At 40.8% G+C, this 144,179-nt stretch overlaps 5 protein-coding genes across 12 annotated transcripts; 2 read left to right on the top strand and 3 right to left on the bottom strand.

Annotated features, from left to right (window-relative positions):
• Positions 1–23,671: 23,671 nt before the first annotated feature.
• Positions 23,672–60,551, bottom strand: BCAT1 (branched chain amino acid transaminase 1). 8 transcript variants are annotated; one of them, XM_062490868.1, is made up of 11 exons: positions 60,486–60,551; positions 44,227–44,427; positions 42,991–43,047; positions 40,862–40,972; positions 39,900–40,019; positions 38,058–38,221; positions 36,586–36,728; positions 30,746–30,831; positions 28,927–29,067; positions 27,707–27,781; positions 23,672–23,713 (listed from the first exon to the last, which is right to left on the bottom strand). In XM_062490868.1, the coding sequence occupies exons 1-11, from the start codon at positions 60,513–60,515 to the stop codon at positions 23,672–23,674; spliced, it is 1,170 nt and encodes a 389-aa protein (XP_062346852.1). In that variant the 5' UTR covers positions 60,516–60,551. The 8 variants fall into 8 exon arrangements, with proteins under 8 accessions (XP_062346852.1, XP_062346855.1, XP_062346854.1 ...); XM_062490871.1 differs by lacking the exons at positions 42,991–43,047; positions 60,486–60,551; XM_062490870.1 differs by lacking the exons at positions 42,991–43,047; positions 60,486–60,551 and having other exon boundaries at positions 38,058–38,236; positions 39,888–40,019; positions 44,227–44,415.
• Positions 60,552–86,884: 26,333 nt separating this feature from the next.
• GOLT1B (golgi transport 1B) lies at positions 86,885–99,171 on the bottom strand. Its single transcript, XM_062490867.1, has 5 exons — positions 99,137–99,171; positions 93,807–93,898; positions 91,959–92,137; positions 89,156–89,237; positions 86,885–87,882 (listed from the first exon to the last, which is right to left on the bottom strand). Exons 1-5 carry the CDS (start codon positions 99,159–99,161, stop codon positions 87,844–87,846), a joined length of 417 nt encoding a protein of 138 aa, XP_062346851.1. The 5' UTR covers positions 99,162–99,171; the 3' UTR covers positions 86,885–87,843.
• Positions 99,172–99,648: 477 nt separating this feature from the next.
• RECQL (RecQ like helicase) lies at positions 99,649–114,975 on the top strand. The gene is made up of 15 exons (XM_062491734.1): positions 99,649–99,793; positions 100,748–100,803; positions 101,914–102,111; positions 103,930–104,109; positions 104,652–104,758; positions 105,688–105,886; positions 107,302–107,468; positions 107,803–107,884; positions 109,479–109,627; positions 109,720–109,837; positions 110,482–110,620; positions 111,298–111,389; positions 113,167–113,386; positions 114,462–114,588; positions 114,787–114,975. The coding sequence occupies exons 2-15, from the start codon at positions 100,788–100,790 to the stop codon at positions 114,973–114,975; spliced, it is 1,983 nt and encodes a 660-aa protein (XP_062347718.1). The 5' UTR covers positions 99,649–99,793; positions 100,748–100,787.
• A 2,436-nt stretch (positions 114,976–117,411) lies between these two features.
• Positions 117,412–128,338, bottom strand: PYROXD1 (pyridine nucleotide-disulphide oxidoreductase domain 1). The gene is made up of 12 exons (XM_062491735.1): positions 128,258–128,338; positions 126,702–126,782; positions 125,179–125,298; positions 123,995–124,123; positions 123,036–123,109; positions 122,269–122,429; positions 121,527–121,627; positions 120,529–120,658; positions 119,602–119,714; positions 118,385–118,507; positions 118,008–118,145; positions 117,412–117,660 (listed from the first exon to the last, which is right to left on the bottom strand). The coding sequence occupies exons 1-12, from the start codon at positions 128,336–128,338 to the stop codon at positions 117,412–117,414; spliced, it is 1,500 nt and encodes a 499-aa protein (XP_062347719.1).
• An 8,305-nt stretch (positions 128,339–136,643) lies between these two features.
• On the top strand, positions 136,644–139,963 carry LOC134043374 (endonuclease domain-containing 1 protein-like). The gene is made up of 2 exons (XM_062491567.1): positions 136,644–136,928; positions 139,421–139,963. The coding sequence occupies exons 1-2, from the start codon at positions 136,644–136,646 to the stop codon at positions 139,961–139,963; spliced, it is 828 nt and encodes a 275-aa protein (XP_062347551.1).
• The last annotated feature ends 4,216 nt before the right edge of the window (positions 139,964–144,179 follow it).

Raw genomic sequence — 144,179 nt, 5'->3', positions numbered from 1 at the left:
AGATTACCAAATATGTGTCAGATATATCATGATGCAATTTGTACATCAAAAATATTTAATAAAGAGAAGTCTCTTTTTAGTACAATAGCAGAGAGCAGACATAACAGCTGTGCTTCAGGTAAGCTGGAAAGGCCACAGTAGCCTGTACATGGAGGCACATTTTTCCAAACTGACCAGCAAAACTGAGGGATTGCAACAGCATCAGACCCCAGCACCCCAGCTGCATCACTCAGCTGGTGGGTCCAGGGTGACCTGGTTGTACATCTGAACTGTTGCATTCAGAGCTGAATCAAGGTCCAGGCTCTAATTCAAGTACGCTGAAAGCACACAGCCAAAGAGCTGAAAGTCCAACCCAACAGTAATGCTCATGACACTTATGTCCCTACAGGGAGCAATTAGTGAGGCCTGTAACAGGCAAAAAGAAAGGTGATGTCGTCTGTCTCAGAAAGTTCTTAATTTCATGACAGGACAATAGGAGACCACTAAGAATAAATTAGAACAAAACCCCATGGCTGGGAAAAGGGGACCTGGGGGCTAATTTCTATTCACATCCTTGGTGTGACTTTATGATTCTTGGTCATCTCTGTTTCCATGACATATCTTTGTGTTTTCCAAAGGGGAACAAAAATCTTGAATCTTGCAGTTATTTGCTAATGATTGCAAAGCACTTTTAGCTAGAGGGAAAATCCCAGCTGGCACCCGGGAAGCACAAAGGGACCATAATAAAGCCTAGCTGCTTGCTCAGGGTTACATTAATGTGACAGTCTCTCATGAGTGCAGGTTGCTGTTGTTCACACCTTTGGCCTCTGGCTTTGGCAAAATGATGCCTGGAGAGTTTCTGGAGCATTTCTGGAGTGTCTTGAATGCCAATTGCATTTGAGCAGTTGGTGTAGAAGCCTCAGTAACACCTGAGACACAGAGCAAGCCACCAACAGCTCCAGATAGCTGGCAAGCATAGCCCTGGCACAGGGATATCTCAGTGTTTAATCTCCGGATGAACACAATCAGGGCTGGAGTCAAAAGGATTTTTAAATGTTGTATTCAGACAGAGTTCTGTATCATGGGGACAGAAGATCATCTCTAGTGGACCTGTGGTTGATATGCTTTATTTTTTATGTGGAAGGATGACAAATATTTTATGCACAAGATCTTTTAATGTTGATGTGGCCACAGGAAATGGAGAAGTTTAAGTGGAGGACAACAGGAAAAGCAAAATGTGACATGTTGTGTTGCTTATTCAAAGCCGGCAAAGAAGGGGTCCATCAGTTCCATACTAAGAACTGTTTATGTCAACCAACACATAATTTTAAATTTTCTGCCTGTATCATTTTTTGGTATCTTTTTATCCTGTCTCTTTGTCACTCCCCAGTGAACTGAAAAACATTAGCATGATCATGTTAAAAATACCTTTATTCCTTTTTAAGGAAATCCTAGTGACTCCAGATCTCTATATAGCACCACCACGGTTCACCACGAGCATGCCAGCCACAAGAGCTGAAGCTGAAAGGTCGTGCTAAGGGGTTTATAAGTTATCTGGGGCTGTGAAAAATAAGAGACTTGCTAACTCTGAAGAATAATTTAACTGAATACACTTGCCCTGACCTAAAGGTGCTACCTTTGGGAATGTTTCACAGTTTGACACACAGAACTGCTGAGCATCCAAAGACACCAACCTGGCTCCCACAGTATCAGAACAAGTTCTGCTTCTCCACAAACCAGGCTTTCACAGCATCACTCTCTGCACCCACATACACTTGGCTTCTCCCTGAGCACTGATAGCAAACAAAGCAACACTCAGTTGACTTCTGTGATGCCTAGAATACTTCTGACAGACCAGCAACACATAGTGGTCCAGGAAAACCAATCTCTGCCTTTTATCCACTCAGAATAGCTCTACACCAAGGTGCTACATTCACCCCCCAAAACCCCACAGAGAATTCATATATTTAGGCTAATAGCTTTTAATAAAAAATAACAATAATTTAAAAAATCAGGGTTCTTGCCACACAATACAATAAAAATGCATGTTTTTCTTCTTAAACACATTTCAGCTTTTGTGAGCTTGTGTGAAAAGGCCCCATTATTAAGCCTGAGTTATTTAAGCAATATTGGAAGTGCCCTTGCCCTTTTGTTAATTTGCTTGGCTTGGTGCACACATGGCATTTGTTTTAGATCATGTGTGGAACTTGCTTCTTTAAAAAGTCTGCAGGTTTCAAATTCCTCTGCTTTTGATAGATGTACTGTATGTACTGCTAGGTTTAAAAAAAGTTACAGGTGGCTGCTATTTTTCCCAATTCAGTCCACAAAAGCCTCTTTATTAAAAGAAGTCCTTAATGAAAAGGAAAAGTAGAGCTACTGTATGTGAGGTTGCAAAGAACTCTGGTGGAAATATTTGGTGTTTACATTTTGCCGAACTATTTATACTGTGGACACACACTACACTAAAGGCTCTCTTTTCCCTGCATAATAGAAATCCTTGTGACTGAATTCTATATACTTGGTATGGTTTACATTTTTCATCCAGCCTTACCACATTTTATTCCAGTGTGCTTTCTACATGACTCTGAGTCTGTAGCAGAGCTGTATAAGAGCAACATCTTCTGGAAGAAGAGAGATGCTGGAGAATCCTTTCTGATTCTTGCAGCTTGTTGCACTACCAGCCAGTGTACATTACTAATAAGGCAGAGGCTCAGAATAATAATTAAAATACATCACTGACTGCATGTGCATTTATTGCTTTGTTTAGCAGTAATTGTAAACTCTGTGGTTTGGGTTTTTTAATATTTTTCAGAGTACTTTTAACAGTTAATATTCAGTGTTTTAATTACACCAGATTTATGGTTCTGAGTCTCTGCTCTGTAGACCTTTTGTCTGCTGATACGAAAAAGCAGAGGAGCACCCTGCTGCTTGGTGACAGCAGCCACCTCTTCTCCCCTCAGAACAGCACAAGCTGCCCGCACAAAGAGGAGCATTCCCAAACCCTGCAGCAGAGCTCCCAAAACCATGGGCCAGCAAATGATGTGCAGTGGCCTACATTTAACATCAGATGAGTCTTACAATCTTAGATAAGCGCCACAGCCTTCCTGGTGTCTCTGTGATCAAAACTCTGCCCCTGAAGAGCCTTTAACTGCCTTTGGCACTGGGGCTTTTAAGTTTTTGCCAAAAAAGACAGGCGGCCCTTTCTGAGTGTTGCTAGAAGACAGCTTTGCAAGCACAAGCAGGAAACAGGGTGGGTGGCAGGAGGACTCCTTTCACTGTCTTTAACTTCAAACTATGGCAGTATTTTCTTTTGCAAAGTACTGCAGAGAGATACCATTACAGCAGCAGCAGTAGTAGTAACAGCAGTAATAATAATAACCATACCACCTCTAATTAGATCTTTGAACAGAAGCGCAATCATTTTCACACCACTGCTGTAAAGATGAGTTCTGCTAGAGAAACAGGGAAAGAGAATTGAATTACTTGGTGAAAGACACTATCAAAGGACAAGAGGTAAGGAAAAGGACAAAAGAGCTTCCACATTTAAACATGGAAGCTACACATTTCAAGCACAAAATTTGCTTTAATGGTACCAAACTAGTGAATGGTGTTATTCCAAAACACTGAGCATTATTCCAAAGAAGGATTATTGACTCCTGTAATATTCAGTTGGCTTGGAGGATGCAGGATCAGAGTCCAGATGAGCCTCATAAACCTGGATACCTTTCCACAGACAAGGCAAATCACAGTCTGGCTCTTCCTGACAAGCAAGCCAGCGTCAGACCTGACAAGTTTTGATGATTTTGCAAAGTTAATATGAGATTTATATTTTGCTTTTAATTTTCAAAATGGTGTGTCTCTGAGCAAAATTTGCTGTGTTGCTTGCTTTGACATTGTGTTTCTGTATCTTCCGTGCCTCATTCACATCCTTGGTCAGGATTTCATTTTTTGGGCTATTCCTTTTCTTTTTGCATACCCTTACTTACGTTGACTCCTGCAGTGACAGCTTCTGCCCACTTAATAAAGAAGCTAGTGTACTGCAAAGCTTTCACAGTGCAGCCATCATCCACAAAACACTCTGACTTAGCTCACTCCATTATGCAAAACAGCTCTGAGGAGAAGCCTTCTGGGAAATGCAGAAACAGATTTTTCCAAGATGGGGAAATAAAAAAAAAAATTAAAAAAATAAATAAAAAAAACAACCCTGCAAGGTATGTTTAGGTGTGTCAGGAGAGGGAAACTGTTTTAAGAAAATGAGTTTGTCAAAGGAGGTTTTCATGATATATCTGATTTTGGCAAAGCGTTTGAGGGCTAGTGTCACCCACAACTGCTATACCACAATAGCCTGTGATATACCCCATCAGCTAATCATGGCAAACACACTAACACACTCCACATCCTTCTAAGTAACCCCATGTCTGTACATTAAAAAGCAGGGATCTGGGGCATGATCCTGCACGAGGGCAGAACGCACAGCATTAAGGAATCCTTGAGGGGCTGCGGGCAGCTGCTCAGAGCGGCCAGGTGAGGATAGCTCTCGGAGCAGGATGGGGAAGGCCATATGGCACCAGCTGTGCTCTGGCTCCCAGCAGGACAACCTCTCCTCTCATGAATATCATTTCCACAGCATGCACAGGAGTGATTTGCTATTGCAATAAGCTGTTCCTCTCCTTTTCCTCACCTGTACCTGTCACCCTTGGGCTGCTGAGCTATCACACAAAAGACGACGACAGCGCAACAAAAACTGCAAAGCTCTGAGCCCCACACTGTGAAGGCGCTCCCTGCTGCTACCAAAAATGAGCACGAAGTTTTCTCTCGGGAAGCCTCTTCCCTGCCCCCTCTGCTTGACGCGAAAAGCGTCTGTGTCCGCTCGCCACACCTGTAAACGCCAGGAGCCACGAGGTGATGGGCCAGCAGGACTGTGCCAGGGCTCTTCTCCCCGGACCTGCCAGCCCGGCTTCACACAGCTCCAGCGTATCCCTGAGCTGGGGAACGGGTTAATCCCAGCACGAGGGGAGCTTGTGACAAACCAACAACTACACTGAGAATCCCAAGCGGAATTTTAACATGTCTGGCCTGGGATCCTCAAACGCTGATAATGACAGGCATTACCTGACCCAGGCAGCTCGGGGATCGCGATAGCTGTTCTCAAGAATTTGCAAATCGTTCTCCAGTTCCTGGCTCCTTCCCTCTGACTATCTTGGCAGCCTGTTCTGGCAGCCAGACGATCTCACCTAAGACTTCTCCAGCTGGTGAAGCATCTTGGCGCTCCTGCCTCTCCATGCCCACACACTTTCATCAACTTCAGCAGTAACCCTTTTAAGTGTTATCTCGCAGCCCTAATTACTTCAAATACATTTCTGCCTGACGGCTTCGGACAGGTGGAAACTGAGCGCCATCTACTGCTGCTAATAAAAGGCTGCTTTGGTAAGGATGCGACATCAGCCCCTTCTCCAAATCCCTTTTCGGCTGCGGGATTCCTGCAACCCAGCAGCAGATCCGCAAGGCCGCCAGAAACAATTCGACTTCGAATTGATGGTTAAAGCCTTGAGGTTTTCTAGAAAATACATCTATAAGTTCGGGATGTGTCCCTACCTGATTTCTTCAACCTGGAAATACCGTGAGAACTAGCTTTCCTGGAATATTTGTATAATTATGTAATTAATTTTGCCCTGAAATACTACGGCATGAATCTCTCTCTGGTGTTTGTATCTGACACAGGCAAGCTCTAAAGCTGGTCTCTACACAGTTTTTAGTTCCGAGCCTTTGGCAACAGTGGCTGTACCCCCTTTACGACTGTGAGCATCTGATGTGAAAAAAGGGAGTAATCTCCAAGGCAAACATCTCCCCCCACTCATCTGCAGCCAAGGAGCACTCCGAGAACCTGAGGAAGAGGAGTGGTCAGGCACTGCCACTGGTGGGAGGAGGACTCGGTTTGTAACCAGGCATTAATCTGAAGCTGAAGGTCGTGTTCTTGTCAAAGGTCTTGGCACTTCCCTGCATGGGATAATATAATTTACAAATGCATATCCCTAATATGACAAAAACTCTGAAAATACTATCAAGAGTCTAGGGTGGGTAGATTTCAATGACAGAAGCAAAAGCTGTATCTTTTGTGAGTCCCACATACAACTTTTGACTATATCTGAAGGGATGTTAATTGTTAGCACATGATGCTGTTAATCTTTCGTTCTCACTTTACGCAACTATTGCAATCTTTTCCATAAAAATGCAAAGATTTGTAGTGAAGACAAAGTTAGGAGAACTAATGGATAGAGATCTGAAAACACTAAACCAAAGTGCTGTAGACAAGCTGCAAAGACCAGGAGCATGCTGTCTAACTCTGTGATGTTTCCAATAGATCTGGCTGAAAAGATTCCTGAGAAAAGGAGAGGGTGAAGATGACCAAAAAAAACCAAACCAAACAAACAAACAAACAAAAAAAAACAAACAAAACAAACAAAAAAAACCCAAACAGATGAGCAACACCGCTTCGAAGTGTCTACAGCCATAAAGTTGGGACATCTTCAAACTGTTAGAAAAAAAATTATCCTTGATACAATGTAAACAACTATGTTCTTCTGCAAGCTCCATAATACCTGCTACCTTTTTCCTGAAGCTCTACATGCCTTAGAAGGGAAAAAATATTTTTAAACATTATATTTTAGCACATATGATGGAGATGAAAAGTGAGATTTTTGTATCAGGCAGTTTAAAAACAGAAAAGCCAAGGAAGAGAGATGTTTGGTTTATTTTGCCAAATATCCTTAGGATTTTTAAGGTTGTTCTGAAGGGTTCTAAGACCCTGCTCATGATTTTGGGTTAGGGTTTATTACTGATTCAAAAGTGAATTTAAACTGCATACTTAGCACTCTAATGACTCCTTGCTTTTTGTAAATGAATAAAATTTTTCATCATAATTAACAGAAAGGGGAGCAAAAGATCAAAATAAGAATTAAATAATTCAAATTCAGACATGCTCTCCTTGAGACTCTGGAATTCCCTCAGTTTAATATTATGTACCCCAGGTAATTGTTCACTGCTGCCTAGAATGTAGGAGACCACTTTCATCTCCCAACATGCGTTAGCAGGACATGGCCTGGTTCACATAGCCCTGAGGCTGAGCCTTTCTACCAGCTTTGACTCTGTTCCATCCCCACTTCTTTCCCTCTTTCCAGAGCCTGGCAGCAATCACATTGTCCTGTAAGCATTGCCAGGAGAAGAGAAGGTATGAGCACAACCTTATTATGGACCAGATCTCATCCATCCACTGGCCAGGGTGAGTTGAGAGCAATATAAAGGACAAGGCAGGATAGACTCGGTGGAAAATCTGTCCCAGTCTGTTAGTGGCTGCTGCTTCTACTCAAGGAAAAAGTGGTGGCCCTTAGACAGGACCCCCAGTGGGATGAAGAGACACTGAAGTGGAGGAATGTGTTCCTGACAGGACACCTACACATTGCCCCAGCTCTGACACACAGTAGGTACAGCCTTACAGAGATACTTGGCCAATCCATCACCTCTCTGGCAGACAAGCACAGAGGGTTCAGGAGCAGCAACGCCACCCTATGTCTGCCGAGGGCATCCTCCCACCAGGAAAGTGTCACTGAACAGATCATCAGAAAGGCTGAATTCGTTTGAAATCCAAAGAGCAAAAAATTAAAAATTATTTTGTTATTACTCTGAATACTGCTGGTAATAATCTGGGGAGTAGTAATGAAAAAATAGAGAATGTGGTATAAGAAATTGAATTTACAAGGTAGCACTCTTGGGATTAAGATGATGGTGGTTGTGGTCTACTCTGAGGTAGACTGTCCCAAATGCTCCTCTTTGTACATTATTTCAGTATAAGAGAAATTTTATATTGGTTTTTGTTTGGTTTGGAAGGAACATAGTACTAAAGCTTTTAAATAAGTACAAAATTAATTAATACTGTTGTGTTTCTTGGCAGGACCAACATAGAAGGTTTCATGTTGAAATACACTATCTCTGTTCTCTGTACTTAGTTTTGACTTTTTTCTTTTTTTTTTTTTTTCTTTTTTTTTTAAGAGGACAGGATGCTGGATGGCTGGGGAAAGGGAATATTTTTTTGTTTGGAGGATTGACCTCTTTATTTTCCTACACCACATTTAAAGCCGGGAAGGTAACCAGAACAAGATCCAATTTCACAATCTATAGCAAACTTCTCATACAGAGAATAAAAATAAGTCATTATGGGCTAAAGCAAAAATGGTTACAAACTACCTTCTGGAGAGGTATTCTAGTCTACTCCAAAAAGTAATGTGGTAGAAGCAGTTACAGGTGAAGGAAGGATATTCCAGTTTAAAACGAATCACAGTACATTTCAAAAGCTCTGCAAAGCCTGTTCTAGCTCACACAAGCTCCCAGGGCTGTCAAGAAAACACCAAAGGCCTGAGTCGCCTGGGATCAGTAAGTTTAAAGGCAATCTGTTCTTCCTGAGCTATGAGAGTCCTGTGAGACTAGGACTCCATTCCAAACTTCTGTTAACAGCAATGCCAACTAGGAGCATGGTGAATTGTGATTTCCCCAGCATAGCTGTGCCAACCTAAGTCCCAAATGACTCCGTTGTTCTAGCAAAAAAAAAAAAAAAAAAAAAAAAAAAGTGCTTTTCCTTGTACAACATTTCCTGTGCGGGGCTGTGTTTAGGTATAGTTTTACTGTAAAATCACCAAATGCAGCTTCACTGGCAGATCTGCAGCCTTCTGTCTGCACTGATGAAATGTCCCCAAGCACAGGCGTAAGAGCACAGCATGTCACACTTAGGTTGCAAGCAGGGCTGGAGGTTCATTATGTACAGCAGGTCTAAAAATCCATTGTGTCCCCACAGAGGCTTTGCTGTTCTCTTTGTGGGGTTGGGTTTTCTCTGAGAAGCTGTTGTAAACTTAAAATATGCAAGGTTATTTTGTTTTTCTTTTGTGCACAGAAAACAACTTCTTTCATTCCCTACAATTTCTAGGGGAAGGGAGGAGGCACACAGCCCTTGATGGATATCTTTCTTCAGGTAGAAGAAAGAGCCAAGCAGGCATCTCAAGTTAAAACAATAATTTGCTTTGAAAGTTAGAGCTGTGATAAAGAACCTAGAGTCATTTTGCCTGTGGAAATCAAAGGGGTCACAACATGATTGCTGGAGACAAGGCAGGTTTTAGGCGCAAGTTGGGAATTCAGTGTTTTATCAGGGAACAAATGTTCCTGCAGTTCAGGCATCTGAAAATCACATTAACCTGGAAAACCAAAAGCAGGAACAAGATACAGACATGAATGTAATAGACACTGACTGCAGTGGCTCCAGGGCAGATGCCAGATCTTACTTCTGCAGTGGAGGTCACAGAAGAATATTTTTTGCTTCTTTTTCCCCACCTTTTTCTTTCTAACCAGTGTTACCTCTTGTGTTTAAGCAACAAGAATAGTTCACTTGTGAGCAGGAAGGAAGAGGTCAAACATGAGTGTTACTCTGTGTGTCTCAGCCACTTTACCACATCTTGTACACCCAAAGATTATCTGGTCAGCTGAACACTTGTGGTGACACAAGGAGCAAGAAAGAAGGCAGCTGTAGAATAACCTCCTGGTGGAGAGGACTCTCCTGCAGGCATGGTGAGCAGAGCCAGCCTGACCACATCTTCACCTGGCCAGGCAAGAGGCCACAATGCCCAATTCTTCACTAATACACACAGCTACCAAAGGGCTCTTGCAGTTACAAGCAGCCCAGCAGTTTTGAAGCTGAAAGACTTTGGAGAAGTCACTGCATTGCAGCTCAAGTCTGGTTTTCCTCTCTGAAGCAGTAAGTGGTGTTTTTTCCACAGGGCTTCCCTGTTGTGTGGGCTTGGGTCAAAATCACAAAGCTAAACACAGTAAATGCTTCAAGTCTCATCTGTGTAGGTTCTTTTTCTCTGTGCTGGTTAGTGACATAAAAGAACTTTGTACTTGCAAAACAGCTGGTCCTCAGTTAGGAAAAGTGCATACGCAAAAATTATGGCCACTTAACATGCACAGAAACCTGACTTTCTGGAATAGACTCCAAAGTCCTCCTTGCAACTTGCCTTCCTCCCCTGAGGTTCAAGTTGTGTTTGGTCCCCATGCACAAAGGAGAAGAGCTTAAAATGGACAGACACTCTTACGCAAAATCATAGCACTGTGCCCAGATGCCTGACATTGGTGCAATTTAATTTTCTTCTGAACACTCATAATCCCAGAAGGTATCACCTGGGATTTGGAGCAGAACATTTAGGCAATGCAAACTCTTCCAAGGTTAGGTGAAAATGAGCTGGGTGTTTATTTGTTTAAACCAGAATCCATACCGTAGGCTGACAGGACCTGGAATTATAGAAGGTTTGGCCATGCATAAGCTTGATTTTTCTCGCAATTAAATGTCACTGTCAGCTGTAGGCAGTGTTCCAGCTTGTGAAGTTTTACTGAAACTGGAGGCAACACTGAACTTGGCAGAAATGTGATTGTAGGGTTTAATTGAAAGAATAAGCCTGCTATTACAAATTAATGTGGAGAAGGCAGCCATGCCGGAATCTTTCTTCAGGTCCATATGGTCTTCCACTGCTCATGGATCACACAGCCTGTCATGCATTTACCCTCACAGGAGTCACTCCATTTCCAGGGAGCTATTACCCCCATTTTACAGCTGGAAAATAGGAGTTGGGAGGGTTACCTGTCTTGCTCAAAGGCACAGAAAGGAACTGATCAAGGAAAACTGCTAATTTCTTCTTCCTTTCCAGATTGCTTATAATTTTTCCCTAAAGAAAATCACTTATCTGATAAACTTATATTATGGGCTACAGAGAAATGTGTATTATGCACACCAAGAGAAGCAGTGGGTTTTTTTTAAAATAAATCATTACAAGCCATCTTGGTTTTTGCAATTTACTGTAATTGCAGTTTGATTTTCAGTTTTTCTGTGAAAGATCTCAAACTTATCATCTTATGACTGAATGAAGTAGTAAATGTTAAAATATTCTTGGTTGATTACTGATTATCTATGGGTCATAATTTTATTTTTTCCCTGAAAAATTACTTTTTTTTTAAATTAAAACCATAACACTTTCTGGCTACCAGCTCTACACAAACACAAAATTATTTTTCCTGATTGTATGTTTTATCAGAGAAAAAAACAGGTTAAACAACTATACAGCGGATGAATTTTGCCCTGAACTTCATATATAATTTGATGAGCGTTTCACTGAGTCAAACATTGGCTCTCCTTCATACTGCTTAAATTGCAGTAACAGATAATATAGCCTTGTTCATGCTGCTTTCCAGGAAAAAGTTGCCGTAAAGAGGCTGTGAGGCTTGGCAGAGATATGCACGTGTTCAGAAAATAAGGTTGGGGTTTTAATATTATCTTATCCTGTAAAATCGGGGGAATTTCCCTTTTTTCAGGCTGAAATTTTCCCCTATTGACAGCGTTCTTAACTTCTAGGTTATATTAGTACGAAAAAACTTGTCAATACTACATGTATGCAAAAATGGGTAAAGAATGCAGATGTTGATTTTTTTGTTGTCGCTGTTGAAATGTGAAGGAAATGTGGAATAAAAAGTCTTCCTTTGTGCCACTTGGATATACCAGCAAAAGGGAACCCTTCCAAGGGACTCTGAGAGCCAAAGAGCTAAGGTACCATGAAGGTCTAAGATTCACCCTAGTAGATGTAAGAAATTTCAAGGCTCGAACTCAACATTTACCCCTCAAAACCGGGCAACTATCTGACCTAAAAATGTGCTGATCAGTTATGGCCCATATACATAATACCAGTCTCAGTTACAAGGCTTCCATGCACATATTGTTAAATAAATCTCTACCCAGGCTGGCAGATTGCAGTCTGGATTCCCTGAAGTAAAAAAGTAAATACATAAATTGTGCTTTGCCTCTTTAGGAAGTCATACCGCACAATAGAAGAAGTGCAGCATTTGGGGTCTCACTAGATTCCTTCCATGACACCAAAAATACAAGCAATCCAGTTAGGCAATAGTATGTCTTCATCTTGCTTATTTTTTTAAAAGAAGCCATATATCAGCAATGTGATAGGGCCAAAAGGCAGAGGTTCCTCAATCAGAATTCTTGCAGTGTGTTACACAAGCCCAGCCTACACTCACAACACTGTGTTTCTCGTGGTCATTCAGGCAAACACACACACCAACTTTCTTTGCCTCCCACCTTAACACACACAGAGTCAACAAACTCAGCAGTCTGAGAAGTCCTCAGCACAGCCATGGAGAAACCTGAAGAGCTTTGGATTAGTGACCCATCTGACAGCAGCTATTAGCACTTCTCAGCCTAACACAGGCACTGATGATGAAGACACCAAAACGAGCAGAAGAAAATGTTGCGCCTTTTAAAAAGGGGACATGTCTTGGACAACCAGCTCTTCTCTCAGCTTCACAAGCCAAACAATGACTTTGCAAGTAGAGCTGTATGGCGATTGCTGCCACCTGACAGCAAAGTAAACGCTTTGATTACAACAAACTGAGGACAGGTGGGATCTGTCCCCAGCTGCTGAGCGACTGACCCGCTCCTTCGAAGGGAGAACCGTCCATGGAAAAGGGATTAGAGAGGATTCCTAACCTTGAATTTAGATCAGCCTCTACTGTTTTTTCCTCAAGAGCCATAAAAATATTCTACCTGGAAAAGGAGGGAGTAGCAAAGGGTACCTGTGCTATGAGTTATGCTTACAGGTTGGTATTTGTAGGAGTTCACTTTCAAGATAGGAATATAAATACCTGAAAAAATTCTCAGATTTTCTGTTCTTTGTGTGATACAAGAATAGATTCTGCAGTGGAGGATGGGAACTATATGAAGTTTATAAGCATTTAAAAGCAATGTGATTCTTAGCTGGGAGGATCCAGAACAATAGGATGGTCAGAACTCCACCCCTAGAGGGAGGAAATCCTAGGACAGTAGGGTGATCTGTGACATTTTTCTGCAAATTGTAAAGCACTCATGTTTCCTAAACAAATGGGTGTATTTTCCATTGTCTGCTGTAGTCAGTTTTCAGACATGCCCTCATGACAAAGATACAAAAACATCAGAAGGTCCTTTCTTATCCAACCTGGGACTTCACAGTAAAGCAAATATTAGAGAGTTCACTCAGGAACAAGGTTTGTATGAGCTAAAGGAAGGTTAAAAAAATTAACCTAGAATTCAGCAATGATTTAAGCAAGGTCTGATACATTAAAATTTAAGAGCCATAATAAAAGTGTCTACCACCTGGGAAGCACTCAAATCCTGATGTAAGACAGCAGCCTTGCTCTTCCTGTGTATGGCACCTGGGCACGTGCTTCTGCCTTCTTGTGGCCAAGCAGAGATCTGGTCACCCTACAATTGGTACAGTGCCAGCAGCACCACAGAGGGGAGGTCAGGGACAGAGCAGCTGGAAAGGAGTGGAGCCATTCTCTTCATCACACTCAGAGCACAGAAGTCACCTCAAGTTAGGTTCTGAGCTAACACTGGTTGTAGTCTCTGATGAAACTGGTGTTCACACTGGCTCTGCCTGGTGGTGAACTATGTAAATGTCAGCTAAAATGCAGCTTAGTCAAAGTGTGTTTTAAGACTGTGGTGTGGTACAGTAGATGAATTTCATCCTTGTCAAAATGAGTGTCAGAACTGCCCCGGCTATTTTACAGGGGATGATCTTTCTGGTAGTGGCAGTCTTCCAGCGTGTACTTAGTTTGCACATCTACAAATTACAGATATAAAATCAACTCCTGTGGAAACTGAGAGGGAGAGGGAGCTGGCTTCATGTGCAGATGCAGAGAGCTTCAGCTTCAAAACCTGGGAGGCAGCTAGCTATGAGGAAGGACATCCTTTACATCATGGCGAGAGAATGGAGAGAAGAGTTGTCTCATGGAAACTAATGTTAAGCAGTTTGTTACAAACAAGGTGTTATTCTTGATTTTGAGATATGGTTGGCTTGTTGCCAGCTACATATCTGGTTTTGCTCCTTATTCTTGTTGTTGACTGGATCCTATGCCCTCCACACCATCTATATACCTCTGTGCTTCCCAGGCTTCAGGGTCTTTGGAGGTTGCCCCTTATACCATGCGGTTTCTACATTTGTTATTTTTACATTAAAAGTTCTTTGTTTTTCAGCAACTCCATCGTTCCTGTCTCTACATATTATACCCCAGACTCCCTGGCTGGCCTGGTCCTGTTTTGGCCACCTGCAGCAGCCATGGACTCCCTCACACGTAACAACTCTGCAAAGCACACAATTCCAGATCATGCCACAGCTTCACCTCCCCAGGCCCCATCTAGACCAGGCCTTTGCCTACATCTGCCTTTGGGCAGACCCTGGAAGTTCCCTAGACACTTGCTGTGTACTGAGGATGGCTGGTATCCCAAAATGCAGATATCCCACACAGCAAACCAGTATTGCTCTTATCAGCTTTTTCTTTGAAAGGCTATGTCTTGTAGGCTGTAAGTATGCACATGTGCCTTACTTATGCAAGCAACTGTTAACTCAATAATTTAAAATATTACATTACTTAGGCTGAAATGTAAAGTGTGGGTGCACTTCACAGTCTGTGGGTGGAGCTCACCTATTTCAAATATTTTGTTGTTTCTCCTTTAGGTTTAGGTAATTATCTATTTATCTCACAAATACTCAGTTTGGTTAGGATCCTTTCTTTGTGTATGAGTTTTCTTTACATCACTCTAAAAAAAAAAAAAGGCTAACTTATACCACCATCAAAGTTGTCTAAATACCACTTGAATAAACCAAAATTGAATCTTCTGAAAGAATTATGTCATATGCAAAACAAGAAGTGTTAATAAACAGAAGTTATTGTGAAACAATTTCAGAATAATTTCCTTGAATGATCAGAATTTAAAATCCCTAATTTATACAGTGACAATATAGTATCACCTGCAGGTGATATCCATCACAGTATCACCTGTTGTGCTTCAGCACAACAAACATTCTTACTGGGCATTAAAAATTATCCCCTTTGGAGAGAGAGTAGTAGACCCACCATCCACATTCTTTTATCTTCTTTTACAAGCTTGTCATTGGATAAGCATCCAGAACAACAAAGGTATTACTACAGAAAATTTTGCTCTTCTTGGCCAATGGGATAATTCCTTAGTAGCTGTTAAAAATCATAACTGTGAAGCCACAATATGAAAACACTGAGCAAAATTAAAGGGATAAGAAAAGCTTCAGTTCAATATTTTTGTTGACATGCTCTTAAAACTGGCACTTTTAATTCCAACTGCCTATACTGGAATCCCCAAATTTGTTTTCATGCCCTCTTTATATGAAGACAGTGCAGATTATTTGCCTTCTGCTTTGCCCTCTCACAGTATTATTTTAGAACTGTGGGTTTGGGGTTTTTTTGTCACATCAACTTTACAAGAGTTTGTATCCTGGATCAAAATCCTCAAAATTGGTACTCTCTAGCCCCCACACAGCGGTGGTGGTGATAGTGCAAGTGCTTCATAGGACACAGCTATTGCCAGCTACTGAGATGTTTCAAATGGAAGGAAAACCAAGAAAGTCTTTTAAAATTTTGCTAGAAGGCACAGGTTGGTCTCTGAAGCCCACTCAGAACCTTGTAGGAACAGTCCTCAACTTATTACTACTTGGGATTGAATTTTGGAAGCTGGAGCTCAAGCTAGAATTACAGTTATGAAAGGTTCCATTAGGATGAAAGAGGGAGAGGCCAAGACACAGGAAAAAAGTCAGATTCCGACATGTTAGGATCATTCTCCTAGTAATAATTAATAACTTAGTACTTACCTATCTACAGCTTCTTTAAAGAGTCCTGTATCCATGCCAGCTTTCTCTGAAGTCACTGAGGACCAAACCAGGTGGAAAATGTACCATGATGTTTACTTTACCACAGCATGGATCAGTATTACCTTTAATCACAGTATTCCCTGCACTGGAAAGCAGGAATATGTAAAGCTTTTTTGTAAATATAGCCACCAGAGATGGCAAATGTCAAGATTTTAATGACACTCACTTTCAGTACTTTCCATCTTCAAAAGGCTTCCCACTGGTTGACATACTTCAGAGTAATGACTGTTCAAAAATGCCCTGTGAAGTAAGTGCTCCAAATATAAAGCTGTTTTCTGGCATTCTCTCCCTTGACTTCATCACTCCCAAACCCTTAGAATGGGAGCTGTATTCAATCACTGCTACGCAGTCCTGGCATATTAAAAACTGTTTCATGACTACATGGTTAGCAGGTAGGTACTTTTGCTGCTTAATTTGTCCAGCATTTTACTGTAAGTGAGATAACTGGCTCAGCCTCCAGGCTTGGCAGGGTAGGTGCATGTCTGCCACTTGAGCCTTGCTTTGCTGATCTTACATGCCACACTTCATTCAGGAGGTTGTTTTGGTTTTTTTTTTCTTTTAATCCAGCCTTCAAGAATTTATTTCATAGCCGCTCCCATCTATGGGATAATTATGCTTAATTAGCTGTACTGAACACCAATGATTTCATAACATGCCACAAACAGGTGCCAATTAAATTCTTTATTGGAGACAGAAACATTGCGTAATTACAGATTTGTTGAGGAAAACTGCAAATAGTATAGACTGTTTCTACTGCCAGCAAAATACAGTTCTTACAGGATTTATAGAAATACTAATATAGTGCTTCTTTCATGCCAGATGGTCAGTACATAACAATGCCATTAGGAGCACTTAATTGTGCTTCTACAAAACCTTTAGAGAAGAATGAGGTAGAGTTTCCTTTACTTTATCCAGTACTTTTTCACACATCTGTCCTTTACTACTTTTATATGCTTCAGATTCTTGTAAAATACCCAGTTAACTTTCAACATTTGAAAAAACAGAGACCCTTCAGAGGTGTTTACTTCTCCCTCTCTAAGTTGCTAATTTCCCACTGTTTATGTGCTACAATTTCAGTAACTACTACTGTACCCTTCTAAATGTCTCAAAGATCAAGTAGATTGGGACTTCTGGCTTTCCAACAGAAATTGCTTGTGAATAGCCTCAGACAGAACTCTTACTTGTCTCCATTATGGCAAAGAACCTTTTACATCTTGTCACTCAGTGGCCAAGGTGAATCCAAGCCATCTCACCGGGAGACAAAGGGAATAGATCCACTTTTTGTGAACATCCTTATGTAACTATGAAATAGTGTTAATGATGTGTTTGTCTCATACTTGCAGTTCTAGTCAACCACTGGGCTTAATACAAATTATGGGAAGAGAATACATCACTGACCTGTTAGGTGGTATGGAGCACTACCTGTCTGACCAAATATTCCACTGTTTTACAACATATAAAAGTATGCTGCAGGTTTCAGTTAAGATACAGGGGACCAAGCTGAAAATGTAGGCACATTTTCAGATGTAAGTATTTAAGCAACTGAGTAAGAGCATTCTTAAACATCAGCATCAGTCTCTGATCCTACTGGTGTACCTGGGTAGTCTCCCATTTGGACTGAACAAGAACAGTAATGATGTGCTTCTGACCTCCTGACCTCACTGACCAGATGGGTATTTTTGTTTTTGCTCCTACTAGTATACCTGTTCTGGACACAGCAGACTTCTCACTTACTGCTCTGGCATTTGCTGCCAGTATTAAGTACTTAGTTTTAGTACAAGTAGGATGCAGTTATTTCACCCAAAGTGATCACAATTCTAGTGGTGATCAAATCACAGTGAACAGGGGATCTGGCATACAGAAAGAAGGTGATTACATAAAGAATGTTTGCTTTCTTCCTATAAGATACTGCAATACGATAGTGTAATAGTTCAGCAACACCGTATCAGAATTTGAAAATGAAAAACAAGATTTTTTTAAAAAGATGCAGTTTAGAAGATTCCATGCTCATACCTTGATCACTTTGACCATAAAATGACAGAAAATCTGTTTCTCCAAGACAATACCACCTGAGATAAGCTTCTGAGCTCCTCCATCTCCCCCTGACATGAAGGACTACTGAAATGAAGGGGCTACGCTAAGCCTGACAGAATCAAGAACTATAAAGAGTTAGTGTAAGAGAACCAGCTCTTATTCCCTGCATACCTCTTTGGTAAAAACCAAAAATGGCCAGTGTTGGGAAACCATTTGGAACACTAATCAAATACTTCCTCAAAGCTTTCTTCCCTGTTTCTATCTTAACCTTACCCAGCAGGTATTTTAAAGGCTTTAAAATTTTAAATCAAGGTCTTAAATCTTCCTTAAGATCTTCCCATGAACATGAAATTTAAGATACTTTTTTTTTTTATTTTAAAGCATGGCATGAAAATGGAGGATTGTGGTAAAAATTAGACACAATGAATTAAGTTTTGAGATAAGCAAAGAGTATAAATTTGTGTTCAGACAGAACCATGCTGTTACTACTGGTGAAAAAAATTACCATTATGTTTTTAGTGTATTTGGGTGTGGTTAACATTGCTAGTGTGATTAATGAGACTTCTGTTTATCTGAACTACTAATTCCAAAACTCAATTCCAAATCTATTGACTGATCTTATTTCAAATATATTTACTGTTGTAATTTAGTATTGCTCCTCATCTGCTAAGTCCTAATGTACCTGACTGTTCCAGCTCATGGTAATGGCCAAGTTAGTTTTGCTTATGGAGCTGGGGATATATTTGCCAAGTGTACTATAGATGGCACTCAGAGAAAATATCCTGGAATTCCTAATAGTGAGAATCATGCTCAAAGCAAGGCATGGACAGGAGGACTGCTACAACAGCATTTTCCACCAATGCAATGCCAGTATTCTCTTTTGCTCTTATGGCAAAAAATACAAATAACTTATTAAGAAGTTTTTGAGCTTTAATTATTCAGGACCTATGAATTATTTTTCCAAATCTTGATGATAGAGACAATATACAGTAAAACACAGCTCTTTCACACTTCCAAATTGGTAAGCATTGTAGTTCAGCAAATTTTTGGTCAAGATTAGTGCTACATGACCAAGTGCACCTCTAAGATATTCCCATGCTAATGACTTTACATTGAGAGGTGTCATGATTCCTTCAAGCATCAATTTTAATAGCATAGCCCAGTTGAGGTGAATTCCTCTTGTCAAGATCATACTATATACTAATTTTTATATTCTGAACTACACTTATTACACATTTATGGGTACATTCAGCAAACCTTGAATGCATTTCTCATTTAAATAACATTTTTCTCTGCATAACTAAGTTAGTTTACTCTAATGTAAGCCTTAAAATACTGGACTTTGCAGGGCATATTTCTTGTTGCTTAAAAAGCATTTTTTGGAAAGCTTAATTTGATTTGTAATGAAGTAAGTTTTTAAGCAAAAGTCTGGATTAGAGCTCAAGTGGCATTAGTGGTAGTACTACTGTTCACTTAGAAAGAGTTTAGATCACTTGTCCCACTAAGTCAGTGGTAGTCTTCTTAGGGGATTACATGTTCTGGTGGAAAAGCACAATTTTGATCCCTCAACACCTGGAATATGAAAAAACAACCCTTTTTTTTTTAGTTGTCACTACTGCTAAAAGCAAGAAGAATACAAATTTGCTTAAACAGTCACTTTAAGATATGAGACAAGAATAAAAGGATGGGGAAAACGGGGTGCAAGTCTGTGAAAGGGAGAGAAAGACAACAAGGAACAGAGCAAAAACTATCTCAGGGCATACTCAACCATCACTTACAGCTGCTACCTTCCAGGATATCAGCCTGCCACTAGAACATTAAAATTTACCCTCAGTAGGGTGGATCCCATGCAGAGAAAGACAATGTACCACAGTCAGTCAGGCTGTGCCACCAACTCTGTATATCTCTGTATTCTATTCCATAGCAAGGCACAATGAACAGACAATTCACACTCAGAAATCTGCCAGGATTATGCAGATTGTTTTGGAGAGGCCATTGAATTCAAGAGGCTTCCTCCTCTAATTAAGCAGCTCTGAGATCAGTCCCAGCTGTTTTTCTGTCTACCTCTTGGAAGACCGACATTTCAAGTAACTTGCACTCTAAATTACTGTTAAGTATCACATTTTTCCAAACTACCATTCTTCATGCTTGAGGATAAATAATAAAAATAAATATACAGGAAAGGATCTGTGACATTTATCACAGTTTGAATTAGGCAAACCCCAAAAAGAAGTCATGTACAAAGAGGAGGAGTGGCTGATAACTGCTTTTAGGCTTGAGATTGTTGAACAGGTGTAAACAATTGCTGGGCAGAGAGACCTCACTACCTTGCTTTTGTCTTATCAGTCTTCCCTTCTATACCCCAAAAAAACCTTGCTCGTTTTGCATTGCTATGGACTGAACAGATTATCTACCCTAGGAACCTTTATTAGCATCCTCACCTGTGTCTGTCCCTGTCAATTCTCAGTGAATTTGCCCTCACTGCAGCTAAGAATCTGGTTAAGTAATGCCAGTTGCTGAATCTATAATTCTTGGCACCAGAACAGCTTGTATGAAATGCCAGTTTCATGAAAACTGTGCTATTTGAAGGACTTTTTTCCTAGTCGTGAAACATGCTAACCAAACTGAAAATTAAGGACATGCTCAATACTGAAAATAATAATCAAAAGAATGAAGAGGAGAAGAAAGAACATATGAAAATTAGATTTCATCATTGTAATTTTAAAGTACCAGTGTTTGTAAAACACAAGCATGTGAAAGGCTGAATCTCATTTGATAAACCCAATTAAAAATTAAATAATTGCAGCCAATTATGCAAATATCACACAACAATATTAATTTGTTGATCCTTTTTGAACAGTTTCAAATTCTCCTAATGTTAGACTATCTTATGTTTTAAATGATCAATTACCAGAACCATAACAGAGGAAGAATGGATAATTGCCTAGTTATGATGTATCATACTCTTTCTATGTAAATCTGTTGCAATTAAACAAATAGGGCACATGGAGAAAAGATGTGCAGATGTTCTTTTACAATCTGTTACTAGCTCAGGGAATACCACAGTTTCCTCCTAAATTTTAGAAGCGAAAACAAGGAGAATTCAATATCAAATACTGATTGTTATTTACACATGTTATTTCTTTCCTCTGGTTAATGAGATAAAATGCACCACCAGAATTCAGAGTAGGACAGCATGCAACATCAGAAGATTTTCCTGTACTACACTGACCTGTCAGCTCTCTTATTTAGGTTTCAAAGTTTAAAATCTAAAACCTATTCCCCTGGATTCCACTTGGAAACAAGCACAGCTTTGAGCTGACAAGGAGTAAGGCAATTAACCAAGATGTTAACAACAACAGTTAACATACACACACTCCACGTTTTCATTCTTCCCTGTGAGAAAAGACCACTCATTTCTGTGGGTCATCCTACTATCAGTTCTCCTCATTTTGAAGTTTCCATCAGCAGAAAAAAGAGAGGTAGTCTCTCTGGTCAGTGCAGGAAACCATGCAAAACACAATAAATGAAACCACCTGGTTTCTTCATGTTAAATGACTTGCAATCAATTCAAGGAAAGTTTTACACAACTTCCAGGTTTTCATTTCAGTAAAATAATTATTCTAACTGGTCCTTACTCATCCTGCATAGTGAATAATGAATTGCTGCTGGTATACTGAGACCTTCATGGGGATTTTCAATATACGGTATCATATATAAACTCTATGAAAGCCGAGATGTTACAGTATTGCACAAGCACTTTGCCATGCATCTGAAGTTACATGTTTTCACTTTTCCATTTGCTGCTAAACCAAAGATGAACTTAAGGGAAAGATTAGATAGCTCAGTACCAGTAAGCCACAAATGGTTGCTCATTACATAATCTTTAGAGAGCTCCACACCACACTCTGGTTAAAGGCACTCTAATTTTCGATACTGGTCCTGTTGGATAAAACTCTCTACCCCATGTTGCATCTTGACATATTCCCCATGTTGATTTTTCTAGCCATCTAATTAAATAAAAGGAAAGACTACCAGCAGCTTATAACACATAGTAAGATACTGAACAAAGACCAGCACATGATACAGATTCAAATGGTCACAACACTATGACTACTGTAAGTTGTGCTTGCAGTTGTAGACTGCAAGAAAAATTACCCATCAATTTTTAACTATAGCTACACTGTCAGAGAGAACCTTCAACTGTTCTTCATTAAAAGACCAGGTTGGACTGCAGTCAAAGATAGGAAAAACCATGATCTGAGGGAGCAAAAGAAAGTGATGGCTAAGGAGGAGTCTTCAAAATGTGAGCAAAAATGAACAGGAAGCCATAAGGCTGCTCTTTAACAGCTGTATAAGGCATGGATGGTTCATTAGAAATTATAATTTGTCTTTCAAAACTATGTTAACAAATGTCAGTAACTACAAAGGACTTAATAAGCATGGGAGACATAAAAATTAGAGTGCTAAATGCTTCCCTTAATATTGGTGCATCTCTGCTGCAAACTAGAACAAGGAATGTTTCACTTTTACTTCTTATAGAACTCTAATAAAGTGTCAGTAAAGTTCCACCAGTTTTATACTGAAGTAGCACTTTGGAACACTGATACCAAATATCGTTATCCTTTTTGGCAAGAGGTATCTTAAAGCTGTTCAACAAAGCTGTGTGCAGAAGGAGAAAGCTAATAAGCATTACAGAATGATCGTTAGTGAACATTTGCAGAAGTTACTTCCCCAACTATGGGCTATATGCTCTGTGTTGCTTCCAAAGGATCAAGACTGTCTGTGAGAAAGTAACATTGTATGAATTATCTGCTTAACCAGAATGAAATCAGGGTTTGAATGAAATCTCTTTCCTCCTAGACATTTTCTGTTGACAACACTGCTTGTTCCTTAACAGGAAGGCCCTTCTACAGTGCACTGTCAATGGAGGCTGGATAGAGCATGTACAAGAAAGGGATGAGAAAAACATTTTTCTGACCTAAACTATGTGAGTGGATGATGAAAGAAATTCCTCAATCCAAACGTTTGGCTGCTGTGAAGAATGGTTCCATTTTCACAGCCAAAGCTGTCTAATCTCATTTTCTAGACACTCACCTAGAAGGCAACACTGTGTCTGCAGAACACAGCTCTGCTAGGCCAAAGGGGAATTTCTATCTCAGCAGGGCCGGACATAGCCTTTTAAATCATGTCTAGAAAGATGTATTCAACTATGAGAGAGGTATGCACTGCCCAAGCAGCCACAGAAAACCCCATGGAGGGAAGAGCAATAGGCCAACAGGGACCATTTTGCAGGCTAGACTGACTCAGACAATTTTGGGCTAAAGGCCAGAGTTATTGGACATACTATGAGGGCATCTACCAGGCTATGCAAACTCATGAATCTCCCATACAAGCAGAGTATGAAAGAATGGAGTGTATGGCTAAACTTATTTGTTTCCCAAGCAAAGAGCAACAGGCAGAATAATGTCAACAGAACCCTGTGGGCAGCTAACAGGCAACATCCTCATGTGACACATGTTCTGCTGATGGTGGCAGTAAACAAACCAAACTGAAGAGCAGTTGAAGAGCATTTTACAAGTTTTCAGACTGTATATAAGGAGGCACTAAGAAATACATTAGGAAAGTTCTATTGCTAACATTTAGCACCTCTACCAAGAAGACAGGCTTCTACCAACAGGATTACAGTGGAAATCAAAATGATTGTGTTCATGTTCACTGGATTGTGGAAATAATCATCCTGGGAGCAAATTGATATTGAGACTATGCTACGCACTGGCAGCTACAGAAGTTGTCATTATTCAGATGTCAGGTCTGTCTGGAGGGTCTGAACTCTGCCACCTTCATGACACCAGCACTGTCCAATCGCTGTCTTCTCTTCCATACTGAAACAAAGCAAAAAATGAAGTTTAAGAATAAAAGTTAGAAGAATCAGTGTACATTCATGATAACGTCTTAGGTCTATCCTCAGAAATGTTCATATCCACTGCTCTGATAGTAGTTTACGTTATTTCTCATGCCTTTACTTGTCTATGATTTGGGTACAGACTAAAGATAGCTTGCTTTATCCATATTACAATAGCTGGTTTAGGAAGGGGCAATGCTGATACTCTTTACAGATGACACAGAACAGCCCTGCTTCACTTCCATCAGTTTAATGCAGTTGCTCCCTGAGGCCTCCTCACTAATTCACTCATAAGTATGCCCCTGCTCAAGCTCCAATAAACAAACACATTTCATTTTATTTCTTTTTATTGTCAAGGTGGCTTTTTATTACAACATTCTGATTGAATGTGAAATAAACCTATCACAAATACCACAGAGTACAATTAGGGAGAATTGTAATCCAAAATAAAACAAGTTGTCTTTCCGTACACAAACTAATGGGATCACCAAGCAGAAATGAAGGCAACCTATGGCATGCAGCCATATCCCCTTCCAGGGGAGGATACAGCTCCAAGGCAGTACTTTTGACTGCTAGACTGGTTCCACATTCTAAAGCTCTGTCACCAGACCTGTAAACAATGCTCCAGAGAGACCCCAAAACATACAGAGGGCTCAAGTAGGTAAATAATTCAGAGGTGGAGAGACAGCAGCAGATGGGAGCTGGGAGTCCTCTCCCTTACAGTGTTATATTCAAGGAACTTTCAACCAAAAAATGAAGACTGATTTTAGAGGCTTTAAGTAGACTAAAAAAATCACTTAATTTCTCCAAAGTGGAAAAAGTTCCTCCAATAGAGGTTCTGCATCAGCAGGAAAAGAAGTAACAGGTCACTAAAGCAGGGAGAAGACAACAGCTCCAAATCAGGATGAGCCAGAAGAAACACACTTCTAGATCCACTGAGGAATGGCATTTAGTGGGTTTGTGTTTAACTCTTTGCTCCAGCAGGCAAAGCCTCTAACTGACCTTCACAACTACCACATCTACTTCTTCTTTTCATTATTAATTCTGCTGCTCCTGTTCTGCAGTTGCAGTTATTTGTAAATTTTGCTATCTTTAGGCAGTAGTATCATCTAATGCTCTGATACAGAAATTGTTGCAAGAACCAGTCTGAGTTGCCATTTGACTCGAGTTTGTGCCTGCTCCCAAAATTGAAAGGGGAATGAAGATGCAATACCACAATGAAAATTATTTCTTTCTGCAAACAAAAGCAGATTTAGCTTCCATTTTTAACTCTGTCAAGGGCTTTGTAATCTCAAGCTAGCCAATCCGATCCCTCTTCCACTGTCCACCACCTCCAGGCCATTCTTTGTAAAAATTTACAAATACACAGTTCTTTCCTGGTTGCTTTCCACTACCCAGAGAAAGAAAGGGGGGTTGATTTCATGTCTCTTCTCTGCTGTCTTGCCTGCAGTGTTTAAAGGTATTTACTAACATGTAGCATAAGCAGTATATCTTATTTTCTATCCATCTCTTCCAAGTTGCAGCTTAATCTATGTCTTAAAGGGCATAGCAAAAGCTTATTTATTCTCAAGGCACAGATGCAAACCCACAGAAACATGAGTGGTATTTCAGTGAGTATATTCCCAGAGAAAAGAACCTTATCCCTAAATCTTCTAACTCAAGCAGCTATGGAAGAGTGTACTATTACTAATTCATTCATAAGCACATCATTAATTTATATGATGTATGCTCTTTATTTTGAAGTCTTTATCAGCCTTTAGTAATCATCTACTCAGTGACAGGAAGGGAAACATGTATTGCAGTGCCACCACTGTCTCTCTCAACTGGCATGAGAAATTGAATCAGTTCTGCCCATGAGTTTCTAATTTGTCACTACAGCTCTGGTTCCGCTGAACAGCTGTTCACATCTAAAGATATCCCACTGAACACAGCAGACTTGCAAAAGAACAATAGGCAGCATGAAAACACACTTAGAAACACAATAATGAAGAGAATATGAAAATAATAAAAAGAAGCATGTACTGTACACAGGAGAACTGGTATAATGATAGTGGATATGGAGCTGCACCTTGTGGTCACAGGTTCACATGCAGGACACGGTGGTGCTGAGAATTTCTACTTTTTTACAAATTCCCGAAGTTAAACATGAAATGGATACACTGTTCTAGTTCAGGCAAATGAACAGCACAGAGACCAAAGCTGTGCTTGACTGCTATTTCTATTGCATTTTATTCTTCAAAACTGGAAGATTCATTTTAATCACAGCCTCAGACTCTCCAAATGATGTGACAATAATCCAGCGATAATGCAAACAGATCTGTTATTTTTTTTCTCCTGGTAGAGAATATAGAAGATCTTGGTCAAAGATTCTCCTCTGACACTCTAAGATAATTATATAGTCCATTTTTTGTGTCGCAGCATTATTTTCTGTGTGACATCATGGGATCCTTCTGGATCTGAGTCCATCTTTCCACAGACAGAAAGGTGCAGAAACACAACCAGCAACCCACTGATGGACTCTTAATGGGGAAGCAACCACCAATCTCTTTAAAATTATGTTTTCAATGATTATGTGTTCTAACTCTCATGATTTTTTTTAAAGAAGGAAGAGAATAGAGAATTAAGAATATACATAATAGTCCAGCATTTTCAGGAGTAACAAATTTACTACTGGCATGTAACTAATGAACACAGACTACCTACACAGCTGAAAGGTGAAAAGGTCCAAGAAACACAATGTTTAGTAAAAATCCACACTTTTTCAGCCTCCTCCTGAGCCTTGGTTGGTGGTGGAAAAACAGGATGATATGGCAAGAGGCAATGGGCAGGAACTGATGCCCAGGAAGTTCCACCTGAACAGGAGGAAGAACTTCTTTATTGTGCAGTGATCAAGCACTGGAACAGATTGTCCAGAGAGGGTATGGAATCTCTCTCACTGGAAATATTCCAAAACTCTGGACATAATCCTGTGCCATGTGCTCTGGGATGACCCTGCTGGAGCTGGGAGGTGGGACCAGATGACCACTGTGGGCCCTTCCAGCCTGACCCATTCTGACATTCTGTGATCAGGGAGGGCACAGAAGGATGCCCCAGGGAAAGGCTGGACACATTTGTCTTATGCTGCTCACTATCTTAAGGAAGAAAGACACAGATAACAGGATTGCTGGCAGGAACATGAAAATTCTAGTGGCAAATCTAAGAACACTCTGAGCCAAAAACATAGAATGGAAACCATCAGACTCAATTTGAAGAAACCCTGGCAATACTGCCAAGCAACTGCTATCAGACCTTAAATAAAGAGGCTTTGTAACTTGCCAAGACCTTTTTCTATCCCCAAATCCCCCACACCATAAACTACATTAAATAAGGAAAGAACCCCAGGCAACTTAAATAAGAAGGGCCATCACCTGCTGCTCATTGACTTTATATGAAATAGTATTAGTTCCTATGCCCAGACATGGAGATAAAGCACAGATTCCAAACAGACTTTGATATTTAGCAAATGACAGAGGAGGGAACTGTTTTAAGAATGAGAAGTGACCATGTGATTGGAAATATAATGAGATATAGAAATCGTAATCAGCTGGCTGTGTCCAGTGAGTGTTTAATTGCCTCACTCATCTCCTTATTGATTAACCTATACTCATTTGTGACTGTGGTTAAGATGCTTCATAATCCTGTCCTTTTCCCTTAAAAAGAAGCCTCTAACAACAGTATTAGATTTCACTGGTAACAGTAATATCTTGCAACTCTTACCCAACTTCCAAGATGAGTAGGGAAAACTCTATTATGCTTCAAACCTATCATACTTTCTGAAGGAAATAAAATTGACAGAATAATCACACCAGACAAAAGGGTCTATATTATGATATAATGCCATCTATAGCATCACTACCAAAACTATTATTTTCCATTCCTTTAAAATATTCACCTTTTATCATTTTATCTGGTTACAGAAGAGGAAACACCTTACCTGGATATCACTTAGCTTATTCAGGAAACGAGTTGTTAACTCAGGCCCATTCTCCATAGTTGGAATGTGCAAGTGCTGGCATAGAATAAAGAGGGAGAAGGGGAGAAAGAGAATAACATGTAATAATAGCTTGACATATATATGAATACCTTATGGTTGCCAAAGACTTTAGTAAGTATTTATCATGCTTGTTGGCCCTCCTTGTGAGTGGGAAAGGCTGGTTAGTTTTGGGGGTTTTGTTGGGTTTTTGGTTGGTTTGTTTTTTTAAACCAGAGGGCACTGCTAAGCCAGTGAAAAGTTAGAGAGTTAAACTGTTACACTGCTGTTCAGTAAAGGCTAATCTAAGCCTTCCAAGAAATTTGTCCAAAACAGAGGGAATATTGTGCAGGCAAGAGTAATAACATTATATACAGTGTTTAATTTCAAAGTATATTCAGTATAAATACAACACTTATATTTACAGTACTTATCACTCAGCACCTCAATGTCTCATATTATCTTAACATCTGGTAATGTCAATACATTTATTCTATTTTATTCATTCAGGAATTATCACCTAACAGACAGTTATTGTACTTATCATTTTTAGTGGACAGAGCACAACCCTTTATGCAGCTGCACCACCCCTAGTCCTCTGAACTAACTTTGTGCTGACTAAATAGCATAAAGTCATCTTAACAGTCTGAATCCCTGGGGAATTCCACCTGTGCAGGAGAAATCTCCCATATGGTGTAGAGGAGGTGAAAACAGCTGTGCACTGTCTTGAAACAGCTCTTCCATCAGAGCTGGGATCCCTCCAACGAGGGGTGAAGAAGAGAGGAACTTGAGAAGGAAGGACAGCAGTGGCTCAGAAATTCCCCATGAAAGTCTTTTCTCTCCTCACCCTTCCCAGGTACCTTAGCAAAAAATACTGAATAAAAGAATGCAGGAGAATGTATTTTTCTACATTTGCAAAAAGGCTGGGAACTAATGTTTTCTTTCACTTACCCAGAACTTGAGATTTTGTATTTTCAGCTGTTAGGAAAAGCCCCAGAAGACAAGAGGAAAGTTCCCTCCTGACAACCAGTAACTCACTTGGGAAACAACATACTGACACTGTTCATTTTTCCAGGCAGCAAACCTTTTCTATCTCACTTGGTTTTGGCTTCAGTTCCAATTAACTGTGATAAAATTCAGAGGAAAGAAGGAAAGGGGTAAAAAAAAGGGAGACATTTCCTTACCTTGCCCTTATATAAAATTTTAGAGATGGGACATACAATGCAAGCTGTTCCAGCACCAAACATCTCCTTTACTCTGCTCTCTTCCAAGGCAGCTGTCAGGTCACTCATGGTGATGTATCGCTCAGACACTTTGAATTCTCCCTGCACAAGAAGCAACCATAAAAATTATACAGTTTTAAAACATTAGAATTTTTTTTCTACATTGAAACATTTTCAATAGAACTTTTAGCCTAGTGACAATAAGTCAAGTTTTGACTACGATCTTGTAATCGTTTCAAACATTCCAGTATCACACAAGGTAGATTTTCATCAAAAGAATGCCCTGCAAAGATGCCACCAGTTTGCCAGATACAATGTTGATGATTAAGTGGCACTTCCCTCTGTTTTGGTGTAGAATATCAGTTATCACACTAGGGAATAACGAAGAAGATTTGTTTTGGAACACTGGATCTCTCTACTCATGGTCTCTAGCTTATTAGAGTTTGTCCAAAAATTACTCAATTATGTCAAGAGAGCCTTTGCATCCCACTCTCAGACAATTCCTAAGCAAGATACATTCTGTTGATTAATTTCACCTGCTAGGCCAATTTATGTGATGTATTTTTTTAATCCCTAGTGAAATTTTCCACTGTAGCCTGCACACAAATGTCACATACAAAAATTAATTGCACTGCAGGTATCAGTAAAAGCTATTTGCACTGGACAGTCTTAATACTGAAAGTGTTTTACCTTATACAAGAGTTGAAGAATGCATAGGAATCAATTGAAGGGATGCGTTTCAAGAAAAAGAAATATCATCAGACTTTGAAATTTTCATTTCATGTACATGATATTTTTGTTATCCTACTCTAAGCACAATCCAGCTAAATCCAGGAGACAGGATACTGGGCCTGATGAGCCTTTGGCTGTGTAGCATCCTTACCCAGGCTGCAATAAAACCTTTGAATACAGTAAGGCAGAGTTTGCTGCATTTCAAGATATCATGTGGTCCCAAGTGCCCAAGTAAGTTCTTGGATTGCTACACTGCAGAACAGGAATGGGAAACAGACGGATGACTTCAAGACTGTGGCTGGGTAGGCTGCATGCTAGTTAGTAGAAACAAGGTTGGAAGCATGAGAACCAAATGCAGAAATAATGAGCTGATGACTGAAGTATAGCTATGGTCATGCATGGCAATTCTTTGTTTCCTTGCTCTAAGTTGCTGGTACCAGTGGCTTTAATGAGAATTCTCATGTCAAATACTATATGGAGCTACTTTAACAAGCTTGGTATTGTTCTGTGTGACAGGTGTGGGTATTCTGATGATGCTTCTGAGAATCCCTGGATTTGCATGCCCTCAGTTCCCACTAGGCTAAAGGGACTAAGTGCAGACTCAGCAAGTTTTCTCAGCAACACCAAGCTCTGTGGTGTGGCTGACACGCTGAAAGAAAGAGGTGCCATCCAGAGGTACCTGGAAAACAGAGCTTCTGACAGGTTGGACACAACTCTGAGCAACTTGATATAGTTGAAGATGCCCCTACTCATTGCAGGGAGGCTGGAATAGACAGCCTTTGAAGGTTCTTTCCAAGGCCAGGTTGGATAGGGCTCTGAGCAGCCTGGGACAGTAGAAGGTGTCCTGCCCATGGCAGGGGGCTGGAATGAGTCAGTCTTTAAGGTCCCTTCCCACCCAGGACCCTGTATGATTCTAGGAAGCCAGACTGGTTTATGATCATTTGACTTGACCAAATCAGTTGAACCTTAAGATACTGAGCACTAGAAATGTTTACCTCTGATGAAGCTACAACATGATAATTGAAACCATTACTGCCAAAACACTCACCCAGTTGAGTGCCAGATCCAAAATGCTTTGCCTTGTCACTCCAGGAAGGATGATGCCATCTAAAGGTGGCGTTGCTAGTTCATTTTCTGCCAAACAAAAGAGAAGCACTGGTTGGAAAACAAACTAAGAAACAAACAAACAAACAAACGAAAGTTGACTGATATTACACCAAACATGTGGGTCCCTTACAAATCAGGGTATTCCATGATTCTGTGGCATCAAAAATAACCCCTATCCTGTAAGATGCAACATTTATCAGAGCTCTCAATCAGATACTCAGTTCAAGTAAGTTGTTGTTGAGCGTTTGGAACCTTTTGCATACACTTCAGTGGGTGGGGAAGAAACATATTTAATACAGTAATATATACATGCCTAATGCCTTGTAGGTGGCACTTCCTCAGTGCATTGTAGGTATAACTGTGTAGCTGCACTGTGTTACTACAGCAAACTACAAAATGCTTCACTCTCCAGATTCACAATAAAGAGGGAAAACCATCTCTAACAATCCTAGGGCAGATCACAGCTTTCCCTGAAACATTTTACTTAATTCAGGAATATGGGACTTAGTATACCCATTTCATGGCAGAAATACGAAACATTTAACAAAAATTTTGAAGTTAATTTAATGAACCACCAAAGCAGTGGAAATCTCACAAACCCTCCTTGGAAGGAGACTTCCTTAATGTTCCTTTGTTGTAGTCTAGACACCCTGTTTTCCATGCTAATTTTCTCTCTACGCAATTAAAGCAATCATGAGAAAAATCCAACAACAACAACAATAATAATTCAAGTTGTTCAAGTAATTTGGTATGTTAGCTAGTGTTTCTTGTTTGCTTTTGAAATAAATGTTCATCTAACAGAACTAGTGAAATGGTAGATAAATGGCAAACAACAGACTCGGTTAAAAAATTCATGCTTAGTAAAGACTTAAAACACAAGTTTGTATGTAGACTTTGTTCTTCCATCTGATCTCTGCAACAGAGTTAATCTTTTTCACTTCAAGTCATCACATAGTGTACTCACTGGTTTCTATTATCAAAGAAGACTGGCCTCTTACTCTTTCCAGACAGAGCCTTTTAAGATAATTTCAAATTTGCACTGAGAAGTCAAGACATCCAGAGTCTTTCAGTAGTACTCTTCATATTTTTTCCTAACCATTTTATTTCCCTACTTATAATCCTTTTTCTTTCTTTACCTTATAAGGATACTATCCCTGCTCAATAAATCCATGAACCATTAAGAGTTTGTTGTTTTGTTTGTTTTTTTTTACCTAGGTCACATAATGAACCCAACAAAAACATGAAGATATATATCTTATGTCCCCTTTCTCCTTGGCTACAAAAAGATCAGGCCTGACTGAACCTTCCTCAAAGGCGAACCTCTCTTAAAAATATTTCTATAGATACTGTGAATACTTGCAGCTGAGGGGGAGAGAGAAACATGGTATTTGTCCTTGGTCTGTGGGAGCAGGTTGAGATCAGCTGCTCAGTGCTGTCTTCAGCACTCAACAAGATATTTCTGTGCACAAGCACTGCCTGCCAGCTCCAGACAGAGTACATCCTGGGCTCCCCCACTCTGCAAGAGGGGGCACTGGGAGCTGGAATGGGATAGGGGAAGTGCAGGATAAATTCATTTAATCTGCTACTCACTGTCAATTCTCTCAGAAAATACCTGTTACTTTCAAATGCAGCCACCCCTTGATTTATTAACTTGGACTCTCCTACCAGTGCTTCCATGCTCCTTTTATGAGGACCTGTACACACATCAGTAATAAGTGTAAACTGCCATACCAAAATGTATAGAAATGCTCCTCCAGAACAGTCTGCATGTTCTGTTCTGGTTTGACTAGACCTCAGTGTCATTTCTGAACCCAACCCTGACTTCTAATTACATCAGCCATCTCTTCTTTCTCATACAGTCAGGAATAACAGCATTTCCTTTCTGGAGTCTGTCTAGCATCATTCCTATTTGTGATGCATGTCTGGTCCTAATTCTGGCATAATTATCACAAGAAGACTTTAAAACTTTGCATGAGCCACACGGCATACCTGGTTCTAAACAGTGAAAACCTGATAGATATCCTGCATTTGTGACCCAGTCACAATCTAATACACTCCTTTCTTTAACAGAAAACTTCAAATACTGTGGACTTTGATACCAAAGACTGTGATGACACTTCTCAGTCTGATGATGTTGCCACAGATCTTGCCCAGGACCTGTTTAAGCTCAATAACATATTAATTGATTTGAGCTAGTTTGAAAAGGTGCCAGGCCAAACCAGCCACCAAACAGCACTGAGCAGACAGGACATGGAAGTCTCAAAATGTTCCAAACAGGCTGCTCTGTAGAATTTTGTCAAGTATGCCTACCAGCCTGGGGCCACCCAGGGAACATCTGCTCCCCTGGTATCCGGCAGAGATGATAACACTATCCAACATGGCATGCCAAAAGCTCATCCTCTCTGTGAACTGATGCCAAACCAGGCTCCATATGACATCAGTTTGTCCATCTCCCAGAAAACAGACTGTGAGCTCGCAGACTCCATTTGCCTTCTGAAATATTTTCGTGGGCTGAAAATGTAGAGTTGCAAAAAGCAGGAGAAAAGAATTTGAAGGGAAATGTTAGGGTTTCTCTTCCGCTGACTCCTGTTATTGTTATATGAGCAGTACTGTCTGCCCAGTGCCCTGTTAAACCTGCTATAGACTTGCTCTAACAACAGAATTCCATTAGAGTGTTTAAAGGGTTTTTAAAATGAGGTGTTCCATACTACACAACTTCAGCTTTTCAACACCTGTACTTATGAACACAGAGCAGGTAAGATTACACTCACGGGATGCTTGCAGTACTAGTCACGCTGTAACAATGCCAAGAAATTCACCTAAATATATCTTTAACCAAAGTGATAAATCCTAACTTCAAGATCAAGAACTCAGAAAACCCTGTTTACACTACTATTAACAGCTAACTAATTCTAGCAGTTTGTTCTGGGTCCTTCTCCTTACTTCCTCAGGCTTTTCTTCAACTCTTCCCTCATGCAATCACTACCTTTGTATCTGTCTGTTGATTTGCTTTCCTCAATTACTTTTTCCCTCTTTACTTTGTCTGCCACCTCTGCTGCTACCACCATTTGCTGCTCTCCCCTCCACTCTATTGCTGGGGCTCTCTACTAGAACAGAAGCTACAATCCTGATTTTGTTAGTACTGTAATTGTACGAGACACTTCTGCAGCACAACTAATTCTCCAACTATAGAATGCTTAGCAAACTTGCCTTAAATTTTACCTGATAGTTCCAGAGAATCTTTTAACAGATTTACTTTCTAATTTATGAAATTTCAAAGTGGGTACTATTAATGACCATTTCAACTGCAGCACAAGAATATTAAATAATGCCTGAAGATTATTCACAATGCCTTTAATGTTAAAGATAGAAGTAGAGCCCAAATGGTTGCAAACCATTTTGAAGAAACAGAATTTTTCAAAACTGCACACAGATTTCATAGTTAGCAATCTTCAGGTTGGACATATGCTTAAATTTTAAGGTTTTCCATAAAGCCAAGCCTATATTCTAAGCAGAAGAACAGACATTGTGACAGGAAGTGAGATTCAATGTCAAGAGCTTCTTGGAATAGTTACATTCTCTGAAGAGGCATGTGGAAGGGATTGTAGGGTGACTAAATTTTTTCACTTAGTGAACATAAACTATAAATCGGATTTCATTAATGAAGTATTTATGCAATAGCAGGGATCCAGTTTTGGCCATATTATAAGCTCAGAGCAGCAGTGGGACTACAAGAACAAGTCATGTTATTTTATATTGAGCACTATTTTTCTCCTACTCCCTCCTTGATGTTACAACCAAAATATTTTTTCAGACTCCTCTTGCCATCCAGAACATCATGTCACCTTTAGGCACAATGCTGTAACTGAAAATACATACCAAAGACTGCAAGGAAAGCCTGCTCCCACGGGAAGCATGGCTGTCCTCCAGTCCAGGCTTTACTGGCCTAAGCCTCTGGTTATAAACCAAGGAGAGCAATTCAGCTCTAGGCAATGACCTCAGAACACACAAAGAAGGGCATTTTCTTTTGATGATGATCTGCAATTTCAGACTCACTTTTTTTGATCCCTCTCAGCTGCAGCATTTGCATAACAAAACCAAACCACAGCCTAAGCGAGTGTCCTTTGTGAAGTGACAGAACACAATGACAAGCACACTCTAAATCCTGTGCAAAGCCACAGGCAGGTATGTGATGACACCCGTTGGCAGCGTGAGCGATTCTCAGCCAAAGATCCCACAAATTAAGAATTACTCAACACCCTGAGAGACAGCAAAGTGTTCCATGAGGATAATGCCCGTGTCCTGTGAAATGGCAGGTTTGCCAGCAGACAGCCCGCTTGGGTGGCAGGAATTACAAGTTGTTTGCTACAGCCACCTCACAATAGCACCATTCAGCAGTGCACTGGTAACACAGTGATTGGCAGATCTTTGGAACAGTACGGTACTGCAGCTGCATAATTCCAGCATATTCCTGGTTTAAGTACAATGAGAACATTGAATTCTAATTATGTCCCCGCTTCAGTGTCTTTCCCTGGGCAGCAGGAGCCAAAATCTATTTTCATGTTTTTCCAGCTAAGTTCCACAAGGCATAAATTTGGCCATCTATCTACAGTGACAAATCGACTGCTGCTGTAAAAGAAAATGTCTAATATTTATCTTCATTCATAAAGCTTCACAGACTCATTCAACACTGAGGGAGTATTATCCCTCTTCTTACAAATGTGGTAAAGATTTTGCAGAAGACCAAGCAATAGAACTGGGGATGGGAGTCAGGTAGCTGGATCCCGATCACACTGAATTATCCAAGGCCCACTGCTATCCCCACAAAAGGCTGCCTGCTTTCTGCAGCTGGGCACTGTCAGAAAGCTGACCGTTTTCAAAGGTACCCATGGCACTACAATTAAATCAGTCTGACCCCTGCATCTGCTGCCATGCAAAAATTCAGTGACACTTCATTTTCTTGGAGAGCCAGGATTCATGCAAGTCACTTCATTCCCTTGCCTATGGTCTTCCAAACCAATTATCAGGTGCAGCCATCACAGCTATCACATCCCAAGCACTGAATACTTGCATACCCAATGGGTGGTTTTGAGATGCCTAAATAACTGGCTGTTCATTAACTAGACAGTTTTTTAATCAGCATGTATCTTGCTCAGAGGTGACCGTGGGTAGAAAGAGGTAAAAATAGGTTCAAGAATGACGACACATCTTGAAAGCATCTTTTGAGCATTAGTGATACCAGACACTGACTGACATGTTTCTCCCTGCCACCACTGGAGAGAGCCTCAAATTCTTCAGAGAAAACAGTTTTGGATTGGATGCTGAAATACTTTTGGATATGGTTCAGGAATCTTTGACTTGCCAGCGAGTGATGACGGGAGCCACGCATACTCAAAGCTACAAAGTCTGAAGAGTTGCACAGCCCTAAGTTGCCTTTTAGCACATCTGCACTGCTTCTGAGCCAACACCTCCTTGAAGACTAAACATCCTGCTGACACCAAAGCTGATGTGTGACCTTGTGCATGGCTGAACTCTGCCCTTCTGAGCATGTGGACTAGCCCATCAATTTAGTCTGTTATCAACAGGCAGCACTCACAGCTGCTCCAAAATCTCCTCTCTCACAATTAACAGTCACCTAGTAATTTTCAGAAGAGAATAGGGATTTCCTTTGTTAAATAATCTTCATTAAAAATATTATGATCTGCATTCTAGTAATAATTTTGTGTATTACGGTCCCGATTGTCTACTCTGTTAAAGTTTTCATGCTTTATGTCACCATACCTCCATCTTCATTTATCCAGTAGAGAAAGAGATTCATTGTTCCAACTTCAGTTATTTGGTGATCTTCTCCATAGAGCCACAAAACCTGCTGGCAGCCAAACTCCAGGGCTTCCTGCTGGGCATAAATAGCAGAACCATAATTCCTTCAGGAAAAAAAAAAGGAAAAAAAAAACAACAAAGAGTTAGAAGTACCTGGTTGGGCATTGTCTCAATTTAAACAAGATTTTGTGCACATCTACCTCCTGAGGAAGTGCTCTGCAACAGTCACTGCTTGTCCTTCGGATATTTTCACTGGAAATACTCCACTAGTATTTACTAGATCATTTGTACCTACAACCAAAAACTTTGAAGGGCTGGACAGCACCAACAACTCAAACATACCCATCCAAATCCTTTTAAACATACCTCTTGTTCCAAATTCTGGACATTCTAATTATTGCAACTAAAAACATTCAGAAAGCATTTATCTTTATTTAGCAGTCGGCATCTTTGAGAGAGAGCAACAATTCCCCTCCATCTTTTGGGGGTTTTTGGTGCTTTTCCTGGGCTTTTTTGTGGGTTTGCTTTTGTTTTTAATTCATCTACCTCATGTCAGATGGGTAATATATGTTAGATTAAACTCTTGGAGCATAAATATCACCAGAGGTGAGGTGGGATTTTTCTAACAAAAGACATTCACAGAACTAGCATCTTCGGGAAATGCAATTGTTTCTTGATGAATTCCATACCCTTTCGGAGCAAATGCTTTTCTAAAATGCTGCCTACAGAGTGAACCTGACTGAATAATGCCTGCTGCTTTGAGGGGGGAAAAAACTCCTTTTTGCTTCTGATGTTCAACAACCTTCAAGATGCAAAGTCAGCAGCTCCAAAATGCTGACCACACTGAAGTCAAGTTCTCACCTCTGGGCACAAATCAAGTCAGTAATGAAGGATGCACAAGAAACAATATATTTCTAGAAGCAAGCAAAGGTTCAGAACATCAGCTTGAATGAAGGAAAGTTAATTTCCTGCCCTCTGATTATTCAGCCCAGCTGAGCAGCACTTGACAGCTACTGACTTCCTGCCAAGCAAAGAAAATGGGTAGGACAATCTAAAGAAGGAGGTCAGTAGCCAGAGCTGTTCCCTGCTCTGCTGGCAGCAGGCTGCAATGCTGATGATGCAGCACAAAGTGGTAACTTGAGTGTCAGCTGTTGCAAGGACAAGAGGTAAAGTATTTACATGTACACCTTCCAGGTGCAGTTCCTCAACTTGACATGCTGCAAAAAATCAACTGGCTGTAATTTTCAAACAAAAATATGCAACTGAGTTGCATAAATAATATTTGCAAAGTACAGTTTTGAACTCTTCATTGTAGTACATTGCTTGTTTAACTACTGCATTTAATGTCTCTATTTCTGCTGGATTAGATACTTCACTAAAAACCAAATCTGCCTTGTGAGCTGTGTAGAAAATGCAGGATAATGTTTTCTTACCCTCCCAGTTTGCAATCTCCTGTTCCCCCTTTCCATGCTCTTACGTATTTTGGATCTGCCCATAAGGATATTGGATTAAAGCTTCCACTTGCAAAGTAAGAGCCCACAGGGCTCAGTATGACATACAGTAGGGCTTTAGTCGGCTTCTTCACTCCAAGGGAAGGCTGAAAATAGAGAATGTAAACAAACCAAAAGTTATTGGTATCATTTGAACATCAGGTGCTGCACCATCAGCTTTTGAAACACTGCTTTCAGTGGAACTGCAGCATAGGAGTGCTTTTACCAGGACAGTGCAAAGTGCTGCAAAGAATAAAAAATATTTATATAACTTTCCCCCTATCACACCAATGTAACAACCCTGATTTTATATACTGTCACCATTCACTTACAGCCGTTCCATTTATCTATATTTTATTCTAGTGCTCCCGAATAGCTTCAAGTTTTTGAGACTTCAAAGATTAGATAAACAAAGTGCTACATAATTATATGAATTAACCATACCAGAAGCCCACAAAGCCTTCTGTGGGAAGGACTGGCAAGACCACTCCTAGCAGTAACAACAGTGGAGAAACCACTGTCAGCTGCATTATTGAGAACTGTTCTGTGCCACTTAGAACTGGCATTGCTAGAGTTGAGTGCTGGCTCTCTGAATGCCTGTGTGATAGCTAAAATTATTTGCCTGCTAAAAATAGTTCACGCAACAACAGAGGAAATAACCAAGAATGTAAGTTTTTTCACCCAGTCCTCTCTGAGAGATGGCTTCTCACATTCCAAGTCAACACCATCAGTACTTGAAGATGGAGGTGGGAAGTCTGATGGAAGCCTAAATTCTCCAGGTGCTGAAAGGGCTCCTTTGATGACATGATAATTCAAAAGATTGTGCTGACTGGGTTTCTAATTGGGGTGATTCATAAAAGCCTAGTAGGATATGCAACCTGGAAACAACACATGATAGTTGAAAGGCCACAAGTGTTGGCTATCCTGAAACAAAGCTCACAGCAAAAGAATTTCCAAAAACAAAAATAGAGCTAACCACCCCAATTTTAATATCAGTACCTTATAGTCACTGACTGGAGATTCTTTAATCTGAAAATCTGCAACTGGTTTAAAAGCATTAAATTAATGGAGTTCCAGAACCTAAGTGAAACGTGAAACTCACGTATGGTAATTACAGATATGGATAGAGCAGATGTTCAGCTTACTTAGCTTGGAACCTACACTCTTTAGCTTCCTTGTCCTATACTCTACCTTTCTCTCTTGCTACTGCTGAAAAAAGGAACCCTGAAGGATTTAATAAAATAAACACTCTGTTTCTAATTCCTTTTATCAATACTATAGAATTGACTCACACATGAAACTCAGAGAGGACACATTAATACCTATTTGCTAAGGAGCCTCTTATTTTAATTTACAAGGCAAAATCTTCCAAAAAACTCCTAAGTTCAGGTACGACTCGAAATTACAAAAATGTGCACAGCAACTTGTGTTCCATCACGTTCCCTCCGAATTATCGGGATTTTGATATTACCATGTCACACAGAACTATCCTTTCAGCACAACCCCAATTAACAAGCGCTGCTCCGTTCCCAGTGCCGAGCAGTTACTCCGTTCACTTTCCGTGCCCTGAACCAGTGTGGCCACTAAGTGGCAGTGTGGTCAACCCTAAATTCGGGCTGCGGCGCTACAGCCGAGGGACTCCAAAGTAAAACCATAAAACCCATCTGCCCCCAGACTTAATCCTGTCACCAACTGACAGCTGAATATTTCCCGTTATGGATGGAGGACTTTGCCTTTTACCTAAATAAATATAAGTTAAGAGAGGGGAAAAATAATATTGCACACCTCAGTTCCAATTAGGGTCGGACGGATATACAGGCTGGCAGAGGTTGAGTGTGGGACCCACTCCTGTTCCACTTCCACAAGCTTACAGATGCACTCTAACAGCTCGTTCTGGTCAAAAGACTGGGAAGGAAAAGAAAGGGAAAAAAGCAAATGGAGAAGTAAAGCTGGAACACTTAGTGGTCTTTACAGATCCACATGCTACAGGGAACTTTTCCTCAGGATATGCAACAGCGCTGCACTGTAGAGGTTCACATCTTCCTTGACTTCATTCCTCACAGAATTTAGTATCCCATGGTCTTAGCTACTGTGCCTTTTTGTGCAGTATCCAGAATTACCTCCTTTGCTCCAAAGTATCCTCCTGAGATGGTAAAAAGGAGCCATTGACCCTTCTTGCCTCCAAAGCATGTCCACAACCCCCTGTGCAGCCAACTCATACTGCAAGCTACACCAGCAGCTCTTCTACAGAAAAGTGCTCTGGTTTACCACTCCAAAGGGCCATCAAGTCTCCCAAAGTTCCCAAGTTCTTAAAGCAATTAAGCTAATAAGCCTGGAGCGATTGCTAAAAGCAGTGTTAAGTTACTGGCATAACAAAAACCAAAAGGCACTCAAGAGGCTGAACAACTTAACTGAAGTGCAAAGAAGAAAAGGGAGAACATTAGCACCAGAGCAAATCACACAGCTGCCTGCATGCAAAATACCTGCAGAACAGCATCTATTCCTCAGAAACATTCTGTACATCTGAGGCAGCAGGAAGACAACAATGAAAGTAAAACACTCACCGTTCTGATTTCAAAATAAGCACTTCAAACAGTTTCTGTCAGTGCATATCTGCTAATGAAGTTGTACTGAGCTATCAGAGTTGAGTGTTTGATAAACGCTGCTACTGCAAAGTTTAGAGATTTGCACTCTGACAATGCAAACATGCTTTTACTTAAGGAGCCTGAGATGCCTTGGGTACCTACTGGCAGAGTTGTTCTCCGTGCTGATCGTGCCATCCGGTCCATGTTCAGGGTTGGCCGGAACAGACGGATTTTGCCATCCACTCCTCGGTACGCCTTCATCCCTTCGAACAGCTACCAAGCCAGAAAAGGAGGGAAAAGAAATCAAGTAATAACTCAGACATGTTATCCCATGATGATCTGTGCAAATTTTGGAAATAAAAACTTCACCTTCCTGCTCATTGTACTCAAACACGAAAAAACTAACTAGTGAATTCTGTCAATACACTCCAGTGAGATAGATTAATCTGAAGCATAGGCAGGTCATCTTTGTAATATAAACTTCATAATTCCTCATGATAACCTCACTTTCATAATTTGGTTACAGCAATTAAAATTTGTAGCATGTGTTTGACTTAAGGATTCCCTCACGTCCTGACTAATACCTGAGTCAAAATAGCATTTTCACTTATATAAGGGATCTATAGAATTTAATTTTTTATATATGCTAATTATTTTCAGAGCTCCGTCCAAAACACATCTTTGTTAGGAAGTATAGAATAAGGTAACTGAGAGAAATCTTGTGAAGCTCTTGCTGCAGCAGGAACTGGTCACTTATTTTCCCCCTATGCACCTATGCTGTGGATTACAATTTAACCTGCATGAGAGAGATGCAGCCTTACACTAGAGACAAAAATGCATAAAAATATTTTCTCTATATACTTTACAGGAAATACAAATATAGTTATCCCATCACACTGTAGAATCTAGACAATTGATGCTGACAATCAGAAATCCTTATCCTATCAATGCCTGCCCCCCCAGCAAAATATCCTGCAGCATCTCCTAACCACACCAGAAAACACACCCACCAAATATTCAGTTATTTTCAGTTACAGACTGGTAATTTCTGTTTGTACTTATAGACAGAAAACGTGTATTATATAAGCTCACACTAATAAATATGTACACACAAGTCTTACGTGGATTAGGTATTAAAGATTCACTTATGCTTACAGACAACAGTTCAGATTCTTAGAATTTTATCCTCCCAAGCATTTCTTAGTACATCAAGTTTCGAGGTAAATTCTATGAATTTAACTGCATCACTGCTGTCAGTCTCCTCAGGCTTCTCCTCCTCCTCTGACTGCTCCACAAAAAGTGGCTGGAAATAACTGCATCCTATGTTGTTGGAAGTCTAGATATGCAGCTTTTTTATTTGGAAAAAAATAATCCCATATTTGTGCACAAGTAATTTTAACAGAGTATTTCAGGTTTCACTGTTATCAAATTCTATTGCATTTTTCCATAAAGATCAGTGAAATGCAATCTTTAGAAAGACTGAGTGCAGTTCCACGGCAGAGCTAGATCCTTCCACATGACAAATTTTAATTGGGTTGTAACTGGGTTGCAGAATCCTGGCAATTTTCCTCAGACTGTGTGCCAATTATGTAGCAGAACCAGAATTAGAACCCAGAACTTTTTGCCTTCAAAACTTATCTCAGTCCTATGGCAATGCCAACCTAATTAAAAGTTTGACACAATTTTGAAAAAAAAAGCTGTTCCTAGGGAAGACATTCTAGCTGAAAAAAAAAAAAAGTCTTTATTAAAAGATAGCACAGCTGGTCATCTGGCTGATACTTTGATATGATTTTTACTGGGCCAGTTACTAACTGATAGCACATTGTTGGAATGTTACTTTCTTATCACAGAACACATTTTTCCCCCCCACCCTTCTCCCAAACACATTCACAGAACTTTTAATGACAGGGAAAAGGGAGGAATGTCACTACTAAGATTTGATCAATGGTTTGACAGAAGTAAGAATCACATCATTACTGAAACACAAAGCCTTCTCAAGATGTTAAATCTTCTTCTCCAAAAAGAAATACTTTTAATCTTCCAGAGCTCAGTAAAACCTTTCACTCATTAAGAAGGGAGACAGTGATGTGTTCCAGAATGCTTTAATGAAAGCAACTGCTGTGGTTGCTTGATGGTTGGTTGCTACAGTGGTGTGAAAACAGTATTATCTGACATCTGTACATCATGGGAGCTGGATCTGGAGTTCAGCAGATCCAGATTACCACACTGCATTATGAAGGGCAAGGAGAAAGGGGAGGGAATGCCAAATTCATCACTTTTATTATACCCACTGTGTATTCATTGAGCCACAGCAATGACACCAGATTCTCCTCTGTCTGTCCTCTTGGCTAGAGGAAACGTGATGCAATAAGGGTAAAAGAATAAAAAAAAAATGGAAAAAAAATAAGAGCATATTCATATTAGCAATTATTTCAGACCAGGCCAGAGGCCGAGCATTACAGCAATATGCTACTAAGAATGAAATACAGATTTGGGACTCCAGCGTGGTTTCTTACTTCTTGGGCAGATCAAGAGCTGCAGCCTCAAGTCACAGGGGCCTGTTGTAGTTTACACAGGACCTCTGCAGGCTTGGTGATTAGATGAGGAAAAAAATCAGTCAAAATAAAAATGGTGAAGGCAGGAGCTCAGGGACAACAAGCAGGGAAGGTTTCCCTTATACCAGTGGTTAAAACAAAAAAAAAATAAGAGGAAAAAATGGAAAAAATATAAGAAATAATAAAAGCAGCAGAAGCAACTCCACACACTTCATGGAGACACTCCCACCTACCCAGAAGTGGGAGAAGTGGGTTCCATTTCAGGGTCTGTGCCCTGCTGGGGTTCCCACACAGGTGTGAGTACAGCCAAAGCTGCTCTGAAGGCACGAAAGGCAGATTTAGGCAGTAATCAGCTAAGCACGGAAACTTTAACCACGCTGGTTTCCGACTTAACATCCCACTTCCCAAAGTTCCCTGCTGTATGTTCTCTCCTTAAACACACTTGTATATGCTGAGTGCATCAGACCTAGTTCTGAGCTCGAGGGACTTATTCAGAGTTTCAAACAAGCACCTATCTAGTCTGTCCTGCAATCCGAGCTGTCAACCTTTAAACCGGCTTCAAGTAACTTTTACAAAGTGCATGTTCAGTCCCCAAATTAAAGCTACTCTGAGAATTTCATGGTTTTACACAGTCCTGCACTACCACATCAGAGACAGTAACTCTGTCCAATGGACCAATCCACTGTCAGTGAAGAATGGTTTTTCAAACAAATTTATCACCACACAAGAAAGAGCTCACCTTCCCTATGCTAGAACTTTAAGTGTGCTGGAAACCCCAGGCCACAGTTGTTTCTGTGTTATGCATAACCCTGTTGTAAGTAATACAATTATTCTGGAAGAATACCAGTTAACAAAACAAGATGCAACTCAATACTAATGAACTTAACGCAGTAATAGTCCTTGTATTACAAAGCTGTGGCTTCCAGAGCTAATAAAACAAAACGATGGTTTCCAAATCAATTTACTACTCACTTCTATAGCATAATGCAGGGCAGAGGAGGCTGGATGTAATGAGAGGTTCTCCAGTGGCTTAATATAGGGTTTCTCCCATCCTGAAGCCAAGGACCATTCAATTGTCAGCATATTATCAGTGAACACAGTTCCAAACACCAAACCAGTGGGGTCTGGCTTTTCCTTGAACGTCGTAGCTGGGGTGATAATCAAGTCAGAAGCCTGGAGGAACATGGAGACAAAAATGAAGTGTATCAAAATAATGAAGTCAGACTGATTAAAAATTATTCTGCATCAGTGAACAAGGACAACCCTTAATATTTTCTCTGTAAGGATATTTAATGACATGATGGTTAAAGGCAACTAACCTTTAAATTGCTGGCAAAATATTCATTAAGTGCACACAAACATATACACAGTGCTGTTACATAAGAAATAGCATACTCTGGAATTCTGTTTAAGAATTAAGCTAAAAAAGCAATACAACGTACAAAACCAGAAAATTAGCACATGAAATCTCTTGGACACTTAGGTTAACACACCTGTACAAGTTCCAGAAACATCCAATTGCTGTACCTCAGAATGTAAGCTGATCATCAGAAACTAATCGCCATCACAACAAAGTAGATGTTACACTGTTTTTCCTTTAATACATATAACCAATGTGAAAGGTCAGAGCCAGCAGTCAGCACAATAACTTGCTCATTCACATACATACGTATTATCCTAGAAAGATCCAATCAGCAAAGAAGACTAAATGCTTCCGTGCATGAGAGACTGTAGAGACTCTCTCTTATAAGCCACAACTAGCTGTAGTCGTGTGCCACAGGATGCTGTACTGGTTTTGGCTGGGATAGAGTTAATTTTCTTCACCGTAGCTCCTGTGTGAATCATCCTAAAGAATAGCAGGGAAATAAAGAATGCAGATCTCTGGCATGTCACCCCCCTTTTATTCACAGGTAGGGACTGAATAACTAGAGGGAGCTACAAAGTAGGCAGAACCTTGATTCACCCTCTCTCTTCTCCTCCCATGCCACCTGAGTGTTTAAACTGTGCTGCTCAGAGGCAAGGGAGAAGTCAAAGAATCATATTTGAAGCTCCATTTTCCTTCCTAGGAAAGGAAAGGAAGCACTGTCCCTTATTACAGACCCCCAAGTGAAATCCTGCTCCTTTGCATTAGGTGCACACGGAATAGACTGGAACAGAGGTAGTCCAGAACACCGATCAAATTATTTGCAAATGCTCTAAAAAGGTGTTTCTGCAGGAGGTATCAGTGTCTTAGACTTCTCATCCCCTGCATGCATTTTGCAAAATGAGACAAAATCAGACCCAAGCTTTTGAAAAAGGAGTAAGTGTACTCCTCCCCACCTCTGTAAAGAACCTCATTTTCAAGATGTCTTTAATTAACAAAGACATGTTTCTTATTGATTAGTTGTTTTTGTTTAGGTTTGGTTGGTTGATTTTTTGTTTGTTTGTTTTTTGGTTGTGTTTCTGTTTTTGTTTTTTTTTGCTTAATGGCTTAGATGTGAAATTAACTTAGAGCAGGAGCACATGAATAGCTAAAAGCTTGTTTCAACTATCTCCAATTATAAGGCTTGTCTAGATATTACAGTGCATTAGTCTGGTTGAATCAATACATAATCTGATGAAACAACAATTACTCTTCTTAGCTCTTCCCTTTACTCTTCTGACAGTGAATGCTCCAGAGGGAGAAGCACCACCTAATGATGTCCTGAAACTAATTTTACCTGGCAACCTCTTATCACTCTTTAGGAAAAAAGGTATCACAGAAGACGTGGATCAAAATAAAAGCCACAGAGGAGTGTTTGCAATTATCCACAGCAAAGCTCAGCTCAAGAAAACAACTGCATGGGAGCAGGGATGTCAATGGGGCTTAAGTGAGAATGCAGAACACAACTGTATCTCTGGGTTTATCTCTGCAAAGAATCACAGCTTCTAAAGAACTCCACACTCCAGTGGTACCAACTGCTTTCCCTGGACTCCAGGCTTCTGCATCTCAGGTCACTTTCATTAGGGTAATTGCCTTTACAATAAACTGGCCTGAGGACCAAATTACCATAGGAAGCCTGTTCTCCTAGAACTCCCATCAGTGTGCTGATTTCTGCTTTTATGACTCCATTTGCTGCTTCCTCAGTGGTGGTAGCACAGCTACTTGAAAGGCATCACTTCAAAACAGTTTGCTAAGTTTGCTGGGGTTAACGAACAGCTTTTATTTAAGGACGGGAAATAATTTTAACCCGGCTCTTCTCATAAACCCACAAGCACCTGTAGAGGGAGCAGCAAGCTGCAGCCACAAGTGAAGGAACACTCACTGAGTGTTTCAGTTTGAGTCCCTTGAAGGCAGAAAGCCTAGAGAGGTAGGAAACTATAAGCCTTATCCAGAAAACAAGCAGACAATTTCCAGACCACAGAGCTTCCTGGAACTGCACAATCTGACCAGGGATCCCATTTGCTCTTTCTCACCTCCTTCAGAATTTGGGGAAAGCAGCTTTCCTTCAAACATTGTGCCAACACCTGAGTCAAGTGTCAGGTACAGCACTTGACCCATAACAAGTCCTTCAAACAACAGCAGGAACACCCTGGGTAAGACCTTAGAGACAGGCTCAACTGTGCAGAGCAATAGGGCAACAATCATTCAACAGGCAAAAAGGCCATTTTTCTCATTCTTACAGTCCTGTTAAACCCTCTGGAGATCCACTTTTTTGGCCATTACTTTCTTAATAACCTTTCTTAGGACTCTTTTCCTTTATCCATTATGTCTTTTTCTCAACTTTTTTTACCAAGCAGGGCAAATTAACAGCATGCAACGGCACCCAAATCTTTTAGAATCTAAATGCTTTTTATGTCAAGACAGCATCAAGTGCTGCAATGCATTTTGTCTTCTTTTTCCACGGAGGATAGATAATAAGAGTGGGAGGAGGTCTTGGAAGATCCCCTTGGAGTACTCTCTTCCACTGTGTGGTCTGTATGAACTATTACTTCTTCTGGGTCCCTGAGAAGTGGGACACCCTCCACAACATCTCACCTGGCTCACAAACCCTTCGGGCTTCACTTTTTCAAGCAGCAAAAGGAGGGAAAATCAAACACTCAGAAGAACCCACAACAAGGGAGCAGAGCAAGGCCAGGTGACAAATGCCAGGGTACTGATTAAGTATCAATGTTTATTATGTTAATATCACTCAGCAGAACATTATCACAGTGTACCCTGCTATCACCTATGACCTTTATAAAACAGCAATTTACTTTCTTCCTTTGCCAACATTCCCCAAGCCCTAAAAGCACCACAGTAAGATGCATTAGGGATCGGCATTAGCACCTAGCTAGATCTCCACTGTTCCCAAAGGGGAATTTTCAGCTAGGCTTGTGTTTTGCTTCCTTTGTTTATCTAACATGCTCTCAAGCACCTCTTGACGCTGTTGCCTAATAAAACCATTAAACTGGAAGGAAAACTGGTAAATGCCAAACAAGAAGGGTAAGGGAGATTAAAAAAAAAGAAGCAGATGTGGCACATGGTCTACTGAGTGCAGCTATTTGGCACCTGCTGCCTAAAGTAAAATGACATAGTCCCAAGCCTGCAAACTTTCCTTGTCACAGCAGAAAGGAATGTGGAAGATGCACCTGTGGCATACCAGCCCAGGAAACTCTGGCAAGGAATAGGAACTATCAGACTGCCCTGCCTATGGTAGACAAAAGGCTACCAGTTGGACAATGTTGATTTTCAGGGCTTATATGTCAACATTTCACCTAGGAACGGCCACTGGCCCAAAGAGACACTCTTTGAGAACCCCCTCATCGGATAAGTGCCTGCTAATTCCAATGCAGTTTCTTCCAGGGCAAAGCTTTACTCAGCTCAAGTAAAGAATATATACTGTGACCTCTTGAAATTGAAATTCATCATTTGATCAAAACAGATCTTCTCAATTATGAGCTGAATCAAATTAAAGGTGATGTGCTGGGCCGTGTCAATTATAACCAAAGCTTTGACAAGACATCCTGGTGCCCAGCCAAGCTTTCAGTTTAATGCTTGTTCCACCCACCCTTTGCAATAGCTTAAAGTAGACTTGAAGCTGATAGCAGCCCCTGGCCAGAGCTGTTACTCTCATTATTGCATTTCTACCTTTCTTACCCTAGACAGCTGTCTCAGGTATGTGCAGATGGCAAGTGCATTCTTTGTCCTCAGCTGCAGTTATTTTCACTCCACTGAAAATCCAGTGAAAAATCTAGACCATAAGCAGTCAGTTGTGCAGCTGGAACTGGTCTAACTCATTTGACATACCCAAACTTTTCTAAACACTGTGCTAGGCCAGGCATTTCTATCACTTAATTGAGTAAAAACAGATCTGACAGCCCCAGCTGTAAAACAGCTCACAGGTTACCCAACAACAGCAAGTTTCAGTAGAAAACCTCAAAACGTTAACATGCACCCAAATGAAACTGACTGGTATCTCTCTGATGAAATAAGTAACCTCCCTGACTTCCAGTCTAGGTGATTAATTCAAGATCACAAGCAACTGCAATAAGTTTTTATCTTATGCTGAATTTGTAAGCATATCCTAGGAAACATCAGGGCCTTCTAATGCAATAACAAACACGGAAGCACAGGCAAAAATCAAGTCATTTCTTTTGCCCTTGCACTTTTGAACAGCAGTGGAACAAATTCTGAGAAGGAGACAGATAACAAAAAGCATAAGGAATTACTATAACGGGGAAAGCTAACAAAGCATAGCTGAGAAGAGTTGGAGAGACTGAGTTTGGGTCTATACAGAATGGTATTGAAGCAGGCTCCAGGGATGAAAATTTCCTGCCTTTCAGCCCTAATGGCTACGGCACCCTCATCTTTTCCAGCACTCAGCCTTCCAGCCACTATTCCCCACACCTGGGGCATTTGCCTGTGGTTGTTGTGAGTTGTATCTGAGAGCTTGACAGGGCAGGGGTGGGAACCAATTTTGTGCAGGTCTTCATGTCAGTGGTATCAGGAATGCTCATAGGACATTGAATGGATCTTGGTTTTCAACATGCTTAGGATACCACAGCTCAGTAGATGATAGGACCAAATGTCATGGGCCAAGACAGTGTAATATCTGGGTGATATGGTTTAGGGGTTACAGTGAGAGTGTTGGATTGACAGCTAGATTTGATGATCTTAAAGTCTCTTCCAACCTTGATGATTCTGTGAATAAGGAAAACAAAACAAAACCAAACAAGTGATGCAAAAGACCAACCACAATGGATCACTACCAGCCACCTGATGCCTCACCATGCAGGAGGAGCAGGAGCTTGCAGTTGTATTGCTTAGCAGACATGAGGAATGGGCCCCAGCAGGGCCAGCTGTGATGGCTATATCCCCTTCCCAGCATCCTGTGTCCCCCAGCCTGCTCACTGGTGCTAGGGTGAGGAGCAGAAAAGGCCTCGGCACTGTGCACTCACTGCTCTGCTGTGGCTCAAACAGTGGCACATCACCCACATTGTTTTGATCACAAATTCAAAACAGGGCACCACAAAAAGCTAACTTGATCCCATCCCAAACTAATCCACATGCTCTTGCGCCGGTGCTCTCATGAGACATCAGGCACAAGCTGAGCACCAGCCTAGGGATGCCCTGGCAGTCCTGGTCACCTTCTGTCCCATAACCTGCCCTCAGCTTCATGGGGAAGCTGGAAACAGGGCAGACACAACAGCAAGGACTGCCTGGATGTGCCTGATGCTGGAGCAGCTGGGCATCAACACTTTCCCCTCTTCTCCACCAGACCCTCATCATGGGAGTCGACCAAGCAGTCAGGCAGTTTGATGAGATGCAGATTTGCTGCCATGCTGGAATGTGCCTTCACCAGGAGCCAGGAAGCACAGGGAGGAAGAGGGCTTAGTGCCAAAGCAGCAATCCAGTACTCTGCATGGGAGCTCCATCTCCCCTCAGGGGCTTGGGGAGGAAGGACTAAGAACTAGGGCTCTGCCAGGCCATCACTTGCTGTCCTTTGTCACTTCGTCCTCACAAGCAGCAACACATTTGCTTCCCCATCTGGGAACTGCAGCTGTGCTTTTTCTTGCAGACTGCACTGACAATTCAGAGCTTGTCAGCCCCAGCACATCCAGTCATGCAGGCTGTCCCATGGCTCTCTGGTGCCCAAAATCAGCAATCTTTCCAGTCACCCTGGGACAGACCACGTCCGATGCACGAAGGCAACAGTGTGCACAAAACTCACACAAACAGCCTGAGAAACACCACAGGTCCCCCAACTCTGTGCCAGCTCAGACTGCCAAGACCAGCAGTCCCTGCCCTGCCAGCCAGGCGGCACCGGGGTGTCCCATGACTCTTTGGCAATCAAAGCAGCAGCCCGGAGCCAGACAGGATCCAGAACTCCTCAGGACATCAACAGCAGTCACAAACACCACGCAGCACAACATGGCTCTCCCACTGCTCCATGGCAGTCAAGAGGGACAACCACTGCCAGCCTGGGCCAATTCAGGAACAATGGTGGATGAGGAAGCCCCACAGATGGCCAAAAAGCACCACAGACTCAGGCATGTGCCATCCCCCTCACCCACCACAAAGTCATTCTGCTTGTTGGCACTGGGAGATCCCACGTTCATTTCCCACTCATGCCCTGTTTCTTTTCCCTTCACCATCTTCTTTGGAAAAGACTGCTAGTTCTTCCAGCAGAGACTATCACTTTTCGTACAGAGCCAAGCCCTGTATGGCTCTGATCACAATAATAAAGTCTACAGTAAAAATAATACAAACACACAATTCTATCAACTCAAAAACAAGAGAGTCAAGTTCTTAGAAATCTATTACCAGCTTTGAAGTATAAAGTAATGTTCATGTAAGCTATCCTATAATCCCTTTACCATCAATACTATATTAAATTTACAACAGAGCCTGAGGCTTGAGAATGGAAAGTGTGCCAAGATATAATAAGATCTGAAGAGGAAAAAAGCCCTATTTTTACTACTACTATCACACACACACACACACACACACACACAAAATCTTCTGCAATCCCAGGGTAAGTATCAAAAATATTAGAAATCTTTCAACATAAAGCTTCCTTGAAACTTCATCTGAGAATATGTTAGCACATGTAATTGGACTGAGTCCTGGAATCATTGCATCAGGTTGGCTGTACATTGGGTAATAAACCACAAAACAAATGACAAAGCAAAGGAGAGTCAAGGCTCTGAATCAGTTGTGAGACAATCACAGAAACAGCAGAAAATGCAGCTGGAAGGACTATGCCTAGTCCCTCTAGATCCTTGGCAAGGCATCTAACCTAAACTATTCGTAACAGATACTTCTCAAATATTTGTCTCACCAAAGAATGAAATTCTGCTACACTCTGCAAGAAAAGGAGGGCAGCATAACCTACTGCTGGCTTCTTTAACCTTTCCCCTGATCTGACAGAGGCTCCAACTCTGATGCAGCAGGAATGTTCTGATCTGGAGCAGTAGGCAGGGAAGTAAACCTGCTCTGACAAGAAAACAGAAAAGTGGTTGGAATTGACATAAACTTCTTGCCTAAAGGAATAAAATGGGCACCTAGGGCAGCAGCACAGCTGAAAATATATTCTAAAGCCCTCAAAACACAACAGAAGGGAAATAAAGATGTTGGAAAGCTACAGTCAAGCTAGATAATAGAGAAAGCAGAAAAGAAAATCATTTTGCCCTAAAAACATATCATTCATTTCAATACCACTAGCTAAATTTTAGGAGTTTATCCATGTTGCTGAAAAGCTGCCTGAATAACTTCCCATTGATTTAATCCAGAGACCATTTAAACTAATCATGACCATTTTTTCCAGTTTTGTAGGAATATGGATTGTAAGGCAGGCAAAACTTGAATATTTACAGCCTCATCCATTTCTTCTACTTCAGGAAAATTATGTGGATTTGCAATTGTTTGGTTTGTGACATTTTTCCTCCATTATCCAATAGTCTCTTCTTCTCTGACATGTTTCAAAATATGTGTTTTTAAGGTTAAGAAAGATGCTGGAATGGGGTTCCTATACATCCTAATGAAACATTCCACCTGATCTTAAGGAAATCTTAAGAAAATAATCGACTTGATTTTAGTGGAGTCTACCATCTCTATTCCATTTTTTTGTATTTTCAGATCTACAAAAACAGTCACTTGGTATGTCTTCTATCAAGACGTTCTCTAAAACATTTCAAAAACTATTCTATGTATGTAATTCAAACCACGAAAATTCTGATGACACCATTAAACATTGGAATAAAACTAGACACACTTACTGTATTTTGATGCCATGAATCACTTCTGTTTGCTAAGAGCTATTCCAACCAACTAAGTGGGGTGATCAGGAAGTGTGAGCAGGCTTAAATGCAGTCATTGCACTGGTGTGAAAAACACACCAACACACTGCTATAAGCTCTCTGTTACTTTTGGGCAAGTCAATTCTAAAAATCCTCTCTGGCTATGCAACTGCACTTCATATCTACAGTGTAGATACTTTTGGACTCAGATTAGAAAAAAAGCAATTTCATTTAGGGAAACATAGATTGCAATTCCATAATAGCAGAAAGTCCTCTCGTAGGTTTGTACACAAACATTTTCATAAAAACAGAACTAGAACCATTCTTCACTAATGGGAGACATTAGCTAGTTACCTAATTCATATGATTTGGTATTAACACAAACTGTTTCTTCTCAAAGATCTGACAGCTTGGTTAATGCAATTCCTGATGCTGTGCTGCTCCTTGCCTTCCAACCACTGTATTTCTGCATAGTAGCATAAACACGATGTTCCATTTTTAGAAGGAGTTTGCCTGGGAGAAGGTTTGAGTCTAACACAAGCTGAGGGCTCACAGTGGCCTGTGACATAAGACTGGAATAGAGAGGTCTCTGACATTTCACCAATAACACGTCTTTGCACTAAGATTCAAGACACTGCTGTCTCCTGGTTTGGAAAACATCATTTGTATTTCACATGAAGCAACTGAAACAAAAAAAGAGATTTTCGCATCTAACCTTCTCTAAAAGAAGTAGCCATAGTGAACGAAGAAATGAACTGCAAACCCAAATTTCAGACTAACAAGTTGGATGTAGTTTCCCTACGTAGCCTGACCACTCACAAATATGTTGTGTGGAATAGCCAAGAATAGAATCATAATCTCTTATGTCCAAGTCCTGAGCAGTTGCAATTAAATCTTCTTACCCTGATTTTAGCAAGCTTGCAGACATGCAGGGAAGTGGATTCATGGAATGCAGGCATTCAAAACCTTTTGGAAATATAAAATGCTTTCATGGTAAAGTCTCTATATTATACAGGAGTTATGGGAACCATTTCAGACATTCAGTTAACCACACCTGGAATCTTTCTCTGATTCCATCTCCCTTTCACACTGGTAGACAGAAGGCAAACTTGAATATTGCCATGAAATTCAGTGTGTGATCTGCCAATGAAACTGCTACAGTTTGCCATTTCATTCCACTCAGTACTTTCTTAGGGACTAAATACAGGATTAATATAAACCTCTTCCAATCTCTAGGCTGTTAATTCATGGAAAGTTAGAATATCCTCTCAAAAGTAAGATTTCAAGGAAGGCTGAGAGAATCCTATGGAAAAAAAAAATAATCCACTTAATTCTCTTCCAAAATTGTAGCTTCTATCCAAGTTCAGCAAAGAAAATATTTACTGCCAAAACTGGGGAGATGATATCACAATGACATTAAAATTTAAGAAATCTTGGAAATAGGTATGGACACTATGGATTTTTAAAAGTTTTGGAGTCAGTTTCTAAGTTTACTTTGATCAGTAACTTGTGCTAAGCTTTGTATTTTCAAAGTAATTCTTCACCTTGGGAAAAACGAGTCCAGAAAATGATACAAGCTAAATGCAATCTCCAAAATTCCAGTACAATTTCTGTACTTTTATAGATACATCTTAAGCTCCTAGTGAAAAAAAGTGATAAAGCATCACTTTCTTGTGATGCTATAAATCAATTCAGCCAGACTGCCCCTGGCTGTTTTTTTAGCAGCTTCCTTTATCTTGGCTAAAAGCTCCTGTTACTTGCCGAAGACAATTACCTTTATTTGGAAATCCTTCAGATAATGGGACAATCAGTTCCTCTATCACAGCTTAAAAATCTATTTGCCAAAAGCCTGAAATTATTTGAAAAACATTACCCACTTGAAGAAAACAAAACCACTTGTCATCAAGCTGAAACTGAAAGGAGCTTCCACACATCCCAGATTTTTTTCCTAATAACTGGATTGAGAGCAGCAGGTATGTGTCAGCCTAGTCCACCTATTAATAGTAATACACAAAAGAGTTTGTGCCATGCCCATGTGGATGCAGAGTATCACAGAAACCACTCAACACTTTATCCTGGAACTGGTTTCCCTCTTGAAAGTTAATGAGGGAATGGATTTGAGTGTAAATCACCTCAAATAATTCTGCAGCATACATGTATCTACTAGGAGGCATAACTAGGTGATATGAAAGTACAGTGATTTAATAGTGTTATTACTCACCAATCTTTTTTAATTCAACACATCACGAAAAGCAAATGGTTTTGTTACCCCTGACAATAACATAAAGTAAACAGATTCAGCTGAAATCAAGATAAAATCAGAATAGCCTTTTCTAAAGCAGAGCCCAGCCCACACATGCTAAATACTGTTATGACAATAACACAACTGGCCTCTAGCTTGGCATTCCTGATCTAACAGTGGCTACAGCTATGTACTTCCGTGGAGGTGATACAGAGATGACCCACCAAATGGTAACTGACAAGGCTTTAGCTTAAGAGGATCAGACTGGACACCAGCAAAACCAGCATTCTTTAAGAGAGCAGCCCAGCAGTGCATTCAGCAGACAAACCACAGAGAGCCTGCTCTGGTGCTGATGAGAGCCCCACTTTCAGTGGCAGAGTGGACTGGACGGCCTAAGGTTCTAAGACACAAAGTATTTGGAGATCCTTACTGCATCCCATTACACACACACCCATCCATCCAATTGGTTGTTTCTCTTTTATTGCTTCAAGAGAGCTTATGTAAGAGCAGATTTTATATACACACATTCTGGGGAGCTACTGCTCATCACAGCATCAAGATTTCATTACATTTCTATCATAAATATTTCCCCAACCAATTTAATATAAAGGAAACGTTCTATCTCAACAAAGAAAATTTATAATGGAGTCTAATATATAATTTAAAATGGCAATGCAGGGTATTGTTCTAACATCCCTACCTAGCACTCAAAACCCCTTAAGAATCAATAGTTGCAATACAACAAAAAGCCTCACTGAGTGCAAATATGCTTTGGTAGCCAAATAATTTACTGATGTCAGTAAAAATGACAAATTGAGGACAAGCTGGGGAGGAAATAATATATATTTGAAAACATATATATCATGTAAATTGCTTTATATTTATTAGCCTTGTAGGTAATGTGGCAACAGTAACTGTGTGTATTTCCTCCTTCCAAAAATACTTCAGTGTTCCCTTGACCCAGATGCTTCGAGCATCGCAGTAACTTTACCTACTGCTCCTATAAAATGAAAACAGAGGAAAACTGATCAGCAATTACTAAACTGCTCAAGAAAAGGAACTTTACCCTTGTCACACTAATGTATTAATATGATAAAGTCAATTAGTTTAGACTTTAAGATGATGTTTCAAAAACCAGACTATTTTGTATTTTATACCCTTTGATCTTTGCAGTGGATGGAAAACAAGAAAGTTCAGTAAAAAATCAATTTTCATCTTTCTTAAAAAAACAAACAAACAAAACAGGATCAGAGAATTGTTTGTTGCTTAATCACTGTCAGCAAACTTTTCACATACAAAATAGTTTTCTAAAATAAAGCTTAAACTTATTTTCTCAAAATAGATTGTTCTCGCTCCCAATTCCCAGAACAAGGAATCCTATATCCCACTTTATTTACCACAAATCATAGGCCCACTTAGTATAAAAATGGTTATGGCTCACAGTAATGTAAAACTTTCACTGGCAATCTCTCAATTTGAACCACAAGTGGAAATTTGAACCTGCACTGGAAAAGGAATTTCAGTTCCTTCTCATGTAAAATACACTACAGCTTTAGATTCTATGGAAAAATTGTCAGAGATTTTTGGTTGGGTTTTTTTGGGACGGGTTGTGTATGTAGAGTGGAAATAACCTTTACGCTCAGATTTGCACAGTACTTAGGACAGTGTCAGCTAATTCACAGCTTGAGCTTTAAAATGTTACAGCACTGCAAGAAATAAACGAAAAACCATAGATCATTATGAAAAATTCAATATATCCAGCATCCCATCTGGCTAGAGGTGAGATAGCTTTGAACTGGAAGCTATGCAAGCATATTAGCAGAGCACTGAACTTTTTCTAGCAAGTCCAAGATCCCCACAGGTATTACCAGTGGGAGCACAGCACTGCACTAGCCTGCCAATGCAGCTCCAGTCTGCCATGGGCTCAATATCCCACTGGCTCAGAACCTGGAAGGTTGGGTCTGTCTGCAGAAAACTCTGTGGGAGCACTCACAGATATTCAGAGTAGCACAAGCAGGCTTTCAGACACAGAAGCCCCAGTTAAACATTTCCCATTCTGCCAACACAGGTCTTCACATAAGCAACTCAATCCAGACCCACCTGTAAGCTACAGCTACTCCATTCTACTTTAGTATAGCAAACTAGCCAGTATTCCCTAGAAATTCCCTAGAAAGTCTGCACTACTTTGGCATGCTAAATAGGCCGTTAAAAAGTAAAACAAAAGATACTTTGCACTATTACAATGCCTATTTTTCCAGAGCTTCAGATTACTGAAACTCAGAGAAACATTACAGGAGTAGGTAATATGTTTTTAAAATGCTCCATGTATCAGTCTCAAAGGGAAAACAAAGACAAATTTCAAGACAAAAGGCTACCTTAAATAATCTCCTGGATATGAGAAAAATAAAGCGCATCACAGATGCCTTTAGTTTCTTAACATCAAGTATTAGGAATTCCAAGTCAGAACTAGTTCACACTTTAAAAGAAACCATATGGAAACAGACTGCTACCTTCTCCTAACAACATTCATTCTGTCTTGTGACAGGACAGTAAGCAGAATGAACGCATTAAAGGAACTACCAGATTTTTAATCACAACAAATTTAAGTGCCTTGGACATAATTGTGTACTACTTTATGGTATTATTGGATGCAAGCATAAGAACAAAACCAGATACATGCATTTCTTGATTCAACTTCCCAAAAAACCATTCAGTGATACAAAGGATGACTGTACTCTCCATTACTGGCACAATACCCCCCTCACAGAGATCCAGTGCTGGCAATAGACAAAAATGACAACTTAGGTGTGGTCATAAATCATCATCTGCTATTTAAAAAAATATATATATATAAGTACATGCAAGAGTTGAGGGAGGGAAGGTGATTTTGCTCATCTGGAAGGACCTTGGTAGATAAATCCTGGAGATCTGGCACTTTCTACAATACAGGAAACTGTAGCATAATCACTATTTCCTTCATTGTTTTTTAGCTGTACCAAGATCATTGCTCACATGACAACTCTAAATGCCATACATTAAATACCTCGTGTCTTGGTTTTGAAAAGACAGAGCAGGGCCTTCCCTCTGAATTAGTAAAATTTTGGAATTAAGGGGGCTCTCAGGGGAAGTTATGGGGATAGGAATAACAGTTCTTTACTGATATTTGTGTAGCATTCCTCATCCGAGAGCGAGGATGAGGAACCTCTCCTTTACCTGCCCCTGATCTCAGGGTGTTCCCCCTCCTCCCCACCCTTCGAGAGAAACTCCAAAAAGGGACAGGGAGCCTCTCCCTATCACTACCCCTCTTGGCATGTCAATGGAAAAACGTTCCACAGACAGAGAGGAGATGGGAAAAAAAAAAAGAAAAAACCAACCCCCAACACCTTGTAAATCACAGACCTGCCAGTATGGGATTTTTAACTGTAGAACTGAGTCAAATTAAGGTAGTTCAGTGGCAGTCAGGATGAAGGAAATGCCATTTCTGACCTGTTGCTTTTAAAACAGTACATGACAATAGAGAAAAGCAAGCAGTTAGTAGAGGGGCTCATTGCCTGCCAGAAAATGTAGCAACATTCGTGCCTTCCCTCCCAGTGTACAGGGACTTGCTGACTCCACCTTTCAAAGTCAGACAGAAAGTGCAGTAAAATTCAAAGCAGCTCACCCCACCTAAAAAGCACAGCTCTGCATTCTAAACAGAAATGCCTTCAGAGGGCTAATCTGGCATTCAAATGTTGGGCATGACCCAATGTAACCAATATGTTTCATGTAAGCTTTAACCAAAACCATACCCTGTCTTCTACGTTCCCACAATCTTGGATTGCTTAGGTCATTGGCACAAATCTGCAGCTTTCTTCAGCATAGTCAGCCCCATGGGTCAACTTGATTCCTTTGAAATATTATTAACTACAGTTTCTGAAATTGTAACTGTAACTGTCTTCCACAAAAATGTTTGCAAAGTTCCCTAGAATGAATGCAGGCTATTTTATTCTCATTTTCTGTTACTGGTTATTTCTTCATTTATGAAGATTTTCCTTATTAATTATACTATGAAGTTAAAGAGACTGAAAATAATTATTATAATGCATGATACTACAACCAGGACCTATATTCTCACCTTATCTTTCATACACATGCTTCCCACAGTACAGTACTTTCTAGAAATCTCTACCCCTCTGGTGACTGCAGCTAATCTTCAGAAACAGAGCCATAAGGCAGGAATGAAGTCTTACAAATGAGACTCCAGCTTGAGCCAGCTGCTTTCTCCTAGCATTATTCCCTTTATAACCATCTGTCTCACCTGCTAATGTATTTTTCCCCTCACCCAGCCTCTCCACTACAATGATTTGCCATTCTGGCTAACACACAAGTATCAATGGAAAGGAACCTGGACTAAATCCAACTTTGTGCCACCCAGTATTTGGAGCCTTGGTAAGGGACCTGCTTGACTGCTGGTATAATTAAATTTGCCCTAAGTCTTCTTTAGTTTATGCCAAATTCACCTGTGACCCAAACACTACCAGAGTTTGTTGTCACTCTTGTCTTCCTTCTGGACTGCCTCAATGAGTGAAAGATATGCTTCAGCTTCATTACACAAGGGTCTCCTCTTGTAAAGCCATTCTTGCTTGCAAATACACCAAGCAGCATACTCTGCTGAATCTCTTTACTGAGATCTATCTACTGAATGTGATTCCACAAAACAGCCCCTGCACTCCAGACTGATTTCTTGTGGTTTCAAAACTCATTGCATGCCTGCTTGTCAGCATTTTCCAAATCAGACCTTCTGGCTGAAAAGTCATCCTGAATTTTCCTCCTTGGGCAGAATTGCCAGAGAGATGCAACACAAAGAAATGAGGAAGAGAAGAAATGGGAAGGGCTGAGAATGAGGAAATAGAAATTAAATGGCATGTTGCTACAGAGTAAAATTCTGTAGTCATGGATTCTCAAGAATTCTTTGCTGTTTTCAATGAGACCAACGTCAGAATAAACCTTATCGAAGAGTCCAATATATTTACTGCAGCATTAACTTTTCATATCTGTTTAAAGCCTGACAACTGAAGGGGAAATAATTACTTTAGCATAGTTCCGAAGACTGCACAGCAGTGGCACTGTCCAAAAAAAGTCAGGAAGAACATGACACTTACAAAGCGTATCATATAATTTCATCTCATGTACTGCTGACAAGAGTCAGAAACAACAGGAATAGAACTGCTGGAAAAACACAAGTTTTTCTGAGTATTACTTTTGTATTTCTGCAAAATATAGATAAGGCTTTTTTAAAGACTGTAAATCAGGGAATAAGAGGGGAAAAGAACTACAGATGTGTGACATAAAGACTGAAGGCAAAAGATGTATAAAAAGCAGGAAAAAAAAATTAGACAGATGTAGAATTCAAAGGAGCACATACTGATAGGCTCTGCACTTTCAACAGAAAACTGGAAGCTGACATCTGTATCCATACAGTTTTTAAAACGAGCCCCTAGTTACTAGCCCTGCATTCAGGAAGGAGGCAGAGGAAAAGAATGGTATTTTAACTGAGCTCATTTCTAAGCGTAAGATTAAAATAAAAACAGAAGGATGCAATTTCATGTCAGTTCCTGGCAGCTGCTCAGCATTCCTTATCATACCCATTTGTTGTGGAGTGCTGATGATGTTCCAGAACTGCAGTGCTTTGGAGTCCTTCTGCAATCCTTAGCTCTGCAACTTTGGGACCCAATGGAAAAACCTTCTTCTGAAGACCATTCACACATACCTTGAAAGATTCAGTCATTTGCTTTCCCATTTCTCCTGAACATCCTCCGCCCGTGCACTCATTCTGGCAGCCCTAGAAAAAATAAAACCAGAGCAAATCAAATCCAGTGAACATTGCAGGAAAGTTGATACACATGCAGTTAATTCATTTCAGGGACAGCTTGTATTGAATCGTCAGACTTTGCCATTAGTCAATATATTAGCAAGAACTTTGTGGTAAGCTCCTAGCACAACTTTCCATTTCTGGGTTCTCAGTTTTACTTCAGTTGCTTTATTTTGTGCCACTGCATTTCAGGCCTTTATATATATGTAACATATAACACACATAACATTCTGGATTAGATTATCCCTCTGTAGTGTAGAAGGTTATGGACAATATCACAAGTTTTCCATTCAGAGCTGAATAAAGAAATTGGGTTTTTTACTTAATTCCATCAGAGCCAAATTTCTCTACTAAAAAGTATCTACCTAACAGGTTTGCTTTTGCCTTTTTTAAGAGAAGACTGAGTAGGCAGAATGGAAGAAAAAAGAAAAAAATCATTTTCTTAAAACCTTCATTAAACAAAGACAGTATGAATAAATAATGAGAATATTTTTCATTATCTACAATGTTGAACTTCAGGCTTCTGCAAAGGAACTGGGAAGAGAAAGAAACAAACCAGGAATGCTACTTCCAGGCATCCTTCTGTTCATCAACAGAGGAATAACAGGTGTAAACCATCTACCTATAAACAAGATTCCCAGTTCCCACAGCATCACATCAGCACCTCTGTGGACCCTCCTGCACTATTTATACCTTCCCTGCCAGTAGCCACTAAATGCACATTATATCCAACAGCATGGAACAAAGGAGACAAAGACAGCCCTGATGGGGTTCCTTGTTTCCCAGAAGCCTTTAAAAAGAAGCCGAAAAGGTAAAGTGGGTGCAGAGGCTTGGGAGAGGGAAGAAGGCACCAGGAGCAAGAGGCTGGGGTGATGAGCCATGAAAGAGGATGGCTGGGGTGATGGCATAAGTGAGCACAGCTGAAAAGATGGAGAGGACTTGGTGGCTGTCTCTCAGCCTTGCTACATCTCGGGTGGGAACTCTCAGTCCAGATGGGAAAGCCCCAGATCAAATGCATAATCCCCTTAAGAAAAGATGCAGAGAAAATCTTCCGTGATCAGCCTATGAGATCCCAGCTCTTCACAGGGATCAGCCCTCACCCCACAGGGAAGGCTGGTGCAGGTGGATAGCAGTGTCAGGGACACTGCAGCCACCTGTCCAGCAGCAGCCACCAAAATGTGGGGCCAAGGCTGGGACCAAATGGATCACAGGCTGGGAAGCACGACACACATAAGGCAAATAACATAATTCTTTTCCTTTTTTAAAGATCTTGGGAATATGGTAAAACATACCCAAAAAAGGCAGCATTTTCAGCAGACCTTTCACAGATCACAGCCTTGTTACCAACAAAAAGTAAAAGGCAAACTCCCAGCCACAGCAGATCTCACTTCCTCTCCCCTTCCCCCCAAGGAGCCCCCAAGACCCCTCCTGCTTCCTTTTCTCATCTTTAACCCTTCTGATCCTCTTTTTGATAACCCTCTAAAGCAAGGCAGGCAATCGTGGCTACAGGACCCTCCCTATCCACTAAAAGGCAATGTGCCAAGAGAGATCATAAATCTCGTTATAGTATCACAGTATGCTTTATTCTTCATTAACATTATGTTTTATTTGCCATAAAGCTTAGGGTTTTCTCCTCCAAAAAGACATGACTTTGGCAGAGTGTGCATGGGCACTCGGCAGCATACTCAAGCACAACTAAAGTGTTACCCAAAGCAAAGGACACTATATAACAACAGGTCCTTGCTTTACCTGTAATTTTTCAAATACTTCCAAATCCTAGGTAAAACCCTAGAAAGCCTTCATGACACCATCAGTTGACAGTAGTGAAGTATTCCATAGATGAATTGAGCCAACTGATTTTTCTCTGCACTGCAATGAATTAGGATGGAGAGCATGCTGGTTACCAGCTAACAGGATGGGAATTGCCAGCTGTGGAAGAAGAATATCTCAAAGGGCTCCAGCTCCATTGCTGGCTTATGTCTAATATCCAGTATGCCAGCTTGGATTTGCTAGTAGTAATTACTGGTGACAGCAAATACTGACAAGTACTCAACCATTATGCTTCAGTTTCTTCCTGTTGCTGCTTCAAGAAGTTGCCCTAAAGCAAGAGCTGGCATCAACACAGAAGACTGAAGCTGGATACAGTTTAATATTCTCTTTCATAATATTTTTTAAAGATACCAAGCTTGCATGTGAACTGGAAGTACAGCCCACCTACAGGAACAGCCCCTGGGGGCTCCATCACGTTGCCCTTCAGTTCAAGATTACCCCTGAACTCAGTGAAGTCAACAGCCCAATTTCTGAGCACATGTCATGGGGCCAATCCTGTTCTCCGTGATGACATTATTTTTCACAGATTTAACTCATGTTTAATGTAAGGAACTAACTGCCTTTGTTAACCACACTGAGATTAAACTGAGTTAATCCCTCAGCACTAGAATTAAATACCACAATTGCTTTCTAATTAATGGAGTCATATTTTAATGGCTTCATGGCTTACAAATCTGAAACATGTTGCTAAATGCAATATGGAAAATTGCTCCCTGGTTTAGTGCCAACATTGCCAATGGAGATATGCCAAGTATAAATCTGCCCTTTGTGTTTAATAGCATGGTAGATTTAAAACTGCCTCCATTAAAACACTGATGTTATCCTAAAGATACATTTCAGCCACTGGGTCAACAACTTCTCAGAAGTCACTCAGGACTGTCTCAAGCAGCTGTCCAATTATACAACCATTACATTATTTCCTATGTTGTGCTGTAGAGATATCAGTATTTGCTCTGTGGTATATGTAACTGCCTTTTCTAAATAGGAAATAGAAGAGTAATTCAAAGTTTTGCTTCAAATATACTGAAAATGCACATTGATTTTAACATTACTGTAACGCCAGTATGAGAATGAGGTGTAAATTCTTACAATAGATTAAATTTGGTTTTAAAATGGGGTTTATATATAATTTTATCACTGTGAAATACTACTGAAATAAAGACCTGCTGAGCAGTAATTCTGTTATTACTTTTACGGAAGACCTCAATGCTATAATGACTATTACAACTCCTTTAGCATTGACAGAAGTAATCACAACACACTCACCAGGGTAACAGTGCTCCCTCACACTATCACTTAGTTCCAACCTAACTCTTATACAAGGCAGAGGTAAAGCCTTAGGTGGGTATTTGTGTATGCAACACTTACTGGCACTTTTGGCAAATTTTAGGCTTAACAGTTGTAACCTGCACTTCTGCTAGAGCTCCTGCACTTGGTCCTCAGGCTGCCTTACACACACATATCTTCAACATCTTCTAGCATCATGATGCTGCAGAAATGCTTTCCCTGCTGTCTTCCCTACTTCTATGCACTCAGATCATTCAGCCTTCTGCTACAAAAATAGGCCCATCTCCTCCCTAAACTTCCCAGGCTTCCTAGACTGCATGAGTGTGCCTTAGCTTTTCCTGTGCCTTCACTCTTAGGGGCTTTTAAGACATTCAGCAGAATCATCAGCATTTTTGTTCTCATTTGGGACTGTGTTCTATAAACTGCAGCTCCACCAGGTGCTTTGTCAAACTGCTGTGCTTTGGGTTCAGCTACTCCATCTCATTGGCTCATCTTCAGTTATGAAACAAGAACTGAAGATTACCAGAAGCTTCATCACTGTGAACTTCAGCTGCAAACTGCATTTCCTTAATCTATAGAGTATGAGATTATTTATTTAAAAAAAACAAAGTCACCAGTTCTCAAAAAAATTTTCCAGTTACTTCTATATGCCATGTACTTTGTCACACTTTCTCAAAGAAAACTAATTCTTTAATCAGTTATCTGTTCAATTCATTTTCCTTGTTGTTTGAGAACTCTTCTTACCACTAGGGAACAGAAAACTTTCCCTAGCAGAAGGCAAGACTAAAGAAACAAATTGAAAATGTTATTGACAGAGCTCACACTTTCAGCTAGAAAATCATACTGGATGCTTTTCAAAGCAGCTTCACAAAATCCTTAGTCATCTTTTTTGGTTTCACCAGTCATCTGTTTGAAGTCCCCCACAGACCGCTCCAATGTCACCACTCTGAGGGAGAACTTCATCAATAGCAGCAGTGCCCTGGTAGAGGACTACCAGTGACAGGGAACATCCTGAAACCTAATTTCATGTCCATGAAAGAATTGTAGACAGCGCTTTTTTGGGCAAGCACTGGCTATTCATGGAGGTCAAGAACCTAAAGAAACCATGGACAGGCAGCAGTGAGTGCACAGAGTTCCTTCTACCAAAGCAAACCCATCTCCTCCTATAAACCCCATCCTATCTTGTAGCAGTCATCAGGCCCCAGAAAAGATGGATCAGAAACTTCCTCCCAGTCATAAGTCATAGGAAAGACAATTTTCAACTAAGGAAGTCCTTTCTGAGACATTTCTCCAAGCTAAAACAGTGTCTTAACAGCTTTTTCTCCATGCCTGCTTCTGGCTACTAAGTGTCTAAGAAATAGTTCATGCTCTAATTTGCACTAGAAGGGTAATGAAATTAGAAGAACAGTTGCTAGATTGCAGGAATACAGCAGATCAATAAATCCAATACAAGACTCACACTGTGGTACTGCCTACAGGCAAGCCAAATGAGGTGTGTGATGACAGGTACTTTGTCATTCACAGCCATACAAACCAGAGCTGCCTTTCTGTTCCAGGTATAAAACAGAATCCAATGTGCACAAATGCCATATGTTCTGTGTATTGCTACAGTCAGAAAAAAATACTTCCATGACTTCAAAACAGCTTTTATCTGTCCCTAGGAAATGTATACAATTTGAATACAATTTGCAAGCCACATCACATAAAAGATAAATTTGCAGGGGAAAAAAAACAAATGCTAATAATGTTCACAGCCTAACAAAAAAAAAAAAAAAAAAAAAAAAAAAAGTTGCTGAAAGGCGAAGTGATGTAGTACTATTTTTAATATCAACTACTTTTTTTTAATTTAATGTCACTTGTGAAAGATTTCCATAGTTTAAGAAGCTCATTTACGAAAGCCAACAGCCACGCCTGTTTATCTTAGCTCTCATGGGAGCAGGTGCATGATACAAAAGAATTTTAATCCTGTTTTTATACTGCAGGTATATGAACATGAACATACACAACACATGTCTGAGCTACCATGAAACTGTCACCAAGTCCATTTGTTGAGCCAGCCCATTTACACAATGTACAATGCTAATTTCTGCACTTCCAATACATTTTTAAGTCTCTTTCTTCTTACACAGATCTTCCCTGATGCGTCGGCAGCTTGGCATTATCACCTTACTGTAGCTGCTTATTCAACCTTGGGCTGGCACTAATGTTAGTTAAACAGAGGCTGTGCAATGACAGCATACAACAAAGAAAAGCACAAGGCAACTAGTGTAGCAGAAAAAGAAGGCTTCCACACTATTAAATAATAACTTTACCTCACAGTAAAAGCACTGGGGCTTTGAAAATACAAGAGGCTTTAAGTCCAAGAAAGCTGCACTGCATGAAATAAGGTTGAATTGAAATAGATTGTAAATAAATTAGTTTAAAAAAATATGTGCAGGTACTTAACCCTGACTTGAGCAGTTTACCGGCTTTAATTTAAACCAGTTTAATTGGTTTGACTAAAACTGAAATATGTTCCTCTTAAAGCACACATCACTGGTTTTATTATGCTTAAATAAAAGACAATTCAGATTATATGAGCACAACTTCCTGGTTAGAAAAATCTTAAAACAGAGACCATCAAGAAGTGGAAATATTCAGCCAGTCCACCCAAGACTCATGTTTAGTAACATTTATAGCTGTAACACATCTGTAAAACCAGGCAAACTTGGCTCCATGAGAACAAATAAATGCAGAACAATGTTTGCAAAGTAAAGCCATTGCAAGCAGCACTCTGGTGAAAAACCTTTGATAGAACTAATGTTAATTTTTTTACTCAGTTATTTTTTTTTTTAAATTGACATTTGAATAAGTTCAGTAATGCCTGGACTTGATGCTTGCAAGTATTTCTTCTTGTCTCAGTTCACTTGAAAAGTAGCAAGGCTAGACAAGGTGAAGGAGATCTACTCCTGGAGTCCAAAAAGAATGTGTGTTTGACAAGCTGAATTATCAAGAACCCTAAAGAAACAAAGAGATCAGCAGAAGTAGAAAACAAATCATTTTGCTGAAACTAACCCTAAGGGGGCCCTGACCAGGGATCAATTCAGCTTCAGGCTGAATTTATTCTGTCACATATTTCAGAAAAATTTACAACATGAGCTGTGAACTACAACCATACACCATGGAGTCTGAAGTGTGATCCTTCCCAACTGAAAAATACTGAAAGCCTCCCATCAGTCCCATCCAACACAGGACATAAAGCAGCTGTAAACTCTGCGTGGTGCCCCTTTATTCAACAGTCAGTTTGGTCTTAATACATTTCCTGCACATCAATACAATTCTCCTTCCTATTTTTTTCTTTTTTTTCAGAAATAGGCAAGTACTCTAAAGAAATCTTCTTCACAAATGACCTTCAAGTGCAGTCTGTTTTTACCTTGATTTCTAAATGCACTGCTCATGCTGTTCTTGATTGTTTTCCTTCCTATGACCCTTCCGTTGCTCTGTCACTCCCCAGTGCCACTTCCTCTGTCTTCACAGTTTACTGGCTCTCCCCTTCTGATTTGGGAAAACAGCCTCGTACAATGAAGGGAAGAGGCAGATGACCTAATGGAGCTCTTCCATCTCTAACTCCTATGAACAGTGCCTCTAAGTGATTCTTTTGTTGGTTTGTTTGTCCCTTCCAGCATTAATTAGTTTTTTAACAAGTGCATTGTTTGCTAGAATAGTATGAAGGAAAACATGTTAAAGCAACCAGCTGGATCCAGCTGACCTAAAAATTCACCTGCCTGTTTTCTAACTGGATAGTGTCTCATGACTGTATGATACAGTGACTGCTCAAACAAAACAAATTGAATTCTGAAAGACACCACAGTTTTATTGTGTTTAGGCTTGGTTCTTTGATATGAGATCTTTTGCATCAAACCGGCAACAGGAAAGGGTATAAATGTTATTATAGCCTTTCCCCTAGCACTTTAGCAGGGCTTTCTTTGCTCTTCATCACAAATTTGCGGTCATTATGCTTTCTCTAACATTTCTCTTTCCTCATGTGTTCTATAATGCCCGATACTAAATTAGCATTTTAAGATTTTATAGTAAAATGAGGCAGGATACATTTTTAACTGCATTATAATACCAGAAAAGATGAGCCTAATCACAATAAAAACTAATTTGTTTATTTTCCTTGAAGATTCAGTTACACTGACTATAATTTTTATTCTGAAACAGCTGTACAGATAAATGACAGATGCGTAAAATGTAACTTGCAATTTATTTGTGAAACTGCCTGATAGTGGAAACTCCACACAGATTCTGCAGTTGATGACCAAGGCAATTGGCTTTATGCAATTACCAAATGAAAATATAAATAACATGAAGGCACAGAGAGCAGAAACAAATCAAATCATTGTCTGAAGACTTACTCAGGGCTTAGAACTGGAAGCAAACAATTTAGTGCGGGAATTCAAAGTTTCTGCAGTTTGCAAATAAATCACTGTAAACTCCTGGGGGGGAAAAAACCCAACCAAACCACAGCAGAGATAGTAATGGATTCCAAAATGAGAACTGACATGCTCAAAGAAAAAAAAGCTAGCAGACAAAAACCAGTTTTTAAGGACACAGTCCTGTTAGCAAGCTTCCTCATAACTACAGCAGCACCAGGAGAAGCATGAGGTCAGGCCTGAATCACTGGCCTGTATAAGGGGTCATTTGTAGCTATTCTCAGAGTGCTCAGACCATGTCCCATTTTAGTCCATTTTGCATTAGAATAAAGGTTTACATAAGACACTGAGGAAAGATGAATGATACACTGAAAACAAAAGCTCTGTGGAGGAAAAAGAACAGCTTTTTGAGGAAAAAGGAGTTAATTTTTTCACCATAAGTCCTTTGTACAGACCCACTAGAGATCATGGAACTGTAACTTACACAGCTGGCTCTCGAATACAAGTGCACATGTGGTTGCTGGTGTGTAAAGGGCTGACACAGGCTGGCTTGATACCACATGTAGCCCTGGTGACTTTGCATGGCCTATTTAATCACAACCCATTATCAAATGCCACTGCTGAAAAGCACAAGAAGCACGAGTTTCTGCAGTGTGTTGGCTGTTAGGGCTGTTATTCCCTGTCCCTGTTTCCCAAGATGCTGGGAAAGTGTCCGTGAAGTGTCGAATAGATGAAGCTGATAAGGCATGGCAGCAGCTATCTAAACTGGGGATCGGAATGAGCTCAAATCTGCAGGTACACTCTGCTCCACTAGTCAGAGAGTGCTCCTTATAAATGTGTTTCTCTGCTGTGCTGTTCTTCTCAAATGTCTGAACAAACGTCTCTCCATTTCTCTGTCTGCAGACAGAACCATGCACACCCAGATGTGGGTTCTGCCTGGACATTCAGACACAATGCTGCAGAAGGACCCTGACTCAAGTTTTCAGGGCTCACAGTGATCTAGTAGGTTTTGTTAAGGGGTGCATTAAAGTTATCCTATACCTCTTTAAACAGATGATTCAAGGCAGGGGAGAAGGGAAAAAACAAACAAACAAACAAACAAACAAACAAACAAAACCCAGAAGGACAGCAAGCTTTTCCAGAAATATTGCACATATTGTGTTCTCTTGGATTCTGATGGTGGGCTGGAACTGTTTATTCCAGATAAAGACAAAGATCTTCATTATTTAAAAGCTTCAAAGGACTCTTCTCACTGTAAGACCTGAAAGCCTGGCTCTACAGTCACAACACCTAGGTGAAAGAAGGCTGAAATATCTCTTCTAAGTCTCTTCTACAAACAGGAAATTGAGGCATGGATTGTGGCACTGGCAGACTTCACCCTGCTTGGCAGCTGCTTCAGGGAATTCACTGAGGTGCCAGAATAGGGTCTGCACTGCTCCCCAGGAACTTAAACATACCCATCAAATCCATTACAATTCTTCTCAAGGAAGAACAAGTGTAAATGACTGATTTACAACGGGTTTGGCTGCTCACTACTCACAGCTATAACCTTTTCAAGCTTCTTGATGAACAGCACACAGGTGTTGGCTGCAGAACACCTGTCTATACCAGCTCCAGTGGTTTTAAGGCTGCCATAACTGGTTTGAAGTACTGGGAGACCTCTCCAAAGTCCGTTTTATACCCCTGTGACAAGTGTTTTCTTTTGTGTTCAAACACTGCCCTGATTTGTTTCAACTAGACACAGTTCAACGAAGTAGAAACAAAATTGAAGCTTTCCACTTGATGTAAAGGGCACTAGGAACAGAGCTAAGCCATAGGGAAAATCCTTGGGACCTGTTTGAGTGCAGCATCTACAACAATGTTCTTGTCCCAGTAACAACAGAGAGGGAGCATATTTGCATGATCGATGTTCAGCTCAGAATATTCTAAGAACTTAACTGCTTCACATTCTTTTGAGTTGCAGAGGCTGTAACAGAAGATAATAAGCATTATTCACACCAAGAAAATGTAAATAATCCCATGGAAGCTTACTAACAAACCAGGAAAAGCTGGGCACAACTACAGCATCACTGCAGTGTCACACATTGCTCCCTTGAATGTGGTACAACAACAAGATAACAACAACAAGATAACTACCAGAAGAAGCTGCTTTTCTTCAAATCATCTGCTCAAAAGAGGTAAATATTTCAAAGTAGTGACAGAACCAGATACGCCACCTAGTTAACATATATTCAACTGTGCAACAACTCTATGACAGGGAAAAATCATGGGTTATAACACTCCAGAATTTTGGAGCTGTGTTAACCTTATCCTATGTGTCCTTTCTAAACAATGTGAGCAAGTCCTTCATCTGAAATCCCCTATCGTTTGTTGACACTGCCCAGAGCAAACTGGATGCTGCCCAGGGAATTTGAGAGCAAAATATCACTCAGCACGTTAGAAGTGGCCTTGGAAAAGTGTGGTCACAGATGAGGTATTTGCAGAGGTGTCACCATTACGCACACACGAAGTACACAAAACAAAAAAGAGGATCTTTGCCCAAATCATAGCATGGCTAAAGCTGTAACAATCATAAATCAGGAGTGATGCAGTCTCTATTAGAAAAATGACAGCTTTGAAATGGTAAGGAATGGCACTGGAAATGAAGATAATAAACTGGCCTATAACAAGTAATGTAGGCTTGTCTTCCTACTATTCAGCATCTGTATCAATGACCCAACAACTCTGCTCAGCTCCACAAATCTCAATTGACAAATTACTTATTTATAACATAACGAAGAGGTCTGTGAGGCTTCAATGCACATGAACATCACTGTTTTTCACATTTCAGAATGCATGAAGTTAATATTGAGCTCCTTAAAAGTTTAGAATTGCATCTAATTTGTCCATTGCTGAAATCCAGTTCACCTGGAAATGGCAGGACAGAATATTCATTTTGTATGTGTGCTCTAATAAATATTTTAACCAATTAACATGATGAAAGCATTGGTGGCTACAGCACACCACCTAAAATAAAAAAAATCCCAAAGAAAACAATTGTAAATGCTAATTTTCAGCTTAGTGAACAACCAGAAAGGAATGCTGTTACTGAACTTCTATCTTCAGGTGTCAAGAAGAGAATCAAACTGTAAATGCCAAAAATGGTCTCTGAAAAACTGCTGAAAGATAAAGGATAATACTGAAAATTCAGATGACATACTCATCATGGATAAATGCCTCAAATACATGAGCATATGAATACAATTATGTTTTTTTTCTGCATGCATGTACACACGCAGCTGTACAGCTGTGGCAAAACTGCCTGTGTAGCCAGTACATGTAGTACCACCCTGTGCTAAGACCATTACTTCATGTTTATTCATTTTTTGAGCTTTTATCCTTTATATATCAGACAATACTTTCAAGCAATTAGGAAAGCGTTTGTCAAATTTTAAGCAGGCATTGCCACAGGGCAGAATTCAGAAGGACTGTGATGTTGATAATTTGATAATAAACCTTGATTCTCTGTTCTCAAAAAAATAATTATGGTACTCTGAAAACTATACATTTATAAAAATAGTTTATAACAAATGAAATATAAACTATAGAGCCTGTTAAAAAAATACTTACACTTTTCTTCATCCAGAATCAAAAACTTAGCCTCTCCACCAGTTTCTTCAAACTTTAAAATCAGTGAAGTAAAGCCTGCATCATGCACCTGGTAAGAAATTTACTTAGCAACTGGCCTGCCAGTTGTGTTGATGATAACTTCATAGTAAATGTTAACACTTGAAGTTTCTTTTCCATAGTTGTTTGACTGAGAATTCCTTTTATTTTAATGGAGGTTGAAAAACTCTACATCAATAGAAATTGTATTGCTACTGTTGATTTTAGGTGGACTACCTATCATTTTTAATTAATTGCATTATGATAAGCAATTGTATCATTTTATAAGAGCAGAATATGCAATTTCATGTGGTAACCTTACAGATTATATTTCAGATGAATTGCAAGTTCACATTCCTGCAAAACAAAAATATCTCCTTCTATTCAGTGCTTTATAGTTTTCCAGCTTAGCCTCTTCTGTCAAGCTCATGGACCTCTTCAAGATAATAAGGAAAATAATACTACTATACTGACATGTTAAATAATATACCTTCTGCAAAGAAATCTGCCTACAGTGGTGAGTTTAAACACCACCTTTACACAGACTGTGCTGTTAAAACCTAGCATTCAGGGCTCTGGACAAATATATACTGGTCCACACCACTGGCTGTGTCAAAAACTAAGACTCAATTAAAAAAAATAGTTTGTAAGCTTTTTTTCAGGACCACAGGAAAGTCCAGGCTAGAAGGGACCTCAGGATATCTTTAATTCAACCTCCTGCTCAAAGCAGGGTAGGCTCTGAGCTCAGACCAGGTTTCTAAGGCTAGATCCATCTGGGTCTTGAGAGCTCCCAGGGATGGAAACTGCACAGTCTCTCTCTTGGCAACCCACTTCCCACCTGTGTTTGTGGAGAGAATTTTTTCCTTACATACCATCTGAACCTTTTTTGTTTCAGTTAATGCCATTGTCTCTTGTCCTCCTGCCATACAGCACTGCTGAGCCCGGCCCTATCTCCATCATCTTCCTCTAGATCGTGGAAGGCTGCTATTACACCATCCCACAGCCTTCTCCAGACTGAACACACTCTGTTCTTTCAAACTCTCAGCATCAAAGGTTTAAAAAACTTCATTCTCAATAAGAGTAATGCAAATTCAAACATTTATTACGGAAGAGACAAGTCTCTGCTTGCCTGGCATCACAAGAGGAAGAAGATAAAAACTAACAAATCTGGAGTGGACCAAACTGGCACCAGCAGCAGAAGAGAGCTCCAGAACAAAGGAATGAGAAAGATGATGAAGACTTACCTGAATTCACTTAAGTTTTGGCCCCATAGGGCTGAACAAAAGAAAATCTCACTCTGCCTTCTGAACTAGAAGGGAGCAGCAGAGTTTTACATTGTGCCAACCAGGCCTGGAGGACACTAAAGACCAGAGGAGCACACAAGTGGATGTGCTACAGTCAGCCCCTTCCCCTAACTTCTTTAGGCAGAGCCATTTAGTCTAAATGGAATTAAGCACATGGACATAATTTGTGTGGCAGTGACGTCTCTGAATCCTAGTGGAAATTATTCCAGTCAGAACCTTGTGGACTTAAACCCTATTTGTATACCAGGCAGAACGATTTTCTGCACCTACTAGGAACGTTTTTTATCAATATGGTGCATGGCATGCTCTAACAGGAAAACTGAATTAGCAGTAGCTGTGTACCTGCTGAGAAGTTATATGCTGCCCTTCATTAATGCTTCAGGTATATTCTAAAATAAAACTCAGAACACACTGTAGACCTCAAGGGAACAAGTAAATGAGTAACTCTTTTGGAATGGTATTATGACATTAGTTTGCAAAACTAGTAATAAACTATGGCCAAGATGCACAAAAAACCCAGATGGGTAAAACGTATTTATAATTTTTAAAGATAGTTTCAACTATTCTTATGTTAAGTTTTGGATCCTCTGATGTACACACCAAAGGGTGTTTTCCTCTAAGCGTAACACTGGATTTTCCTCTGCAACAGCATATGGTAATACTTCCTAAACTGCCCTTCTGGAACAGGTGCTCTATTTTATGATGTAATTTTACCTGGACCTTTAATGTATAAAGCCATAAAATAATGAGGTTGTTTCCAAGGTAAACGGGGCCACCCATTCACTTCATCCTATGTTAGAATGGGAGGCATCAAGGTGCAAACATGGCAGTGACTATGAACATAACATATTAAGAGTCACATACTACTTTGATTGATGCTCAACTACCACCTAAAGTCAGGTTTTCTAGATGAAGTTTGGTCATTTAATCTCTCACTGCATCCATTGTTTCATGTGGGTCGCCACAATTCATTATCAAAAGCCACAATTAGCACTGAGTGCCTTGAACTCATAGAGCTGCCTGATGAGCTTATCCAACAGTGCGAGGAACATGTGTCACTGTGTTGACATGAACGTGCCAGTCCTCACATCTGTGGCCTAAGAAGGCTGATTGTGCAAATTTTACAGGGAGAATTTACTGCTTGGCTCCTTCATTCTGACACTGAAGGTCCTGCCCTCAAACCTAACAGTAATTTTCAGCATTATACATTCAGCTATGATTATTCATTTAAGAAAGTGGCATTACGCAGGGAAGCAACAAAAATGTCTGTTCCAATTCTTTACCATTCCCACATCTCCTAATTTGTTTCAAAATGCCTGAATAAATGCAGAGCACCTGAGTGTTTACAGTTTAATTAACTGATTTACCTCCTCTCCTAACACTATCCTCCCAGGGAGAGATTAATGGCTAATGAATCCATCTGAATTATTTTCATCTATCTAATTAAATAAAGGATATGGCCTATGGACATATCTGTTAACAAGGTATCAGTTGCATTAAAGCTATCTCATGACTTTGCAATCTTCTCTTTTACCTATGGCTTTGCAGCATATTTCAATGCTCTATTTCCATGGGAAAAAAATCAGCATATCCACTGGATCACGCACAAGTGCTAGGCCTGTCAGTAACAATCAGTGCATTAGGTGGACAAGGCAGAGACTGCAGAAACTAGAGGCGTAATTCATTTCTTATACATTAAGCAGGACAGAAAGGGAGGGTTGCGACTGAGCTGGAAGTAGTTCAAGGAAAAATGGAGAATTGTGACTAAACACAGGAAATCATGAAGGGAGAGATAAAGGGACAAGGAGGTGGAACAATGCTGTTGATTATGTTATTTATAAATATATGAGGTTTTACATAAGTATGGTGATAATCAAATCGTAATTTTCTGTACCTTTGATAAATGCTCTACAAACATGCAATGACAGCCAGAACCCTGGAGTCTGAACAGATGAGGCAAATAAAGGGTAAAGGGCTCAGAGAGCACTGACTTGCCCAAGACCACATCACTTCCAAGTGGCAAGAGTGTCTTTTTACTGCTGTAGCTATTGCTTCCTTCCATGTCCTCCACAGTAAAAAAGATAAAGCTAAGGTCGGGTTTGTGCAGGTGAGAAGAACCCAACAAGATGTCAGTGCTGCTTTGAGCAGGCAGGTTGTTAGGTCTATGGTTTCCCTGTTACTCGTTCTTTTTTTAAGGCCATGCCAGAGGATTCCTTACAGGTACTGGAGGACACCCTGGAAACAGGAGCCTTGTCCTCTTTCCTTGACACACAACAGGTCTATCAGAAGTGATATAAAACATGACAGTCTCCTTCCTTGAGATGCTCCATTCTGTCTCTGAGCATTGTGGCTGCAGGAGCTCTTGGATATTTTCCCTAAGTAGTTTCAGACCAGTTCTCTGCCATGGCTGGCCTGCCACTCTCCAGCTGCAGGGAGGGCAAATGGGGCTATGACAGCATCCCAAGGCTCCTCCATCCTAGCCCTGCCACCATGTGTAGCAACTGCACGACTTCCAGAGCCACCCAGGGGAGAGACTTGATGGATGTGAGGAACACTTGCCATCAGCAGCAGAGGAGCTGGGGAGACACCGGCCAGTGACATAGCTGCTGTGCCTATACTCCATCTGCTAAAGTGACCCAAGGAAAGCAAATAACTCCTCCATGGTTTTCCTCAGTTGTTAACTTTGGCATCAGACTGCAGCTGTGCTGTTCCCAGTCAGCCCAGAACAAATCTTTCTCAGAACCCAAGCATTACTGAAGGTGTTCCCCGGGGTGGAATATGACTGTGATGTTGTTCCCTTTGTCTAACTGAAAAGTATCTGTGCTAACCCCGTGCCCTTTGCCTTGACCAGGAAGACTCCTTAATCCCTAGATCAGGTCACTAGGCTGAAGAATATAAACATGACATTTATAAAAGGACAGTGCCCACAGATGTTCATCTACCACATTAGTGCTTGCTACCAACAACTCCTATTCCATGATTTAAAGTTACTTCTGAAATTACTCAAAACCTCTAAGCACATTACTGGATTTTACTCATAGTCTATTTTAGTACAAGGGCAGACATAAGAGCTTTAACAAACTCACAGGCAAAAAAAAGGCTTGATATCTGCCAGGAAACCACAACCTTTGCAGGCTTTTGGTTTGTTGGTTTTTTGTTAGTTTTGTTTGTGTTTTCTTAATCACTGGGAATCCCATAAACAAGAAATTTACCCCGAAGGAAATCATACATCTTCCCTTCCCCTTCTCCATCACCCCTCATTATTTCTTTTCCACAGAATTACTTCTTTTCCACACACGCCGTCTGCAATGAAAGAGCAAGTGAAGAGGTAAAATCACACACAGTCTGCCTCTGAATCTCAAACAGCAAATCCATCGGGGGCAGAAAACCTCCCCGCAAAGCACAAATAAATCGGGGCACTAAAATCCGTGAACACAAACCGGCGAGCCACCGATCTGCCAAGGAGAAGCCCCTCTACCGCTCCGCATCGCCGGAAGGATGGACGAGCGGATTTGGGCAGGAAACCCGCTCCGCTTACCTTGATCATCCTGGCAGGCGGGGGAGATGTTCCTGCGGGGCTCTCGGCGGGATGGAGCCGGCGGATCGCCGTGCCCCGAGGACAGATACAGCGGCGGCGGCGCCGCGCGGGATCGGAGCCGGCCGGAGCGCCCGCTGCTCCCGCCGCTGCCGGGCTCGGATTGCATCAGCGGGCGAGGGCGGCGCGCACGGAGAGCGCTCGGAGAGCTCGGCGAGGAGCCGGGGGCCGCCCCGCCCCGCTGCTCCCGGCGGCTCCCACACCTCCCCCTTCCCGCCGAAGGCTCGGGAAGCGGCGGCGGCCGAGCCTCCGCCCGCACCTCTGCTGCGGCGGGGTCACCGCCGCCCTAAAATGGCCCCGCGTGGTGCGCGGCGCCGGCCGAGCGGAGACCGTTCAGTGCTTGTGCTGTAATTCAAACTGAGGGCGACACGTTCTCCTCCGCAAACCAACTCATCGTTTTCTGAGTCATTTCCTCCGACTCGCGTCCGAGTCGGCTGACACACCAACACCTCGCGGTTATCCCTCCCATCACCAGCTCTTCCCTGTTTTCCCCTCTCCACGGCTCCGGGCACGGCTGGTGCTTAGTGCCCCAGCATTGCCCCCCAAGAACGGGCGGGACGCCCGACCCATTTCATCTGGAATTCTTGGGGCTGCCAGATGTTTCCCCGCTCGCCGTGGCCCCAGTCCATGCTGAAGGTATGTGTGTACCTGCGCTGCTCTGCACGCCACTGTCAGCCACCCCTCCCGCCTCCCCTCCGAGTTCTGGTACCTGGCACGCAGCTGACCGGCACCCGAAGACAAAAAAAATAAATATAGCAGCGTGTCTGCTGTGTTGCTTCTAGCCGTGCCTGTAAAACTAATAAAAAACAAACAAACAAAAACCCCACGAATTTTTCAGAGAAAATGCTACTGCAATGTTCACAAAGTGCTTACTTTCATCATAACTGATTTTACGTTTAAGTCTTCTTCCTTTACTAATGTTTTCGTAAAGGTTTTCCCCTTCTGATCTCCTTTAGTTGTAGGAAGCCCGTTCACCTCAGTGCGACTGTCAGAAGTGCCAAGTTCTGCTTTGCACAACGTACATGAATTATTCTCTGTTGTACAGTGCCGGATTGGTTACATAAGTAGATTTTCCTGCTGCTCTTCAGCCAGGTAAAAAAATTACTATTTAGTGGATTTACAAGCATTTTGGATTCCAAAAGAAAACAGGTAAGCAGCACTACCCAAAATGCAAGTTCACACGAACTGTTTCAGCAGCTATTTAGGAGAGGAGAAAGATGGAGCAAAACAGAGGAGGCAGAGAAAGCACCAGAGAATCTTCAGGCGGGTACAACTCATCATCAGGGCAATTCAATCCATCCACAACAAGTTATCTTCAGGTTACAAACACAACATAGGAACAGCCAGGCTGGGTCAGCCCAAGGGTCCACTTAATTCAATATCCTGTCACTGACAGTTCACTATAATAATGCTGCAGAATATTTCAAGAAGAGAATAAGCACATGGAAGCACTTTGCTCCATATACTCTTTCCACTATACACTCTTATCCTCAAAGGATTTGTACATCAACTTCCTGAAAGATGAGTTCTCGAGGCTTAACAGCTCCTCATGGCTTTTTGATCTATTAATTTGTTCCTTGAACTTACAACTTAAAATTTGATATCTTTCAGCTCTTGTGCTCATCAGTTCCAAAGTTTAGCTATGTTCTGTGGAAAAACTCAATTTTGATTTATTTTGAATCTGACACTTAAAATTCACCTCATTCTTTATTTTTCTGATACTGAGAGACTGTAAACACAAATGAAGAGCATTTTAGCCCCTGTACATAATTTGTGATTTTACAGGTGATTTTACAGTCAAATCCCCTGTCAGCCATCTCCTTTCTCCAGATGAGGAGTTCTAACATTTTTTGTCTACCACAAAACAGTCAATAACCTTGATCATATTTGATTTAGGATGGGGGCATGAGCTACGCAACACTCTCAAAAAGCAGGTCATCATATTCACTTTTAATTTGCTTTTTTTCCCCTCCTCTATTTCTTTTCATTATAGTTCTGTTTCCTATTTGGACTTTTCATGAGCACTAAAGTAAACTGATCTATTTCTCGACTACATAATTCTAAGATTTCTGTGCTGAAAGACAACATTCATAACCCACTCACTAAATTTATATAAATTTAGTTTGTTGGTTTTTTTTTTTTTTTTGCTATGAGAATAATTTTATACTCACAGACATTATTATATGTTATTTTTACAATTGTAAACCTTTAATAAGGTCCTGCTGCAGATAGCCCTAGTTCGGCTGAATGGTTTTAACACCCTTACCCTGTAGGCTTTTAATCTCATCAGCAAACTTTGTCCTTTTTCTGTTTGCCTCAATTTCCCCTTCTTTCAATTACAGATTCTCTCTTCTGTTTCTTATCTCTTACCAAATTAAAGAGAGAAACCATAAAAGCACCTTTCTTTTCTATAAGCCTTTGGTAAGACATTTTGTCAAATGCTTTGGAAATCCAATTAGATGGTATCCACTGGACTTTTACTTCATTTGAAGGAGTTTATAAAAATAGGAGTTTATGAAATAGGTCAGTATTTCCTTTCAGAAAAGTCATGCCGAGTCTGCCTCTCAATGGCATTGTTATCCATAGATCTTGTAGCATTTCTTGTTACAGATTGTACATTTTCTCCAGACTCAGTTCAGTATCCTGAATGCCTCTACAAAAAAAAGTTGAGTGCAATTTGACTGTTTCCAGAGCTCAGTCTGAACAATCAGCCTTTTACCCAAGTTCTCTGCAATATGCTCCACCGCAGAGATGCATTTCAAGTTATCCTTAAACTGCTGCCAACTACTGAGGTATAGAGCAGAATCCATGGCCTGGGTAAAACTAAGAAATAGGAGACGGAAAGGGAAAGAAGAAATATTATCTGAACTGCAGAGGATTTGTGCAAAGACAAACCACCATTTATTACATATCTATGATATGTGAAAAAAAAATCTTTGAATTGATCTTTTATTTTTATTCAGGGCCAAGCTGGCCCTGATGTTGCAAGTAAAAGACAGAAAAAGAAGACCAAAACTCAGAGAAGCTGCAGAACTTACTTTAAAAGTTGTATTTTGCTGCAACATCCCCAAGCCTCAAGCTGCCATTAGTAAATGTGCCATACAGATGTATTTTTGCTGAGATAGCTTGCATTACTTCAGTCTAGTTACAGTTCTTTATGTAACACTCCAGAAGTTACAAGGCAAAGGACATTAGATCTTTATCTCTAGTGATTCACCCAGTTGCGTTGATCCATCAGTAAGAAATTACATTTTCTACACTGAGTGTTTAGTTTTCATAAAACATTATTCATTTCAACACTCGTTTTTCCATTAACACCAAGAATTCTGTGAACGCTTGACAGCGCTGTTAAACTTTAGAAGTTTTAATGAGTAAATTTTTCACACATAAGAATAAGGTAATTTATATGCTCCAAGTCCAAAGTGTTTCCACAAGTTGTAGGGATTCATGAGGTGAAGAATCTGAGTCACATTTTCCATACCAGATCTGAATAAATTCACCTTTAAACCACTGAAATATGAGGAACTACTGTTACGGAAATGAAAAGGCAGTATAATATAAAGCCAAATGGGAAGTGTTGAAAGAGGAATCTTGTAGATCTTTAATTCTGTAAGAATAAAGAGCACAAACCCTTCTTGATACACTTTCCAAGGTTTCCTCTACAACCCTGGGTGTATCCTCTGAAGAGGATATGGAGAAGGTGGGTAGAAACCAGGTTTTCCATGTAAGAGAAGGCTAGGATCCTGTGATTTTCTTTTTTCTTCTGAAGTGGCATGAAAACTTCCTGTAGAAAAATGTGGAGAAACCAAATTTGATTCAATCATTTAGACATTTATGTATCATTTAGACTAAGTCTGTGCTTCAGTTTGATCCTCATCTTTTAAAACTTTCAAAACTCTTTGTAATATAAGCCCTTTCAAAATGTGTTCCAAAGCTTATTAAAAATTATATCTCTTCCAGAACTACCCAAATGTTATGTTTCTATCTTTTTTAAATACTTTACTTCTATGTTAGCCTTTTTACAAAAACTCAATCTTGCATAGTTTCTATGACTGCATGTAAGTGCAGCGGCACAAATATTTGAAACAAGGAAGCATCAACTTTCATCTACAATATTCTTCAGGGAAAACCTGTGTCTGATTTCAGCCACAAAACTAAAACTCTTAAGGATTATTAAGAAGGTAATTGGAGTAAAAGATTTTCCATTTAACTGCCTTGCAGATGTGGGAACACAACTGTGGAAAAATTTAAGTGAGGGAAAGACAAACCTTTGGTTAAGAATCAGGTTGGTGCTGTGGAAGTTTCCTAACAGGAAAGAAAAAGTAGTATGTAATTATTATATGTATATATAAAGTATTATGCAATTGTACACATATATGTTCAGATATGAAAAAAATGTTAGGGTGGGATGATTTTTAAAGTATTTTTATTTTGGGGAAGGAGAGGCCCTTTAGACCTCTTCACTGGTGATTTGGGACTACATCAACGATAGGAGAAGCCCACGGTTGCAATTATTGGTCTTCCTTTCAGAAAAAGGGCAGAAAGAATTGTTTGTAGAAACGTAAAGATGAAAGCATCATGGTCTGTCTCCTTGTGGAAGGGCTCGAGTGGGATTCAAGGTTTCAGGGGATGTGGTTTTAAGATCAGCCAGATCTTTCTGCAAGAGCACCTTCGCCCTGTGCTTATTTCCTCACTTCCATCCTCTCGCTGTTTTCCCTGCTCCTTGGCCGTGCCCGCTGTGTGCGGGCTCCGCTGTAAAACCTATTAGCAGAGTGATCTGGGTGTAAAATCCCAGATAAAAAGCCCGGGAGTAGGAAAGCCCCTCAGCTGGCACCCCCGCAAAGAGCACGGGCTGCACAATTACCCTCACAGAAAGAAACATTAAAAACCAACAGTCAGGAGAGCAGATAAAAGGGAAAGCAGCCACACAACATCTGACAACCAGGGAAATGCTGAGAAAAAGGCTGAAAGGAAAAGGCCTGCATGCGTGAGAGTAATTGGAACCAAATAAACACATCTCCCCCCCTTTCGTTCCCAACCTCTGAGGGAAACAGCATTTTACACATTCCTCCTAAACAAGCACTTTGTGAATGTGTCACTTATTTCTGCCCGGAGAGGAAAGAAAAACATCGCGCTGCTCAGGGGAGCTGACCAAGAACAGAGGTTGTTTTCAGCATTTCTTCCAGAAGGTTCTGCGTTGCCGCACCTGCCTCACCCCAGTGCTGCCAGCCCCAGCCTGGTTGGAACGGGACAGGCTTCCTTCAGGTCACATCCTCATCAGGGCAGAGCCTTCAAGAGGCTTTTAAAGGAGTTTAGGTAGTCCAGAGCCAGGAGTGGAGGAGGCGTAGCATGGGCAGCAGGGGCCTAGCCTACCCCAGCTAGCTCCTGTTTGAGCCTTCAGCACCTGGCTCATGCGGCTCCTGAGCGCTCATCAAAATCAACCCCCTCATTCACCTCTTAAATGGGGCACCAGGATTCCTTGCTAGCCCATTTTCCCCATCCAGTGTTGCTGCCAAAGTTGTTTCTCTATCCCCCACTCAGCCTTCCTTAAAGACTGTTAGAAAAGTGGGAGTGAGGAAACACTCAATGTTTTGTGTAGTTGAGGGGGGGAAGAAACAAGTGGAGGATAAATCTCCACTTGAGTTCATAGAACTATAGATCTATTTAGGTGGGAAAGGACCTTTAAGATCATTGAGTCCAACCGCTACTCAATACTTCCAAGCCCACCACTAAACTGTGTCCGAGTGGCACATCCACACTTGTTTTATATATCTCCAGGGATGGTGACTCTACCAATTTCCTTGGTAGCCCATTCTAATGCCTAGACAATCTTTCTGTGAAGAAATTCTGTCTAATGTTGAACCTAACCGTGCTCTGGTGGGGCTTGAGGCCATTTCCTCTTGTCCTATTATTGCTGGTTGCCTGGCAGTGGAGCCTGATCCCCATCTGGCTACACCTTCCTATCGGGGACTTGCAGAGAGTGATAAAGTCCCCCCAAGCCTCCTTTACTCCAGGCTTAACACCTCCATGTCCCTCACAGGACTTGCACTTCAGACCCTTCACCAGCTTTGTTAACCTTGTTAGGATCACGAAGTTTGACAGTTAATGATAAAGGCCACTCAGCTGGAGAATCTGGAGGATTCAATGCAGAACTGCTTGGTTTCATTATAAAAAGAAAATCAATATTTAAAGACTGACCTAGTGGCTGTGTAGGTTTGGTGGTATAAAACATTTGGGTCCAAAAAAAGCCTTTTATTTCAAAGTAGTAGAATTAAATTGTAGGAATCCATGTGAAATCTTGATTTCTCTGATGTTACTGAAATAGCTTTGGAGTGCCTGGAGAAAAGGAGGCAGTGAGGCAGCTGGGCTGTGCCAAAGTGGAAAGCCTGCTTTCCCAACTTCCCAAGTACAACCCGGCTGCTCCAAACCCTGCCAGCCCAGAGAGGGGCTGACGCTCAGCATTTCGGCTCTGACAGCACTCTAAAAAAAGCTCAACATCCTCTTTGTGCTCTAAAGCTACACTGCGGTTCCCCAGTCTAAATTCAATCAAGCCTGAAAAGACTTCAGAAAGAAGTGCATAAAAAAGCCAGTCAGGAAATTTCAAGCTGTTTTCCAGGTCCCACTTTACCAGCAACAGGACCGGGAGCTGTTGGCGTGCGCTGGGACTGATTGAAAAGAAGATGATAAAAGGTACGCTTTGCCCTCGGGCACAAGACATCCACCACTTGACCTCCCGCCCGGGTTTTGCAGGGACACGGGCTCCGTGCTGGTGCTCCCATGGAGCCGGTGACCCCCCAGCCCCCGGGGCCCCTCCTGCCATCCCTGATCCCGGGAATTTTGCTTCCTCGTGGCTCCTCCTGGTGGCCGCGGGGGGACCCCTGGCCGTGCGGAGACCCCTGACTGCGGGACCACCATGTCCTGTGGTGCTCAGCTATGAATCCAATGCTTCTGTGAGCAGTAGGATACCCCAAACTTATAAATTCCTATAGGAGATCCACCACATTCCCTAGAAAAGTACTCCGTGGAAAATGGTGTCTGCTAGAAAGCACAGATGCTTTTTGGCAAGTGTATCTCTGGGCATGCACCACCTCAGCAGGTAAACTGTTAATTAAACTACCATTAATGGCTGGTAACCAATACATAAATGCACTCCTATAAATAGATATTGCTCCATATCCCAGGTTATCAGTCATAATACTTAATCTGAGATAATGAATTCCACACCAAACTACCCTACAGTAGCCATGTCATTTTTCTGTAAATTGTCGTACGTTTGAGAAGGATGCTTTAGCATATAATTGTGGTGGATTAGGCTTGGTGAGAGATTACAGTAGCTGCAGAATCTCTGTGTTGTGCTGAGTATGAGATCCAAGTCTTCTAAGAGATGCTTTGATGTGCCAAGATCAATACTGGAGGGGCAGAACAGAACAAATGGGCCACAGGGGCCAAATTCTGCTGGTAAATCAGTCTGGTAATGACATGCCAGTGATGTCACAAGCTGGTACTGACAGTCTGAAGGGTAGAACAGCCAAAGCAAGCCAGGATGTGGCAGCCAGAGAAGCAGAGACAGGAGTCCAAGGGCTACCAGTGACCTCTGAAGAGACAGCTGGGAGATGGACATTTGGTTTAGGGATATGGACTCTACTCTCCAGCCTGATAATCAGTGATCCAGAAAGGCAACAAGTGGATGAGTCTGTGCCTTGAAACCTGTGATTAATCATTTTAAAGTAATCCCATAAAATCTTAATTTTGACACCTGCCACAGACACAAGATTCCTTTCTTTACACTGCTTTTGATAGACTCTAAACTGCATATGGTACCACATTGTGAGCAGCAACAAAGCCAAAGTATTCCTGGTTAATGAATGGCAACTAGCCACTGAAAGTAACTGGCCATGATGTACAGATTAAAAATTATACCTCTTCTAGTTTAACAAATGTAACCAGATATTGCTGTGGAGTTCTTTTTCTTTCAAATTAGGAAGTGCCCGTTCTTTGGAATCATTACTACATATGCAACTTTGGTCAAATTAAATTTTTAGGGTACTAACTGGTACATAGCACCAACACATCTCAACCAGTTAAAAGCTTTGCTTTGCTGCTCTCCTGGGTCTGTGAAAATCCTCAACAATGAGCCACAAGGTTGCAGAGCACTACGGAATGGTAAACCTGCTTATCAGAGCACTTTCTAGGATACAAAGAACTCATGGTCATATCCTTGAACTAGACTAAAAGCCTGCTCCAAGACCTAGACACATGCTCTTTTTCTCCTGAAGTTTCAGTTATTTCCTCAGGAAATTAAAAAAAAAAAAAAAAAAAAAAAGAGAGGTAGTTTCCCATTTAAATGAATTTTCATATTTTTTTTTGTGCTGCATCTGAAACTGGAACTTGAAAAACTAGGGGGATAATTATGTAGAAGGTTTGTTGTAAAAAAGGAGGAAACCTTTCCATTTAAGATTAATCCAAGCCCGTTTTCTTTATTGTAAAAGTCACAGCAGGGTAAGACAGTCAAGCAGTAACAGCTTGTACTACTGACCCTCTGGAAAGGAAAACTTTTCAACAGACTTTCTTAAAATGTGCACATGAAGACACAAACACAAATTATAGAAAAAGGTACCCATTTATTCTTGGTATGACAAGGATATTTACAGTATTCATTTGCTCAGAATAAGATTCATCCTTATGAGTTTTAAAGCATCAATTATAAATTACATTTAAAAGGGGAAACATTCCAAGAATGTTTCTGTTAGAGATATTTTTACAAGGACAGAAACACTTTAAGGCTAAGTTGTTTTGACTTTTGCTGCCACCCACATTTATCTTGGCAAAACCGTTTCAAAGACAATGTTACCTTGAGGGATAGACTATGATAAATTCAACATACAATTCTGTTCCCTCAAATGCTTTTCACAACAGTTCACATGTGACAAAAAAAATTTTATTTAAAACAATGAACTAAATCTAAATGAGATGGCCTGTCTACACCCCAGCTTCTGAGAGAGGCAAAAGATCATCAACAGCAGCACATTAACCACCTCCAAAAGACATCATCAGCTTTCTTGATGAAGGTACTTCAGCTTACCAAGCTGCTGCAGCCAGAGATCCACAGTCATGTGGTGCGGTCCACCTTCTCCATCACATTATTTTTCAAGACAGAACAAAAACCTTCAGGTAGTTGATTTCTAAGGTAAATGATGAACACAGTCTGCTTTAGACAGCACTTGGTTCCCACTGCACAGACTAGTGCCCTACCAAAGCAAACAGGACGAGTTGGCTAAGCTGCTGTAGTGTTATTCTTTAGTCATTGTAACACACAACAGAGCTACAGGAGCAGTTAAAATTAGGTTATCCAAAATGGTTTATCTCTTGAGGTAGAGCCCACAAGTTATATTTATTCCTGTCCCTAAACTATAATGCACATGCCATCAAACAAATATAGCCATTTTTGGTCATTTATAAAACAAACCCGCTGATTTTTCAGATGTTAGTAACTGTAAAATAACAGGTTTGTTTGGGTTTCTTTCTGAATCATTTTGTGCCTGTTTTAGAAGGAAGCAAATTAAATATTGATAATAGTAGATTGTGGCTATTTATACAGTTGCAATGAAAAAATCCATATTTTATACAAATAAACTTCAGAGCAACTTTCAAAAGGGTTGGGGTATGAGGATTTTTTTTTTAACTTAAAACTTACTTTGGAAAATTCCAATTCCAACTACATAATAAATTAAAAAAAGCCAAAAACCAAAACACCCCCAGTCACTAGACCTTTAGGTTACATAGCTACTTTTAATACTACATTGGCTAATGGTTGCAGGATTACATGAAAGGGAAAAGAAAATGAAACACAACAGAAACCCCCCCACCTGCACAAACACAATTCACTGAACTAGCACAGTTTGTTAGGTGAGGACACTGTAAGACTATCAAAAGCACACAATGTTTAACATTCCCACAGAAGCAGAAATGTCACCTGTGCATTAGGAGGGGACATTTATTCCAGGTTAGCCAAGAATCCTCTGTAACAACAAAGCCCTTGCTGTAACCAAGAGTTGTTTGAAGATAACCAAATAACCCAGTAACAAGTTACAAACACATGGAGATTGGCACTTGATCTTTAGTCAGCCCCAGTCACTCTGCTTTCTCCCCAGAGACTCGCAAACACAGAACTTTAAATTTCCATTTTATTACCGTAAAAAATAAAAGTCAATTTGTAGTTCCAAAGTAAACAAAGAAAGCTTAGTTTAAAACTTTGTTTAAAAACAAAGCTCCAGATTCTGGTAAGTTACATGTCACAGGGTTCACATCAGCACCTCAACCTAACACAGCTTTTTTGTGAACTAAGCGTATTTCACTAAGTTTTCATGTTAGTGACAAGGGACTACATTCTCATCAGGATGCACATGTAACATGGCTCAAGAATAACCTGCAAGGAGTGCAAGTCAGCTTCCAGAGTTCTCCACTGAGCTCTACGTGTTCAGAACCAACATTTATGACCAAAGTTATTGAAGATTGACCTTTTGCATATTCCGAAACGGAAGGCAAATACAATCAACTAACATTTGGCTTTGAAACATTAAGATAACAATGCCGTATTTCAGCCACATATTTACAAAAATTTATACAACATAACTGTGTAGGGTTTCCTTTTTATTGTCATAATACACTCATAGATGAATAGTCATCTTAACCTTCATGCAAAGATGCATCTCTTGTTACACAAGAAGTTTCCTGTTTGATTTTTTGCACTCTGAGGATAGCAAGCAGAGAGCTGGGTAAATTTGGGTCACCCTTAAAAATGTAGGCCTGTTTGCTCGATTGCACCTTCAAAATAAGGAGGTAAAGAACAGGCACCGTTAATTCCACAAGTGTTCATTGCCTCTAGCATGTTTTCCAAAACCAACAAAAACAGTCTTGAACAGTTGCAACATGGGTTATTCCATGACTTTCCCCTCTTCAGTTTACTTCCCAAACTCTGGAGTTACTTTCCTAGAAGCATACTTTCTGAGCTTCTTTTCTAATGTATATTGTTGACTATACATTTTAAATTACACTGTTATGAAAAGAATGTAACAAGCTTTTTCCTTTGTACACAACTTAATCTTTGTGCTGAGTATTCTTCAAAGGGATTTTATAAATAATACAGTAAAAGTTTAGATCAGTCTTCCACCCTCTCGTCATTATACCATGTTGTTGCTCTCTCCAACTTTATCTACAAGCTGTGGAAAAGGAGAGAAAAAGGTTTTGAGTTGATGACATTTAAGTACACTGAAGCTACTCTCAAATACTGCTTGCTACTTGCACAGTTAGTATGCGACTGGAAATGAGATTCAAGTAGTACTCACCAAGGTCTCATGGTTTAGGTTTGTGAAAACCAAAATTCTTGCAATTGCGTTTCTGCATAACATGTTTTTCTCATATAGACATTAACAGTGCAACATGAAGATGCAACAGAATGAGAAAGGAAATAGAAGAATGCAGATAACACTGCCAGCTTAATGGTTAAAACAAAACAATACAGTCTCAGCCACACATGCATTAGTAGACCAAGGAAGATATTTCAACTGACCATTACTGTGGATTCTCTTCTGAGCCTACGTAGGCTTTGAATAAAACATTAACAATTATCTTTAAAAACAAGATTTAACCCTGTTGTGATCAAAATAAATATCATTAAGATCAATTGACAAATTAAACATTCAATTGATCATGAATTATGAGCCACAACTTGGCCTGTGAGACTGGAACTTACGATTTGGAACACTCATTTTTAAAAAACAGCCTGTATGCATCCAAATTATTCCCATTATTAAATTTCAGTAGTAGCTATTAAAACTGTTGCTTTCAAAACTTGTATTACAAAGTAATTTAGTATTGGTAACTTGTATTACTAGTCATTTAGTTTAAAAAATGGAAAACTCAATTTAAAAAAATATACAAATCTTCGTAATAAAAAGATGTAGCCTGGTGCAGTGGACCTTAATAAATATATCTGATGAATGACTGTCCATCCTGAGCATTTCTGGGCTCACCATACAAGTTGCAACTTAATACTGAACTCCACTGTTTGATTTTACAGGCCACTCTTCCTCAGTTCATCCAAATACTGCACCATGAACGGTGTCCTCCTCATTGCACAGACAGGAGAAGAGGCCCAGGGCAGTGGCAAGATCCACCTATGTGGTCACCCAGGGCCAGCAGTGAAGCAGGAAGAACCCCAGCATTCCCAGTCACAATGCAGGGCTCTTCCCACTTCACTACCCATAAGCAGGAGCAGTTTCTGCAAACATGTCCCTTTGTTCCTTTCACACCTAGAAGTCTCTCCCTAGGAATTAATGCGAGGTGTATGGTGCAAGAACGGTACAGGAATGCATTTGAAGTCATTGCTTCAAAGCTATATTTGCTTTATTGTTTATGCATTTCTGCAAGTGCTGTATCAGTGGAATAAAAACCAGAACATGCTTCAGTTGTTCCATGAAGTACCAAACTTACCGAGCTTATACCAGGTAAATTCAAGAGATATCCAAGAACTGGAACTCTTCTAATAAAGCCAACCACCACAGGAAAGAAGCCCCTTTAGGTAAGACATTGGAAGATTGTATGAGCTTTTATAATTAAGCTTTTCTCATATAGCTATAACATGAAAAAAAATAACAGGCAATTTTTAAACCAAGATTACATAAAATCTTGCAGCTTGTTAGCAGCACACTTGTTTACCAAATATATCAATACACATTCATCAGAGAAAGGAGAAAACCAGGAAAGAAATGGTGTACTTTTAAATAATTTAATTTTCTTCATAGCTAGCAACTCTCAGCTCATCAAAAAATAACTCAAGCAAGAATACCCAACTTAGTCAGCAAAAGTGTTTTCTAAAATTAGCATATACTAATTATACTTTGACATAATATACTTTATACTTTGACATAATTCCTCTTTATGTTATAGAAAATAAATTCAAGACCCAATGTTAAAACAACTGAAGTTAGTTTTGAATAATTAAAACCATGTATGGTACTCTTCACACTAACTAAAGAAAATAATGCATGACAGAGTTGTATATTAATTTATTTCCCAAATTTAAGTCAGTGGTTTGAATCATGATCCCGGGGATGTTGCATGGCATAGCTGCTATGGTGTACTGCACTGTCCACTTAACCTCTGCAGCAGAAAAACAAATTTTATGTGACAGTATCTCAGCTGTTTGCAGGCAGCTGGTGGCATTCCCAGCGATCTCGTGTTGAGCATTCCCTGGTGGAATAAGGATTAGTGTGCAATGAGGCCTCAGCCACAGTGAAGTTTCACAAGTCATCATCCTCTTCACCACACTGCTAACAACTATTTACTGGGTAATATCCAGAAGAAGAAGGGGGGGGAAGTTGGATTTTTTTTTTTTTTTTTAAAGACCGGATCATTTCAGTGGCCCAGTAAATTGTGAGGCAGGGCACACAAACCACTTGTAACAGATTAAAACAACTGCTGTGTCCAAGAATAAAGAATCATCAGTACACTAGGGATAATATTGTAAACCACAAGTCTGCAATGCTAACAATCTGAACAAGGGTCCAAAAGCACCCTAGATTACAACAACTGTCCCATGACAGCTAGGGCAGTTTTCTGCTATGCAACCAAGCAGCAGGATCCTGAGGAACAGTATAAAATGATGTTTGAGGAAAGACTTCATTTGTAACTTCATCAGAAAGGAGCAAGCTGCTGACAGCACAATGGTGGTTGAACTGAACAAGACTGAAGCAAAACAAAAAGCTTTGCTTGAAGTAGTCACTAGCCAACCTTGTAGCAAGGTATTTACATTCTATCAACAAATAAGCACTGGAAAAGACGGTCACAGTATCAAGGAATCATCAAGGTTGGAAAAGACATCTAAGATAATCCAATTCAAACCACTGGTCTCCAGATGCTTTAAATTAAAACAGATCAGATAAACATTCACACCTGGAATTATCCACCCCTTGTTGATTCCCCTCAGGCTAGAGGATAGTCCTAGAGATAACTACTGATCTTTTATAAATCTCTCAACATTATTTTACTTTGCAAGCACCACTAAATAATCCATAACCATACTTGCTTAGACATACTATCTTATAACTCTTCTGAGATCTTTTAAAAGGAGGGTGTTTTGTTGGAAACACATTCGACTTGCTTTATACTGTCTGATTAAACTAAGCCCTGTGCAAGAAGTGACAATGTATTCAGTGAAATACTGTGATTATCAAAGCTCTTGCAGTGACAGAATTCAGAGTAACACAGAGCAGAACAATAAGAAATACATTAAACCCACAAAATTCATTTCTGAAGTTTCACTGTCTCCAGTAGGAGCCAAGTTCAGATTTGTTTTTAAAAGTAAACATTTTATCTGAACTAAATACCAGATTAACATACAATTTTACTGAGTACAAAAAGAGCTTCATGGAAACAATGATTTCATTGTAATTAACAGGAACAGTATTATTTAGCCATTCACTGAACACTTCAGGCTCTGAAACTTGATCAATAACCATTAGTGAAAGAGTCTGTATCTAGACAGAAGTCCAAGAACAACCAGAAGCCTCCATTTCTACTTTTTGTATATTTTTTGCTTTCTTCTTTAGGGAAGCATAAAACTTCAACCATGGAATTAAAAATAAAAATATAGATATCTTTGCAGGTTGTAATAAGTCAAATTCTTTTACTATTACAGTTGCATTTTTGAAGAACTTAAAATGACATATTGTGAAAGTTTTAACATGTTTCAAGATTGCTGTTAAAAAAATATATAATTTCCATTTTTCCTTAACTCAGTCAAACAAGCAGTTCTGACTCTAAAGCACAATTGCAATGAAATATGACAGAAAACATCTTTTCCCTGGGCTCACATAGTGATGAAATGGTAAGGTTACAAACCTAGGATGATAGTAGCTAAATATTTTGCCCCATTTGTTAAAGAAAAGAACAAAATCCCCACCAAAAAAAAAAGTACCAAAGATCCTTTTTCCATGAGGAGATATTTAAACTTCATACTGCTAACAATTTGTGTTTCCACATATTTTGAAGTTTTACAGTTCTTTGGTTAGACATCAACATTATCAAAGTCATTTTGATAAATGCCTCAAAAGCATTAGCAGATTTGAGTATTGGAAAAATACTTACCAACTTGTAAATAAACAATTTCATATAAAATCTATCCAAAAGGAGCATTTAAAGGATGCTGCTTTGTCAACTCTAATGCAGAAACAGTACACAAATACATTTATTCCTAGATAAACTCACACAAAAGTTGTTTTCAAACAAGACTTACCTGAACAATAGGAAGAACCCATAAATTTCAAGGATCATTCCTATTAAAGGCCAACCAATGAGAACTATGAGCACACCACCCAGGAAGAATCCTGTTGCTTTCATTTTGTGTTTTTGAAAGAAGAATCTAAATGTTCTTTCTAAACCAATAACAAAAGACAAGCCAGCCACAAATAAAACCTAGAAAAAACAAAAACAAACCAAAGAAAGAAAAAAACAAATTATATTCCCAAGGACAGGATGTAAACATATATACATATATATATATATATAAAATGAATTCAGACTGTTTTTCTTGCACAACTTATTCGAATACCAAAAAACAATTGCTGAGAATGAATTTACTATTGATTTTCTCTTAAAGCACCTGTAGCTCTCAGCTGCTTGAAAGTGGAGTCCACCCTTTGTGGTCTCTGCCAAATACAAGACAAAAGACCTGCTGACAACAGTTCTATCTGCCCTGTCACGTCCATACATTACCACAAGTGGTGCTGAAGCTTTGTACTACTGACAACAAAGGCTCCTAAAATCTAAGAATACACATAAAAGTACCTCTGTTCTGTGCTACTGACATCTTCAACAGCTTCTACTGATCTACTCATCATGCAAAGGCAGAGAAGGAAAAAGCTGAACAGTTGTTTTTTACTGTGCAGAGCCTTTTTACTGTTTATTTATTTGTTTCATTAAAACTGAACACTATCATACTAGTCCCAAATAGTTCAAACTATTTCTGGTGTCCTGGAGCAACAGGACTGTGAATCATTTAATCAACATTTTTGCTCAGAAAGCAATATAATCTCAGATTTTATTCAAGATTGTTTCATTTAAGTTTTGTATGGTATTTAATAAATCACTTCCTTAGAACCTCCTGCCCTTTCTGATAATTTTTTTTTCATAAACACAACTCTCTGCAAGGATAGAGTACCTTTTCTTGCATTATCTTTGGTTACCACATAGCCTTGTCATTGTCTCTTCCTACCTACATTTTCATTTTCCCTAAACAGGATGTCGTATTTCCACCTTGCACTATGAAAAGAAAAAATAAGAGTGATTTCACTTTTCACTCTTCCACTGCACACTTGATTTGATGGCTCCTAACAATGCTTCAACTAATGCATCCAAATTCAGATACACAATTTTGTATTTCCCTTCAGGCAATCTCAATATTTGGGAAGGAAACTGATCTGTTTGGCTGCAAACTTTTAGGCATCAGCAAAAGGGGTGAACCTCTACCAGCCAGGCTGTACTTTTGGCTGGCAAAGCTGAGAACAGCAGAGGCACAGAGACTATGACATGCAGAAAACACCCTGTCATTTTGTATTTGGATTGAAAATTTTGTGTACCAGAACAAGGATTTATTTTCGGTGCTACTTCGAGCAACAAGTTCAATTTGGTAAAAACTGAATATACTGAATCTCTCTCTCACCTCTAAAGCCAGAGGTGTCAGCAATTCATACTTCTTTCTTTCCTCATACAGCACTGCACAGCTGCCTTTGTTAGCATGTACTTCATGATTCTTATCCAAATAGATACTTAAATTTACAGCTATCTTAGAGGATCACAAAAAAATCACATTTGCACCAGCACAATATCTGTGGAACAAGCTGCTTCTTGTCTACCATCATCCCACAGGCCTGACCCAAGGTGATATTCACCTCAGTACAAACTGTTCTAACTCAACCAGGAAAAATTGTTCATTCCTACCACTGAGCACAGCTCCTCCTATATACCAAATCACCACAGTAATCTTGGTCATGCCAGCTTCAAACTGATAACATACTGTTCTATTTTTAGTTTATCTTTAATAGATTGCATTCTTGATTCTAACCAGTGCAGAAAAGATACTTACATTTCCAATAGCCAAAAGAGCTTTATCAAAGAAGAGTATCATTCCAAAGAAGAGGAAAAACACTCCAAAGCCTGTCAGTCCCATTCCAATCTCTGAAAAATAAGCAAATTTAGGCATGTAACAAAATATGGTACCAAAAAAGTTATGGATAAAAACTGGGGGAAAAATGAGAATATCCAATCCAAAGACACTTTAATTTTAGAAACTTCCCGGAGTGTACAAATATAATAAATCTTGTAGACATCAATTACTTCAACAGATATATCTTTGGAAACTGCTTATCAAAAAAGTTCATATTTGGAACTAGACACTGAAATTGAATGAAACCAAAAGCAATCATGCATATAGTCATACAGCAAAGACATACGTCCCTTTTCTGCTAGTATGAAGAAAAGGATTGCTTAGTAAAGAGATAATGAAACTCTGTTTTCCAGATTAGACCAGTTGGTCAGAACATGGTACAAATAACACCAAGGTTGTGTTTTATTCCCATATAGGTCATTCACTGAAGAGTGGATCCTCCTTGTGGATCCTTGTGATCCTTCTCTTTCAACTCTGAATACTCTGGGATTTGCAGATCTTATCCCATTACCTTTACCATAGTAATGTAAGTACCCTGGTCCTCTCCATGCATCTCCCATGACCTTGCATAGCAGTTCCACTCCCCTCAATTTCCAGATGGACCACAACTTGGATGAATCCTGCAGAAATTTTCCAAGTTACACATGTGCTGACAGCTATCAAACACTAGCCTGGGTCTCCAAACAATTGCCAGTTTTCACAAAACCAGCAGATATTAAATATTGAGATATTAATGTTCAATTATAATTTTCATGCTTCATATTTAAATTTTATTTATTAAATTGTAGATCTACATTACACGCAGATTCAATATCTCTAGGCTGCTAGTGTTGCACAGTGGTTTAATTTTATGAAAACTTTCATTTTATGATCTTAATTTGCAGACTTTTTAAAAATACCTTTTGTACTTACTATATTTGCTTATATTATCAACTGGGCAATGCTGGGTTAACAGTTGGACTCAATGCTCTTAAACTTTTTTTTTTTTTTTTTTTCAGTCTAAGCAGTTCTATAATCTTTGAGTTCTGCAAAGGATACTCAAGAAATACTGGGAAGCCAAGAGCAGGATGGAAAGTCTGTATGAAAAACTGAGCTAGAAATGTCAAGCTGTTATTAAAACTACCAATAGCCTCAAAAGTACCTTGAGGACTGCTCTTAGAACTACATCCTGCTTTAAATTTTAAGTCACTAAAGCCTTCCTTTGTCTCTCACACAGACTGGGAGAGAAAAGCCAGGGACAGCAACAACAGGGCTGCAAACACATGCATTTATTACTGCTTTCCCTATGACCACACAATTAGAAACCTACAGGACACAAAAACAGCTTAACAAAACCAGCTCTAATACTATAGACAGGCTGGCAGCCCAGTATGTGCCCAATATGTGTATACTGAAGTTCTAAGTAGTTTTGCACAGCCTGTCCTGAAACAAACAAAAAACCACATCCACAATCACAGCCCTCACTGCTACTGTTGGCCAGATGTACCTCAATATATTTTAATTGCACTTTGCTGCTGTAGTCAGTAATTTGCTGTTGCTTGATGAGCTTGGGAGTAAAGGAGGACAATTATGCCTGTTTCAGGACTTGCAAGTAGTTATTGGAAATAAATTTCAAAACAGCTCAGAGATTTGTTACAGCAACATTCCACACCCCAATCTTCTCAAACAGCATGGCTTTCAGCAAGGCGTCAGAGTACATGCTGTTAGAGCTGTAGTTCTATAGTATTGCCTGCCACTTTAAACTGTTACTATGAGCAGTTCAACACCCCACGATTAAAACCACTAAATAACACAATCCATTTACTACAGACACTCTCCCTACTCCTTTACAATGAAAAACGGAATTGCAAATTGTATTTCCAACGGATCTGCTGACTGAAGGCAATGTAACAATTGCAACTGCCCTTTTCTCCAGTACTCTCTACTTCAGAAGAGCAGAAACAATCCGTATTCTGGAGGGAAAACACTTGGAGGGAGGACTCCAGAGGAATGACCAGCTGCCAGCAAGATAAATATGCAGTCATGGGAAGTGAGTATTCACTCCTCCTACAGACACAGCTCAAGGTACAGATCTGGCAAGGAGGCAGAGGCCAACTCCCAATAGCTGCTGCAATCACCACTCTGACACTTCTCTAATCACCCGAAACCACTCGTTTGTAATCGCTTCTGCCACAATGGATTCTGATTCATTTCAGAAGTCACCCATATTCTCTGGTTAGGGGAAGGAAAAGGAAAAAAGACAAGCAAACATTGTAATATTCATTATCCCAAAATAACTGCCAGGACATGAATGGTTCAGGACTATTATCCTCTGGTGCTAATATCTCAGCAAAGGGTCTTACTGACTTGATTTATATCAGAGGTTGTAATTATATTTAACTACTCTTCCCAAAGGAAGGAAAAGAAATATGCTGGCTTCTTGTATAAAATCTTTTCAATAACAAACCAAGAATATTTATAGAGGGAGCAAACTATTTTTAAATGTTTTCTTGTGTGCCAGAAGAGCTTTCAAATACAACATATCAACCCCTAGAAATGCAGAAACACATACTAGCCAGGTGGTATTTATTCTGGATTATTATGATTTCCTGATACAAAGGAGCAAATCCTCATCAATATTTCTCCAGAAATTCTATAAGTTGTGCAAGAGTACTGCAGCACTGTGTCAAAAAACATTGCAGATATTAAGATTCAAAATTAAGATACATTGCTTGTGAAAGATCAGGGCAGACAATGCACATCCCCAGTCTTTTATACTGCATTATATAGTGCAAAATAAAATGGAATTGTGTGCTATAGACTTTTAGAAGACAAAAATGAATACAGTTCACATTCAATGTATAACTATTATTTTGCTAGCAGTATTTTTCAGTATTGAAAATTTTGCAATTACTGGTGGTATATTACCATTCAATGTACCACTTAAAATTATGTTCTAGACTACAGATACAGAATTAACTTTCCAAACATCAACCAACACAGTGGTTCTCTCCAGGTATTTATCACACTACTCCACCAGTGACTCTATAGCAAACCCTGTATTTTTTCAGACAGCAGTGAACTTTAAAATACCTGATGAACTATTTTCATAAAAACTGAAAAAAAAACCCCAACCTTAAAACCCCTAAATGTCAGAATATTTTATTTAGTACTCTTGTCTCTGACAGTCAAAACTAAGTCTTGGCACTGGAAATAGCTGAACATCCCACGTGGGGAACTAAGTAAAAGAGAAACAGTGAGTCTTTTTGAAGAGATTTTTATTTTTTTTGCCCAACAAATATTCCAGACAGAAAATTATGAGGAAAAGCAAAGCCCACAAGGGCTTAATCAATCAGAAATCTAAAAATTAACCCCAAGGGCTAGTACTCATCCCAGTCAACAGCACAATATCTGAATATTTTAAGAAATCATTGACCCTGAATGCCGCTAAACTCTGCTGCTTGTGTCTTAATCCTTGACCTTAACTGGCTCTCCAATACCTCCATTTCCAGTATCCTGCTATCAAACTTAGCTATTTTATCTTGTTTTTTTTCTAAGTTTTTGACACCCTCCTTCATAACTGATGCTGTGGTGCTTATCAGGCAGACTCATTTCCTTCTGTGGCAACCATACCAGAAATGCATCATACATGAGATGGTAATTTAAATCAAAGGCCTATAATTGTCTTTTACCTTGCAGCTTGAGCTGTTATCCTTAAGGCGGTACCTCACAATCACAATTGCTAGGGCTGGCAGGATCCTGTGGAGATCACCCAGTCCACCCCCCCCCCCCCCCGCCAAGGCAGGGTCACCTTCAACAGTTGATGAGGCAATGTGTCCAGGTGGGTTTGGAATGTCTCCAGAGAGGGAGACTCCATGCCCCTCCTGGGCAGCTGTTCCAGGGTTCTGCCACCTTCAGTGTAAAGAAGCTCTTCCTCACTTTGAGATTAAACTCTGTGTTTTACTTCATAGCCATTGTTCCTTGTTCTGTTGCTGGGCACCACGGAAAAGTCTGGCACCAATTTGAGATACTTACATGCATTAATGAAATCCCCTCTCAGTCTTCTCCAGAATGAAGAGGCCCAGCTCTCACAGTCCTTTCTCATTAGTGATGCTCTGGACCACTCATCATCTTTATTCCCTTCTGCAGGACCCTCTCCAGTAGCTCTTTTTTTTCCTTGCCCAGGAGCACAGAACCGGACACAGCACTCCAGATGTGGCCTCACCAGGACCAAGTAGAGGGGCAGGATCTCCTCCCTTGACCTGTTGGCCACATATCCCAATACACCCCAGGATACCACTGGTCTTCCTGGCTGCCAGGACACATTTATCAACTTCATTACTTGGATTTCTTTGATCTCTATTTCCAAGCACTTCAGTGGAAGCAAAACTATGGCCACATAGAAGTATTTTTACTTTTTTCCACTTCAGTGTCTTGTCCTCACCTTGAGGTCCCCTCAGTGTCACCTACAGACATTTGGTGTGGTACCAGCAATAACAGCCCAGTAAAGCTATTTAGATAACTAAGTGGTTTCAGACCATTGAAGTCCACAGGAAGAGTGAAACTAAGAGTTACTTTGTTTACCATTCAGCTTTCATTCATTCATTCATAGTAATCTATCAAAATGCGATGGGTACAAACCCATAGAAGGGTTAGGTTAGATAACAGAAGTTCTTTCCTGTAAGCGTAACTAGGCACTGAACAGGTTATCCGGAGAAGCTGTGGCTGTCCCATCCCTGGAAGTGTTCCAGGCCAGGCTAGATGGGGCGCTGAGCAGCCTGGTACAGTGAGAGGTGTCCCTGCCGATGGCGGGGGGCTGGAATGGGATGATCTTTAAGATCCCCTCTAACCCAATCCGTTCCGTGATTCCGCCACACCACTACCATAGCAAACTGAGAACTCGCAGCCCCCGACAAACGCCGGCCGCGCTGGTGACAGAGTCTTCTAAGGGCGAGAGACCCTGCCGAGCGCTGCCCTGGCGCTCTCCATCCCATCTCTCTTTCCGTGCTCTCCGACAACTGCCGGTACCGCCGCACCTGGACCGCCGCGGCTCCCCCTGCCCTGTTCGCTCCCACCCGGCCGCGGACTCCAACCAGTCTCCAGGGGCCCAGCCGGAACCTGTCCGGACGCTGCCGAGAGGCCCCGCCGCGGACAAAGGGTGCGGGCCCGGCGAGCCCGGCCGCCCTAGGACCCTCCGGCCCCCGACGCCCCCAGCCCCACAGCGGGTGGCCCCTCCCCGCTTCCCCGCCGGGAGCGGCGGCAGCGCTTACTCTGCGTGTCGGACAGGGAGATCATGGTGAGGCGGGAGCGGGATCAGGACGAGCGGGAGAGAGACCGGCGGCGGCCACGTCTATCCGGAAACACGCACCCCACCGCCCGAGAGACGCCCGCCCATTGGTCGCGCCCACCACCAATCAGCAGCCGCCTTGTATCACCGCGCGGGCGCGTTCCCCCGCCCATGGCCCGCGGCCGTCACTGATTGGCGGAGGGGCGGTGCTCGCGCCGGGCCCCGCGCGCCAGTGGCTGAGGGCGGACGGCGGAAGGGGCGGGGCCGGCGCAGGTGGGAGCGGGGCCGGGGAGCGGTAGCGGTGAGGGATGAGGGATAAGGGGGCCGGGATTAAGGGTAAAGGATAAACAGTGCGGGAGCCTGGCTGGTACTAGCCCTTGGGACAGCTGTGGGAGCTATCGCCCGAGCCAGGGCTGAGCTCGCTGCACGGGAGGAGGCGGCGGCAGTGAGGCGCTGTGGCGTCCTGCTTGCACTGGCAACCTCTATCCCTTCCTCCATCCATCCCGCTCCATCCTGCATCCGCCGAGCCACGGCTTCCCTGCCCGCCCATCCATCCGTCCATCTATCCTGCCCCGTCCTGCAGCCCTACTGAGTTGGTGCTTCCGGCCTGGCGAGCACCGTGCTCTCAGCTGGCGTGTGGGTGAGGAATGATGAGAGTTCTACTGTATATGTTCACTATGTGTATTTGTATACGTGTTTATTATAGTATTCGTGCTATTTGTGTGTGAATATTCCCACATTGGAGTAGGTTGCCAAAGGGTGTGGTGGAGTTGCCGTCCCTGGAAGTGATTAGGAGGCTTCTAGATCTGGCCCTGGGTGATGGGGAAGTATATTCTTCACACGTCATTTTAAGTATATATTTACCTCTCCACTTTTAGGCGCAGGGAAGGTCTTTGTTATGGTGGAATCAGCTGATAGTGAGGAACTGCTGATTTTATTCCCTTTCACCTTACATTGGCCTTTGCTTTGATCTGTGTAATAAATAGTTAGAATGCAATAACAAAAAAGATATTTCTTGAGTTTGGTATTGTTAACATATAATATCACAAAGACTGTTCATAAAACGAGCCAATAAATACAATTCTATGTTAATTTCACTGATGATCTGTTCAAAATCGATCCCCTTTCTCTAAACCAAACCACATTTTCACTTCCTCCTAACAGATTCTCTAGGTGTTATGGTGGCTGCCTGTCTAAGGAACACAATATAATGTGTTCAGGCTTTTCTGTAAAACAACCTTTAAAGAGATCAAAAATGATAATGGACACTTGGTGAGTGACTGGTCTACGTTAGAGCATTCCTCTTGCTAGAAATATATGACTTGGTTAAAATTCACTTGGATTCATTTAGAAGCCTGGTGGGCTGTGCTGTTGGGAATTGGTTGTGAGTTGATGTTTATCATCTTGCAGAAGAGAAAAAGCAGTTGTTATCTAGTAGGGCTTCTTAATGTAAGCAAATTAAATTAACCAGTACTTAAACTGTTACATTAAAAGCTCCAGTAATGAAGAATCTCCTGCAGAAAATTTGTTCTAAGTTGAGAAGGTTTAGTTATAAAATATATTTTAAAATGTATTTGTTTTATTTTCTTTTCAGTGACAGTTGCTTGGTTAAATAAGATCTTTAATCTCCAAAGATGACAGCTGTTGCAGGTAAACCATAATTAATATTCCATATGTTCATATTGCTGTCTCTTAGCTAACAAGACACAATCACCTGATGTTACTGAAGGTTATTTATATTAACTCAATGTATGCAGAAAAGAGTTTGTGGAGCCTGTGCTATTATACTTAAGATTTGAAGAAATAAAATTCTTTTACTGGATAACTTTGCTTCTTAGGTAAAACTAAACCAAAATGCTGCATCCCTGAAAGTGTTCAAGGCATGGTTGGATGGAGCTCTGAGCAACCTGGTCCAGTGGCAGGGGAGTTGGAATGAGATGAACTTTAAGGTCCCTTCCAACCCAAGCTATTGTATGGTGAAAATCAAGTTTGTCAAGGAAATTGCTTGTTTTTCAGTATTTTGAAAGTGTGCCTCATATTTTGAGATACTCTTAAGTCTTTTCTGCTGAGTAGTAGTGGGCATATTTAGGATGTCAGCTGTCACCATTTTGTGCTATTTGAAATGAAGATTTTTTTTTCCATGTCACACATTTTTGTTTCCATTGCCATATTATCATATCTGCTGTGCATGGGCCAAAATCTCTTGGGCTTTCTGGATGTGGGTAAGGAAGTAATTTCTTCTTATGCTTTTCTGACCTGGCTCTGGAACAGTGATACATACAGGTGTATGTATTAATTATTCTTTTAAACTCCAGGGATTGGATTCTGGAACACAATCTGCAATTCACACACATGCGTATTGGGATGGAAAGAGGCAAATTTCTGCCAAAGATCCACTTGTGTAACCCAAGTTCTTAGGGAGCATTTGCTTCACTTCTTTCACATGTGAAGGATGGCTTGTGTTCATAAAAGCATTTGTCCTCTATATCCAAACCTTGTTGTTCAGCAGATCCTCTTGTTCTTTGTAGGAGAGAGATCTCGGTGCATGAAACATAGCTTTTTGCTAATGGCCCTGTTTTCAACTCCAAAAGATTTTAACTTGCTGAGGTTAATGTTGCTTCTCACATGTAAATAAATGCTTTCTGCTAACAGCTTGAACATGTTATGCTTGCATTGGGATTGGCTGGAGTACAGTTAATAGTTAAAACTGGATACATCACTGTAGTCTCTATCATGCCTTCTCATTGCTTTTCCCTGCAGTGCTAGAGGAAGTGCTGGTGTCAATTGAGAATGAGCTGCAAGCAGTGGAGATGCAGATACAAGAACTTGTGGATAAGCAGCAAGAACTCCTTCAAAAAAAGACGAGAGTAAAAAATCTAATAAAACAGTCCTCAGGAGACTTGGAGGCAGGTGGAAGTAAAGACACTGAAACCTCAGCTGAGGAATGGAACAAAATAGGTTTGCAGAGTCAAATTCTAATATTTTAACAGAAAGGCAAACTAATTCAGTAGGGGAAAATGCACTTATACAGAGTTCTGTTTGGCTAGTGATACTGTCCTATTTAATTTTCATCATCTGGCTGACATGCCAGGGTAATGGGGTAGTGTTTGTACTTGTCTCATTGAACATTCCCAAACACTAATCTTGAGTTGTTCTGGGCAGAATTATCTGTTCTGTCAGAATGGCCTGTTATAACTACTTTCATTATTTTCTTGTCAGATTGTCACAATTTCATCTGATTTGCTATTAGAATTCCAGAGTAAACTTTTATTGCAGTACTTGTATACTAAATGCTTAAACTATATTGCAGTATTTATCCTTGTTTGCATTCTAAAACAAATTGCTCTGGATTTTCTCAGAATTTGATAATGACAATTTTGAACTTAGAATTTTTTCTTGCTGCTTTTGTGTTTCCTCATGCTTGAGTGTGTAGGACATTGGTAGTGTTTATGATGGGTTATGTTGCCTCACTGTTTTACTAAATTAATGCAAATTAGATGCTGACTGCTGAAAATAAGATGCAATGCATTATTATTGTAGAATTAGTGCAAGTGGCAAGGGCCTCGTGGTGGTGTGAGGTCTGCTGTCTTTCAAATTAAGCATTAACTGAAGTCCTGAATAGTTGGTGGTTCTTGGCCGTGTTATGCCTTGCCAAAATTGACTCCAATATTTTGATTTTTTTTCCTCCTTTTAAATTTAATTTTCAATTTGTAAATGCCTATATCTATCATATATGTATGCTTTTTTGGCTTTTTAAAAGAAATTAATGTAGTGAATCCATATTTACCTGTGTTTGAGGAGTGTTATACATATGTAAGAATACTGATACTTTATCATTGCAAATGATGCTATTGAACAAATAATATAATTTGTGTAGTTCTGTGCTTAATTATCACCTCCTGTGCTTTAAAAATTAATGTCTTTGCAATCAGATGCTGTGTTAAACAACAGCAGCAGCTAAATTTGTTCCCAGTTTAAAGTTCATGGAAGTCAGTGGGAGGCTTTTCTTGTTTTCAGAGAGCCTTGGATTTTAACTGTGCTCTTTGTAAATTTCTTTACAAAGTCACCTCAAGTCCCAAAGTTAATTCTTGCATTGCATGTTGTGTAACCTGGAGCTCCTACAGTTTTTCTGTGTTTTAATAGTACCATAAATATGTATCAGGAAGCATAATTTAAGTTTTTACAGTATTATATATATTTTAAATGCAGTCTTTAGCTCTTTTATAAGCATGTTTGTGTAGTGATTTTGGGGAAGATTAAACAAATTTTCCCCTTCTTTTTTCCTAATAAATTCCTGTTATTGATGGAATATATGGAAAAATTGCATTCCTACTTCTTTATACTGTTTGTAATTGCTGCATTTGTATGAGGGATGTATTTGAGTAACCATTGTGTGTCTCAGTGTCTGGTTTTATTTATTTTCAGGGTGGGATTCTAATTTCTAGTTATTTTGGACTAATGAATTAACGTGATCATTAGCACTCCAAAGTTCATCTGTTTTGTGTTTCACATTAGTTCACGTCCACATGCAATGAGAGTTTTGGTGTGGACGTGAATTGTGTTTACAATTTGAGATTTCCAAGGTCCAACCTAGAAATGGTGTATCCAGGCTCAGGTTGTGTGGAGCTTTTTCTGTGCCTTTATGAATCTATAAACACTTTCCTAGATCTAAAACTATGTCACTGTCAGATTTAGTTATTGAATATGTAAATTACCCCTCCTCGTTATATTTTAATTTGCTTATGAAATGTGCTTGTTGTTTTTTTCCCTTAACAGATTTTCCATGGTATGAGAAGCTAAAAACTGCACTGCAGAGCAAATTTAAACTCCATAAGTTTAGATCACTGCAACTTGAGACAATAAATGCTGCAATGGCAGGAAAGGATATATTTCTTGTCATGCCTACAGGTGGTGGGAAGAGCCTTTGTTACCAGTTACCAGCTGTCTGTTCTGATGGTATGTAAGGGGGAAAAAAAAAAAAGAACATACTGTATAGGATTAGATTAATTTTCTCCCTTTTATAGTTATTTGGAGAATGAACATTATTTGGTGTGTTTTTTGTTTGGTTGGTTTGGTTTCATTTTGCTGGGTTTTTTTTTAATAACTTGTCCAATTACATTGGAAGTTTATTTATTTACAGAGGCCAAATTTACCACTACCTGTCGTTGCTTAGTTTTATAGTGAATCAACACCTCATGACACTATGATAGATGTGATCCAACTTGTTTTATTTTGTATGTTTTTATACTTTGTTGCAGTTCAGCTGTTTGCGGTCTAGACCCTAAGAGGAGATGCATGTCATGGGCATTAAATAAGAATTATCCCTATGTGATCTCACTTGTCAGCTATCTAGGAGGGGAATCCACTGCTGTGTATGAAGCTTAAGCTTACATTTGGCAGTTTCTTCAGAGCAGGCCTGATGCATCAGTAAAAAGAATTAGAGGAGGTATTTGTGACATCCGAACTGCTCATTTTTATACAATGATTGAGTGTTACAGGTTTCACACTGGTGATATGTCCTTTAATATCTCTCATGGAAGATCAGCTCATGGTTTTGGAACAGCTTGGTGTCTCTGCAGCTTTATTAAATGCTTCAAGCAGCAAGGTGTGTTAAAGTTCTTTTGTTTTGTGGTGTATGTGCCGGTGTCTCCCCTCTGTGTAGTTAATTGTGACTGTTGAATGGATGAAGCAGATTTATCAGCTAATGCTTTTCTAGCAACAGTATCTGTCCAGGAGGGTGCTGTGGTATGGGTGAGGTGGTTAAGTATCTTGTGTTCATGTTTTAGTGACAACACCACATAGTAACCAATGCCTGCTGTGGAATAAATAGATTTCTTGGGGCTGTTTAGTGGATGTGGAGTACCTTTGGCTGATGTGTGTTGTAGATTTTTACTCAGTTTCTAGACTTGGAGTAGATTATTTTTGTCCACTAGTACAGTGTTGAGCAGTGTAGGCTTTTACAACACAATTATTTATTTCTTAATGTAAGGTGGTAAGATGTTTGATCCAGAGGTCAAGAAGCAACTTATTTCCTAGTCTCTGACTAGACAATTGCTTTTTTTAGTTATTTTCCTAACTAGAAGAAGTCTGTGATCATTAACTTGCACATGACGCTGGATTTGATAAGTCAGTGACTTGATGCAGTGTGCAGACTTGAAGCTTGCTTTGATGTGGAGCATTCTGAAAACTCAGTAATAAAAATCAGTAATGTACAAGGAATTATTTCACACTTGTAGTATCGCCGACATGTTTGGTACATCATAGTTTATTGAAACCACACGATGAAGCAAATATACATATTCAACACTTTGCTTCTTCAAAGTTCCATCATGGATTTTCTAGGTATTAAAATGACCATTTTAAATATAGTGATCTACAAAGGCCTGTAGCAGTCAATACCATGGGCCACTTTATCAGTCTCTGTTAATTACACCTCATGAATTACTAATCACCTCTTAAGAGCCTTAGCCCTAAGTGCTAAGTGTGCTAAGTCCCAGTTTGTTACTCCCTGCTGTCTTGTTTTGTTTTGCACAGGAACATGTGAAGTGGGTCCACATGGAAATGCTGAAGAGGAATTCACAACTGAAGCTCATTTATGTGACCCCTGAGAAGATTGCAAAGAGCAAAATGTTCATGTCCAAGCTGGAGAAGGCTTATCAGGCTGGATGCCTGGCTCGCATCGCTGTGGATGAGGTGCATTGCTGCAGTCAGTGGGGCCACGACTTCAGGCCTGGTATGCTACTCAGAAATCCCCTTTGCAGGGCTGTTTAGGCATCAGTGAATAATGAGGTCGGCCTCAAGGCCAGCTGCTTCCCTCAATTCTTAATGTGTGACAAGTACCTGTGTTAGCTCAAGGACTTTAATTCACAAATTGTCGAGGAGCAAAATGTCCTAAGTTCATGCAGATGATGATTTCAGCATAGATTCTGCTGTCAGTATTCTGAAAAAAGCCTTATTCAGCTTACTTTAATTGGAGCGTCATAAAATCAAAGGTTTTGGTTGGCATCTTTAATATGGACAATAGTTACCTTTAATCTACTGCTACATGAAAGTGTCATTCTGTACACCATTCCCTGGCACTTCTTGATGAAAGAGGTCGAGCATTTTGTAAATTCATGAAATATATTTTAATCATTTCTAAAGCAAGTGGAAACAAATGCCTTTTGGTTGTAGGAAAAGGAAGTGTGCTTCAGTCTGTTTCCTATTTTGCAGATCATAGAATATTGTTGGTTACTGTTTCTTTGAAAGAAAACCTGATTTGAAGCCATATTAACTGTAAGGTCACTCTTAGCCATTTTGCTAAAAAGTAGTGCCTGAGCCAAGAGACAGGCTAGTTCAGCAGGCAGTGTGCAATTTGGATGTGTACCTCTGGCTGCATTTCTGTTCAAAGGCAGCAGATGTTTGTCAGTACTGAGCTTTTAAATTTTTTTATTATTAAGTCTGGTCTATGTGTCCAAATTCTACATTGCTATTTATTAGAAAAGCTCTGTTTACTCAAAAGCTGTTTGTAAAAATAGACCTGCAAAATAACCTGAATGTTGGTTAATACAATGCCACACATACTTTTCTGTGTCCCTACATTTTTGCCTTCTGAATTGTGGCTGATAATTGCAACCTTTCAGTACCTGGAGGGAGCCTAAAGGAAAACAGGAGAGGGACTTGTTTACAGGAGTCCGGAGTGACAGGCCAAAGGGGAATGGCCTCAGACTGAGAGTAGGTTTAGATTGGATATTAGGAATAACTGTGAGGGTGGTGAGGCACTGGCACAGGCTGCCCAGAGAAGTTGTAGATGCCTCTTTGCTGGAGGTGTTCAAGGCCAAGTTGGATGGGGCTCTGAGCAACCTGGGATAGTGGAAGGTGTCCCTGCCCATGGCAGGGGCTTGGAACAAGATGGTCGTTAAGGTGTCTTCCAGCCCAAATGATTCTGTGATTGGTTCTTTAAGATTCAGATAGAAGACATTTGTTTTGGTAAGTGCAACCTGCTTGTTACTTCTTTTGGATGCATAAATTAGTTTGTTATGTGGTAGATTAGCAGTAATAACATTTATTGCAGTATTACCCCATTAAATACTGTCTACATTAATGTCTATTTTCAATTTTTCATTTGTGGTATGAAAAATCTTTCCCCTTTTTGTTTTCTTACTTAAGACTACAAGTCTCTTGGTATCCTTAAAAGACAGTTTCCCAATACTCCCTTGATTGGATTGACAGCAACAGCTACCAATCATGTTTTAAAGGATGCTCAGAACATTTTGCACGTTCAGAAGTGCATTACTTTTACTGCTTCCTTCAACCGACCCAACCTTTACTATGAGGTAGGTCTTGTTTTACCTGGTTATCTGGCTGCAGTGCTGTTATGCTGTCTCCTGCAGGGGCAGAGGCAGCCTGCTTCACCCTGTTGTGAATTATTCTGTTGTGCTGTATTTTCACTTTGACAACAGGCTCTTTATTGTTCTTGGTGGGGAAAGCTTGCAGGTTTGTTTTAGGGCTTATTTTTCAATGAGTTGTAATCTGACTCTTCATAAGAACAATATAGTAATTTTTTTTTAATGGCAAAATAGTTGTATTTATTATACTGAAAAAACTAAAATAAGGTTGTTTGGCAGACTGTCCACTTGAACTCTGACATGTGCATAATATATTTTTGAGGTTCGGCATAAGCCTTCAAATAACGAAGATTTCATTGAGGACATAGTTAAGACAATTAATGGAAGATACAAAGGACTGTCAGGTAAAAAGTGTCAAAAAAACCCCATGTTATCTTTCATAACCTTCAGCATTGCAAGGCTGTTGGGATGTTTTCAAATGATCTTGAAGCATGTAGAGAAGTTCTACCTTCACCATACATTAAACATCCAGCATTCGAATAAACAAAATTTTGTAAGATACATACCTTGAATAATTTCTCTCTTCATTCATTAGTGTTTAAATGTCTTTACTGTTTACTTATATCTTCTGCAGTGTTGAACTGGAATGTTCATGTCTATAGAACAATGATGTCTGTAGAACATAGGTAATAATAGGAAGTTTTAAGATTGTAAAAACAAGGCTCAGAAAAGGTGACCTCTATGTTCTTAAATCACACATTACTTACTATCTGTGTGTCAAGATACTTGTTATCTTTAACATGTTTTTTCATATTTGAGCATAAGAGTCATCTGTTGCTCAGTCCCCAGAATGGGTGTTATGGGATAAATTGCAGATAAAAGCAGAACTGTGAAAGTTGGACTTGTGTAATGAATAAATTCTGTAGTGGAAATAAGGAGGAGAGACATCTTGCCAAGGCAGCAGAACCCAGTTTTCCAGAGCAGCAGTCTGTCCCTGTCTCTGCTTCGAGCTCTGTGGCTGTGAGGAGCACAAACTGTGCTAAGATGATCACAGATCATGTGGCTTTGTGGGTATAATCCTTCACTTACCCCAGCCTGACTAACGACAAAAAGCAGATTTAACGGAAACCTCCGGTGAGATGCCATAATTATCATAATGCATAACACCCCTTTGAAGATGCTTTAATTAGCACTTGAAAATTAATAGAATGCTTCCATGATTCTATGGATTGGCATCTGTATTTCCTCTTTTAGTCTTCTCAAGTCCAGGCTGATAATTGAAGTTTCCTTAATGAATACTGTGTTGGTTTGAAAGTAAAACAAGTGAGACACTCCAAGTCAGAAATACAATTTAATAAGAAAACAGAGAAAAATAAAATACATGCAGTAGTATAAAAGAAAAAAGACAAAAAAAACCCCAAAAACCAAAAAATCCCCAAACCACTGACAGAGTCAGAATGCAACCTTACACCCCACTAGTTAGGGTGGTGGTGGCAGTCCAGATTAAGTGGTCATGTTGAAGTAGTGATCCTGTAGAAAAGTCCAGTAGCTCCTGTCCTCAGGAAACCAGCAGGTTAGGGCTACTTGTTCTGTCCCAAACCCCAGATTATATCCAGGTGGGGATGCTTGGCTCCTCCTCCTGGGTGGAGCATCTCCCAATGGGATGATGTAATTTTATCAGTCATGCAGTGGCACTCAATGGCCCATTAACAGAAGATATGTCCCTGGAGGAAGGATGGGTTGGAAAGATGGTGGAAAAGTTAAAGAACAGTGCCCCAGATGGTTTTAACAGTTGGTAACAGAATACATACTTTTGTTCACATCCTGTACTGTAACCCAAGACAAATTCCAATACTGTGGACTAAATAGGCACAAAGACTGTATAATGCTTTTTAATTGTTATATAAGCTAATAAAACTTTCACAATTGTTTTTAACTATTGAGGATTGTTTGGCCTTTTTAAGGCATTATAATGAGGCCTCTTTCACTTTTGTGCAGGAATTGTTTACTGCTTTTCTCAGAAGGATTCTGAGCAAGTTACTGTGAGTTTGCAGAAACTGGGAATCAAGGCAGGGACTTACCATGCAAACATGGATGCCAAATATAAAACTAAAGTTCATAAAGGATGGGCAACAAATCAAATTCAGGTTAAGTAAATACTTTACGTGGACTTATGTCTTATTTAAACTAACTGTTGTTTGGTATCTTGATGATTTCTTAATATTTTTCTTTTTCTCAGGTTGTAGTGGCAACTGTTGCTTTTGGCATGGGAATTGATAAACCTGATGTGAGGTTTGTAATTCATCATGCTATGAGCAAGTCCATGGAGAACTACTACCAAGAGAGTGGACGTGCAGGTATTGTAGGAAGTGACTTTTGCAAAGTTGCCATTTACATCCATTAAACCAGTAAAACTGTCCTTCAGTTTTCCAGGCATTTGTGCAGTCTCTTGCCTTTGAGGCAGTTTACAAAGGATATAATGAAACTGCCTCTGTAACGAGTCTTTAAATATAAACTACATTCATGACCAGGCCTCTACTGCAGTATAACAAAGAATAACTGAGAATCTAGACTTCCACTCAGCATTTTTTTAAATACTTGATTTTCTATCAAATTTGAGGCTTACCAGAATAACATGATATGGATTTGATACACAATTTTTATTTATTTATTTATTTTTTTTGTATAGCACCTGGGATGTGTGAATTGCTCAGATAGTCTCTAGATGATGTTTAATCACTTTGAATTTCAGAAATATAAGTAGGATGGGGAGTCTGGAGCAGGGAATTTTAAGTATTGGTCAATGTTTAGCGGCACTAACTACCTGTTATGGACAAAATCCACCCCCAAAACCATATTAGTGTTCTGGGTTTTTTTGATCTTGTTCATCTCATTACTTTTTTAAAGGCAGATTTGAGTCTATGTGGAGAAAAGCTCATCAAGGAACTTGAGGGGAAATTTGTTGAGATTGTAGTTATCTGTTCATTTAAATGCATTGCAGGTAGAGATGACCAAAAAGCTGACTGCATTTTGTATTATGGGTTTGGCGATATATTCAGAATCAGCTCAATGGTGGTGATGGAAAATGTTGGCCAAGAGAAACTATATGATATGGTATCTTATTGCCAAAATATGAACAAGTAAGTTACTGTGGTGGCTTGGTTGCTTCATCTTTAAATGGGCTATAATTTTGTTGGAGTTTTTAGGGGGCATTAAAAAAAAAAGCCTGAAACAAGTCCAGAATGAACCCATCACCAAACAAAACTACCCACAAAACCAGGAAAAAGCTTGTCATCTTCAGCATACAGTTCTAGAAATGAGGTGAACAAACACTGTTTGGATTTCAAATCCCAGTCAGAGGAAATACTGGAGTTCTGTGGTTTTGACTCTAAGATACAATGTTTAATGGCCACATAGGAATCCACATATGTTTAGTGCTTCACCTGTTTCACTGAGATATTTGGAATACTTCATGGAAAATGTGTATCTCTGTTGTGGACAACTGGTGCATCCATTAAAGCTTTTTTTGGCCTCAGTGTAACAATGAGTTAATATTCTTCAATTTTTCTCTTGAAACTGCAGATTATGCACTTCAACCAAACTGTTCCTCCACCAGTGTTTAATCATTATCTGTATTGGCATAGATGATGGGGAATACTGGTGTTGCAGGATTTGTTCTCTCATTTTTCCTGTGATAATTCTTCATGCTTGTTTTGGGATCTGAGCTGTCCCTAGGGATCTTTTTCACCATTTTAATGATGTATAATGCAGGTGTTATATGTTCATGTGGGTTCTGTAGTCCTTCTCTGCTCTTCAGGTGCCGCCGAGAACTCATAGCCCACCACTTTGATGAAGTGTGGGATTCTGCAAACTGCAATAGAATGTGTGATAACTGCTGTAGAGAGAATGGTAGGTAAAGAACAGACAACATGGGAAGAGTTGATTTAAAGAAATACCTGGTGCAGAAAAACTGTAAGCAAATTTTGTGACCTGTGCTTGTGTTACTATTTTCAAGGTGCAGATTTTGTTATGATTATCAGTTTTTGGTGGTCTACTGTTGCAAATTTCAGGGTGTTTAGTAGGATACTTCCTAGTTTGGCTTTTTGCCTGAGGTTGGACACTTAGGTATTTTTCAGGCTCAGCTGTTCACCTGCTCCAAAAAGGAAAGCTGGGGCAAGAGGGAGATTGGCTTACCTGTTTTAAAAGGATTCTGGTATGTGTCAGTTTTATTTCAGTTTTATTGAGGAGGAGCCCCTGCAAGCCAGACTGTTGACACTTAGGCTCTGAGAAGGTATAGTTTGCGCATCCTCTCTCAACTTGTCTGGAAAAATCCCTGAGGATTTTAGTGCTGCACACTTATGAGATGTTCCTGTGTCAGAACAGCACGTGACAGGTGTGCAGAACAACTGAGCACTCGTAATTCGAGGTTTTGCTGTGATTTTTGGTAGCCATTGGAAAGCTGAAAGACTCAGAAGATGAACAAAGCATCTGTTGTTGCACTTAAAAAGTGAGTGCTGTGACTTAAACATGGGAAACCCCACAGAAAGCAAAAACACTCTGAAAAGAGAGCTGAGAGAAAGTTGGTCTTGGGCATCTCTAAAGGATGCACAAAATCACCTTAAATCTCAGTGAGGACCACCTAGGTGAATTCTTGTAATATGTGGAAAATACCATCTCCTCATATCATGTATCTGTTGCAAAAAGTATTTGGATAATATAGTGATCAACACTTGAAAAAAACTGAGGAACAATTCAAAGATACTCTCAAAACTAGACTTTTTTGCCGTTATTACCCCTAGTGGGGTGTAAAGTAGACAAACCAAAATTCAACACTTTTTCATTATACAGTTTTATTTCATAATAAAAGTCTTTTGCAAAATCTTGCAAGTAACAATGTCTTGTTATCTCCTAATTAGAAACAGGGCTTAGCTGAAATGTTCACTGGGATCAGAAGCTGGGACAAGTAGCGAGCTGGCTTGTCCTCAAGGCTTGCAGGAGCCATGTGATGAAATAAAGTTGAAATATATCCTAATTACTGCTTCTTCATCTCCAGGGCCTTTTGATACTTAAGCAAGCTCTAAGGAAACTTAGCAGTAGTACTTGCTTTTCAGTACTTAATCGTTAGTCATTTGGGGTAATTCTGTGCCATGATCTGATCATGGAGAAGAAGGATGATAATTTTGTACTACCCTGATACTGTGTCGGTACTCAGAATCGTTACAGATGATGAAGCTAACTATTGTAATGTAGTTACTGCTTTTCATGTCTGTATCATTTCATCCATAACTGTCTTGAGAGAAGAAATGTCTCACTTACAGGCTTCACCTCCTCTGTGCTCTCTAACCTTTTCATAATAAATACTATGGGTGATGAAAAGGAATCCAGTTCTAGAGTAACATACTAGCTACCTTGCAAATTTTACGCTTTGAAATAATTTCTGGTTTGTAACATCAAATAAGAGTACAAATATTTGTCAGATGGGAGTTGCAATAATGAAGGAGAACAATATGTGAGTATAAATATATCCTGATTTGACAGAAGGGAAGTTAATGCTTTTTTTTATAACGTTAGTTTAAAAGCAAAACAAAAGAAACCTTGCTATTATACAGCACAAAGATATTGATTTATAGCTACATCTGATTACAAAGAGCTTTCTATTTAAATGTTCCTTCACTTTTACTTGCAGCATGTGAGAAGATGGATGTAACAGGATACTGCAGGGATCTAATAAAGATCCTTGAGCAAGCTGACAGCATGAGTGAGAAACTCACCCCACTGAAATTAGTTGATGCCTGGTCTGGGAAAGGTGTGTCCAAATTCAGGGTGCCTGAAGTTACTCCACCCAAGCACCCTCGAGAGGAGCTGGAGAGAATTATTGCCCATTTACTGCTGCAGCAGTATCTAAAGTATGTAAGATAACTATATTTTCTTGGTTTTGGTTTTTTAACATTTAGTAGTAATTTTTCTTTGCTCTCTGGTTACTTTTATAGAACATTAATGGATACATTCTTTAGTCTTGTTTTTATTTCAGATGCATTTAATATATTCTAGAAAACCTTTCAAATATTGCTATATTTCAGTTTCAGAAGTTGGAGGAACAGTTGAAATGCTGCCTCTTGTGCAATTTTAAAAATCTGGGGTTCTTTGCTGTTTTATATTTTGGTAGAATGTTTAAATCTGCAGCAGGATTCATTTTGGAGAAGTCTGCAGTTCATACAGATGTCATTCACATTCCATAGATAAGGAAAGCAAATGGGGTTGGCCACACAATGTCTAAGTCAGGAAAGACTGGCTAATGTAAAAAGTGGTATTCAGAAATTTTGAGAAAGCATAGTGAAACTAACAACAGTGCTGCCTCTGTAAGCTGTGTGCTGTGTGTTCTGTCTTCTCATATAATTTTGTAAGTTCAACAATACCTACAAATATCTAATCCCTTTATTTTGTCTTAATTTTTCTTTGCATCTCTCCACACAGCTTTTTTTGCTATTATTAAGAGGGTGAGCCGATGATTTCTTACATCCTTCTGCCTCATTTTCCTTCATGTGTTTGAAGAGATTGATAAGTGTGTGTCTGAGTGTTTTTGTGCGTGTAAAGGTCCACAAACTGAATTATGTTAAGTGTTGATCAGAGTAGCTCTAAGTCACCTGACTGGCTGCTTGAATAGCTAAAGCAGAATGAAGCTGCTGTTTGGAACATCCATCAGAAGGGCTAATATGTACCTGTCCTTATGGAAAGAGTTGTTGAGATTGAAGCAGGCCGCCCAGGGAAGTGGTAGAGTCACCATTCCTGGGAGTGTTCACAAAACATGTGGATATGGCACTTAAGGACATAGTTTAGTGGTGGTGCTGGGTTGATGGTTGGACTTGATAATCTTGGAAGTATTTTCTAACCTTATTGATTCTATGATTTATTTTTTTTCCCCCCTGCATAGTCTGGCCTCTGTTCCAATCTTCCATTGTAACAGTGTTTTAATTCATGCAGGGAGGATTTCAGCTTCACAGCCTTTGCTACAATATCCTACCTGAAGGTGGGACCCAAAGCCTGGCTGCTGAAAAACGAGGGACATGTCATCACCATAGAAGGGATAAGAAACAGAAGTGTTTTCAAGGTATTTAGATGTGTTCTGATTTGCCATAGCTTTTAGATATCTTTTCCATTAGAGCTTAATGTAATTATTTAGTATATGCTGAAAACATGTTTTGTAGTAATGCAGTCAACCTCATAAATGACTTGTTTCTTGTGTGGGAATACAGAAAGAGAAGGAAAACAATGCTAGAATGTTAATTGAACTCTTTATATCTTACAGGTCAAACCATCTCAATCTTCAGATTCAAAAGGAAGCAGAGAAAAGGCCCAGACTGGATCCAAGACTGTCCAAGATTCAGTGATGAAGAAATCACAGGAACATAAACGGCCCAGCTGTGGTTCTAACTTAAAAGCAAAAAAGCCTAAGCTTCAGGCAGGTGGAAATGACCAACCACTAGTTATTGACTGAGTGTCACACAGACTACATTTAGGATCTAATGATGGTTGCTGCTGCATGGACAGTGCAGTGTGTAAGTTCAGTTTGTGTTTTAATAATGGTATTGGTATTTTTATTTAATAAGCACTGAACAGGGAACAAATACCTTTAAAAAGTGTCAGATCTAGAAGGCTAGTAGTGAAGGAAGAAGTGTTTCTTATCAAAATAAATAGTTCATATCTTAGGATACAGCAGTGATTACAAAACCTATATAATGACCATGTTGCCTTTTTAACTCTTTTGGAAGTGTAGTATATAGTAACACTATGGCAGTTTCATGCAGGCTGGAAAGGACTACCAGAGATCCAGAGATTTCCAGACTTCCTTCCAGCAGGAGTCTCCACCCACTGCTCCCATGAGAGCCCTCTTGAGGCTTCCCTCCTTTGCAGCACAGCTCTTGGTGGTCCTTAGCTCTGCACGAAGACCCTTTCACCTCCTGTTCCTTCTGCCTGCTGTGCAGGTGACTCTTCTCTTCACCAGCGACTCCACTGCAGCCAGGGCACAGCTTCCCCAGGGCAGAGACTGGGATGCTCCAACATCCATCCTCTAGAGTTCTGGCTGGGTGAAAGCTGCTGCTTTGGCAGGGCTGGTTGTTCCAGCCCACGTGGGCATTGCCATCTCTGTCACAACAGCCACAGCTGCACTCACTTTGCCACTATGGTCCCGTGCCTAGAGTGAGTTCCACCCCAGGAACAGGAGCCCTTAGATGGGGCTGGAGCTATGGCTCCATGGCCTTTTGGCTGACAGATGGCATTCGAAGGAGGCAAGGAGGAGGGGGAGGTCTTCTGCATGGGATAAAAAGGATTTTTTACTTTGAGGAGTCTGGGGGGCAAAAGACAAAAATGATGAAGGTGCAACAACTTAAATACAGGGGAGGTTCAAGGGGAAGGTACAAATTCTCAGCAAATTGGAGACATTTTTGAGGCGGAATAAAGGGTAGGGTTTACAAAGGCATTGTCCAGTGACAGAGGTGGGGGAAAAACTGGGTAACATGGACTAATGAGACAGAATTTTAGGGGATTTCCAATGAGAAATTCCAAGCAGTGGGCTGGCACAAAGCAAGACTGATGGATAGTTTAGGATAGATTGACAAGGTGGGTGGGAGGGTATAATTTTGGACTAAACCATTAGCTTGGGCAATAACATACTCTTACCTGCAACAATCTCTTAATTTCTGAATAGGGACATATGCCCCTACACCCACTGTGGCATGTTTGAGTGAAATACTGTATGTATTTGAGTGAAATATTGTGTTTTTATCCCTGAAATACGTCTGTTGCTCTTAAAATTTGACTTCTCTGGGTTGTTATTCAAATAGAAATTTATGACTTCTGTGCTTTGCAGAAGTACCTAAATATAAGTTTACAAAGAAGACAACCTGCTAGCCTAGGAATGGCTGCAGGCAGCAGTAGCTGTTGAGTCTTTCTCAGGCATATATGCTGAGTGCTAGATTCAATTTAATTTTCTTACTTTTAACATTTTAGCAGCCAAATATCAAAAAGGCAAGTTCAGTTTCACTAATAAATGGAAGTTCTGTGTGGCTGCATTTTGGTTCTTCTCCCTTACACTTATACGTGTATAACAAATATAAAACTATTATCATTAAGAACATGCTCATCTTTATTTTTTTAATAAATAAAAATTATGGCAGTGACTAAAGCCTATAGTCTTTCACCCATCCTTTAGCTCTTTAGCTGAGACCTTTGCCAAAAATTGAATTAATTTTGTTAAAAACAGTAATTCTCCTAAAAAAAAAAAAAAAAAAAGGTGATTTGTCTGGGACAAGTCTCAATACGTACTGCCAACTTTGCATTAAGTGAAGTACAATAAACAGTTCCCAATTCTACCCTAAATAAATAGCAGCTCCCAGGCAGCACCTGTAGAACAAAATTAAAAGCCAGGATGAAACAATTGCTGTCCAGGGCTGGCACTGTTCAGTACACTGCAGCTCTACCCCAACACCTGGAGAGCTGAAGGGACAAGCAGTTAAAAAGCTTCTCTCAACTGATATCTCATCCCGGCTTTCATGGTGCAAAGCTTGTGTTCTGTACTTAACTGAGTAGAAAATACATTTGTTTCAGAACTAAACTTGGGGGTGGAGAAAGGAGAAAAACAAAACAAAAAAAAAACTGAGTAAGGCTATATATTTGCAACCCACATTCCAGGTAGCAAGAGCTCTGAGCACCCTGTGCCCTAAAACTGTTCTCTGTTCATCTGAGCCAGCTCAACAGAGATTGCACCATTAGCTGGTACCTGTGGCAGTACCCAGTCAGTATTTTGGCAAGATCAACCCAAAATCTTAATCGATGATTGCATTTATCCCTTATTTCTGGTAATCCTGAGAAAAGACTTTTCTAAGATATATTACTTGGTATCAAATCTCCATACAAAATGAAAATGGGGTATTGTTCAATCAAAATAATCTTCTATATCAATATCTGGATTTAGGAGATCTTCTCCATAGGCTGAAAGATCCATTTGATTTAAAATTAAATTTTCAAAGGTTTCTTCCAAGTCCGTTTCACCAATCAGCACAGCTCCCATCATTCGGCCATTCTGCATCACCACTTTCACATACTCGTGTCCCTTGGTACATCTCAGCATCAGCTCATGGTCTGAGCCCAAGCCCTGAGCATTGTACTTTCCCAAAACCACCACCTAGCAGAAGGAAAAGGGAAAGGAAAAAGCTCTCATAAGAATATTGCAGTGGCTTTTAGCATTTCTGCTGCTAAGAGCTCTCAGCCTCTAAAGTGATGCAAACAGGGAAATAATTGTCCCTAGGGTCCCTCCCCCCACCCCTGGCTTGCAAACACACAATGGACTCAAAAATCCTTCCCTTGAAATATCGTACACATTAGTATGAATGGAGAAAATATAAGCCAGAGTTAACTACAATATAAAGAAACCTGTTTTCTCAATATTAAAGTATCTGCCAGTGTCAGCAAGTGAATATAAGCAAGCTGTATGTGTTACTTAGTGGTTTACAACTACCAGACTCTACTGACCTTGTAATTGAAAAATTTTGTAACATGAGCAAATAGTTCAAAGCTGAAATCCATATCAATAGATTCTCCTAAAGCATCTGCTGCCATGCACTTTGCTGCATACCATCCCATCTGCCGAGCTTGAGTCCACAGCCTCATCTGAAAGAGAAAATTGGGAAGATTTAAGTCACAGGACTGTCACTGTGCCATGACCACACTCACTGCAGTGAGTATTCAGTGCGTACTTTGTGTTTTTAATACTCAGAAGGGCTGGCCAGCTCAGTTTCCAGCCACCTCCATAAAACTCGGTCATCACCCACCCAGGATTATCCACTTGCTTAACCTAGTGTGTGCACTGGTGTGTAATTCCTGTGGATCACACGCGTGCGAGGATGTACCTGGTGCCACACGGGGCTTGGCTCCCATGCTGCTGTGCAGATATCTCCAGCTGCAAACACATCTGGCAGTGAGGTGTGCATGTGCTCGTCTACCTTCAGTCCTCCATCTTCACCCACAGCAAACTGAAGGGTTTGCACACATCAGCAATGAAACAAGTCCTCCAGTCATTCAACTTCCTCCACCTTACGCAATCAGCTGTTACTTTATTATTTACCTTGAGTGGCAAGGCCTCCAGGGAAGGTACAAAGCATTACTGTTACAATTATTTCTAAAGCACAGCACACATTTTTAAAGGACTATTACTGACACCTAGGCAGGGAAGTCAAATTCCAATCACACTGTCTGTTACAGGGACACCCAGTCTTAAGAGATGACTTCGTATTTTTGCCAAGGCAAGAAAATACCATTGCAAAAACTTAGTTCCTGATCTAAGCTTATAGCATAGGCCTGGAAATATCTCATGGCTCCACATCAGATCTATGTTTTCAGTGTTTTCTTCTTTAACCAGAGCATAGCCTTTTACTTCCTAATCAGATGGAACCACTTAACCCAAAATACCCCAACATCCTGGTTTGGGTATGGTCTGGGACCATTCTTTAGAAGTCACTTGTATGGGGCTATTTATTGGATTTGTGATGAAAACTGTTAATAACCCAGGGATGTTTTAGTTGTTGCTGAGCAGACACTGAGCACAGAAACAAAATGATCTCGAAAATCACATTGCAATAATAAACTCCAGAATCACCATCCACATTTGGGTGCTGATTCAGGGTGACTTCCCTCAATGAACACAAGCACCTTGACAGCCCAGTGTCCCAGATAAAAAGTATTGGAAATAGTTGCTTCCTTTCCAGGAGTAAATATCAAGATTAGTAAGGTTAAGAATATGGTGCAGAACTAACATGGAAATTATTCTTAATTTTTTGCCACATTAGCCAATTACACAGATGCTTTTCTCTCTTTGCATAGGCTTAATACTGCATATATACTGTATACGTACACCTGGGGAACAATATAATAAGCCAAGACCACAAATCAAGTACACTTCTATCATGTTGGTTATCTCAGTATCAACATAACCTGCCTTATTTTGAGATGGTGCACAATATTTGAATCTTTAGCAATCTATATTCCATGTCAGAACAGAAGCATAAACCAGCTGAAAAAGTTTCTCTCACCTTACTTGAAAAGCTCCAGAAGAAATCAGTATACTTACATTATTGCCATCAAGAAATGGTTCAACATTTGGTACAACTCCAGTTGCACTGACAATGAAATTGCATCCATAAATTTTTCCATTAGTTAATTCCACATATACAGGCCACAGCACTGAAAAAGGGGAAAATTTTGCCCAAGAATGTAACCAACATAAGTAATATTATTAATTACATCTTACGATAAGATAGGAAAGAAAAAACCTTTGAGGCAACTGAATAGGTAAAGAAAGATTATAATTAAAAATAAAAAGGAAAAAATTATCAGAGATTACCTCTACCTTTTATTACTATCACTCAGAACTAGAGAAAAAAGTGATTTTGGATCTCAGCTCCAACTCCTACTAATAACTTTCTCCAGAATTTTCCTAAATTGAAGCCTTCATTTGTAGGGGGGCAAATACTGTATCCTGTGGGATGTTCACTGCCAAATATTCTTTTATGTAGAAATTTACAGAGGCACAGAAGTATCCCAAAAGAAAAAAGAATGGCACGGATTTGACTTACACTGAAAGTAACTGATTACTAAAATAGTATTTAAAATATTCATTTTAATTAGGCATAATCATAAAGAAAGGGGTATTTTCCTTTTTTCACTTTGAAGGTTTACTTCAGTTTTGATGCATAATGTTTTTTTTTTTTTTTCTCCTGTTTTAAATTCACTATTAAAATATTACTTTAATGAATTGTTTTAAGGATGGAATACTCTGCATACAGGATTTTGGTGACTTGTGGAAAAAAGGGTCTGACCCGTAAGATTTTGTAATTTAACTGTAGCTCATAAATTTGATTACTGTAAACTGCTAGACCTCAATTTATAGAGATAATAGATTTATTTTTCAAATATGTATTTGCTTTAAACAGCAAACAAGGTCAAACATGCTCTAGTACAGATTTATCTTCAATATCTTATCAGCACTGGCACTCACCCTCATCTGCTTCTACATTTTTCTCTCCTTTAGGAAAAGTCATAGAAGTCTGCTGCAGTTGGATAAATTCTTGCTGTAAGTGTATTTTCTTTACTTCACATAGTATTTCAATATGTACGTTATGAGAAAACTAAAGAAAAATTGAAATGATAAACATAATGATTAGTGATCACAATATTGATATTAGCAAGGATATATTCACCTGAATTGGTATTACTGGAAATTAATTAATTAATTAATAATTAAACTGGAAATTAATTAATTATTAAACTGGAAAACCCCCACCATATATCCCAGCCCACTAACTGGATTCCCACTTTCCTCTTTTTGGCACAGATCTAACCATAGTCAATGGCAATTTGCCTGCTTTTTCAGCAGGTATCTGATGTTCCTTGAAAATTCATAACAATTACATTTTTCTGGCATGCCAGAAAACATATTCAGGTTACCCTAAGCTTACAGGAAGAGAGTTCAAACCTTATCAGAACAGAATAAAATAAGCTCATCTTTTCTGTCTTTCAGGACTGCAAATCCTTTGTTTTTCTATCATTAATTAAATTTTGGTAACAATAATAAGTTTATGTGCTAAACACTGTAAAAAGAAGATATATTCTGTACCACCACCCACATTTCAACCATATTCTGAGCTCAAGCCAGAAGTTGGAAAGTTACCTATTTCTCTAAATTATTTTACGAATTTGGGCCTTGCTTTATTCTCTACTGCACAAATACATTTCCACAGCCTTCAACAGACAAACCACCACTGATTAAGATGCTAAATTTCCTAAACATCCTTTAGCTGGTCTATGACTGATCACCTTGACAGGTCATTTTTAAAATGCAAAGCAGATGCAAACACCTAACAGCTAAGGAATTCATAAACAAAATAAAAAAAAATATAAATGTGAGGATGTTTTCTTTATTGCAAACATGGAACTTTTCACAGTGCTCATGCCCGCAACACTCAAATAAATATGACAGCAAGATAATACCCATACCTCCTTAGTCCCTTTAAGGTGTAACCCCTCGTGCCAGTCGGGGCCTAAGGCACTGCCCAGCTTGTCAGATGTTCCTGTAGGTCTTCCTTTTTCCTCACTTCCTGATGGAAAGAGATGGAGTATATCAGATTTAGTGTGAATACTGCCTTGTCCTCAGAATTCAAAACAAGGATTCTCAATTTATATAAAAACACCACCTGGCTGCCAAAGGGTAAGAGGGAAGTGTAATAGCCTTATTCTTCCTGCCTGATGTCTAGAACCATGCTCTTCTTTTTGTTATGGTTGTGGTCATAGATATGTTTGTGTGATGTTTGCTCATGCAGTCCTAGTTAACTGTTGTTTCTGAGACAGCTTCACTCCACCTGTAATAATGTTCTGTGCAGTTTCATCTGCTCCTCCAATATCTTTCTATGTGACAGCTCCCTCCTATATAATGGTGAGATAGTTCACATCAAATATTACAGAAAACACAACAAGTCCTTCAGCAGAAGGAATATGGGGAATTAATATAAATTGGGCACAAGGGTAAGCACTTTTTTACAGTTTGCGAGAAACTGTATTATATTCTGTCTACATAAATTCAGATGGGTTTTAAGTTGCTTTTTTACTCTCAGTTTTTGAAGAAGGAAATGTCACTAATGATAATAGTAAGCCTTATTTCAAGCTGCTCAACTGAATGATTTTAAGACTGTCTTTAAAATGGAATGCTGCTGCTGCAGTATCAGGAAACTAAACCCCATACCTTCCAGTGTGTACTTGGTTCTTTTACACTCAATGGGAGTCTCTTGGCTTTCTGCAGTGAGCTTTGGGAGGAGAAATTCAGCTGCTCCTGCATCAAAGAAAGTATTCCCAATGGCTTTGTCTTTGATTGCCCAGATTACTTCACAGCCTTGAATTTCATACCTGTGGACATTTAAACATGGGATAATGTGATAGACTGCCTGAAAAGGATCTGAATGTTAGCAACACAAGCAGAAGTGTGTCAAGTTTTCTTCTAGAAGCCAGAACTAGGGGATCCAAGACTTTCCAACCTACCAAACCCACTTCTCAATATTTACATAAGGAACCCATTAAAAATATCTCTTCAAGTTGACAAGTTGTACTTTCTCACCAACACAACCTCAACTGAAATGGGGTAGGGGGCTAGAAGGCAGATCAGATTTAGAATACTAAAAATTAGTATTTCCTGCTCCCCATAATGAAAAATGAGTGCATTTCTGCCAGACTCCTGCTATTAAAAACAAGCACTTGGATCTTGTTTACACTGTGTGGAACATGAACTTTATATTCTTGATATCTATGTATCAAAGCTTCTTCTGGAGCTTTCCTAATTTTATGCATCAGTAAGATCACTATGTTGAAAAAAAACCCAAACCTCTAATCAGTTTTTTACTAAATGCTCTAAGAGATACAATTTTATAAGTTAACCTTCTCCCAAACTCATGTACAATAGATTTAGCATTGCATTGTTAAAGATTTTATGCGATTATGTATTTTTTGTTCACTTACACTAATTCCAGGGCAATCCCACCATTTCCTACCACCACTATTCTCTCAGCTTGAGCCAAATTCTTCTGAAAAGCCTGCATTAAGAAAGGAAAAATGTTAATTAGAACTTGTTCTAATTAGAGCATGTTCCCTCACATTGAGCTATATAGTTGATAAGACATTATCAACTATGTAAGTTGACATGATAAGACTAAGACATTTTCAGTGTCTTAGTCTTGATTTTCTCAGACTGTTCATACACACATAGCTAGGCTGAGACCTGTAACAGAAGCTATTGTTGTAACAAACAACAATTACAATTTCACTTCCGGTTATTTGAAAATGCAACTCCGTTTTTTATCCTCAAGGTCCAACTTCATTTGATGAATGGCAGTTCCATGTTATGGAGAAGCAGTGCTCACCCTGCCTCATCTAATTCTGAAGTCCTAAAGCAGTAAAACTTCACATTTGCCTTCCAAGCTTAATTTTTAGTCCATTATCTAATTTCTCAGGTGAAAACTTTTCCACATCTTTGACTATATCTAACTCTTTTATGTACAAAGAGGAGAAGCTACAGTAGCACTAAGAGAATAAAAAATAATTCCTTCAGTAGCTGTCCACTGTACAAAGCAGCCCTTTGTACCAGGTGTACACACACCTTCACAGGGAAATTTCTACTGGTGCCTACCTCCTGTTTATATTTTCCAACTGGATTCTGCCTGAAGGGTGAAAAAATATTGTTTATTCCATATTATCATGTTAGAAATGTCTATGAGCTATCTATAAACTCAGTAAAGACAGCAGCTAATTAATTTAGTGGCATTTTAAGTCTCTTTTTCAGCTAGTGAAAATGTTACTATTTAAGAATATACAATAACAAACATTATTTTCTGTTTCTCCATTTCACTCCACAATAATTCTGTTATTTTGCACCAGATGCAGGAATATATTACACATTCTTAAGTCCAAAACACATTTACCTGTGCACTGTCAGTATCCCGGATTCCTAACACATACGGGTTCCCTTCAACAATTAATTTTGGTTTGGCTCCAGCACACAGGCAAAGTTTTTCATATGTGTATTCTTTCCCATCTTCAGTGTAAATTTTCTGTTAACAATGAAAAGAAAAATCAGATAATCTAAGAGAATTCATCTAAATCGAGACATCTAAGAGAACATCAGCTTTATCTTTCCTTAACATCACAGTAATTTGCAGATATTAAAAGCTGTAAGGGGCTTCTCAAGGAACCAGCCTTCATATTCTCACTGACTGTGTGCCATTTATTCCCATCACACTCATCACAAATATGTGACCAATAAAATGGGAAGTGTGGACAGTGCACTTGAAGCAAGATCAACTTTACCACTTGTTGGCACTGGCTGTGCCAAAGGAGTTCTGTGTTTTCTATGTGACAAATGTCCCTCAGGCCCCAGGAACAGAACTATGCACTACTATACATTAGCAATTGAGAATCTCATTAAAAACATTTCAAAAGCAGTAGCTCTGAGTTAACCAGGCACAGGATATAACACAGTTTAGAAAGACTGCAAATCTGTTCTTTGCTGAAGAAAAAATGGAGGCACTAAACAAGCTACGTCATTCTGAGAAAGACAACCTTAAATTTTAACATTTTATGACATTATTTGTTGTTTTACAAACTAGAAGCTCCATAGTTTAAAATGGTTTTGGGCAAAAGATCCTCCAAATCCACATACATTAATTATTTGTGTCCACCAAGACCTACATTAAAACACTATCCTAGCAATGATATAAGAAAACCACTCCATTCAGAATGTTAGCAGAATCTACCTGAAATTACATCTCCAAAACTTAAAAGTGAGCAAAAACAGTTTTGGCTGTGTACATGCTGTCCATTGCTCATATTTGCAATGTGTTTCCTGCTAAACAGAAGGAAGAAAATGTGGAAATATTGGTTCTTTCATGATTTATTTTGTCCTCTGCATGTATTTCTACTTGAAAAGCAGTGTTAAGCAGAAGGTGAAATTGGAATTAGGAAGGACTTTCTTGTAATTTTGGTAACTTATCAATTCAATAACCAAAATGTTCTTGAAAAAAATTCTCACACAAAACATTCAGCTACTTAAATTATTTTTAATATACGTAACTTGAAAAACCAAATAAAAAAGAAAACCTCAGCTTACATGTTCATCACTTTTCAACTGTTTTACTGCAGACTGTATAACTCTAATATTGGGATATCGTTTTTCTAATAGGGAACTTGGTTGCTCTTCGACATCAAATTCCTCAAGTGTTTTGGAGACCTGTAGGAGAAAGAGAGGTATTTAAAAATATGGATCATTTATCCATCTCTTTTTTCTAAAGTTTTTGGCAGAAGGTGCTGTGTTCATTTCCAGTTAAAAAGTCACAACATAAAGCCTATATTGTCTGAAAATGTGTTATGTAACTGCTAAAAGTTCCTTTTTCAATACAGATTTTTTTCTTGCCTGTTCCTGATTAAAGAGTCAAAGTACTACATTCTAATCCTAAAGATAGAGATTAACCAAAAATGGGGAACCCTGACAGTTGCTCTAACTGCTACAATGTTTTATTCCATAAAGAAGTCTATTATCAGAGTTGCTAACACTGCTTTTTAATTTATGTGACACAGTGTTAAAATCCTGTTTTTCTCTTTTTTGTAACTTTGATAAAATTACTCATCTGGAGCCACTATGTGATATTTCAGAGACCCTGGGGGAAATGGACAACATCAAACAGAAAACAAACACAAACAAAATAAAAGCCTCAAAGAAGCAAACCAGAATTTGAAAAACATTCAAATAAGTGATGACAATTTTGTGGTTTTTTCAAAAGAGAGTGGCTGCATGGAAACCTCCAGGCCTGCTACTTTACTGAATATTCAGAGTTTGGAACACAGCTAGGAACCAGAGGGCACACCATGCTTGCAATTCAGAGAGGAATTAAGATGCTCATGTCCAAAGCTTAGATGCTGCTGCCTTCCAATTAGTACTTGCATATTCTTCAGATATGCAAATTTCCGCTGATGTGAATTACAAACTTTACATCTCTGCACTGTGCAAATGTCTTTACTGAACACTCATGGCACTGTTGTCTACACTTTGACAAAGCATTCTTAGTTGGTTGTTACTCCAACAGCCTCACAGAGGGCTCTCAGACTCAGCTTAATGACCCTACTAGCCACAAATCTGAATTCATGCATGGATTTGATTTTCGTGTTCAAACCAGCAGGAAAGATGTGACTGAATCAGCAGCTGCTGGAGTAGATAAAGCTCAAAGCAATTCCCCAGAAGGCTATCCCTTGTTTTGCTACTTGTCAGAAGGCTGTTTCTGCCCCAAATTCAAACATGATCAAGACTTCGATACCATTTCAGTGCTTAAAATCACTAATAAAGCAGTGAAATAAAGCTTCAGTAACTCTGAACACACTTCACCCATGTAAGTACCTGGTTTAACCTTTGCTTGAATGGTGTGAATATGTTCACCAATTACTAACCATTATAAAATAGCTCATCAGTCTTACTAACACCACTATAAAATAGCTCATCAATCCTTCTAAAACTACTGCAATCACACTAATATGAAAACAAGCTCAAAGTCATGAGCATTTTCACCACCGGGCTCTAAATTACCTGCACATATAAACTTTGAACATGTCTTACTGTAAGAAAAATTAACTCACTCTTACCTGCTTGAAATTAGTTACAGCTTTTATAACTGGGGAAGCTGTCATTAAAAAAATGTCTTCTGATGGGAATTCTGCAGCCAGCTTGTAATGAAATAGAAACCATAATGAGAGTCATTATCAGACTTTAACACAATAAAACTACTGGTGAAAAGCAGCATGTCTTAATACTGCTCTTTGATTTTGTAGAATCTTATTGAATAAACACTACTTCAGGATAACAGAAGGATAAGGACTGAAGAGAATTTGGAGACACAACATTTATTTCAATCACACATAAATACTCCTTCAAGAACAGGAGCCACAGTGTAAAGGACTATTGTCACCATATTCCAAAAGCCATCTGATGAACCAGACTACGATCATGTTATTTCTGGAGACACCCAGTTGGTGGATACGCAATTTTTAGTGCATAGCAGTGACAAAGTGTTTACAGGTTTCATTTTCACAGAGGAAATGCCGATTTCTTATGGATATTTTATACCCTATTTAGTAAACCAGTCATCTTCAGGATGCTATTAAGCAATGCAAGACTTACAAAGCGCCAAGCCAAAGGGAAGAACTCCCATTTTTAATGTGCATTTCTCAGCAAAGTGAAAGGCAGACCAAGACAAGTGGGGCTGTTGGACAGAAGGGATGCCAACCTGAGGGGCCCTGACATCACCAGAGAACACATGCATCCAAAACAGAGTCTATATGCTGCTCTGCAGCCCTAACAGATACAATATTCCTCATCAAACTAATATCCACACAATTTCATTCTACAGGTACAAAATTACCTCCAGTTACCATTACTTTAAAACCATCAAAAACTTTGAGACCAAGAAACAGATGAATTTATTTTTAGATCTTGGGCTCAGAAGAGAGCTGGATGAGCTATACAGCTCTAAAACATGGAGCCTATAAAAACTGAGCAGTATTAATAACAAGGAGGAACATCACAGCAGCTTCAGCTCGGCTGCAGCACAGTCCTTTATGGAATAATTCCTGCAGGGATCCTGAAATCACTGACCTCTGGACCAGGGCACAGAGTACCAGCTTAATGCATTTACGAAGTTGCAACTCTCCTTTTATGAAGCGTTAGTAAACTGCTTCAAAATAACCTTATTAAGTTTGAACCTCTCGAAACGTATTTCTACACAGATAAATATCGTTACATCACAACATAAACGAAGCCTGGGGCTGCGTTTGTGTTTTCTCAAGCGAGACAAAATGTTTTTAAGAAATGGGGATTAAGGGTGACGTAGGACAGAGCGCGGATCTACTGCACACACGCGAGTATTTACACAATTACTACGTAGATCTGTTTCTACGGCCGTGCAGAAGCTGGCCCTGAAGGGCTTTATGCCTCCGAGTAAGGGCGGGCAGCGGGGCGGTGCCACCAGCTCGCAGCCGCTCCGGAAGCCGCACAGGGCCAAGGGCCACCCGGCTCCCTGGGGACCATTCCCGGCTGGCCCCGAGCGCGGGGCGGGCGGGGACCGGGTGAAGGGGGACAGCCCCGTGCGCAGGCGGCCCGGCCCAGCACGGCACGGCACGGCCCGACCCGGCCCCGTTATTACCTTCTCGGCGCAGGTGACCCCCGCGATACCGCCGCCCACCACCGCGAACCGGCCCCGCGCCGCACCGCCCGCCCCCGCCATCACTGCGGCGGCTCCGCCTACGGCGAGCAGTAGCGGCCAAACTTCCTCTGCTCTCTGGGACCGCGCTCGGTGCTAGTCACCCGCACGCACCCGCCCCGGAACGGCTTTTCCCCTCCGATTTAGGTAGCGTGTGTGTACTGTCGGCTGTACATCTGTGCACAAAAGACGGGGAGCAAACCCCGTCTTGTGCACCCATTACCGGGATCGAGCCGCAATCCAGTCCTAGGTTCCCCGATTCCGTATTCCGGCTAAATCCAGTCCGGGTGCTTTCCCCCATTCCGTATTCCGTCTTAATCCGGTCCAGGTTTCCCCCGATTCCGTATTCTGGGAAGTCAGTCCGGGTTTTCCCTGATGCCGTACCCCGGGCCCGATCCTGGCAAACCTGATAGCAATGACTGCTGCTCCTATTTCCCTTCATACTTCTCCGAATTAGCCAACTTCTTACTTAACACGAAATCAGCAAGGTTTGCTCAGCTTACTGAATAAAACTCAGAGTAGGGTTTAGTGAAATTCCTGTGTACATCACTGTCCAGGGAGTCCCAGGTGTGGTCAGTGAGGATGAGGAGGGTGGGGCAGTCCCAGGTGTGGTCAGTGAGGATGAGGAGGGTGGAGCAGTCCCAGGTGTGGTCAGTGAGGATGAGGAGGGTGGAGCAGTCCCAGGTGTGGTCAGTGAGGATGAGGAGGGTGGGGCAGTCCCAGGTGTGGTCAGTGAGGATGAGGAGGATGGAGGCAGTCCCAGGTGTGGTCAGTGAGGATGAGGAGGGTGGAGCAGTCCCAGGTGTGGTCAGTGAGGATGAGGAGGATGGAGGCAGTCCCAGGTGTGGTCAGTGAGGATGAGGAGGATGGAGGCAGTCCCAGGTGTGGTCAGTGAGGATGAGGAGGATGGAGGCAGTCCCAGGTGTGGTCAGTGAGGATGAGGAGGATGGAGGCAGTCCCAGGTGTGGTCAGTGAGGATAAGCAGGGGCAGGGCAGTCCCAGGTGTGGTCATTGAGGATGAGGAGGGTGGGGCAGTCCCAGGTGTGGTCAGTGAGGATGAGGAGGGTGGGGCAGTCCCAGGTGTGGTCAGTGAGGATGAGGAGGATGGAGGCAGTCCCAGGTGTGGTCAGTGAGGATGAGGAGGGGCAGGCCCTGCTAAGGGTGGATTTCAGGGGTGTTTCTGTACCTGCTGGACTGGGCCATCTCTGGGGATCTCTCAAAGAACAGTGACGACAGGATTTGCAGGGGCAGGGGGAGCACCTGGATGCTCCTGGAGCATTGCTAAGGATGTGCAAAGCCCTAAGCCTTCCAAGTGCTCTTGTTCCCATCCCAGTCCCTCCCTAGAGCATCCCAGAAAAAAAGAAGTGTTTGAAGAGAAAATCTCCTTTTCTATCATTGTCTGCATTTAAATTGGAGGGAATTCCCCTTCACCGTGATTTTAAGGGTAACAATTGAAGGAAAAATTGTCTTTTCCATAATTTAGGGGTGTCAGTTGATGGGGAATTATTATTTTCTAGTTTAAAGGGATGAGAAGAACCTTTATGATGCTGTTTTATGGGTTTGAGTTGAGGGCAAACTCTCAGTTTTCATCATCTTAAGGTTTAAATTGTAGGTGAGTCCCTGCTATCCCTTGGATTTAAGAGTTCAACTTGGGGGGGGAAACCCCCATTTTCTAACATTTTAAGTGTTTAAATAGAGGAGGAAAGGGGGGAAAGAGACAGAAAAGACCAGGAAATATGAGGTGGGAAAAGTGAGGAAGAAGGAGAGGGAAAAGGGCTTGAAAGGTGAGGGACAAAGGGTAGGGAACATGAGGTGGAAAAGAGCATGAAAAGTGAGTGAGAAAGAGATGAGAAACAGAAGTGAAAAGCTAAAATTGTTTACACTGTCTGGCAGTAGGGATAAAGGTAAAGCTTTGAAAGTGTACTTTGCTCTTCAAATCTTTTGCAGTCTGTAATAGCACTGCTGGCCAGTTATGGGGAGTGTGAGAGGGGTGCTGTGCATGCATCTTTTCTCTTAAAAAGGTATTGATCCCATTGGATCAGCTTCTCTTATGTGATTGGTATTTGACATATTCTGTGTCCTCCATGCTTGACTGTATATATATATGTAGAGAATAATGTATATATGTGTAAGAGCATGCCTGTATTTTTTGATTTATATCTAGACACACTTCATATATATATATAAAGACATAAAGATATATAACATATTCAATATATATGTTCACAGAACTGTTGATACAAACCATGCTATAATAACAGTTAATGAAATTAATAGTTGAGATTTATATGCTGATAGAAAGGAATTAAATAAAGTAAAAAGTGGGCATGGGACCCCCCACTTCACAAAACTGCTGGAAGGGCTTTGGCATGGCTGGGGAGGGGATGATCAAGAGGGCAGGGGGTGTTACAAGGGTGGGGTGTTGATGCATGTGTTGTACAGGAACAACAGAGATTTATTTGGGAAAGTAAAACTATTATGGCCCAAGACACTTGTCTTGACACTGAACAAAATGTTTATCATTTTGAAACACATCCTGATTAAACTGTTGAAGCTGTATTAGTGTATGTTGGAAAAGGATGCATTTTATATAGACTTTATGATTTTTGTATTTACAGACACCACCACTGGGGAGACATACAATCACTCAAATCCTGTATTTGTAATTTTACTAAAATTTTAGTATGAGAGTTCAATTATTGCTCATGTCACTACCCACCATTTGTTACAATCTAACTTAGACATTTTGTCAAGATTTACTGCCTACTCTTGTCGGAATGAGTCTTACCTTGGTGAGAGAATTGTTGCAGACTGGTGGCCTGAGCCAGGAGCTGCAATGAGTCTGGAGAAGTGGACAAAACCCTCCTGTGATTACCAGCCACCAGAAGGTGAATGTTGAGGGATCTGGTGCAGGTAGCTTGGTTTGCAAGCTGCAGATTGAGCTCTGGGTGGGAGCTAGAGACAAGAGGCCATGAACTACCAACACTTTGTTCAACAAATAGCAAGAAAATTTGTGGTGCCAGCCAGGTGGATGGACACTGGGAGACATAGTAGGAGCAGAGGAGTCAAGAGGAGGACTTGATGTTGCTTGGACTGTGAGCGAATAAAATCCCAAGAGCCCTTAGTTTGGGGTCCCTCCTCAGAGGCATCAACTTGAGCTGTTTCTGTATTACTGTGCTGTGAAGAAATGGCCTTATGGAGCAAGAGACAACTGAGACTCCACTAAGGGAAATCTCAGCTTGATCTGTCCCCAAATCCACCGAAAACTAGTTGAATAAGGCTCCTTAACACCAATTTAGTGTTAAGAAGGACATCAGTTATTCAGGCATCTGGTTACATGGGTGATAACTACTAGCTTAGTGTGCGCCCATGATTTTAGAAGTGTGCTGCTTTTATCGACAAAGTCTTTCCCAGACAGCCGCTGGTGGCTTCCTGGAATGCATCACCAAGGCAGTGCTGTGGAACAAGAGAGCAGACATCAGCAGCGCAAAAACCCCTCGTCCTCTGAAAACCGAAAAGTCAGCAACAAAAAGCAATCCTGCTTTGCCTGACGGGCACTTTTCCCTATCCCGGTCCCGCGGCAGCAGCGAGGAGCGGGGCGCTGGCTCGGGGGTGGCTGCAGTACCGCGCTCTGTCCACAAGGCGACAGCACTGAGCCGAGCTCAGCCCCGGGCTGCGGCGCTTTGGGGACGGAGAGAGAAGGACGGACAGCAAGGAGCAAGTCCCGTCCCCTTCCAAAAATCCTCTAAAACGAATGCCCCACAAAAAAACCCGACCAAAATTAAAAAAAAAAACCCCTGCCTCTAACAGAATAAAGGCACCCCCCCCCTTTATTTTAATCTATATTTAATTTTTCATATTTTTCCATATTTATATGTGATTTTAATTATGTATTATATAGATAATATATTTATATTTAAATATATTAAAACAGAGACATATTTAAATATTATATACTGTAGATATATATATCACTTACATTTATTAATATTACATATATATATATAGTGTGGGAAATAGAAAAGTTAGAAAATGCTCAGAAAGCTGTGTGAAAGCAAATCTCAGAATTAAAGAATGCAAGAATGTTAAAGATTCAAGGACAAGAAGCAATAAGGCTATCAGCTGTGTAGAGATAGACCTTAGGAAAATGTTAAGCAAGATAGCAGAAATTTGTAAGTTTAATAATGAACCTGTGGCCGTTGTTTTTAAGCTATTACAAGCAAGCATTGTTCACAGCAAGATGTACGTGTAGCTTTAATAATTTGCTTAAGCAAATGCTTGTTAGCTTTTGACATTATGCTATTGGCTAGAAAGTTATTAAAAGATTTTGTAATGAAAATCATTTTGTCTGTTGTTATCACGGCAGGACTTTCACCATCTCCCATGTCTCACTCTGTAGAATGAGGCTGATGATGCTGATGGAATAAATGCTCTAAGAACACTGAACCTTCAGCTCCATCCCATTATTTCTGTATATATAATGTCCAACAAAACCAACAGAACTTGTGCCCTGTTTCATTTTAAAAAACATGTCTAAGTAGCTGTCAGCCTGTTGGAATCTCCAGAGAGAATTAAAAAAGATCCATTGAAAGAAGCAGATCAAAATTCTCGTCTCTTCCTGTGGCTGCTGAACACACCAAGGATGGAGTCTGAGAAACACTCGGACCTGCTGAGAGAGGCACAAAGTGAGCTCTGGGGAAATCAAAGATGGGGCAGGAATTGTCTGGTGAGAAATGGGGCGTTTATTACTGGCTGAAGACAAATATCAAAAGTAAGCCTCCTATTAATATTGAGAAAAATTGCTTATTTATGAAAAACCCCTGCCTCTAATCAAATAAAACCAAAAGAAATAATTTTAAACTATATTTAAATATAATTAATATTTATAATTTTTATTTAAATACATATATATGATGTATTCTAATATACTATAACAATACACATAAAAAGCTAGTTATATTATATACCATAAATATACCATAAATATATTATAAATATATATTAATTATATTTATGTACACTTTATATTTACAAATATATATTATATATTCATTATATACTTGTATGTTTTTATTTTTATATTATTTATATTTATACAATTTATAAAAAAACCACTTTAACCAAATGAAAACAAAAAAAATCTTTATTGTAAACTATATTAAAATATTTTTAATATTTGCATTTTTGTTTATATGCAGAATCTGCATTTATATGTTGTTATGAATTTATACATATAATATATATTATGTTATAATAACACATATACAATTATAGATATATTAATATATATTTATAGTGTTGTATCATTAATATTTGTTTATATTTACATTTATGTGTTTATACATTTATTTTATAGTTTAATATTTGCTTTTCATTTTTATGTGCTTATTTATATTCTAAACTATAATTTAAACAATATAAATTCATTCACCCTATGCATCTGAACCACAGAAGTATAAAACCTTAGTCAGACTTTGCTCTTGATTTTGGCTTGCTGACACACACCCCCCCAGTCTATGCAGCAGGGCAGAGCAGCTCCAGGCCAAATACACGAAGGTGCCTGTGACACAGGAGATGACAAACATGGGGACACAACAAGGAGAGAAAACTCTCGGACAGAAGAATGAGCACAAGAGAATGGGGAATGACATGACTGAGGTGAGACCGACAGGGAGCTGACGAGGCTGGAGGAGCCCTGGAGGAAGATGCTAATAGAGTGACTTATTCCAAGAACTGCAAAAATGGATACCCGAGAATCTTACACTCAGAATCCTCTGCCTGTCTCCACAGTCATACAAGTCCTAATTCACTATAATGGTTTAGTTGGGGTGCACAGCTGTTGGTAACAGCTCAGAACAATGCCCAAAAGACATGTGACTGGATGCTTCTAAAGAGACACGCCTGTCTGAGCTCCTGACTCAAAGAATTGATGTTACTGCTCCTGAGCTGAGGAACTCGGTGATCAGAAATGCCAAGAATGACACCAGGGTTTCCAATAGATCAGACCCTGTTAATTGATCCTGATATACCATGCTGCAAGTCAGCAAATAGGTTTGCCAACCTATTTCAGGGTGGGTATCAACAAACCCCCTGAATAAAAATAGAAAACTTTTTGGTGGAATTCCCTGTTTATAAGAAGGGGCAAAATTATGACTGGGTATATATTGCAGTGGTACTCCTGAGGATTCAAATATTCCTTTCTTCAGGGAGAAAGTAGAAGGAATGGTTCAGCTGCCTGTTCTGAGACTCTGCTTCAAGGTAAGGTCCTGCTCCTTCCTCACCATTCACTCCAATATTCAAAGTTTTTCCTGAGCTTTGCAATACATATATATAGACAAAGCCTAGGCTGGAATTGCTGAGCTCCAAGGAGCAATCTGAGCTTAAGCATGCACTGAATTTTGCAGCACTTTAGTATTCTCTGTCAATCAGGAGGGCAAGGACAGAACGAATGATTTAGGAAAGAAACTCAAGCTAGCTCACCTGAAAATTAACATCAAACTGTTGAATAAGAAGGAGAGGTGAGTTTGTTGAGCACCAAAACTACACCCATGGCCTTGCAAGAGGTCTCTAGACAAACACAGGTGACCAAACTTCTAGAAAATTCACTCTAAATCCTGTTTGGGAAATCAAACAACTCTGCCTACTTGGAGATCATATAAAAACAGTCAGTCTGAGACTGCAGCAGGGACATTTGAGAGTCCTCTGCCACTTTGAGGCTGCAAGCAGAGTCCTGTGCCACTTTTTTCCACGGTAGGTTTTTTTCTATATATCTATGAAATTAGATATTAAGTTAGTTTGATAAATTTTAATCTCATGGAGTGGGTAACCCTAAAAGACTTTTCAGACACTTCTCATCTTGATTTGGGGCAGATAGAGCTGTGCTCTGCAGAGTACTGTAAGAAGTCACCACCTGTGGTTCATGTTCTCAGTTTCCAGCTCATTGGTCACCACGTTCCTGATCCAGGGCTTGAAAAGAGAAAAAGGATCAGATATCTTGGGTCAGAGCAGGGCTATGTGTAGGTCAACATCCTGAATCCAATGGAAATGGAGAGATGAGAGTCAGGGAGAAGAATAAGAAAAGAGCAAATGTACAAGGTGACTTGTCAAGCCTTCAGCAGCCCTCAGCTCAGACCCTTCCCAGCCAAAGGTCGGCTTTGTTCTTTAGAGGCTGTGGCAGCTTTCTCTCCCAGGAACCCTTTGAACTGCCTTATTCCAAATGCTGATGACAATAAATCACTCCAGTGAGTGTCTGGCAATGCAAATGGAAGCATCCCTACTATCCCAAACCTGTGCTGCCTCTGAAAGGACACAAAGCCCCTTGCTTGGTTGCCAGCATTCTGGGGAGCCTATCAGCAATTTTCTCAAAAAGGAATGATCCTCCTGTCTGCAGAGAATCACATCAGCACTGAGAAAGACAAAATGAGACAGCTGGCTAGCCAAGAAATTCCTGCAACCGTGCCTTTGACTGTACAGGAAAATCCCTCATCAAAGCTGAAGATGGGCATCAGCAGGAATCCTAAGCACCCACAGGAAGAGCTGCCCCCTGCTCAATGCTTGTCTTGCAGCAGCCGTTGTGCTGATAAGATAGAGGTGTTATCCCTCGTTCTTGCTGCTACTATCTGCTTGGCCCCTTCATTTCCTCTCTCCATGTGTCTGCAAGTTCAGAGTCTGGGGCTGGATAACGTGGAAATGCAAGGTGAGCAGCAGGACACCCATTGCCCAGTGTCAGCTGAGAGGCAGGACCCCACGGGCATCATTTGGGTTCAATATTGGGTCTGTCTGGAGGAGCTGCATGTCTGTGTGAGCCTGGTTGGGGCCAGAGACACGTAGGAAATGCAGCACTGCTGTTCTTTCCCTGCCCAATGCCCCATAAGGTTAAAGCCCAGCTCAGCATTGCAGCAGGCCGAGCAGAGTCCATGCTTAGCTGCAGGTGTCTGCTGTGGGGAGATGCTCAGAGCAGGCGGGAGGTGGGAAAAACTGACCTCATCCCTGGGCTGTGCCTCAGTTGCAAGGTAACTTTGCTGTGAGAGATGATTACACTCATGATAGGTTTGGCTCCTCCCTTGCACAGGCTGACTTCTTCCCCTGCTGCCTCCTCCTCTGGGCACCTAAACCCTGGTTTAGGTTTCACCTTTATTGCCCTCTTGATTTTTCCATATCCAGGAGGACAGAAATTACTCCTTTCCTAGTCCCTCATAATCCCCTCCTCTGCCAGCTCTGTCCCCCTGCACAAAAAGCCTCCAGGCCATGACCAGCTCTCTCCAAGTTGTGTGTCACTCTGCATTTGCCTTCCAGGGGAGCAAGAGCCCTTCACTGAAATCCTCCCACTATGCTCAGGCTGCTGCTGCTGCAGGCGTTGGCAAGTTGCCTCTGGCTGGGAAACAGCGAGGTGGTGAAGTCCTTTGCAGAATGTCCTCAATTTTTCTATGCACAGACCACCCCAAATGATGTCTTGCATCCAGGGAAACCAGTCTGGATCTGTCAACGCTACAGCAACTCACATCACTATGCCACCCTGTATGACAAAGAGAGGAGAATTCCAGTGTACTCTGCTTACATCTACCAGCCTGGACCTGCCAAGAGACCTCATGCATGGTGGTTTGTTGAGCCCCTGGTGAGTGTCTCTCTCATCTCACTCAGAGATGAGCTGCAGCATTTGAATTACCACTTCTATTTCCTACCACCCCACTACACACATGCAAATGGACACACTGGATGGGAATTTTTCTCCTTTACCTCCAAACACCTACAACCTGTGGTTCCTCTGATGCATCTGAGACATCAGCAGGAGGATGAGATGAATCATATCCCAAAGGTGCCCAGTTTCCTGCCTTGACCTGACAGGAACAGAAAATCAGATTACTTTGCACTACATTACAAAGTCAAATATTTCCCCTCCCTGTGTCCTGCTGTGGTGGGTGACCAAGTGATGGGGAAAAGGCACCCAAGGGAGGCTAAACTTGAAGGACCAACAGTCGTGCTGGGATCTGCTCTCCACATTGCCCTGAGCTGTTCAGCATCCCTGACAGAGCTTATCTGCTCCCAGTGAAGAGTCAAACAGGCTTTGTGAGGGGTGTGAGAGAAGTGAGGAGAAACTTGGAAGGGGGTGAGATGGCCCAGGGACAAAGCCTTGGGGGAAAAGGCACTGGAGATGAGAGAGTCGGGTTGACTGTGGAGGAATTTCTGGAGTGACATTTCAGGCAGTGAAAAGTGAGGAGCATCAGTGTCGCTCCAGCCAGAAAGGTGTGATCTCCATCCATGGGCAGTGACCCCTGAGCACCTTCGGCTCAGGTTTGGTGCAGAAGGATCCAGCAGACAGACAGAACTCCATAAGTTATAGAGCCCTCACAAATGCCCTTCAGACAAACTTTAGTAGAACAGGCAAGGCCAATTGCAGAAGAGAAAAAGAGGCAATTCCTGTCATTGCTAAGGACAGAGTGGCAGGATGGCATTTGGGGGAAGATGAGTCAGAGAAGGAAGCCACACACCCTACTCCGGAGGAAGGCTAAATATGTTTCCCTAAAGAGGAAGAAAAAGATGTTGAAGTTATGAAAAAACTAATCTTTTCATCTTATTACACATAAGAACTCTAACAACTAATCTGGTCTTGCACCACTGCAGCCTCCACTGTAGCCTCCTCTCTATTTTTGTAGAACCACAGAATGGTTTGTGTTGGAAGGAACATTAAAGATCACCTCAATCCAACACCCCTGCATGGACCAGGCCACTTACCACAAGGACTATCATGCGCCAAGCCCTACCCAAATTGTCATTTTCCTCCTGGACCTTGGACCCAGGCCACCAAAAAAATTTTGTTTTTTTTTTTTTGTTAACTTTGATTTTGTTAACTTCCCCAGGACTCTACTGAGCTTACAGACCCCTCTAAGAGGCCAATAATTTGTAACTTCTTTTGAGTGAAGCCGCAGAAAATGCTCTTTGGCCCAGTCAGCTCTGAGACACATTCTTAGTACTGCTTTAACAGATTCCATTGACAATGAGAGCTTTTTGCTTACTAAGCAAAAATGTTTATCCCTGAACAAGCTGCAGCCATCCCAAGAAAACCTCAGTTCCAGGACTGATTTGCTGACACATCTCTCTGTGTATGGGATTAGAGGAAGCAACCTCTGGTGTTCCAGAAGTGGGGTACACTTTGTCCTGGTTTGCAAAAGTCAGGTGTGCTAGGGAAGAGCAGGGACTTCCCTTGAAATGGAGAAAGTAAAATCCCTCTCTCTGAATTAGTATAATTTTGAAATTAAGAGGTTCTCAGGCAAAGATATGGGGATAAGAATAACAGTTCTTTACTAATACATGTATATATTATATATACACACACGCATATACGTACATATGACAAGGCAAACAAAACAACAGCTGTGAAACTAACAACAAACAGAACATGAACCCAGCAGCAGTTCTTCTGGCTGTGGACACCTTTCCCCTCTGGAGCAGTTCCCATCCCACTGGCAGTCAGTGCCGGCTCCCACTGGGCAGGGACAGATGCGGTGATCCCGGCTGGTGCAGGAGCGCTGGGGGTGATGGAGGCTGTGTCCCGATGGGAAGGCTGAAGGAGAGGCTCTGCTCACAAATCCTTGGAGTGTCGGTCCTGGAGCTCCAGCAGGATGCTTGGAGGTGGCAGGCTGAAGCAGGAGAGCGTCCGAGCAGGGGTGGGGGGTCCAACAGCAGAAGAGGCAGCTCCCGGTGCTGGGATGGCAGGGAGAGGTTTTCCAGCGGCGTTCCTCCTCCGAGAGCCAAAAACGAGCGAGTGCCAGCAACTGCTGCCCCACCCTCCTTTACCTACCTCTGATCTCGCCGTCTTCTCCGCCCTGTGAGAGAAACTCCAAAAAAAGAAACAGGGAGTCTCCCCCTCCCCCTGTCACTAGCCATCAGTGCTTCTTAGCATGTCAGGGGGGAAAAATTCCACAGACAGAGAGGAAAGGGAAAAACCAACCCCAACAACAGGTTTATGATTTCTTTCAGATTCGTCCATTGCCCTACATTGAGATGACAAAAAATGGGATTTTGGCCATCAGAGACTTCAGCTCCAGGGAAATCTTCTCCATTACTCCCATTCCCTATTCTAACACCTATTTCTCTTTCCCTGTCCAGCTGATAAGTGACAATAATCTTAAAGAGATGGAAAGAGAGTCGGTCCTCATAGAGCAACACAAATTCACCTTAGAGCAAATCAAAGAGAGCCAGGCTGTCCTTGATGACTACGAGCAAATGACTGGTTTGGACCGTGGCCATTTGAGCTCCAATAACCATATGAATAGTGGAGAGAGCAAGATGGCTACCTTCACCCTCACCAACATAGTGCCCCAGAACAGCACACTCAACCATGGTGCCTGGAAAGACTACGAGAACAAAACAATGGCCCAGAAAACCCAGGGCTGTACAACCACCTATGTCATCACGGGTGCTGTGCCTGGGAACACCAAGGTAGCCAGTGGGAGGATTAACAGACCCAGCCACATCTGGTCAGCTGCCTGCTGCCTGGTGGGCACAAATCCCACGAGGGCTTGGGGGGTCATCGCTGAGAATGACAAGAATGAGGTGGAGAACCTCAAGCTGGGGGAGCTGGAGGAGAGGTTGACCGAGCTCTATGACGGGAGAACAGTAACTCTGTTCAGCAATACCTGTCCCCGGTAATTAGCCTCACATCCTTGATGGAAAAGGCTCAGGAGCTTTTCCCACAAGTCACAGAATGGGTTGATTTTGATGGGATATTAAACCCTTCAAGATCATCTCATTTTGACCTGCCTGACATGGGCAGGGACACCTTCCACTACCCCAGGTTGTTCCAAGCCCTTCCCACCCTTGCCTTGAATGTTTCCGGGGATAAGGAAATCAAAACAGCTCTGGTTAACGTTTGCTCACAGCCTGCTTACAGGAATATAATTCTTTAGAATATCCCATCAAACCCTGCCCTCCATCAGTGTGAAACCATTCCCTCTTGTCCTGTCACTCCACACCCTTGTCCAAAGATGCTCTCTAGTCCTCTTAGAGATCCTTTAGATACTGGACTCTCTGGAGTCTTCTCCAGGCTGGACATCCCCAGCTCTCTCACACTCTCTCCAGAGCAGACATGCTCCAGTCCTTGGAGCACCTTCATAGCCTGCACTGGACTCCACTCCAACAGCTTTGTATCCTTCTTGTGCTGTGGGTCCCAGAGCTGGAGGCAGCACTGCAGCTGGGCTCTCACCAGAGCAGAGTAGAGAGGGACAAATGTCCTGTGCAGCATGTGTGCTGCTTCCTTCTCTGGTGTGTTTCTAGCTTTGTCCCTCAGGGCACCTCCTCCTCTGCCCAAAGGCACAAAGATGTGGGCAGAGCCTCCAGCTGCTTTGCTTTGCTGCCCATCTCAAGAGAGACCTCTCAGGGACAAGTCCCCTCTTCCCTAGCTGCCCCCAAGAGTGTACAGCTGACTTGTCCCTCACCTCCTTAGCAAGGCTGTGGGACCAGGGCACCTCAGGCTGCCCAGAGACCTTGTCTGGAGCTCTCCATGTCTGCAGATACCCAAACCCCAACAATACATGATCCTGGACAACCTGCTCTAGCTGATCCTGCTTGAGCCTGGAGTGTGGACTAGAAGATCTTGAGAAGTCCTTCCAAAACCCAACAATTCAGTGATTATGTGATCCTGGGACATGCTTTTGTTTGCTTGCTTTTGAAACTGCACCTTGAGAGCAGCACCTGTTGTATCAGACAGGCAGGCTTTGGCATCAGAAACATACAAAGCTTTGAGCACCCAAAGCTAAATTCCTGTAATGCACTCCTTGGATATCTTCATTCTCTGCTCTGCTTCTGAAGCTTTTCTGTAGACTTATGGGAAATAGATCTGGGGAAATGCATTCAATGGTTGTTAAAGATAAATGTGTGCCACATAATTTAGTTTACAAGAGCTTACAATAAAAACTATTTGCTGCAGTGCTGGATTGCAGGGTCATGTCTTATATAAACCACAAGTTGCTTCCCAATGAGATTTCTACAACTACCAGTAATGTCACAGTGTCCAGAGCATCCTTGCAGGATGTTGAGGGTCCAAGTGCAATCTGAGGATGCCCTAACACCCACGCAAGTGTCAGCATCAGACACCATATATTTCTCCTTTGCAGACACCTCTGCTGTACCTCAGGGGGCTCCCTCTGACTTGCTCACCCACCTCTGCACACCAGTTGGGGCTTGAAAGCACACTCATCCTCACCATTGTTCATCCCATGCCCAATGCCCCTGCTTTTCAGGCTCTGATGCCACTGGCTGCTTGACCAACTGTCGTGGTTTGACACTGGCCAAATAGCAGGCACCCACAAAAGCTGCCCACTCACCCTGCCCTGCTATAGCTGGGCAGAGGAGAGGAAAAAAAATTGATGAAGGGTTCATGAGCTAAGGACTGGGAGAAAACACTCCAAGGGTAAAACAAGCTCAGCTTAGAGATAGAAAGTGAGTTTATTGCTAACAAAAGCAGAGGAGGATAATGAGAAGTAAAAACACCTTTGGTTTCCCCAACCTTCCCTCCTTCCCAGCAAACAACACAGGGAGACAGCATGTGGGGGTTTTGGCCAGTTCATTGCCCAAGGTTTTCTCACAGTGCTCAGGGAGAGGAGTCCTCTCCTGCTGCACCGTGGGGTCCCCTCCATGGGACACAGTTCTGTTTGAACTTCTCCAGTATGGCTCCACTCTCTTGAGCAGTAGTCCAACCAAAACTGCTGCAATGTGAGTCCCTCCCAAAGGCACAGAGTCCTTCCCATACTGCTGTGACATGGGTGATTCTTCCATAGGATGCAGTCCTCCAAGGACAGGCTGCTCCAGCCTAGGAGCAGGGGACTCTTCTCGGTGTCTCCCACTAGATCACAGCCTCCTCCAGGGATCCACCCACTCTGGTGTGAGCACCAACCCATGGGCTTTGGGTGGATCTTTGCAACACCCCTGGATCCATGGGCTGCAGGGGCACAGCTGATTCACCATGGTCTCACCACAGCCTGCAGAGGAATCTTGGCTCCATTGCCTGGAGAATCTCCTCCCCCTCCTTCTCCACTGATCTTGGTGTCTCCATGTTGTTTCCATCACATGTTCTCACCTCCTCCTCTTCTCTGGCTGGAATTAAAACCACACACCCCACTTTGCTTTGATTTTCTTCTTAAATATATTTTTGCAGAGGCATTACCATCATCTCTCATTGGCCCAGCTCTGACCAGCACAATGTCCATCTTCAGAGCCATCAGGGATTGGCTCTGTCAGACACAGTGGAAGCTTCCAGCAGCTTCTCACAGAAGACACCTCTGTAATCCCCCCACTACCAAAAACCAGGCTTTGCAAAACCAACACACCAACTCCATCAGTGCTACCTCTATCAATTTCCCAGGCTCTTCCCAGGACCTCTGTCCCTGGCAGTAATCAGAAATGCCCTGCCATCCAGAGCAAGCTTGTGAAATACAAAGGAAGCCCAACAGAGAAAATATTTACTTGGATTCTGCCTTATTTCATGTATGAGAAGTGTTGCTTTCCATCAGTTCTAATCAGTGCTGGGAGTCTGGGGAGTCCAAGTTGCCAAGAGTTTGGCCATTGTGACACCCATCCACAGGAAGGGCTGGAAGGAGAATCTGGGGAACAACAGGCGTGTTGTCCACCTGACCTTGCTTCCCGGAAGAGTTATGGAGCAGCTTGTCCTGAATGTGATCACACGGCACATACGGGATAACCAAGGCATCAGTCCCAGCCAGCAGGGCTTTAGGAAAGGCACATCCTGCCTCGGTGTCCGGCCCAGTGCATGAGGGGGGAGGCTGTGGAAGTGTCTACCTGGACTTCAACTAAGACTTTGGCACAGACTCCCATGGGATTCTGCTGGAAAAGCCACCAGCCCATTGCTTGGAGAGGTGCCCTCTTGGGTGGGCCAGGAGCTGTCTGGATGTCCAGGCCCAGAGAGTATTGGTGAACAGCACCACATCCAGCTGGTGTCTGGCCACAGGTGGCATCCCCCAGAGATCCGCGTCGGGCCCAGACCCATTTGCTCTCTTTACTGATGATCTGGATGAGGGCACCCAGTGAAACCTCAGTAAGATCATGGATGATACCAAGTTTGGAGGGAGACTCAGGCAGCTGGAGGGTAGGAAGGCTCTGCAGAGGGCTCCGGATAGGCTGGGTCCATGGGCCAAGACCACCTGTGCAGCCGGGGCAGAGAAAGGCCATGAGGCTGGTGAAGGCCCTGGAGGGTCCCTGTGAGGAGCAGCTGAGGCAGCTGGGGGTCTCTACAGAACAGGGGCTTCTGAGAGATTATTTCTCTCTACAGCTCCCTGAAAAGGGGGTGTAGCCAGGTGGGGGTCAGCATTTTCTCCTAGGCAACCAGCAAGAAGATGAGAGGACAAGGCTTCAACCTACACCAAGTGAGATTATGGTGGGACATCAGGAGGAATTTCATCACATAAAGGGTGATTCAACATTGGAATGGACTGCCTGAGGATGTGTTGGAATCCCAATCCCTGGAGACTGAATGTAACACTCAGTGCCATGGTCCAGTTGACCAGGTGGTGATTGGTCAAAGGTTGAACTCCATGATCTCAGATTTATGATTTATGTTGATAATTTATGTTTTCCAACATAAATGATTCTGTGCTTCTCACAGCAGCCCAGCTTGGAGCTGAGCAGAGGGCTGCCCCAGCTCCACAAGCATGTTGCCAGGCCGCTGTCATCTGGGATTACCTCTGTTTTCTGCTGAGCCTGGAGTGAATGGGGAATAGGGATACAGCCCTTTGCTGAGCCCAGAGCTGGTCCATGCCCACGGTGGGGTGGGAAGCACCACTGCTCCCTGGGAAGATGCAGCTGCGCTGACATGGGAGGGTAATTTTGCAGTTTGCTCTGTGTCTGTCTATCT

This window comes from Cinclus cinclus, chromosome 4 (genome assembly GCF_963662255.1).
Source record: "Cinclus cinclus chromosome 4, bCinCin1.1, whole genome shotgun sequence".
NCBI lineage: Eukaryota > Metazoa > Chordata > Aves > Passeriformes > Cinclidae > Cinclus > Cinclus cinclus.
Note: the sequence above shows the minus strand (reverse complement) of the source record. Positions and strands in the feature narration are given on the sequence as shown.

What these genes read in the sequence shown, in the direction of transcription:
- BCAT1 (XM_062490868.1), bottom strand. Translation starts at nt 60,515, where the DNA reads ATGGGAAAGCAAATGACTGAATCTTTCAAG. An exon ending in GGAGATTGCAAACTGGGAGG is followed by an intron (nt 36,729 to 38,057) that starts GTAAGAAAACAT and finishes TTTTTCCTGAAG; the next exon opens with GAATTATGGTTCTGCTATTT. An exon ending in AAATTTTATATAAGGGCAAG is followed by an intron (nt 27,782 to 28,926) that starts GTAAGGAAATGT and finishes ATTCTATGCCAG; the next exon opens with CACTTGCACATTCCAACTAT.
- GOLT1B (XM_062490867.1), bottom strand. Translation starts at nt 99,161, where the DNA reads ATGATCTCCCTGTCCGACACGCAGA. An exon ending in CTCCCTGTCCGACACGCAGA is followed by an intron (nt 93,899 to 99,136) that starts GTAAGCGCTGCC and finishes CTTATTTTTCAG; the next exon opens with AGATTGGAATGGGACTGACA. An exon ending in ATTTACCTGGTATAAGCTCG is followed by an intron (nt 87,883 to 89,155) that starts GTAAGTTTGGTA and finishes CCTTTTCCACAG; the next exon opens with CTTGTAGATAAAGTTGGAGA.
- RECQL (XM_062491734.1), top strand. An exon ending in GACCCAACCTTTACTATGAG is followed by an intron (nt 107,469 to 107,802) that starts GTAGGTCTTGTT and finishes TATATTTTTGAG; the next exon opens with GTTCGGCATAAGCCTTCAAA. An exon ending in TAACTGCTGTAGAGAGAATG is followed by an intron (nt 111,390 to 113,166) that starts GTAGGTAAAGAA and finishes TTTTACTTGCAG; the next exon opens with CATGTGAGAAGATGGATGTA.
- PYROXD1 (XM_062491735.1), bottom strand. Translation starts at nt 128,338, where the DNA reads ATGGCGGGGGCGGGCGGTGCGGCGCGGGGCCGGTTCGCGGTGGTGGGC. An exon ending in AGTTGAAAAGTGATGAACAT is followed by an intron (nt 124,124 to 125,178) that starts GTAAGCTGAGGT and finishes CATTGTTAACAG; the next exon opens with AAAATTTACACTGAAGATGG. An exon ending in ACCTTAAAGGGACTAAGGAG is followed by an intron (nt 120,659 to 121,526) that starts GTATGGGTATTA and finishes ATTTTTCTTTAG; the next exon opens with TTTTCTCATAACGTACATAT.
- LOC134043374 (XM_062491567.1), top strand. Translation starts at nt 136,644, where the DNA reads ATGCTCAGGCTGCTGCTGCTGCAGGCGTTGGCAAGTTGCCTCTGGCTG. An exon ending in GGTGGTTTGTTGAGCCCCTG is followed by an intron (nt 136,929 to 139,420) that starts GTGAGTGTCTCT and finishes TTCCCTGTCCAG; the next exon opens with CTGATAAGTGACAATAATCT.